Source organism: Centruroides vittatus, unplaced genomic scaffold, assembly GCF_030686945.1.
Source record: "Centruroides vittatus isolate TY-2023 unplaced genomic scaffold, ASM3068694v2 contig_12, whole genome shotgun sequence".
In the NCBI taxonomy this organism is placed as follows: domain Eukaryota; kingdom Metazoa; phylum Arthropoda; class Arachnida; order Scorpiones; family Buthidae; genus Centruroides; species Centruroides vittatus.
Genome location: NW_027120767.1, coordinates 686,288 through 807,320, shown reverse-complemented (window position 1 = coordinate 807,320; position 121,033 = coordinate 686,288). Strand labels below are relative to the sequence as shown.

Genomic DNA, 121,033 nt, shown 5'->3' with positions numbered 1-121,033 from the left:
AGAAACTTGGCTAAAAACTCAAAAACCAGCAGATTTTTGAACAGATGTTAGTAACAAGTGTGTAAGCTGATCCAAAAGGAGAATAAACTCTAAAGATTTAAAGAATGTGAAGTTAAAATGTTTTCATTTAAAATTAAGAAAACCTGTAATTAATTTTTAAATGCATGAAATAATTTTAGAGAATATTTTTATGCTTCAAACTGACTGTAAAATAAAAAACTTTCTTTAAAACTTCCTAAAGATACACATTAGAAGCCTGTCAGATTATATAAAATAAATAAATCTAGAGATTTGTGGAGCATTTAATACTTACAAATTTTCCTCTTATCAGTGTATTTATTTTAAAATATTAAGCTGGGAATTTTTTCTTCCTATCGCAGTAATCATTTATTCTGCTTATTTAAAAGAAACAGTAATAATTTAAGACTTAAGCTTTCAAGAATAGCTAAAATTCCATGTAGACAATAGAAGATTGTAATCTTATGGTGCTTATACTTTGAAATGCTTTTATAGTATAGAAAGCATTGCCAAAAATTAAACTTAAACAACATATATTTTTTTGTTATTAGTGTTATAAATAAAATATATTTAAGTTATTTAATATAAAATAATTTTTTATAGTTAATTTTGTTTCTTAAATATGCTTAATTATAGTAATTCATTAATATTTTATCATCCTTATGATAAATAGATATATGTATGTATGTATATAGATTTATTTATATTAATTGCATATAAAAAAGTAAAATCTAAACTAATGTTTATGCTGTTATTAGCTTCAGTCTTCAAATTCAACATTCACGAAATTTTCCTTACTAAATTTAATTATTTCCTCCGGAATTTCATAGTAAAATTGATCTTTAATCGATTAGTTCCGAAACTGACCACTACGGGACTTTTGGCGTTTTGGATCTTAATCTGTACGATTTTTTATTGTAGGGGAACATTTAAAAAATGTGCTTTATTGATGACATGTTACAAATTTCGCAGCCTTTAAAGACAGCAAGTGATGAATGTGAGAAGCATCACAGGAAATTAATTACTGTCGGCTTTTTAACATATTGCCTTCAGGTTTTAAACCTTCAAATTGGGAGTCATATTAAACAGTATCCATTGCGTGTAGCGTGAATATGTTGTGCAGATAAAATGTTTTTTACTTAAAAGTGGTAAGTTTCGTTATGGAAATGTCTTCCGCATGTCGTGAAATGTCACCATATCAAATATGGTTGTATTTGGACAGCTAAATATTCCTCTAGACAGCGTTGAATGTGGGTTCTATTAATTACGATCACTCGCTGTTTGAGGAAATTTGAGAATGTCTTATGTAACTCTAGAGTTTGTGGAACAGCTTAAATGTCGCATACCGGAACTATTATTGTTTTCATACTGAGAATACTTTCGAATTCGATTATTCAAAATTTCTCTTTAGCATATGTCCATAAAAACTTTCAAAAATCCATTGAAAATAGTATTCTTTCTATGTGTTTTGTTCTTTACAATGATTAATATGTATCCTTTTATGAAATAATCGTGAGTTGAATCATGCATACATCCTTCCTTATTTCTCTTTCATTATAAATAGTATCTACTACGACGATCGCTACAATTCTTGGTAATATGAATAATTTATGGTTGTTTAAAATTCTATCTATCTTGTTACCTGTCCATTTTATTCGAAAGAATAAGGGCTAAGCGGTTTTATTTTTATGTATACTTTCCGCTTTTCAAGAGAAAACGAATAAATTAAATACAAATATTTCTCAATCATAATTTATTATTTAATATTAAGTCATTTGAATATTGTTTTACGTATAAATATGGACATATTTCATGTTGATATAACAAGAAAGATTGGAGTTCTGACTGCAACTTTTCATAATTTTCCTGTTTATGTACATGAATAACTTATTGAAATTTTTCTCAATTTTTAAATTAGTTGTGCAATATTTTAAATATAAATTTAATTAAAAAATAAGTTTTTTCTTTTGTTTTTAATCATATATTCATGAGAATATGAATCACTAACTGATATGATATCTATTTTCAATCTAATTGATAGCCTATTAGTTATATAATATTTCATGATAAAGAATAATCCATGATAACTAAATTAAACGTTAATATCTATTATAATTACTCTTTTTTAAAGTAAAATTATAAAATATTTTAAAGAAATGTCGTCATTTAATTGTTAAGTCAGGACTCAAAAATTACATGATACAGGTTCAATGATATATTCTTAATCCGGCATCCTTGGGATTTGGCCATTGTCGGACTACAAAAAAATAAATAATAATAAAAATAAAATAAAAATTTAGCAGCGAGCTGCTTAACTTTCCCGGCGACATTTAAAACTGCCTATGTGTCGCCATCTGTTATAAAAAGTTTTTAATGATAAAATATCATATTTTTAATTATTATAAAATGGCAGAAAGCTTAATTTTGAAGGTAGGGATGAGTTTTTTAAAAAATAGTAAATGATAATAACGAGTAAAATCGCCATTAAGTCCAACCCCTCCTGGAGATATGACACATAATCCCCTTTATCTCCCCAACCGGTCGATTTTTAATAACAAAAATTTAATAGCATCAATCGCCCTAATACACAAACTCCTCTGCAAAATTTCAGAAATTTTTCGGTAAAAAGCACAGTAGTTATTAAGCTTTAAATGGAGTGAACAAAATCTCATGCATACGTACACAGAAAAAAAAAATTCGAATTTTTTGCATTTCTCAACGTTTAATGGTCCTTGAATAAAAAAAGGGTGTACTATAGATTACCACCTATGGAATTTCAGGACTTTGATTATATATTTGAACTCAGGGGACCGAGACGAGTTCAACGGTACTCTATTTTTGGACCGGAGACGAAAAATAAAAAAATTATCATACTTTTTAAGTTACCATACTTTTTTAATGCTCTCATGAAGACGGCACCATAGTTGCTAGTACTGCCATCTTGCGGTAAAGTCTGCAAACCATGACGTCGGACTACACATCGGACAGTCATCTCCAGTAGGGTTAAACACGCGATACGAGAGCGGAGAGAGCGACGCGACTTCTGATCATTGCGCGATCGCCATTTCGGTTAATGTTACTTATGGCAGCGAACATGGCAACCGTTCCCACTGTTGGTGCTCTCGACTGACCTTCCGGAGGGGAGTCGCCGGCAGGGCGCCATGTGCTAAACGTCACTAGTTACTGATTCACGGTAGTTCTTGAACAAAGTAATAAAGGGGGGAAACATCTACTAAAGGCAATTTTAACAGCAAGCGACGCGACTCCCGATCGCGATAGCGAAGCCGACTTACCGGAGAGAGCGACGCGACTCCCTATCATCGCGCGATCGCTGGAAAAAAGTATGATAACTTTATTATTTTTCGTCTCCGGTCTAAAAGTAGGGTATCGTTGAACTCGTCTCGGTCTCCTGAGTTCAGATATATACTCAAAGAACCGAAATTCCATAGGCGGTAATCTATAGTATCCCAAAAAAAATAGGGAAATGTTAGGGGCCATTTTTTCATCGATTGCCATACTTTCTCTCTGTTACATATAGCAGTCGGAAAAGTAAAAATGCCGGATTATAGAAAGTGACTTAAGATGGTTTCCGTAAAGATCTTCCGACATCTAGTTAACCATATGCCTATAAACTTATGGAAATAATATAACCTAACCATTAATGCTCCAAACAACGTTTTTTATGTAATGCAAAGCCCAAAACCCAAAATACTTTCAGTTTCTGTAGCAGAAGTCACCAGTATCTTCAAGATATTCAGGATAATTAGGATCTCAATTTTTTTTTCTATGCTCATCAGATAGCCTGCATGTACTGTACAGTATATCAGAAAGAGAGGAGTGCAGCAAAGTGGATGCCAGGCTGCAATTTTTAATTTATTTAGTTTAAAATATATTCTTTCGATCTCAAATTAGTAGTGTCTTGCCCCTGTATATCATACTTTTCCTGATAACAACAGGGTCATGCCGGTCATCCGTTGTGAAGAAAAGTTTTTAATTGAAATCACGCGACTTCCGGTGTAGACTGGAAGTTCGTATATAGTTAATCGGGATCTTCTGCCCCTAATCTTTCCATAACTGTTCTCGATTTTTGTCTGTTCTCGAGATTAAGGACGGACAGACAGACAGAGAGACAGTGGGAATATATAAGTGTACGGTTTTTTCAAATTGCAGTCAAAAATTTTTCTTGCAAACGACTTTTCGAAATCCTATGGTTTCGCGAAACACAGTTTAAATCACTGATCTCAAATTTAATAAATATGAATTAAATAAAATAATTTTATTCTTGGCAGTTTATTAAAAGGTCTATAATAGAAGAATAGATTCTTGTACAGTAAATTTTGTCTACTAAAAATTGACCGGTTGAGTAGATGAAGGGGTTCATGTATCATATCTTCCAGTAGGGTTAGACTTAATGACGATTTTACTCGTTATTAGCATTTACTATTTTAAATAAAACTCATCCCTACACTCAAAATAAAGCTTTTTACCATTTTATAATAATTGAAAATATAAAAAGTTTTTAATAATAAAATATCATAATAGATGGCGTTACAAACGCAAGTTTAATAGAGAGTCTGTAATGAGACGGATAGCTGCCGCCATGTCTTTTCCAATCTATTTTAGCGCAGCCACATACTATACTTACAAGTTAGTTGGAGGAAATACAAATAATCTAGCACTTATTCAAATGTAAATTCGGGAAGAAGAAAATAAATGTCGTTTTCGATTTTAGAATTAATTTTTACTATTGTTTTAAATATCCTGAATGTTAATAATTAAAGTTGTTTTATGTTATGTTCTAAAAATAGATGAAATAAACGTGACATAGTGATACAAAACGTCTCCGAGGACAAAAGTATTATATCTTTTCACCTATTCACCAGGTAAACTAATGCCATTTATTTTTTAAATTAATTTTTTTTTTAAATTATAGTTTTTATTTAATTCGTTACCTTTTATTTGTGTAGAAATATTAATAATAAACATATGAACAAATTGTAAATTACTTAGTAAACTTGAAAAATGCATAAAATATCTACCGTACATGTACATAGTTATATCATTACAAAAATAAATATTTTTAAAAAGATGCACCGGATCAGCAGTAAACTCAACGGTTTCTTCTGAACAATTAGGATGTGAGATATAATATACACATTTACTAAATTTTCCACTAACAATGCCAAAGGCTTTCCACATTGTCTGATTTATAGATCCATATCAGATGTTATAGCATTGACAATTGTTCTTTTAGATTTATGGATATTCCAATGTTTATGATTTCACCCGATGGTTTCATCGTTTTTTCCATAAATGCTTTCGATTGTTTTTTAAATATACGCAATAATTTCAACGAATTAATTTTTTCTACATAAAGTGAGTGTCCATCAGTTGTCGAGTGAATAAAAATCACTGAACACTTGTTGGTCGTGAGTTCGCACCTCACCAACGTGAGTTTTCCTGGTTTCAGAAAGTCCTCTGCGAGTCATTCTCTGTTTCAGATTGCCCCGTGTTGCATTGCAACACGTGGCAATCTGAAACACGTGTCCAATCAATCCAATCCACGTAAAATGGAATATAAAGTATATAAATGCATAAAGAATGAATTCGTTGAAATTATTTGTTTCGTTTTCTGAAATTAATTAATAAGAACACGTTAACTGTAACGATAGAAGATAAAATTTATAATAAAAAAATTACATAAACAATTTTCGTTGAGATTGTGACCTTGTGATTTTTTATTTCATTTTTATTGCATGAAAAATAGCTAGCATACATAATAACAATGAAGTTCCTTCTGACAAGATCATGCATACAAAGCACAAAACAGAGAGTTTTTGTTTCTAACAGGATAATTCAGGATAACACCATTTCTACCGTCAGTGTTCGATGGTGTTCTGAAACCTAAGAATATACATTTTATTGTTTTTGAATTAGCGTGAAAGCAAAATAATAATGATTTATTTGTTTATTATTTTCTTTTACAAAGGAAAGTTAATTATCGTAGTCACTTATAAGGTATCTAAAATGAGGACCTTTCGCCTTTGGCTGCCATAAGACAATTGTATATAGACAACTCATATTCAGACATCTTTTAATTTTAAATTACATCTGTAGATCAATTCTAAGTAGGTGACGAGTAAATTGGCGTAGAGTCGAAACGAATATTGAAACTCCGATGGGAATTTCATCGTGCTTACTAACGCAACGAACTTTCTTTCAATATTAAAAATAAATGTAATAACGTAAAGACAGCGAATTTACCAAGAGCATACATAACACGTTCCCGACTCAAAACGAACAAGCTTGAACCTCGAGATGTGTTCACTCGAGCAAAATAATCTGTCAGAAGTGGGGTTCGAACCCACGCCCTCACACGAGGACCAGAGCTTAAATCTGGCGCCTTAGACCACTCGGCCATTCTGACACGACAGAACGTTCAGTTTTGAAACGCCTCTTTATCAGTTCGAAAAGTAATCGTTATCGATTTCGTCATTCTCCTCTTCGATCGAATTATTAAATTTAAACCCCTGCGGAGATGCAAAATCGTTAAGTAGAGGAACAACGCCTAGCGAGCGTTTACGCATTGGATGCGTAATCACGTTTCTTGCGTGATTACGCGTCCAGTTTTTACAAGCTTGATTGAAGTGATGTTTCATAGATTTAAAAAAGAATTTAAGCGGTGGCCGGAGCTAATCACACGTGTGAGCTGGTAAAGAGAGTATAATGGTCCGATATTCTCGTGCAAGTATAACACTCAAAAATTTAAGATGAATACAAATAAACAGTGTATCGCCATCCGGAATATTGTCCATATGTTCTTAATATCACTAATCTTTGATTAATTTTAATTTGTTTGCTGACAACGAACGTATAGACCAGGGCTTCTTAAACTATGGGTCGCGCCCCCATTTGGGGTCGCTTAGCAAAATCTTGAGGCAAAATATTAAAAATAATTTTTGTAACTATAATAAATACAATTCTACAACTTTTTGTGCAATTTTTAATTTTATATTTTTGTGTGTTTTTAAACAAATTCTAAAACTATATTTTTTCAAATGCATGTATATTGTTACCTAATCAATAAATCATCAAAAAATGTTTATATATCTTTATTTTACATTTTTGGGAATCGCGAAAAAAATCACAATCATAAATGGGGTCGTGAATAAAAAAAAAAAGTTTAAGAAGCCCTGGTATAGACGATAAAATTTATCCACAAAACTTTCGTTCCAATCTCGTTAACACGTTGTTTGGAAGAATAATGGCCGCTTAAGGTCACGCGATCACAAATTGCCAATAGAAAAGCGTTTCTCATTACAGGCTCTCTAAGGTTTAAATGTTTTCAGGAAAGTTAAGCAACTCGTTGTTGGAATTTTTTGTTCTATCTATGCATTAGGACATGGGGTGCCCCAAAGTTACGGAAGGGATGTTGATAGGATTTACCATTTTGCATCGGATATATACAATAGATATTATCATTTAAATTAAACTGTAATCCACAGCCAAATCGTATAGTAAATTAAATCGCACGTAGGAGTACTGTTCTAAAAGTCATAAATGTAAATGTAACAACGCGTTGTGGCATTTTCACATTGCCGGATTGCATTCCGGTTGATTATTGAAAGAATATGGACACGGATTTCTCTTTGTGGTATTAATGAATATGCCAAAACGCTTTGTGAGATCCATTTTTAAAGTGCCACCACATGAAATACGCGTTATGAATGGATCTGAGAAGTCAAAACGCGTTGTGGTAGATATTTTCGTTCAATAGACGTTTCCGGTCTTTGAGTCTAACAAATACACAGCAGCCAAGAAAGTAAGAAGCATAGTGTAAATCAATTAAAGGACAGTAATCAAATTTTAATCTTAATTTTGCTTACTCTTTAGCCATTATTGAACAACATTTCAAACTAAACATTTTTTAAAATACGCTATTAAAATTTTTGTATTAGTAGATTAAACTCGTAAACTAGAAAAGGGTTTGTTTGGTTAAAAAGAGCAATTTTTCATCCTTACTGCCGATTAGTATTTGTATATAGTATGGAGTATACGGAATCTATTAGTATTATGCTTATTTTTTTTTTTATAACATTTATGTTTATTTACTCGAATTACTTATTTGCAAACTGTTAATTAATTCGGTAAACGACCACTTAATTTAACAATAAATATTTTTAAAAAATTAATTTGTAATTTCATTTTTTGTGCGCTAATTTATATAATAAAGTGTTTCGTAAATTTAATGAAAAATATAATAAAATTACTCCAGAATTCTATTATGTATCCATTACATGACATTTATTTCCTAAGTTCTGCTTGGTTTCCCATTTTCGTAGTTACACCATGTTTTAAAACTGCAATTTTCTGTTTAAAAAAATTTATTCGAATTAGAAAAAAGTAAATTTTAATCAAGCTTATATTATATTATATTAAGTTTTATATATAAAGTTAATTGTGTAAATTATAAAATGCTATTTGTTGAAGAGAGGATTGAAAAGATCCGTTCTTCACCTTACAATATATTCAGCTAAAAAATTATATTTAAAAAATATATTTTTTTATATTTAAAAATTAAACATAAAAAATAACAGTTGATTAAGTTAATTTAATTAAATATTAAATTGAAATTGATCTCTGAATGGTAAAATCTTCCTTTACAGATATGATATGATGTGTGATAAATTATACACCTTTCACTATTGCAAACAAACACTTATCAATGAGAGAAATGAAACATTTTATCTTAAATCTTTCTTATTTTGTTGTGATAAAAAAAAATTGGTGATACAGTGTATTTAAAAGAGGCATTTTTAAACTTTTAGCTTAAAATATTAAGCTTAAATACTTTTGAACAAAACTTATTTAGTAACAATACATGGAAGGTAGCCATTATTTTTATAATGGTTTAAATGTTTACTACAATAGCCTTGAGTGATACTATATTACTTTAGGTTAACAACTACTGATTTTAATGTAAAAATAACTTCTGATATATTCTAACTAAATGCTTTTATTATTCATAATATTATATATAACCTATATAGAGTATACTCACTTAATAACATTCATAATTTAAACTCTTGAACTTGGGAAAAAATAAGTTTTCCTGAAATAAAAATAATGTTATTAAAATCCAAAGCAGCTTTTAAAACAAATGTTTAAGCTCATAAGTCATTAAAGTATGTTTAATTCTCAAATTTCTTAGCAAAAGAGTGGTATATTAAGATGGCGATTGCTAAATAAATATTTAATGTTATCTATAGAAAATGATATCTTCGTTTTCTCTTATATTCTGATAGAAGATTAATTAAGGAAAACAAATATTAAATAAATCAAACAATTTTTAATTTTAAAATTTACATACTCTTGCGGAGGATCTGTGCAGAGCAATTTGCACCCCCAATGGCAAACTTTAGGAATTGGACAATATGTTCTACAGGCCCAACTGCAAAGACCACTTTCCACTTCCAAAACAGTAAAAGCTAATACGATAAATAAACTCAAAATTAAGAGTTTCATGTCTGAAAGTAAAGCAGTAATAATTAATAATGTCATCATCTTCTAGATTAATTATTTTAATTTTGATAATTAAAACAGAATTTCTTACTTGCAATGTTTTTCGACGTTGGCCCAAAAGAAATGATTTCGAATTATGTTGAAATTTATAAGCAAATTCTCATATTATTAATAGATAATATGCTGATATCAATAAATTTCTTGTGGGAAATAGCATAATGGTTAGATAACATCACAAATATATTAAAATTTATCAGATATTTTTAATACAGTTAAAATAATTGATAGTTATATCTACATTTTATATATAAACATACGTTCATAACCATGCATTTTCTTAATGAAAACTCCCAAAATGTTTTTATTGATGATTTTTATAAATATTTTAAAATTTCGAAGACGATAATTGAAAAACAGATTTTTTTCACCAGTTATAAATCGAATCTTTATGTCGCTCGCATCATGTTTTTTTTACATAAATGGCTAAATTTTGGAATTTCTTCATGTCTGGATCCAAACGACCATGCTAATATCTTTCTATCTGTGTATACATATGACTATTATATACTGTATATGTGTGTATAAATTGCATAGGCTGTATTCAATGTACATAAGATTTGTATATAAACGACCTATAGGTCTATATATCTTACGTAAAGATACGTACGTACAGTACGATTTAAATAAGCATGCGGAAGAAGTCTGAAGTATGTGAGAAGCTCGTATGTTTGTGTTTAGTTTAAATTACTTCGGGTTAGAATGCAATAATTTTTTAAATAGTTACTTTTATAGCAGTCTGTATAAACACAAATCATATTTTGTAGGTTTGCACCTGGCTAACGGGCTGGCAACGTGGAGTTTTCTGGGTTTTCTTTACGTTAGTAACACCTAAATAGTGTCAATTTCCTATATCAATGCCTTCCCGGAGGCATTCCCCCTTTGTAGATCGGCCACGTGTCGCATTGCCGTAGGCTATACGAATAAAACGAAACCGTTCTACATGAAAGTAATTGTATTATTAATATAATAAATGAAATATATTCAGTAGATTGTGGCTCTTATGACTGAATTGGATCATGGAAAATTGTCGTAAAGCAAGTCGTCCTATTCCAATAAGGTCATTATTATAATCGAGCTTATGTTTCTGAAAAACTTTGTATTGCTTTTCCTTAACTATATAACAGAACAAAAACATGATAAAAAGTTATGACACTTGAATACACATTTCAAAGTTATAATTGACGTATAGGCCCTATTAGTCGTAAAGTAGAAACAGTTGTCATAAAAATTTGGTTTATAGTTCTATAATTGTTTAAAGGCAGTGTTCAGTAATGTACTTTCCCCTTTCCCTCTCTCTCCACGCTATGAGCAATAAGAGGAATTTTTTCCATACCCATCTTGGGTTTGGCCAAGCCCACAATGGAGCGACCGGATGATGAGGGACGGTGCTTGGCATATCCGGGACAGTCCGTCCACGAAAATTTCAGGAGTTGATCGGCAAGATTTGGTGCTGGGTCCTCCAGATCGAATCTGGATACTACCTCGACCAACTGACTGTCCTAGTAATGTACTAACTTAGTAAAGGTACTCAAACTTAACTGTTTACTTGGATATCATTTTGTTTAGGGATTATCGTTATACAATAGACTTTCGGTTATCCGGGATCACATTAGCTATTGGATGAGCCATTACGTCATGTCAAATTGCTTTATGATTTCGTCACTTTGCAAACAAGCTATTGGCCAGAAGGAAGTGTCCAGTTTATTACAAGTAACTATGTAACGTGGCATTCATCTCTATATTTCTCTTTGAAAATTTAATGCTTCGTTTTCTAAGTACTCGATTTATCCAGTTTCATTTTTCTCGAATAACTGAAAGCTTACTAACTTACAACTTTAATGCAAGTTTTCAAGCCTTTACGTTAAAGTTATTGTTAATTCTCAAAATAGTACTAAAAGTACATCCAATTTAATGGGATCACTTTTTCTTTTTCTGCGAAAAGAAAAATCATAATAATTATTATAAACACAAATTTATTACTTTTATTTATACAGTATAAACCTGTGCCATGTAAACTCATTTATCTGTTTCTCTGGGATCCTTCAAAAGTTTAGCAGTTACATTACAATATTAAAAGGTAATTGAAAGATAAGTATTCAATCTTTGTATGAATGTTTTTCTGTAAGGCAATTAGTAACAAATACCCAAATACCCATATGTTGATGATTTTTACGAGAGTATTCAATAAAATGGAAACTATTTCAATTGTTCTTTTGCATTGATATGAAACAAAATTTGGTCCACATACTCTTAGATTATTAATTAAATATATGCCGGTTGACCAGTGGCGTAGCGTGGGAGTCAGCCGCCCGGGGCGGAGGAAAATTTCGCCGCCCTCCTTATTTAGGTATCTCGATTCAAAAGACTAAAATATACAGTAATTCTAAAGAACTTTTCGGCAAAAAACAATCGTCATTATTGTGTATTGTACAGGTTTATTGTGTATTGTGTATTTATTGTGAAATTCTGCCGCCCCCTAAAAGTGCCGCCCGGGGCGGGCCGCCCCTGCCGCCCCCACTACGCTACGCCACTGCGGTTGACAATATAAAGCAAGATGACATTAATAATTTTTATAATTAAGATTTTCAACAGAATATTCCTCGATCCTTTGTATAGATCACAATGATCAACGGACCAAGAAAATTTTATTAATTTATAATTGAGTAAACCTATGTATTTCCTACTATTTGAATATGATCAGTGACAAGCATTTGGCTTTTTTAATATATTATTTAATTATAATATCTATACAATATTTAGGATGAATGATTTTTGGTCTCAATAAAATATTCTCGAGCATTTTGGTCACTTGAAGAAATGATAAAACGAGGAAACTTTACAAAAAAAAAAAAAAAAAAGTAAAGATATACAGAAAAAAATAAGAACAGTGAGGGACTCAGGTTAGAAATACAAAGAAGAGGAGAAACAACGGTCATTTGGATATCTGTTGAGAACAGAGAAATTACTAAAGTATGCAGGGGAAGTAGTTTAATCCATCAAAAATCACAGCTTGTCAGCTTTAGGCTATCAGATACGCGAAAAAAAACCAATTGATGAAGAGTAGTAATAGACCCGAAATGTAGTGTACATATTGGTTTAATAAAAAATCTCTTAGTGATCTTTCCAACTAAAAAACTGTGGCCTGATAAGTCCTTTTAAATAATAGCAAGTTCATAAGTAGCCATTAAGAATATTAATAGAGATAAATAAATAGAAAAAGTTTATTAAATTGATGAGATATTGACATACATAAGCTAAATATTTTATTGTAGACTTTTAGAAAACTTCTTCTTGGGAAAATTCTTAATTTCTCCAACTGCAAGATAAATTATCTTACTTTTAAAATATTCGCACTTGACAAATTCCGTCATAAATAATATCAAAACTAGATAAAAATACAATAAAATACGTATAAAAGATCGCCATCACTTACAATAACGCTCCTCTCGCTTTCCAAGAAATTACAGTAAAAGTAATTAATTGTACTTTCGCTTAATCGTATTTGCTATTTCGATTTTTTAATGTTACGTTTTAATTACAGGCAAGAATGATGCGATCGGCTGCATTTGCTTTACTTTTGATTGTGTTATTTGGAATATTTTTTGAAGCAGATGCCGGTTTGTGCAGTTGGCTTTGCAAGAAAGTTTGCACTTCAGAAAAATATTGTAAATATGTTTGTAAAGTCCTCTGCACGGATCCAGATTCCACGTAAGTAACATTATTAGAATTTGGTCTAATAATAGAACATTGTAACATTGGTTTATTTTTAACATTGCAGGACGACTTTTACTTTTCCCTCTCATTGAAGAATAACAAGAATCATCGTGACATGAACTAATAAAGTATTTTTAAAATCTTTAATTTGTTTATTATTTTAGTTTGTATTTGTATCGATAAAATATTCTAACATATAATTAAGACAATTAATATACCGGTAACCTGATTTTTGACATGAGCCGAAAATATACAAATAATTTTAATTCGGCACCAACGGGCTGGCTGCGTAGAGATTTCAGAGTTTTATTTTTGTGTGTAAACACCTAAATAGGGCGTTTCCCATAGACAATCCTTACGAGAGACACTTCTCCCTTGACAGATCGCCTATGTGTTGCGTTTCTTTATCCCATTAACCCTATATCCCTGTAGACACTAAAACCTTTTTCAAGTCCATCCGAGAGTAATAATATGAGTGAGGCACATCACCCATTGCTCTTTTTGGTTATTGTTTTATCTAATATCAAAATTCAATGGCTTTTCCTGATTTTTTTTTTTTTTCGTTAAGTTTGTAGAAAATAATATGCAATTCTGCAATTCTGTAAATTTATTCATATTAACATGAGTGCCTTCAAGATATTATATTCTTGCAAGATGGTCCACCATTCCACGTCGCGCGTTCTGTTTGACGTGTGTTAAGGCGAGCTTTCACAGATGAATGGGTGATCAAATGTTACTTCCCAACAGCTGTCGTCTCCTCGTTCACCTAATATCACCCCATGTGAGTTCCAGTTATGGGGTTTTTTGAAGGACCAAGTCTATTGTGAAAGATGTGTAAACAAAACCAGTTCTTCCGTGTTCCTAGCGATAAGATTGAAGCGTGGAGGCGATGCATTCTACGAGATGACAAGATGCTAACAAGTAAATATTACGTTTGTGACGTACATTTTGCAAGTATTTTAAAAACCTACTCCAATGTTATAAATGGAGAGAAAGAAATTCCACGAGATCGCAAGGCATTAATGTCAGATGCATAACCATCAAAGCGGCCCACCAGTGGCAAGCGGTTCCGTTCCCTGAACACTGGGAGTTTGATCGTGGGTTCGCGCCTCTCTAGGACGGGCTAACTACGTAGAGTTTTCCGGATTTTCTCCGCATGTGTAACGTCTGAATAGGGGACGGTTACCCTTAAAGAATACCTTTCCCTAGGCAGGTCGCCTAAGTGTTACGTTGTCTTAATTTAACAAAACAAACATATCCATCAAACTTCCCCAATTGTCCTAAGTACATAAGTAAGTCTGTACCTCAAAAAGATCAACGCAATGTATAATTAGAAATAAAGAACCATCTAGGAAGAACTCTCGAAAACACAGTACCAAAGATGTTTGTTATCTAATCTTAAAGGAAGATGGAACGATAGATAGAAAAGCTTTATTGTATCCTATAGCTCCAAACAGCGACATTAAACTATCATCACATTAAACAAGCTATGTAGAATAATTGCACTATAGCCATTAACTAACTTTTTATTAGGATGTAAACAATTTTTTATTGTATACATAATCATGGTTTTGCTGAGCAGTAAATATAAAAAATCTTAACTATCTGTGTGGCCCACCTTCCCTTATAATCATTAGTTGTCTAATATTTCTTTATTAAAGTGGGTGAACAAATCTGCTCCTCCCCCACATACAGACAAACATCCATACATACAGAAACAAACTCTATTTTTTGTATTTCTCGACGTTCACTGAGTCCAAAATGTAAAAATCTTGTGGGATCATCGCCATACTTCTTTAAAATAAAAACAACTAACAAATGAAAATCATTTAATACTTTCCCGGCACTTTTATATGTAAGATTGGACTTAATGACAATTATACTCGTTATTAGCAATTATAATTTTTTTTATAAAACCCATTCGTACTCTTAAAATTAAACTTTTTCTCATTTTATAATAATTAAAAATATAAAAAAAATTAATAATAAAATATTATAACAGATGGCGCCACACACGGAGTTTTAAATGTTGCTGGGAAAGTTAAGCGACTCTTTGCTGGATACAGTATTTATAACAGCCAGGAAAGAAATAATCAAGGTAATTCTACGGTTGCGAAACATTGCAACATGAATGCTTATTAAATAATTTAAAATGAAAAAGAATACATTAAAAATAAATTTATATCAGTACGGATAACCCATCGATCTAACCCTCGCAACTAACGACACGCTAACTGGAATCCACTTCCCATTTTATGTGGCAGCCACCATCGCCTGATTGAAACCGACATTACCAACATTCGGACAGGCAAACAAAAAGCAAATAACCACGCACACAAACACCAACACAAACATAGTACAAACACTAATACCCTGGGCATTCCATACAGCCTGGACTTACAACGACCTCGTCGACAAATACAAAGAACTCACATCTGCCCCCAACACAACCACTACAATCCAGGACAACAAAGACCTTAACCACCGTGGTGGAATAAAGAGTGCCGACGAAAATTAGAAAAAAAAGGCAAGCATACCATCGCTTCTACAGACATACAAACCGCGAAAACTGGATACATGCCAAAGAAGCGACAATAGAACTACAACACACCATAATTGAACAAAAGCGTGCCTTTTGGAAACAACTAACTACATCTCCTAACTACAAGAACAATCTGTGGTAAATCATACACCTACTGCGCACTAAAGATAATTCCCAAACGTCCACCTCATCATCAAGCAAGACGAGCAGACTATCGTCGACCCAAACCGTCAAGCCGAAATATTTAATCACCATTTCAATCCCAAATACAGATAAAACTCATACACATTCACAGCTCCACTAACACAGATTACAACACACCATACATCGAGCACGAGCTAAATTCGGCATTAAAAAAACATCTGCAAACATCTGTACAATTTGAGTTAAGTAGTACAGTACATGTCGTACGACAGTAAATACAAGTGCGTGGCAAAAAATGGAGGTATGAACGTTACTGTTAACATTATATTTTATACCCAACTGAACGATCGCCTTAATTAATCAGGCTATAAATTTGCAATTATTAATGATTAGATATTAATTAAGGCGATGGTTTGATTGAGTATCGATGTAGCGGGCTTCGGGAAGTTTATTATATATTAAATTCAATATAAAAGGACTTGTAAGTATATGAAATTTAAGGTAAATTAATTAATATAAAATGATCATATCTGCTATATAGATCTGAATTTTTTTATAATTTGCTTCATGTCTAATTATTCAATATTATATATATTATGGCATTAAAACAGCCTGATATATTAGGCTCATAACACCGGCATAGAACTTTTCATATTATTATTATAAAATAGAAAAAAGCTTAATTTTGAAGGTGGAGGAGAGTTTTATAAACAAATTATAAATGCTAATAACGAGTAAAATCTTCATTAAATTCCACCCGATTCCAGATATGATACATGTCCTTCGTCTCCTCACATCCTCGACCTTTAAACAGCAAAATTTAATAGCATCAACGCCTTTATACACAAACTACTGTGCCAAATTTAACTGGGACATGTAATGGCTAACGAAGGATTAGTTCCAAATTGTATACCATAATAACACACAGGAAAGGAAAAGATAAATAACTTTATTCCTTTAGATTGATTTACTTTTTGCGGCAACACGACGCATAGGCGATCTGTCGAGGGAGGAGTGCCTCCCGGGAGGTCTTTCATGGACCATGGAAAACTGGCCTCTATTTAGATAATTATAAACGTAAAGAAAACCATGTGGCCAGCCAGGCGAGAACCCACGACCAACTACCTAATGTTTAGTGGTGTTATCCACTCTACCACTGGGAGGCATATTTCCTTTAGATCTATATGTCTCCTGGTGCCAGTATAATAAGTCTAATAGGTATGACTGTTTTGGTGCCATAATACATATAATATTAGATTTCAACGTTTTATTATTTAATTACAGACAAAAATTATACGAGCGGTTGCATTTATGTTACTTTTGATTGTGTTGTTTGGAATATTCTTGGAAGTAGATGCAGGTTTGTGTTCATGGGGTTGTAGGAAAGTTTGCCTACAAAGCAAAGAGAACTGTGGAATAATATGTACATTTCTCTGCTAGAATCCAATATCTTTGCAAGTAATATTATTAGAATTTGAACTAATAATAACATTTTATAACAATAGTTTTATTTACAAAATTTTACTTGTGACATTCCAGGTCAACTTTCACTTTCCCCTGGCATTCAATACTTTATTAGTTCAATACGACCATTCAACAAGAATGGTCGTAAATTGAACTAATAAAGTATTTTTAAAATCTTGAATTTGTTTATTAATTTTTACTTTAGTTTTTTTTAATAATTTGTATTTATATCGATAAAATATTCTAACTTAGAATTAAGACAATTAATATACCGATAACTTGATTTTTGACGTGAGGCCAGGTGTTTAGACAGGCGAAGTAAACCGTTCGGGAGGAAACTTTTGAATTGAAATAACGTCACTTCCAGTCCAAACCGGAAGTTCATATATAGTTAATCGGAATCAGTAAGTTTCCCGGTATAAAAAAAAGGTAAAATCGTGTGTGGCGTCATCTATAACGAGATTACGTTTAAAAATTTTCTTATGTTGTAAAATGGCGAAAAGCTTAATTTTGAAGTTAGAAACGAGATTTATATATTAAAAAAATTGTAAATAACAATAACGAGTAAAATATTCTTTAAATATTATTCAATAAATGTCTTTTTTTAAAGTACAGATATATATTTTTGCCAAATTTTTGGCTGTGTGGAAAGGAAAATATAGATTATAGCGCATCTGTGATGTGGAATGGTTCGGATGCCAGCTGCTAAATTCTGCTAAGTTATTTAGCAGAATTTAGAAAGAGAACACCAGGAGTTACATGTTTTAAATTGGCTTTACGTTTTCGTTGATATAGTTTTAAATTACAGATGAAAACACGAAATATCATTAGGCATTGCAGTGAGAGTTGGATTTTTTCATGTATTTGTTTTTGATAGCGGTTACGAAAATAGCTAATTAAGCATTCGGACAAATATTTAATGTAAAATAAATTATGTTGATAGTTACTTACGTAACTTACGCACTTGTATTGACACAGTTCTATATTTCTGTTTATATAATAAACCAATTATAAAAATAAATAATCGAGCCGTAAAATTTTACTATCCTTGCTATTAGAGAAAGTATGGCCATCGGTCAAACAATGGCCCGAAAAATTCTTACATTTTTGCGACCTTGCAATGTCGAGAAATTCAAAAAAATTTAGGAGTTTTTTCTGTTAATGTTACCCATGGTGCCAAAATGGCGGCTCGTCTCTGATTCAAGGAAACAGAAGAAAGAAAACAGTGGGGACACACGTTCTAACCTAACCTATTCTAATAATTTGGTTGTAATAATTATGGTAATTTATTAGAATAGGTTAAGTTAGGTTAGAGCGTGTGTCCCCACTGTTTTCTTTCTTCTGTTTCCTTGAATCAGAGACGGGCCTCCATTTTGGCACCATAGGTAACATTAACCGTTTTTTCTGAGGGAGGATGAAGGAGGGACGTGTGTCGTATCTCAAGTAGGGTCGGACTTAATGGCGATTTTACACGTTATTTGCATTTATTCATCTCTACCCTCAAAATTAAGCTTTTTGCTATTTTATAATAATTAATCAGTGGCATGCCGTCATTGGAAGCGGTGGAAGCGGCGCTTCCACCTTCCAATGACCTCTTGTAGTTTCTAAAATATAAATTTTCATATTTTAACGTACTTTGAATTAATTAAAATTAATATTTTATTATAACTGCATTATGTATCTTATTACAAATTTCTATACTATCATACATGTGAAACAAAAGATAAGATTGCTATTGCATATTCGAATATCAGTGGGGGAGTGGAAGCGCTTACCAGACAGCTTCCAGGCGAGAATAACTGAATGGTGTAAAGCAGCCAGAGGGCATTGGCGCATGCGCTTTACAGAGCACCAACCTCATCCGGTTTAGCTGGTGGAAGCTACACAAATGTAACGCTTCCAACGATTCTATCCCTTAGCCACTGGGTAGGGAGCTATGTGACTAAGTGAATTGTTTAAGATTTAAAAAGTAAAGAGTATTCAATGTTATTTTTATATACGTTTCTTTGCAAAGTTATATTTGATTATAATTTTCTTTTAATTATACTGTAATTATATTGACAGATTTTCAGACATGAAATCTTTAGAATTTTTATCAATTTTAGATGTTAATAATTTTAATACTATGAAAAACAATTTTTCCAAGCGTGTTTTAATTCTTTAAATTAAGTAAATTTTATGGGAAATTTTTTGATTTATCTAAATTACGTAGCGAATCGCAATATTTATATTCGTGTCCGGACTATATTGACAAGTAACTCTTATATATAAAACATATTATAATTAATGTCGATCCGAACAAAGACGTACTAAAAGAAATATACGGTTTAATACCATTAATGTTTACGGTACCATCTACCGGTGGGTTTGTTGAGCGCACTTTTTCGACCACGAAGCAAATTCATACATTGGCCAGGAACACTCAGTCGGAGAAAAATTGTGGTCGCTAGCGTTGCTTTCGGTAGAAAAAGAGCTTTCAAATACGTTGATGAAGTCGACGACCAGCGACTTTTATGATAAAGTAATTAACGACTTGGCGGAAAAAATCGCCGAATAGAGTTAGTTTATAAAAACTTAAAAAAACAAGTTTCTCTATCATTGTTTGTATCGTATCAATTTGTATTATGTATGTATTATTTGTATTTTAGAACTGAAATACATAAATTGTTTATTTTTGTCATTTCCAGTATTTGTTTAAAACTTTTATGGAAATGTCATGTACCGGACAGGTCTGACCCGTCACGAAAGACGCAAAAAAACGGTTAATTTAGAGAGAAATTTATTAGTTTAAAAAAACATAGGTAAAAGTCGTTTGTAGTCGGACACCCATTGTTTATATCAAACTGCCAGGCAGAAACCATAAATCGCGGAAGGAAGTCGTCCTATGATCGGTGGAAGATCGAATTCGTCTTCGATTTTGACTTTTCTCCCGCTCCAGGTAAGAGTCTCGTTACATTTAGTAACCAGGGACACTTGCAAGCACTTGGGAACCAGGGACGCCAAGCACTTGGGAAACGCGATTGAGGGAAAATGACCAATTAGATGAACGAAAGAAAGAACGGAGATTGATATAATCCCCGACAATCGAGGACACCTGGCACTCGGTTGATGTTCCGAATAACCAAAACGCCGCGTGTCAACGCGCAAAAAAAAAAAAAAAAAAAAAAAAAACAATTTCTCGTCTATTGTGCCAACCTGTAACCCGTGCCACTTCGGACATAGATCGTGTCCCTGACGCCAACGGAGGAAGTCTCCCCGCGCCCTACAGATTTGTCAACGCCACTGTCCCGGGGCCACCTTCGATCGACCATCGAAGAACCACATCGACGCCCAGGATGTCCGAACGGCTGATTGTCCTAAAGCGAACTATTTTGTACATAGTATATGTTTATTTTACATTTCTTTTTTGTCGGTTTTTGTCAGGTACGTCTCTTCCGCCACCACGCACGTACGAATGGACCCTAGGCCATCACTGACGCGCAATTAACTGATTGCTCCTGGAAGTCGGCTTCTTACAGAAGCACAGCTTCCCTATCATCAAATGTCACGGCACGCCACTGTAATTAATAATATAAAAAGTATTTTTACTAGAATATCATAACAGATGGCACCACCACAATTTTAAGCTTTCTTGCTTGTTAAAGTTACACGACTCGTTGCTGGATTTTTTATAACACTGGTTTAATTTTAAGCAACTATTTTAAAATATAATCAATAAATAGGTCAGGTTTCTTTCCAAAACTATCGTTTTAACGCAGTTCGCTTCCACCTTTTTTTTTTTTTTTTTTTTTTTTAAATTCTTTTCACTAAGAGGACCCGTATAGCAAACCTATCGTGGCCGAACCCATGATGGACACGATTAGAAAGGAGAATCCTCAAGCTCTCCTCGAACGAATATTTTCGTACGTTCTGAATGATAAAATTGTTATATTTTGATGCTTTTATTGTTTTATTAACTATTCATTAAATACATAAAATGGTTTACTACGTATTAGAATGTTTATTTCAATCCTAAATCTCCTTCATTACCATTTTCATTCTTTAGCCATTCGTATAAGGGACGATAATATTTTAGAAGGGAATCGGCGCTCATTTCTTCTTTACCAGTTATCAATTTCAGTACGTGTTGCCAAGAACTGGAAGAACCTAAAGACAGAGCTTTTCTGTTAAAAAGAAAAAATGGAAATATCAAAATTACAGTCAATTCCTTTATGCTTACGTAAATTTAAAAGTATATTTTACCTCAAAATGGAACCTGCATTTGTTGCGCCATACAGACAACAATGGTGTAAGGATTCGCCTGCGGATTCTGACATGCGGCAAAGAGATTCGTGAATCTGATGTTCAAGAAATCGACTGAAATAGTATCTGGAATGCCACAGAATAAATAATAAGAATAGATAATTGTATCGCATTAAACGTTGGATTATACAGCAATTTCTTATTTGTCAATACCAATAAATAATTGTCATATAATATGCCAGATAAAAGGCCTATCTGACATATTAATCCCCTTTTAAGTTTCGGAAAGGATATAATACAAAAAAAAATAAATAAATTTATTAACTAATTAGTTTTAAAAATTGTAACAAGATGGCGCTAGAGTTCTAAACTTAAACCATCTATTTATTAAGAAAATATAAAAATTATTTTTTTTTAAATTATAAGCTTAGCTTTCTCATTATCAATACTACGGGAATAACAATATTAAAATAATAAAATGGTTGTTTTTGAAAAACTATATACAGTACTGTATTTGGTCTCATGAAATGAATATATATACTTTTTTTAAGTAAAATAAAGTGCTGCCATCTAGTGGACATAATTGAAAAAATAAAAAAATCAGTAAATATAAACAAAATGAATGTCACGAATCGAAGTCAATGAGTTTGTCAAGTTAAAAATAAATATTTTTAAATCTTCCAAAACAAATAATAAAAAATTAAAAAAAAATTGATTTCTTTTGGCTAATTAATAATTCAAACTTGCTTTTATTGAATTGGTTTTAAAACTTCTTACGTCAAGAACAAAGTACAAATCAATTTTATTCTTTTCAAATAATTTTTTTGTATCGATAAATGAATAATTCATGAAAGACAAGTGAATATTTCATGAATGAACAAATCAGTGGAATTGCTTTAAATACTTTATGAGCGAACATTTCTCATTTCTTAAATCATTTTCCTTTAAAATAAATGATTTCATTTATTAATTAATAGGTACAATGATTAAAACATTTATAAATAGAATAGTTTTCTTGAAAAAGTACTTTAAAACTTCAAAAAAATGGCAAATAAAGTTGAATACAAGAGTTAAGATAGGACTTTCTATTGAAGTTTTTACTTAGAAAGGCCCGAACCAATCACAAATGTAACTTCCAATCTATTTTCCATTCAATAAAATATATATAAAAACAAATATTTTTAACATTTATTACAGGAAACTCTAATTTATATCACTTTAGTATCATTTTTTAAAATGGAGATTAAATTTCAGGATCTTCCTGCCAAATTATTTCGCTGGCAATCCGAAATCTCAATCTGCAAAGGCTGACCTTCAATGGCGGATTGCCCACTACGCCCCAGGCCCCAAAACAAAATTAAAACAAGAGAATTGTATATCATAGCTTATAAATAATTCTGTAGCCACAATTAGATGTTATTAGATAATTTCGTAAAATTATGTAGAGAGGCCCCCAATCTTCTGTGCCCAGGGGCTTCGGAAGGTATTAATCCGCCACTGCTAACTTTACTAATTATAATCTAGTAAATTAACCTTTGCTAATTTATAATTGTTAATTAATTAATCAATTAATTGGGATCTCTAACTTTCTAATCTCAATTAATTGGGATCTCTAACTTTCTCTAACAAAAAGTTGGGTCTTAATTTTAGATGCAAAAATCAATAATTGGTATATTCAGATATATTTAAGTTTTGCTTTTGATTGATTGCAAAAAGCTTTCAAATTTTCTGTGGCATCTTCGATAAAATTTAAAATCATTGATAAAATTCTGTGCATTAACCGAATTACCTGATGTAAGGTACATTGTTAGCCACGTGATATTTAGTTCCAGGATCGAATTCCTTTATATCTTCTTCCGAAGGAGGGCCAACACCTTGATAATACTTCCTGTAAATAGGTTAATGTTGTTTATATCTTTACTTTATATCTTTCTGGGTATATGAAGCATAAAACCTTATTATTGTAAAGTATATTACCTTAATTCCCACCATCTTTTAGTCATATCGCTGGAAGATAAACTTCCTTCGAATACTTCGTATCTCCAAAGATCTATGAGAAGCGACCAGGGGAGGAAAACTACTTTGGCCAATGCTCGTTGCATTAATAAGTTTAATTTCTTGTTCTGTACGGTCGAGAGAAAACGTGAAATTACTACTTAATTATTATAATTAATATAAATATTTTTCTAGTAATAATTTTTACCTTTGGATAACGTTGCTCCGTTCCATAGTCCAAAGTGTTTTAAGCATTTAGGGCTAAATGCCGAATAAACCATAGTTTCTCCTATAGCTTCGTGAAATGCCGAATTGGCTCCTGATCGAAAAATCGTGGGTTGTATCCGATAGGACATAAAATATTCCACGTGTCCCATTTCGTGTATGATGGTTCTCAAATCCTTTTCCGTTATTTCCGCACATATCTTAATCCTGTGAAGCGTGGAAAGAAATTAACAATCGAATTCCAAATATCCAGATCTTTTATTTATATAGATCAGTGTTTCTTAATTACTAGATTTCTAACCTTACTTCAAGGTAATGTCACGCTATTTCAGTAGGTTACGCTAGAAGAAGGTTCAGAAGCACTGATCTAGATCATACTAGCAACTGAATTAGCTTACATAAAGGAGATATATTAAGTTTTAAATTAAGGAAATTAATAAATCGATTGTAATGTAAATAAGTAACAATAGTTTTACAATTTTACATACCTAAAATCGTCGTTAATAGAAAAATCAAAAGCAGAACCGTGACAATCGACAGCTCTTTTATCCTGCGGTCTTACAAACATTGAATTCTTCCAGAATGATTTAGTCATGGGAAACATACCCATAGATGTATAAAATCGTTCTGAAATCTTTAGCATATCTTTAACTGTTAAGTTTCGTTTAAGCATAGATTCAGTAATGTCAGGAACTGTCACGTTGGGGTATGGAAGGACGAAATTTCCTAAAGACTCCCAATTATCTCCCCAGAGGCTTCCTACAAAAGAAAACTTTAGTGCTACAAGAATTTAAAATTGTGTTTTTTTAATGTCATACCTAATAGATGAACGGGTATGATGCCGTCGTTGTTAAAGTATTGTTTTCCGTACACTTTCATCAATCGTCGTCTCACAAATGCGTGTATGTTGTAGTAGAAATCTGATACTTTACCCCATAATTGATGGGCAACCTCAATTAAATCGTCTATTCCCAATTCGGATCTCCATATCTCTCCAATATCGTGGTAACCTTTGATAATTAAAATCATCCATTTTATCGGAGAATCATTGCGGTTACTTTTATGCAAATTAGTATAATTACCATTCTCCCTAGCTGCAGTGTTAAGCAATGATACTAATTGTAAAAATAGTGGTTTTATCCGGTTTCCCACGGTATATCTCCACTCACGCCATAACTTCTTTAAAACTGAAGGATTTTTGACTTTAGACATGGCAAATCCTACTTCTTCTTCCCCCAATAACTGCAAACGAAGTTGACTCAATTCCACTTGTCCTCTTGCATAAATGGCGGCCATCTGAATTCCGCAATTCTGAAGTACGTCTAGATGAAGAAAATCTAAAATCAGCAATTTTTTTTTAAGGGTGCAATGGGAAAATGGACAAAAGAGTTACAACGAATAGGCCGGATTTACACATAAGATACATCTTAAGGCTTTACGTACGAGGATCTAAAACCTCACGCTTTTAAATTTATTACTTGGTGGAGGAAAAAAGGCCTCTTTACACGTTACAGCTGAAGGCCTCAAGTTTAAATCCGGCCCTGACAATATGGCTACTATGATAAGTTAGTACGTACTTAGCCATTTCTGGTGATGAAAAAACGATTCCATTAGCCATTATTTTAATAATTCTTCTATAAACTTTATTTTTAGGAATATATGGGAGATTTTTTGCCCATGACTTCCATTTGCTCATCCACTCGCTGAATGAAGTCTCGAAATTGTCTTTTTCTTGACCATTAGCCACCGTCATGTTAACAGCATAATTCCATTCTAAAGTCTGCAGTAACCACATCATGAAACGATATTCAGATTCTAATTTTATCATGTTGCGTTCGATCATTCGTTCTATTTTTTCTGAAATATTAATAATTAAAATGTGAGAATTTCGGGAAAGAATCTCATCTTTTATGATTCGCTAACGCTACGGCGCGGCGCGACGAACACGCGACAAGCAACGCGCGATGCCCTAGCGTGACGTTAACTAAAATTATTAGGAAAAAAAAAACTGTATAAATACTACTTATTTGTGTTAAAAACTAAACTAATGACACATTCAAATAGTTTTTCAAGTTTAATTACAGTTGTTAACAACGGAGCGACAACGCGACACGCAACGCGTTAGCGCGACGTTTAATAAAATTATTTTTTTTTAAATAAACGTTTACAAACCATGATTAATGTTGCAATCAACGACCCGATGGTACATCACGAGTAGCATAAAAAAGCTTAAAAATCCCTGAAATAGAAGGGAAAAAAACCAAGTTAAATCTTTTCATAAACTGTAATTATTAATAACATTAAACATAATTAAATTTGAAAGTCATTAATGCAAAAATGCAATCATATACATTTATCAAGAGAGTAAACGTGTTCATTGTTCTTGTATATGCTCCATTAATACGTGAAATTAATTCATCCCACTTGAAACTGTTGTGTTTAAACGTAATAATGCACAGTTACTAATTATATCTGGACTCCAACAATATCATTTTTCTGTGAATTAAATTGAAAAAAATAATAATAGAACAAGATTCTAATTGGAATTATTCGAGGATTTACCAACGTTAATTATTATAAATCCTAGTGAAAAAACTAACAGATTTTTAGATAAAAGCATTCGTTAGCATTGACAAATTATTTACTCCTCGGTCGCCTCTAGGTGGCAGCAGTTAAGTAAGCGAGCCAATTACAGAGCCCGTTTCATATGAAACGAACAATGCCATTGGCTCGCTTATTTATTCGCTTGCCACCTAAGCGCCCCCTTTGAGGACGTATTAATTAAGTGTGTCCAACATCTGATACTGACGTTTATTAGCTGTCGAGTACGTGGAAAGCTGACATTGATTAGTTCAATATGAAGATAAATATTTTGGTTAAAAATATATATAAATTAACAGTTTATCGATTCGTTCTTTCTTAAATTTTTTATTCTTATATTTTTGTGTATTAAATTACATGCAGTTCTGTAGAAAAGAAGCCAGAAAGATCCAAATTCACGCTGAGTATACAGTCATACTAGTTGAAAATACAGTTTAAAACACGCGGTAAATCGAGTGTAGCGCTAAACTGAAGTTTTAAACTGTATCGTCGCTTAATAAGCGTTACTGAGTGTCGCTTATTATGCAAAATAGTGCATTTAGTTAATTTAAAAATACCGAATAGTTCTCTATTTAATGTTTGAAATCTATTCGTAAGCATTCGTCGGCGCTTTACGGGGGTGGTGCTGTTTAGAAGAACGCCGTACACGGGTTTCGCTGCGTATATTTTGCAGAAAAAACACACAATAAGCTAAGCTATAGATGAAAGTCTCAAGCTACAGGCTACATTTTAGGCCTCACTCTTTTAAATATATCAGTTGGTGGAAGGAAAGGGCCTCATGTAAATAACAAGTTTAAAGCCTCGCGCTTTGAAATGTAATTACTGGAAGGGTATTAAAGTTAAATTTAAATTCATCCTCGAATATACAACGTTATGAAAAAGTAATTTAGGAATGTAAGCAAAATATTTTTATATAAAATATAAACAAATATCAGAAAAATTCAAATATGAATTTTATATCCTAAATTTTTAAATTTTATATTCGAGTTTTAAAAATAAATTTTATACAATTTATGCGCAAAATTTTTCATTTTTCAAATGTAAAAATATCCGATTTTTATTTCCATATATATATTTAAGGATTTATATTACATTTTTATTATATTAAATTTCAAATTTCTGGCTTAATTCTTTTGAATATCTTAAAACTGTATTTTCTCATTACTTTATTATAGTTTATATGTAATTTTATATCCAAAAAAAATTTAAATTTCTTATATTTATATAAAAATATATTAATTATAATTTACTTTTATAATCTAAAATTACTGGAATTGAATTTATAGTCTTAAATTTTGAATTTTTTATGTTAAAGATATTGCATACATATTTAAGAGACTTTTTCCTTAAAATTTAATATATTTTTCGCAATAATAAGTCAAATTATCTTAATTCTTCTTACCTGAAATCTATAGATTTTACCCCCCCCCTCCAAAATATATTTTAAACACGTGAAAAAGTAATCAACCCAACCCATCAAGGTTCCTTTTTTTTTGTTTTTTGGTCTATTAAATTCTTTTAAGATCTCGTAAAAGTTGAAAAGACATTAAAATGATTCAAATAATTGTTTTCTCGCAAGATAAATGGATTTATGTTAAGTAGTAGCCAATTATTTTCGAACATTTGCATCGTTAAGTGAATCGAGTAACTCGAATCTACATACTAAAAGACAATCTGGACAATAATTAAGTTAAATTAATTATGGAATAGGATTGGTTTTCATAAATATCCTATACTTTTCTACTAGCATTAATTAAAATTGACGTTAAATATATATATATGGGGGAAAAGTTGTGGGTGATGCGTTAGGGATAAATCCCTATTTTTCCGACCCCCTACTACTTAACTAGATGCGTAAACTTGTTAAGTGTTTAAATAAATAAATTTCGGTAGTTTTACTCACCATATTGCAACAGATTTCTTCTCCTTTGAGGATGGGGAATTTATTGAATGATCCTTCATTCTGTTAAAGTACTCATTCGTTGTGGTAATATTGACCTAACATCCCAACTTCGGATCGTCTTACCCTTAATGACGTCACTGGCATCACTCCTCTTCACCTTTCTCCTTCTTCTCTACTTTCTTTTTTATTATTTAATTTTATTATTATTATTACTTTTTAAATAATAAATCTACATTAATGTTTTTGATCACCCCTCGTGATATTTAACCTTGTAATTTATTTATTGTTGGTCAAAAGTCGAGTATAATGAAGGTGAATGCGCGTCTAGGGGCACTAATAACGTATTCTCTACTCTTGATTGGGATTGATGGCCCCTGTTCGATCGTAAAGATTGTTTTGTACCTATAAAGTATTAAAAATTTAATACCTGTCTGAATAAACATTAAAATAAAAATCTTTAAAATAGCTTTGGATGCCTTAGATAAGGTTATAGCTTCTGATGGGGTTCGTATCTTAACTCAAATACTTAATTGATAAAATGTCACGAGATTTTTGTTTAGAATTTAATTATCTTCTTTGTTTAAATTTTATTTAATACTAAATCAGTCGAGCCTTCGGTTTACTTAGAATTAATTATATATATTTATTTATTCGATAGTTTTTGTATTTTTTTATAACAGACAATTCTAACTCGTCGCTCACTATATATATTAAATGTTTCTGATAAATAAATGAAAATATGAATAAGAAACAATATATAAATCAATTTTTAGAGCTAAAATTAATGATACTTTTTAATATTTTTACATTTTTAAGCGCGAACACTGTCATGAAAATCTGATTTAAATACAGCTAAAATTATTATTATTATATTTTATTCGTATTTAAAATTAAATTATAATAAATATTTTTTTAAAAAATCTTTAAAAATAAGAGATTTTAAGCACGTTTTCGGCTTCGTAATTCGTTTTTTTTTTCCTCTCTTAAAATTGCATTTTTTCTAAGCTTTAACCTCTGGAAAAAATTCAATATCGGAGACATAATTTTCAAGTTTATGTATGCAATATACATACATATATATATATATATATATATATATTTTTCAGATGAATTTTTCTCAACGCTTTATTGATTCATTTAATAACAGTTCACATAAATATAGAATATGGTTCAATCAATATTACTTTATCACGAACAGAGCGAAACGAAGGTCGAACCGAATGTTAGTGCAACAAGTGAGTTAATGCAGCGAAACAAATGATCAAGAAAGCATTTTTTACCTATTTACAGCGATAAAGAATAAAAAATATTTACCACCCCTTCCAATTTCTTATTTTTAAAATCCATTTTTTTTAAAAATATCGTATATATATATATATATATTTATTTATTTTTTAAAGACATCTAGATGATAAATAACTTTATTTCAAATGGCAGTAGATGTAGACATAGAAGGAGGAGATGTTAAACCACATCAAGGATCTTTCAAGTTGTCAAAATATAAGGGTCGAATCTTCATTTCTGCGTATCTTAGAGAGTAATCTCCTCTCCAACGTTCCCATATAATGCCTTGAAAGTAGCCATTATCCGTAGGATCGCTGTGATAAGGTCCGTTGAGATTGGCTTCGAAGCACCTAAGAAGAAGATAAATAAATAAATAAATAAATAATTTTAAACACTTAATCATCTGTTGAGGATGAGATAAGAATCCCTCCAGCTAATTAATTGTTAAATTTAAAAAATTGCATTTATTATTATTATTATTATTTTACAGTTAAGGTAATCATATCTAAACCTGATTATAAGAAAAATGATACAGGAAGATGAGAGGTTGTTACAGTAGTTATAAAATGTAATAATACAATTATAATTGTATAAATATGGGTATTGAGGCTAATTCTATATACTTAGCAATAAAGGTTGATAGTTTAAAGACATGTAAGGGAGATATTAGCTGTGAAAAACAGGCAAACTAATGGAAAATCTGACGATGAATCAGCTACTTGTGCACTCCTACAAGTTAAGTTAATATATATTATATCTAACGATCAAAATAGATAATTTTTACTGATTTCCTACCAATCATGCTATTCTGCATTATTAAAACTGATATAAGAAGAGATATGTATTCACTCTCGAGTAACGAGAATCTTTACTCAGACCTTATCGTAGGAGCTATCATAGACCCTAGTTTTCTCTCGTTTAAGGAGCCTCAAAAACTAATACTTTTTAGGCCCCGTAATCATTCTCAAATTATTATTCAATTAAATTTCTTGTGTATTAAGAAAAAATCTTTGTTTTTTATCTGATTTTTTTAATAAGATGGGGCCTCAAAAAGTTAGGTCACTACGACCCTGATTTACCTCTGAAAGGCTCTGTATTTACTTATATCGATTTTGAGTTCCGATATAAATATTTCTAAATATAATTAATATTCTTTTACTTAAAGATGATTAGTGTGTCAAGCATTGATTATCTTCTCCCCTTGCTTCCCAGACTCTTCTCTTCTCGGAAAATAATCGGTAATTTTAATTTATTTGTGCTTGGAACTTACTTGTAATACCACCATCCTCCTTTAAAAGTAGTCGCACAATTGCAACAGGATGCAACTTCGTCATTGTCTCTATCGATTGTCGAGAACATTTTACCATCGTGCACACTTAGAGAATCCGTAGCATTTCCTGAATATTCCCCCACATTTAATCTGTATTGATCGCTCTCTTCTCCGACATAAAATCTGCAAAAGACGTTTATATAAATAACGATTGATTAAGTATTGATAAAAGAACACTCGAACTAATTACCTAGAATATTCAGCAAAAGCTCTATGACCGTCGAAGTCTTCTAATTCGATCCTTAATTTGACGCTATCCTGCGAAGTCAGCTGTGAGATTTTTTCGTTGCCCAACCAGAACTCGCGTAACAAGTCACCGAAACCCAATTTATAAGCTTCCCAACCTTGAGTAAAATTCTCTCGCGGTTCGCCATAATCTCCTCTTCTTTGTATGACCTAGATTATTAAGAAATATTAGTTTAGGAGCGAATTTTACACGGTTCGAATGACGTATGGGACTACTTACGGTCCAACCTCCTCCATCGGTTCTGAAATCGCAATAGACATTGAACTGTTCTGTTGTACCTTTAGGTAGAATGGTGTAGACGTCATTAACTATGTTCCCTCTCACTTGCAAGTCTGCACAGCTTCTAGCTTGATCGCTAGGTGTTTGCGCTTCTTCAGTAGGTTGGACAATTGGAGGAATAAGACTGTGACGAAGGCGTTCAACTTCGACCAAAATTTTGCTGCAAATGTTTTGCACGCTCATTTGTCGTGATTCGATATAACCTAATCGAAGATTCGTATCTTTAGTCGTCTCCTGAAGAGCCTTATATTGAGCGATACATACTTCAGAATGCTTTTCTTTAGTCAGTAAGTCGGTAATCTTGGTAAATGTGTTGTTACACCATTTTGACGAGCCAGAATCTATGGTGTGCTTAAGCTGATCCATCTTCTCGTTCAATTTACTTACAGGATCCGTTAATTTTCTCCACAGCTTCCTGAATATACGCCCGGGACTGTTAACGTCTCTGACTGTATCATCGCTTCTCAGAGCTATGCTAGGCCCTCTTCCAAAATCTGGACAGAGCGGATTAGAAGTGACTTCGGTATCGTTCGGCACGTCGTCCTGCTTGATGTGCTTTCTGATATCGACCAATAATCGACCTAAAGTATCTAACTTGTGCAAGATATCCGTCTGAGCCGCTTCGAATTGAGGCTGCCATTGATTTTCCAAGACTTTGATCATAGATCGATCGATCTCTGATATACTGCACGCCGTGATCGGTGTCTTTTGCGCCTCTAATGTTTTTTTAATAGCTTCCTTCAACGACAATCCCAAAGGAGCGTGATGGCATTCTAAACAATCGCCTAGGTTCTTCGCCGCCACTTCTAACGACGCCATTTTGTTTCCAAGATAAGTAACGTAATCGTGAGATTCGGCTAAAGATGGAAAGTTCATGCTCCTTCTTACCATGTGCTCCACTTCCTGCTGTAAAGCACCAAATTTCCGATCTAGAGCACCGAATAACTGGAAGAGGGATTGAATGTTCTCGTCAATTTTTTCTAACTTCGACGAATCTCCTTTCGACTTCGAACTCCCGCTACTGCTCTGTTTTCGTAATATTTCGCTAACATCTTTAGAAATTCTTTGAATCGCTTCGTTTTTCGATATTACCAACTGTTGAATATCTTCCAATAACGTGCTTTTCTTACTCAAATCGTCCACTTTATCCGATATAGTGTCGAGTTTGGCTTCGACATCTTTAACCTTTTTCGCCAAATTCGTTAGATACAACGTGTTAAACTGTTCCAATTTCCCTGGAAATTATCAATTAGAATAGATAAATAGAAGTATAAAACAAAAAAAAAGAAACTTTTTAAACACTGTCGCCATATTGCGTTTCGTTACTCACCTTCGATATCGGCCATCATTTCCTTAATAGTAACCAATTCGGCTCTCATACCAAGATTTAACTGGCTATAAGCTAAGTTTAGATAACAAAGAAAGCCAACAGAGAAAAAAACTTTTATAGAAGCCGAAGTATTAGCCATTTTGTATTTACATAGAATGATTAGAAAGGTGAAGCCAGCTGTGTTTACATCCATCTGTTTTAAAATCATAAACATTGATAAGACTTGACAAAACTTGAACTTCGATAGAGCTAGCATTAACACTCATATTATCGATATACCCATACATATTTATAGGCGTAATTCCCGTTAAATTATATTGATTTTCTTTTTAAAATATTAAGTTCACTAACTTTATATTATAAACAGAAGTTCTAGCGTTATTCAGAAGAGAAATCAATGTTTAAAAATCTTAATTTTAATTTCCTTTTATCCAGAAAATTATATTAAATAATCAATAAAAGAGGCGAAAATAATTTAAAATTCAGTTTATAAATTCTTTTATAAAACATATTTTTCCCCCTTTTTTTATTCGCTTGTAACAAACATTATTGAATCATTATAATATCAATGGTTCATTAAAAATTCCATTAATTTTTTATAAGCATTGTAACCTAGATATTTTCAAAGAATATCTTCGGTTTCATTTGCAATGTTTTAACATAGCCTGGAGTATATTTTACTCATTAACTTTCTTTTCGAAAGCTTAATCTCTTCTTCAGGTAGAAAAAAAAGAATAAGAAAATAATAATAAAAAAATCAAACTTTAAAATTAGCTCGAGGTCGTTAGAAATAATGTTAGGAAGACATTTTTATCTACAAGATGAAGCTATTAAAGTTGATTAAAACGTTAACAGATACCTAAAAGAAAAATTAATAAATTCTCATTTATATATTTATTAAAAGTTCTATAATCCAAGTACGAATTAAAATGTATGGGCGAGGAAAAAAAAAATAATAATAAAATAAATATTTGCTAAAATTTACCATAGAAACGCTTAACGGGGCAGATTTTCCATAGCGTTATTTCTTTATCGTCCCATTTTATCCAGCATCCCATGTTCAACTGTAAATTCCCGATCAGTTTTTCCTTATGATGATGCTATGCACTTTGACAAAATACCTCTTCACCTTCAACGCATTTCCATCCTTTCTTAAATCAAATTGTTTTGCTATGCTCGTTCCCTAGGCCTGTCGTACTAACGCCCAGGTCTGCTTCTGGGTGGAGCTAGTTCCGTTTCTGTGTGTCACACACACACACACACACTCACATACACACACACACGCATACACATTCAGAAAGCCTTGTAATCTGTCCTGAAATTAATCCCCTAAATCCACGATATTAAAAAAGAGTAAGAAAACAGACAATTTCTTTAAAAATATTAAAATTTTACATCTTTACATATCGATTTTAACCATTTAAGGGCGTAACAATTAATAATTTTTTTACAGAAATCACCCTCTCATCTCATTAATTATCAATCAAACACCTTTCCATCATACCATGGAATAAATGACAATTTTAAAGAGTGATTGATAAAAAAAAAGCTTTTAAAATTTTTTTAAAATATTTACAAACCTTTTCAAATTATAATAATAAATTACAAAATTCTAGTTTTAAAATGAATTAATTTTTAAACAGTTTTGAATTATTTATGTATTTATTTCCTTAATGACTCTCCTTAAGTTCGGCTTCCCTTTCTAACTTTCCATGCCTTGCAGAGAAACAAACTTCCTCTCTCCTTGTCAAAAATTTTAAATAATATTTCTCTAGTTTATATTTTGCGCTTAGAGAAATATTTAATTGATATATTTAGTGTATATCATTACTATGATGAGTAATTTACGTGACATTCAATGACCCTATTTTTTATATAAATATATATATATATTGTTTTTTTATTAATGCAGGAAGAGAATTGATTGATGTGTTAAATATAACAATTCATCCATTTAATTTATTTTCTAATATATTTTTTATATTGGGAAAAGAAAAAATCTTGTATAAATTATCTAAAAATAACAACACCATTATCTTTAATTAATAATCTTTATAATTTACTACATAATTTTATTTTTTTATACCCTTACAAGTCACATAATCACATACATTGATGGAGGAAAGGACTTAATAACTTAATGGATAATTAAATTTATGCATTTTATCTACTTTAAAATCAAGATTAACTAAATATTTAATTAAATTATACATATATAAAGATTATTATTGCATTTTCTTTATCTCTATTAATCATTAAAAAAAATTTTAATTAATTATTATAATATTGACAATACAATAATAATTAGAAATTATATAAATTGATGAATATTCTTAAGAATTATATTAATATTTAATTAGTTTACAGCATTAATTTTTAACTTCATAATCAAATTAATGAATGCAGTTAAACAAGCATTTAATTAAATATTTAAATATTTTGTCATAAAGATGACTTCTCATAAATATATTATTACAAAATGTTTATTTTAATTCTATTTATTTAGGTAAATGAAACTATAAATAATTTTTTTTCCTACAAACTTTATAAAATAAGTTAAGAAAAATATTATTTTTTGTAATAATTAATATATATATATATATTATGAAATATTTTCTTCATTATTCTGTGTGAAATTCTACTTTAATGTCTTAAATTTGGTCCCTTTTCTTAATTATTTTTTCTGAAAATTGATCATAAAATTCACTTAATTGTAATTATTCATTAAAATTAAAATTAAAATTCTCTAAAATTTAGTGATAAATTGTAAAGAAATTTTAAGTGAAAAGGAAATAAATTTTTAATTTTTAATTTAATTAATAAATTTAGAATTATAATTTAAATTTATTTATATAACTGCAACTGTAAATATACTACTATAATATTTATAAAATAGAATAAGAAAAGATTGTTTTATAATTAATATGTATACATTTTAATATCTTAAATTTAATGAATTTTTTCTCAATTATTTTTGTTGATAAATTGTTTAGGAATTTATTACTAAATTATAGGAGTAAATGGAGATAAAATTGAATTTTAGACTTGAAATTTTTATTGTTTTATATATTATTTGTTGTCTTATGCATTACCATTTGATTAAAATTCTGTTTTATTTTAAGATAAAAATGAATAAAATGTAATAGAATTTATAATTATATTATAAAAATTTATTAAAAGTTTCATTATATGATTGTAAAATTTTTATTAATTTTAAGATTTTATAACCATTTTATTATAAAAATTCACAATACATCATCAGTGAGCTTTATTGTATTGTAAACATTGACTTCATATGACCAGAATTCTTAATGTTTTAACCAAAAATTCCCATTCTAATGTTAAAAAATGTGATGGAAATTCAAATTTCTTTATATATAAACACAAAATATTATTATAAAATACTGAAAAGTCTTCGTGTATGGATGATAAAAGTGCATCCTTATGTATAAAAAAAGCAAAAAAAATCTATTGTTTATGTGATATAACTATCAAAGACTTATCCCATTCTTAAATAATATAAATGACTTCATTTTCTATGCTATTTTACGAGCTTAAACTGTTTTATAATTTTCATTTTACCAATTAATAAGTGCATTTTCTTGGTTGTAGCTGCTGCAAAGCATTCCATTTAGCGTAAGAAATAGCAGTAGAGATTTTTTCCAGATTAATCCATACTTAAGAGGAAGAAAAGTAGGAAGTTTTCTATCTGCCAATTAGTTGACAATTAGGTGGTAATTACTAATAGCTATGGTTGTTATGGTGACAAATAACATTAGAAACACTAAACAATTTTGAGTGTTTCGATCGATGGCATATTTCTCTAATAACGCTCCTTTATTTCCATTAATAATTGCTTCTGATGGTTATATAATTAATTATAATTATGATTTAATCAGTTATTAATTAACTTATCGATACAAAATGATCGTAACCCGACTTTTAAAGTGCACTTATAGCATTCAGCTTCCTGCCTAAACTGGATTTATTCTATGATCTAAAATTGTTTTTTGTGTGTTTACGATCTTAAAAATCTTGATAAATTAAATAATGTACATATATATAATTAAATTTTTTCGTTAAAAATTGACTTTTTTTAAGGAACAAATCACCTACAAACACATATATCGGAAACTGTGTCATCATCATCTCTTTGCGTGATTTTATTTAAAGGTCAAACTCCTTTAATCTGTCTCGTAACAGTTCAGTTAGCAAGATTCGACTGGCAAAATAACGTTGTGCTATTGTTTCTATCCTTTCTTTGTCTTATTTTTTTAATTTTAAGCTGCTTTAATTCTCCTTCTACAGTAAATTGTCCTTCGTTTCGCTTTATAATTGTTCGCATTCGAAAGCTGCGATTGTCAGGAAACGTGTTCTGATGCGCTTAATTAATTGCTTTTTTTAATGATTTTTATAACTTAAAATTAGATTTATAGTCCTTTGAAGATGTTTTAATAGCCGATTGTATCTTTTTTTTCTATATTTTTAACCGTTTAAATGAAGATTTCTTATAAAATTATATGCTAATTAACACGCGACTTTCTCGGTTTAAGAAGCCATTTTTAGTTTATTTTTGGTTATTTTCAGCCAAATTTATTTAATAAAACTTCAAATTTAAAACACTGTTTTTAAGGTGTTAAGCGAGATTATTTTAATTTATGAAAAAATATATTATAAACCAAGACTTAGAAATACAATTCAGCTTGTAACTATGTAGCAACAATCTAATAACTTAGACCTATATATATATATATATATATATATATATATATAATATCAATAGATAATTATGTAAAGTTTACTCAGCATGAGCCTTAAGCAAAATCGTTAGAACAAGATCCTATCTGGAGTTTTGTATTCATCTATACAAAAAAACATTCTTATAATGAGATGTTATCTCGAGGTTAACGTACTTCATCTCTGAAACTTTAGGCCTTATAACAGCAGATAATATCGAAAAAATATGTTAAAAATAGCAAATTATTTTATTGTTTACACAAATTATCGTCTTATTTCCTATAATAAGAAGTTTAAAATTTAAGAAAATTTAAGTTAATTCCTGGTAAAATGGTACCAGGAACTGCTTCTACGATTTACTGTATATATATATATATAGATTTTTTTTATTGTTTATTTTAGCTATTTTAAAGCAAAAAAATATAATCAAAAATGCGTTAAAAACTTTAATTAAATTAAATATTACATTTATAATACTGTAATTTGTAGAAAAATATATAAAAATGTTGGCATTGCTCGAGAGCGCTAACTGATGTCTATCACTTCGTTACAACAGTTTTGCATATCTACACACATTTCATTCTCTCCAACACTAGATTCTGTAGATGATAAATTACCATCAGCAGTCCTACTTTGAGCTTCTCTAACAAATTCTTGAAGCCTTCTAGCCACTTCTTTCCTTTCTTCGTTCTTCTGGAACGATATGACACAATAAGGGCTCACGTGCCTGACTGTCTCCTCGTTGTACACCATATTAGGATCACCCAGCGATATGTTGGTAGTGACGATGACCTTTTGAGTCACGGGATTGATTTTCTTGAAGACATTCAACATACTCCAGTTCCAGATAGAATTGGCGGAGGTGAAAGTTGAGAAACAGGCCACTATAGTTTCGAGTATGGTGTTGATAATGACATTGGCTCTGATGCTAGCAATCATCCCCGGGCCTCCGTAAATAACGTGCTGGCGTATGATGGCCACTAGAGTTAGTATCAGAAGGATTAGAGCCGATATCAACGATACAGCAGACAACAGGAACAGTAACTTGCGGTAACGCTTCCTGTACGGATATTTCCACACTAAAATGGAGGACAAACCAGTGGAAACGAATAGCAGACCGAAAAATATCTCTATACCCGATTCCGAACTTATAATTAGTCCTAAAGTGCCCATAGTTATGGCTACGGAACCGAATAGAAGGTGCAATATTCCTAAACCTAACGTGGCATCCTCCCTGGACGATAGGCTGTTATCCCTGGATGTTGGAAGGGTTCCTTTGACTTTGATAACATAAACTTCTTCCATAACTATAAGAGTAAACAGTAAAATCTTCGGCGTTAAATCCTATCGAAGATTATACCAACTTTAATTTAAAAATTTACCGTATTAATTAAAGAACACAAACCTTTATTAAATACTCAACAAACACGATACGAACAGTAGTAAACGGCGGCATTAGCTGAATTATCCATTAAGAACGTAGCGAATCAACTAGCGGCATCAACGTTTTGTTAGGAGTAAAGACGATCTGGGTCAGTTGCAGTAGCATACATCAATGTCACGCTAGGACGGTTGTCGTCCGACAAGACCCTTCCACCAAATTCTCGGTTTTAAATGAGGATAGAGCAACCAAGTGAGACTCCGTTGGATTGTCACGCTTGACGACATCCTGCTACACAACATCCAGGACTCTGACCTGTAACCTTCTCAATATTGGAAAAATCGCCATCTTTTTTTCCATTTTAAACCGAAAAAACCATACACGAAAGCTTAAAAAGGTTTTTAAATAGGTTTTTATTATTATTATTATTATTATTATTATTATTATATAATACACGAACGTACATTTTATATAGTAGAGCCATTGTTTCTGTAGTGTACGTTCGAAAACGAAACGCGTGTAAGTTAAATTACCATCAGCACGAGGGTAATATCTTTGTTTTTTTAAATAATTTTTCTGTGTTTAATTTCCGTCTGCTTATAGACTATTCATATCTGGTTTTATATTTTTCTTCTTTTCTTTGTTTCCTGCCGGCAGTAAAGGTGACCAAGCACATGTCGAACAGGCCATGCATTCATGTGATAGCCAAATGTTCCGTTTCGTTGAAGTTTACTAGATCGATTGCCAGCCTTAAAAATTATTATTTTTTTCGAGGAAACAATAAGGCAAAATATAAAAAAAGCGTGCACTTTTATATATTTTTAGCATTAAACTTTAGATTAAAAAAAATTTTGAGTGTTATTAAATGAATACACTCGAGTTTTGTTTGAATTTGTGTGTATATGTGTTTGGCTTTGTTTGTTTATCCTATTTTACAGAACGGGATTCGATTGTCGCCTGTGTAAAGTATACGTTGAGGGTGTTACTATTTGCAAGACAATATCCCTAGAAATGCTTTACTTTCATTCTCGATAAAAATATAAAATTAGCTTCTACAACAAAACGTTTAACGATTTTCTTAATGTAAAAGTTGTGCCTTTCATAGAACCCGTTTGCTTTATTACACTTATCAAAGCGCTTACATAGAAATAATGTTATTAAATTTCATGCCATTCTATTATAAAACATTTTTCGATTCGTTTGCTTACTCAGAATTTAATAATTCGTAATTTTTCTGTATGAAATGAATCATTATTTACTCCCAATAATAGCCTTGAGCTCTCTATACACAAACTCTGACTCATGCCTTTAATGCAGGTTTAACGTTTGTAAATGTCTAAATTCTAAAATCTGACCTCGAAAATTCTAAATGATCTCGTTATATTCCGGTTAATAACTTTAGAATTTTTTAAAAATGTATAAATTCTTAATGTACATTCTGTTTTATTACCTAAATTTTATCGTAACTCTTATGTATGATAGGGTAATATCCTGTCGTGCATTCTAGTTATACCTATATTTAATAGTATTGTATAATTGTATGTTAAAGGACGTACTAGCACTGCAGTACTGAACTTCTATTAACTAGTTTAATTAACTAGTTATGCTCTATGACTAAAAAAAACATGGCGTCTAACGTTAAAATAATATTTTCTAATTGATTTAGTTTATACAGATCATTAATCGGTGAAAGTTTGTTCTTTGTAATCTATAATACCAATGAGCGTTTTGTTTTCACGTTCGAGTAGCGACACTTTCCGAAGTCCATTATTGTGGCAGGAACTGTTATAAATGATCCAATATGCGCGATTAACACCGCTTTTTGTTCTATTAGACTTCACCATTTACACCTAAATCCTTAATTCGTATTCTCGTAAATGTTTTCTATTTCCCCTATTTAATTTCTATCGGCAATTGTAACCGTAAGTTTACATTTTTAGCCGTCGAAGAGAACGGCAAAAAGAGAACGGAAGAGTGAACACACCCTTAATGGTCCTATCGGTCACGTGATAGTTCGTTAACCGGGGTCACGTCACGTGACCGTACGCGAATTTTATAACTTTTTATAGAATAATTGGGTTACCAATTTTGTTTCCGCGGTCTATTTAATTCGGATTGGTTTAATACATTAGAAGTCGACGCTCCCCGAAAATAATTTACTAATTTTACAATTTGAATTTAATTAATACTAAATTAATTAAAAGTAAAGAAAAAAATATATTTTAAATTATCATTTATCAATTCTTATTTCGGATTTGTTTTTCAGCTGGCAACATGCTTTACGTCGCCATCTTGCGACGGAGATGTCATTGGAAACGCGGTGGCTGTGTTAACGTCAAGGTAGAGATAATTCAGTTAAAATTTATTAGTTTATAAACTGATGAGAAAAATACAAATAAAATATACTTTTTGGGGCTGAATTGCAGCTCTGAATAAGGCAGTTAAGACCTTATAAGAGTTGTAGATCATGACAATAGGAGTAAAACAAAGGAACCGATGGTACACGTGACTCGTCTACGGGTTCAAAAACTAGTGAACCCCCTCCATGTAACTCGTTTAGTTGTACACGTGGGGGTCGAAACTCCTCATTCAGAACTGCAATTTTACTGATTTATAAACAAACATTTTTTCCTTTAGTTAGCAATTGAATAAAATCATAAAAATTATTCTAAAAACTCAGATAATTATTATTATTTTTAGGTCATTTTAATATGTCACCGTAACTCTTCAACTCTTGAAGTATCATCATCTTTCACATTAAATTGCAATTATGTCATCAAAATCAAAGTCGAAATCTGCAGAGATTGATCCAGATCTTGGGAAGAAGTTATTCGAAGAGGGAGCGACGTTTATCTTTCTAGATGTACCGCCTGGAACCGAATTCGGTATAGACATGAGTGTTTTCTATGTTGCGGATAAGTTCAGAGGAGTTAAAATGATACCGCCGGGTTTGCATTTCATCTACTACAGCGGAGTGAGTAAATATGGACAGTCCGCGCCTCGCACCGGCTTCTTTCATGTGTTTTCCCCTAAAGAAGTATTGGTTAGGAAGTGGAATAAGTTTGATGAAAGTAGGTTTTATTTTAGTAATGGCCGGCCTGTGATTTTTTGTGTATTTTTTATATTTTGTGTGTTTTTAATAGCCATGAGCGAAGAGATTGTAAATAGTGAAGAAACGGAAAGATTTCGTTCAAATTTGAAAGATATGGATCGGTTTCTCGGTGCATATCCTTACAAGATGTGGAGAAATTGGGTTGCTCTAACTAGTTACATTACAGGTAATTTTAACTGTTTGTTCTTTTACACTGATTGTTTTTATTCAGGTATAGAATTCAATATAAGTCACATAGATGGAAAAATGAGAGCTGTTGGATCTTTATTGTTTTGGAAACCACCCAATAGTCAATAATTAGAATCTAAATGTTCTGCCAAATGAAATAACCAATCTGACAGTTGCCAATGAGTTTGAATTACAGTAGAGTGTTGATTATAGTGTTGAAAAATTGGTTACATAGAATACTAATTCCAGAAATTATGAAGTTTTTACACAATGATTGCCAGCAATCTTCTGTAGACCTGGTGTCAAGTTATTTTGTTATCAGCACTAATTATGCTTTTCTATTTGTACCATAATAAATAAAACCTATGTTTTTAATGCATCAAATGCTTCATTTTGCCTACACACTGAAGCATTTGATGCATTAGAAATGACACTTACATGTAACCTTAAGCAGATTTGTCAACTCTTGATGATAAAGCAAGCCAGGGAATTATAAATAAACCAAAATAAGTCACTCCTTTTGAAAAACGAACTGTAATAATTTTTATGAGTACTGTACTTTGAATTCAAAGTTATTAAATAGTAAAAAGTAATAGTAAAATTTCATCAGTACACTGTAGGTTACGAAGAAAGACTAGTGCTTGTTTTTAATAGTTTTTCATTACGTTTTAAATTTAGCCTTAGTCTTTTTTTTAACTATTGTACTAGAATTCAAATTAATATTTTTACTTTAATCCTTTTATCTTTCTCTACCAAGTACAGTCAGTTATCTGAAATTGTCCTGTCCCAGTTATTTCAGATAAAGATATGCTCTGCCATTTTTCAGATTAAATTTACTCAACAGATAGAATATTTGAACTATTCCACAATACTAGATTATCATGTGATAATTAGAGTTTCCATCTTAAAAGCTTCCAATTTTTTTCAATTTAGACTTTGGGTAATAAATGTAGACTTTTTAAAGTTATACAGATAAGAGGTTTTTTTTTAATAGTTTATATATGTTAATTATACCAATCTTTATAAACAAATATTATTTTTTTAGAACCTGTTCTGAAAAGCATGGAGCCGGAATCTGGGATAGTCTGTTCCGTATCACAGTTTGTTCCCGAAACATTTTTAATGTCCAAACATAATCCAGAAATGGAAACTGATCAAATGGCAGCAACTACTTCAAAGACAGAAGATAATCTTCCAGAATTAAAACTGGTTCCTGGCACAATGCTTAGATTTACTAAAATTCCTTTAAAAAAGTAAGTATACTTTGGAATAAATTCCTAAAATTACAGTGTAATTTAGTGTCATATTTATTTATAGACATCCAGAAAAAGCTTCTCCTAGTGAAATTACTAAACATAATATGGACTCTACATATTTACTAGAGCAAGTTCTTTTAACATATGAGAAACCTGAAGATATTTTAGCAGAACTGCAACTGTCGTTTGTGTGTTTTTTGGTCGGACACGTGTACGAAGCGTTTGAACAATGGCAAAAGTTAGTTAGTATATTATGTAATAGTGACACTGCTTTGGAACTATACGGAGAACTGTATCTCAGTTTTATTGTTATTATTCATTTTCAACTGAAAGAAATACCCAAAGACTTCTTTGTAGATATAGTATCGAGTAATAATTTCCTCACCACCACTTTTCAAATCTTTTTCTCAAATTTAGAAAACAGTACTGCCGACGAAGCCTTACGTTCCCGTGGTAGGAAATTCAAAGAGAGCCTAACAAAGATTTTTAAGTGGGATTTTGAGAGCGAGCCAGATGACTGTGCACCAGTTATAGTAGAAACTAGTCAATAAATGCTTTGTCACAATTCATTTTTGTGTATATTGATACCATAATGATGTATTATTGTAAAATTTTTACTTTTAATCAACGAAAAACGTATCGAATTCATATCTTAGTGTAAAATTCAACATACAAAAATGCTAGGTAAACCTATTGCCATGATTACAGTTTCATAAATAAATATTCCAGTTAAAATTATTTGAACAGTTTTGTTGGCCTTTATAACAATTCAGATTTTTTTCTTTCATTGATCTGTCTCCTCCATTTCGACTTCTATGGATATGGACATACTAGTTTCGCTGGGGCCTTCCCCGTGTCCGCTCTCGTCTCGAACAGAATGACTTAGAAGAGCAAATTCGTACGAAGGAAGTTCTTCGGGCACATCTAAGTAAGATAAACGTAAAACAATTTAAACGAATATTCAATTAGCCAAGTTTTCATATTGCTACTTACCTTCACATGGAGTAATTACATTCATAAGATTTTCTATCACATAAGTTAACATGCTAGTCGAGAAAGTATCATCTTTTTGTAATCCCAAAGCCTGAAAGTGAATTTTAAAAGTTTTAAATAAGATTCCAAGAAGTCTAAAAATAAAAACACATTAAAAATACTTTATGAAAATATTCAACGGCGAGGGCCCAGTTTTTCATTAAGCTGTGAACATAACCGATCGCCGATAACGAAGACGGATTTTGAGGTGCTAGAACTAGAGCCTGTTGATGAAACTCTAATGCTTCTTCATATTTCCTGAAAATAATTTGAACAAAAAAGTGTGCATTATAAACAGAACTTTGATTTTTAATATCTTAATTTGAAAAAACAATTATATACTTGATTTTTCGACAAGTATGACCTAAATTATTCAATAGTGGTTCCCATTTTTCTGGAAGAACTGTTTGTCCACTAGTCTGTACTTTTTCAAGTGCTTCTCTAAAATATTTTTCTGCATTGGTATAACTGAAAAAATTGCAAATGCATAAATTTTTTTTTAAAGACAAATAAAACTGAGCAAATTATATTCTTGTAAGTAATTTAAAGTATTTGAAATCCTTAAAAATACAGATCATCATATGATTAGAAAATTTTTACATATTACATCCATCCAAAACATCACATTAGCATCTTTATTTCAGAGAATCAGGGTGCTACTGGTTCTATTGCTTTACTAAAAGTATCTATACCTCACTGATGCTGCTTAGAATATTAAAACACTGAAATGAAGTACTGTATCTTTGATGAAACTCAAACTACTTTTAAACACTAAATGTAATTTGGAAAAAAAGGCAATAAGATTTTATTTAATCCTAAGGATTTAGAACACTTGCAAACTTTTTCAAAAGAATGTAATTAATATGATAATGCTCTGATAAACTTGAGACATTGATAGAGTTAAGACCAGAAAGAAGTTTTTCTCGCATAGTATTGTATAACAAAAAAAAAAAAAAAATAATATACTTGAAGTCATAGATTATTCTGCACTCCTTACAGCCCAGAACTGATATCATTTAGTTCTAAAATTAAGACAATGTTGAAAAGTCAACTCTTTGTTGGATGCAAACAATGTTTTCCATTATTCAGTGAGACGTCAGCACAGTGATAAAACTCGTTCCATATTTTAGCTCGCTTGCAGGTGTCTCAAAACACTTACAAAATTTCATTAGCGAGGCTGAGGAGAACTATCGTTTTTTGCTAAGACAACGAGCGAAGTATAACGGCACCATGTTTGAAGGTTTTGATTGAACTAGATCAAAATTTTCTTTTAAATATGGATGAAAGAACTTATGACAGTTTTCGAACAGGTAAAAATAAACATATTTTTAACTTTTGTCTATCTGAAAGAGTTTGACGGGCGTAATTGTCTTTGTATGTCAGATATGTAAACTGAATTTCTTAGTTATCTCATTTGTATCTTGATTTTAGATATCAAGTAATATAATAATTAGCATTATATAAAATAACACACATGTCAAAACTTTCAGCAAAACCATTATATATGTTTCTACTCACAGCACATTATAAATTATAAAGGTACACATTGTTTTGTGTACCTTTATAATTTATCACTATTGCTTGTTAAAGATCTTGTGAATGAAAGTAATTATTTACTGAGTATAATTTTGTTTTAAAACTAGTAAATGCTTCATATTTTCATCATGAACAGCAACCAATGCCAAAACTTATTTTAAGGAATTTCAGACATCATTCGGTGCAGCTGACCTAGACTCGCATGAAAGCACAGACATTGTTAATTGGAGACAAAGTTATAGAAAGTATTTTCTGAAAATAATGGAACTTTCGGTAAGTGCATTTAATCTGAAAAACCATTAATTGATAACTTGCATGCAAGTAGAATGAAATTCTAGGACACTGTCATCAATAATGAGAATTTGTTCTCCACATTCTAAAAACAATCACACCGACCTACAAGATTACCCCGTTGTGGTCAGCTCTCCATATCCTTCAAAAACATGCATAATAAAAGTAAAGATAATTGTGATGTGTATTCATGATTTCAAATATTTACCAAAGTAACAGATCTTGAAAATTAATTTAAAATATTTGCTTGCAGCAAAATGGACCCAGGCAGCAGTAAAACTGTTAATAGCAGCTAGAACAGATTTGGAAAATGACTTTCAAAAGTTTCAAGCTTTGGGCTAAAATCTATATATATATAACCCATTCAACAGGTGTCCGTCCTTCCTTCCGTCCGTCTGTCCCGTAACCGTTTGATAACCGACACTAGAGGCGCCCCTATCGTGTGTCATATTTCAAACATTCAAATTAAATTAACAATTTTAATTATTATTTAAATTAACAATATAAATTATTATTCTTCATTTGGCCAATACATTATTATTTGGTCAATATAACAATATAAATAATTCAGTATATTTGTAATAGGAATTTATTACTGTCACGGAATGCCTGTAATGTTCACTAGGGGGCGAATAACGAAAAACCGGATAGATTTGAACCACTACGATAAAACGATAAGTGAAATAGTTAAGCTAATATTTTAATATAATGATAGAAACCTTTCATGGCACGAACGGACGGACGGATGGAAGGAAGGACGGACACCTGTTGAATGGGTTATATATATAGAAGATTAAGTGCATCAAACTTTTAAAAATTAAGCGCACACAACTTTCATATATTAAGTGCATTAAACATGCCTCATAGAAATTTGTAATACTGCTAAAACGCCCACTAGGGGATGTCCCGGGCTACTAGTATCAGATAAATTACGCAAAGAGGGTTTGCATTTACAGGAGGAATCTCATGATTACACAGAAAAAATTAGTCTTAAAAACTAGTAAAAAACATATAAGTTTAATCACATTATTCTATCTCTTAACAATTTTATAAAAATAGAGACCTTATTTATCAATCAATTGTCATAATATTCTGATAACAAAACCTTTATAGAATCAAACCAACCTCTGATAATCAGTATTTACACCTTTGTCTTTGTTATAAGATATTTTAAATCTATCTTTCCATTATTAGAATAGTTTTATCACTTTCCATCATTAATTTGAAGATCAGTTTTACAAAAACTTGAATTTGATTGCATAGGAAAAAAGTCGGAAATATTTTTTTTAATTGGAAGATATTGCATTTCGTAACATCACATATTATATTGCAGGTTGTATAACAGGACTCATACTCCAGTTTATAAACTTAAAAAATGACTAAAAGCAGACTAATAATGAAGAATATCTAAATGATGATTGAAAAAACTATTTTATAAAACGAGAACATCCTCAACCATGGCATTTGGCCAGTTAAATCAAAACCAGGCAACCAACTAATGTTTGAAGGCACCAAAAGAAAAAAATCAAATATACAAATATTTATAGTACTGTGTGACATTGAATTGTTGTCATGCATTACTATGGACATTTGTATATGTTACAGTCAAAACCCGTTTTTAGTTAGAACGCGTTTTAACTAGTTGAAACTAGTTTATACTGGATGTCTTTGTTAAAATCCGTTTTGCCTAGTTAAAACTAGTTTTAACTCAAATTCATTTTTGACTAGCAGTAAATTCTAGTTTTAACTAGACAAAACCCATTTTGTCTAGTTAATTTACTGCTGTACATGTTTTGATTTTAGATAAAACTAGTTTTAACTTTTAACATTTGTCAAAACTAATTTTAGCTACATAAATATGTTTGGGAGAAATAAATAAAGTTATGTATAGTGATTCGGGAGAAGATGCCTAACATTTTGCTTATGAAGGAAATTATAACGTTAATTTGGGTTTTGGAGACCTCTAACAAAAATATCATATTCTTGAACATGTTTTTCAAATAAAACTTTGAAGTATATGAAAAATAATTGTATATTGTGTTTGCAATGACGACTTTTTACTGTCTGGCATTTTAGGCATCTCACCCCAAGTATCCGGGTGAGATGCCAAATGATATTAGGGTAAGATAACAAATATACAATAATTGCATAAAATTAATTTTCGAATATCTTAACCAAATTTAATTTATTGCATATGTAGTACAAAGTACTTCATAGTAAGTATAACAGCACAGTATAAGTATTGTTAAGTTTCTGCCCGTTCTAACGTGCTCTATAGCTAGCTGAAAGCTCTTTTCGGTCCTAAAACCTTTTTGAGAAGTCCTTATATAATTTCTATGCATATCCTGCAATAAAACGAGAAAACAAAAGTTTATTAAAAATAGGCATATTGGAATTCAATTAACAAAATATAGGCATGTTACCCCAAGAAAAATGTGGCACCTTTCCCATTTGTCGGGATAAGATGCCTGGCGGAGTCACGTGTTCTAGCGTGTCCGATTGGGATCGGCGGTAGCTTACAATGGAAACTTTAGAACCTTAATAACTACATCACACACTAACTGTTTTTTGCAATTTTTAATAAATTCTATTTTAACTTTTAGTTTTAAAATGATTCTAGAAACATTTCACAACAAAAACTTCGTTCTTATCTTGCTTTTATTCTTCTCGGATGTAGAAAATGAGGTAACGGTAGCCAACTATAGCTTTCCACACTCAATACTGGCCCAACGATTCATCATACAAACACATGACAATATCTGACGTCACCGTTTGAAAATATCAAAAAGTAGGCATCTTCCCCCGCTTACCATCTTACCCTGAATCACTCTATATGTTCCATAACAAATATAATAATCATAGGAAAGAGTATAGTGCTTGTGAACTCATCCAAAATAGTTAACGTTCGTAACGCCACAACATGTAAGTGTAACTTATAATATCTATATAATACTCTATATGTTGCAGTCAAAACCAGTTTTTAGTTAGAATGCATTTTAACTAGTTGAAACTAGCTTATACTGGATGTCTTTGTTATAACTAGAATTTACTGCTAGTCAAAAATGAATTTGCGTTAAAACTAGTTTTAACTAGACAAAACAGGTTTTAACAAAAGACATCCAGTATAAACTAGTTTCAACTAGTTAAAATGCATTCTAACTAAAAACGGGTTTTGGCTGTAACATATATAAACATTGCTATTTAAGCAGTGAAATAGCATCAATTTGTCCTAAAAACTGTATAGATATATTGCATCATAACTAAACAGTATTCTCTGTCCTTCAGTTACAATCTGGATGGGGTCTGGTTCCAACTTCATTTCAGAATTTTTTTGTTTTTCTCTCTCAGCATATTCAGACAATGCCTGAAATCCTTTGGCAGTGTTTGTGAATCACATACTTTGCAAAATGCTATATGATCACCAATCCTCTGCCTGGAGATAAGGTGACGACAACAGTGAACTTTACCAAGCCAATAATCACTGTTAAAATGACAGTTTGGCATCTTTAATATAAGAAAAACAACATCAAAAGTACTTTATCACAATTACTCTTGTTCACTGAACTCAACTATCAATTACCATTAATAACAATCACCAATGCTAAACAGCACATGAAAAAAAGGAACAAATTAAGCAGCAAAGCAAAGTAAAAATGCACAATAATTGCAACAAATGCAATAATAATATTTTATATGATAGATAAGAGCAATACAGTATAACTCATTAATTGGGACTGACAGACATATGGATATGCAGAAAATTTAAGATATTTGGATTTCTGTTTAAAGATACTAAGCTATCTTCAAAACATGGTCTTTTTTCTACATGTGGCTACTTTACATTATTTACTGATTGTAATAGAGTACACCAGCACATAATCTTTTAAACTAATTTATTTGTTATTGTCAAATACGTTTCATCACAAAAGTTGACACTTAGCTTTCTTGATAACAGTAGATAACTGCAATTCAAATAAGAGTTCTACTGTATTACATTGTAAACAAATATCAAAATAAAAAGTTTCACCTAAAAAAACAAAAAAATGCTACTGCAATCTGGGTGCAGCATAATCTTGCGCCTCAGATATGCTGATCAAAAGTGACTTTGAAGGAAAAAAAGTGACCTGGTACGAGGATTGGCATAAGTGCAGTATGGATGCTCAAAAAATATACATTACATTATATTCAGATAGATGTCTTTATTGGAAAAAAACCAATAAAACTTATTTCCATGTTAAACCATTTTATATTTTATCAGGCATATAAGGCCAATATTCTCGTCTTTAACATAGGTATAATGAAATAAATTGTTTGTTTATTTTCTCAAGAAAGAAGAAAAATTTTCTTCTTATATTGATTTAAGAGAAGATTATTATTTTACTTACTCTTGACTCTGAAATGCTACAACACCAAGTTCATGAAGAACAAAGGGATCTTCTGGGGCAATAGTTAATGCCTGATTGAAAAATCGCTCGGCCAATTTTGTATTGTTAGTAAGTCCATATTCTAAACCAATATATAACAGAGGAAGATGGCACCTAAATTCATAAAAAATCTTATTTTAATATTTATAAGAATTTTTTATAAAGTTACTGAAAGTATAATAAAATATAAATACTGACCCTTTCATTAATTGTGAAGCTTTAAAATATGCTGCCATAGCTTGATCGTGTTCATTTTCTACGGCAAAAGAATGCCCATACATCAACCAAGCCGGTCCAAATACACAATCAAGAGTTGTAGCTTTACTGGAAAATATTTGCATATTTCATCTGTATTCACACTAATAATCATATATTTAATTTATGAAAAAATTAATGTGTTTAACGTTTTAATATTTTGAAAATGAAATATTTTAAAAGAGACTGTGGATCTAACACAATTGAAAAAAATCCATAAAAGGCCAGAATTAAAATCATCATGTCCATCATGAGTTTGGCCAGACTCATAATGGGATAGGCTGGATGGTGAAGAATGGGACTGAATATATTTGGGACAGACTACCCAACTGGGATTCTCCACTCAGATTTGATCCCAGACGCCCAGAGCGACAGGCTGATGCCTTAACTAACTTGGCCATACAGCTGGCGTACCGATTATGTTCACTGATGAAGATTATCATCATCATTCATCTCTTTGTCAGACAGTTTTAGATAAAAATTCTCTCTAAAATTACAAAGAATCTATTTTAAATTGAAAGAACATTAATGTATTTAGATGTCAATTAAAGCATGTAAATAGATAACATTCTAATTAAATTGGAAATTGGGTTAAAATACAATCTTGATTATCTACATAATTTAAAAATGCCACTAAAAATGCATAAAGTAACGAATATTTTAGAAACATTATTTGTTAATATAAGAAATCATATTTAATTTGCTTTCTGTAATTAATTAGAAATATAATTTGTAAACTAAAGAGATGTCTGACAAATATTGCCTCTATTTTTAGTAATTATTTGAATAAAAAAAATTATACAAATATATCTGATTTTTTTTAATAATAATTATTTTTAAAAACTTACCTAAGATATCTTCTAGCTGTATCAGTTTTGTTAATAAGGAGGTAATAACAACCAACAGCAAACCAAGCAATCTGTAGAAATTTTGAAATTATTACTAAGATGTTCGTATCCAATGTAAATATATAATTCTAAATTTATAGTAAAGCAGAAAAAATAAATATCTATAAATTGTAATTTAAAAAATACGTACGGCTCCTTCGGGATACAAATCAACTAATTTATGTGCCAGGTAAAACAGAGCTAAAACATTCGGAAAAAAATTAATTAGAAATTTGTTTTAATATAAATTTCAAATAAAATCTTAATAAAATTAATAATTACCATTTGATTTTTTTAATTCCATTAAACATGATATATGAATTGGTAAACACTGATTATGATATGGATCTCTATTAAGAATACTGTCAAAATTTTATTTATTAGAAATATTGTTAAATAATCCAAAAATTTCTAAAACTGTTTCTTATAAATTTAAAACAATTCTTAAAAATCTAAAAGGAGAAAATACAAAAATATATACTTTAAAAATATTTGTAATTATTTCTTTTGTTTTATGACAATTGTTACATATATGGAAAATCAAGCCATATATATATGGCATGAGTTATACAGTAGACCCCCTTATAACACGGGTTCATATAAGACGGATTCGTATAACACGGTGGAAAAATTGCGACTGTGTTCGTATAACACGCTAAAAGAGGCTCGTATAACATGGTAAAAGAATGAGTCAGATTGTCATGGCCAACTCATGTTTCGACAAGATTGGTCGAATCTGGACCAATAGTGGACATTGCACAAACCGTTGAGTTTAAACGAGTAGCGAACATAGTAAAAAACAATTATTACTCAACGGCAATAAAAATTATATTTCTATTAATGACGTCTCCAGAGTTCAGCGAATTTTTTGCAGAAAGAATAACTAATCAGGAAACACGCATCCGCCATTCGATGAGCCACTCCGCGACGAAAACAAGCTTAAGCAATGGCGTCTTCGAACGGTGCACACTCAGTAAGTACTTTTTGTTTATAGCATAGTTTATATGGATTATTCCCAAAAAATTATACGTGTTTTGGAAATGTTTGAGTCAAATTAGTCTAGAATCGATTAATTTTATGGAAGAAACCTTTCAAACAGCTGTACCCCTAAACTGCACAAGTGCCCAGACCATGTATTTGTAAAATCTAAGTGACTCGTACAACACGGAACGTATCTACCATGCTATACGGAGGTCTACTGTAATTAATAAATATAGCATATTATTATGATAATAATTTGTATAAATTTATATACATACAAATCTCAATACAGCAATTATAGATATAACAATAAGAAATACTCCCTTTGCAATTCATATTACCTTAGCATAAAACTTCTGATTGATACTATCCTCTACTAAGATAAATCTGTTTTGAGATGTATTTTTTACTATACTTGTAAAATACATAGTATTTTCCTTTCTTTGTAATGATAATAATACAGTAAAGTATATTGTAATTAATTTTTATCAGTTGGCATAAACAAAGAAAAACAATACTTTTTAAAATTTTCACTATAACAATAATCCCTCTACAAGGATTCTTCTGCTAAATATTGCTATAGAAGGATTTGACTGTATTTAATATATCATTTAAATTTTTAAATAATTGAAAACCAATTATTATACAACAGACCCAGACTTACTGTAAGAATTCACTTGTAGTTATCATTTTATTCATATAAATAGGCATCTTTTCTCCTTTTCCATGTTTAATATGTGACTCATAACACACAATTAGTATCAGCCTTAACCAGTGTGTTAAATGTTAAATGTTTGAAATTTAGCAGGTACCAAAATATATGAGTTATAATATACAGTCAAACCTGTTTTTATGCGCTCTTTTTATGTGCGATTTTTATTTGTGCGATTTTTTTAATGCGAATTTTTAATTTGTGCGGTATAGTTGGCGACTAGTCTCGTGCGATTCGTCATGTCTCACGTTGACTTATTATAGCTAAATAAACTTATTATAGCATAAATGCACTTATTATAGTAATATTATTGCATGAATATGCGAAAAATGAAATAATTTACTTTTTAAGTCAACAAAACACCACCTGGACAAAAATATGTAAAACAGACGATAGACCAGACGATGCAGTCAAGTGCTGACATCTGTTGTCAATAAATTCTATTTCGTACGGTTTTGAGTTATTTTCTATGTGAGACTTTTTTTATGCGGTCCCTGTTGACCGCATAAAAAAAATTATTTTTTAATTGTGTTGCGAAAACTATTATTTACAGCCATTCGTGAAGTTTCGTGAGATTTTTTTTAATGCGTTTTTTTAATGCGGTCCCTATCCCCCGCATAAAAACAGGTTTGACTGTACTTATAAAAACTCACTTTTGTAATCATTATTTGCTGACAATACAGTAGTTAAAATTGTTGATACTCATTATCTCAATTATACAATAGTGGCTAAAGCCTGTAGAAGGCAAACAATACCAATAAATAAGTTATTGATTAATAATCATAATTAATAAATCTTCAAATTACATAATTTTTAATTGTTTTAACATGTCCTCCTAAAGGCAAATTTACCAAAACCAGAATTTCCATTAATTGTAGTCATATTTACTTATTTCACTTAATATAATCAGAATAGATAAATTCCAGTGATTATAATAAGCAGATTCTACCGTATATATTTTGCAGTTAAAAAACCTAAATTTAAAATTTATTCAAAAATTCATAAACAAAAAACTGAAATAAATCAAACAAAACTATTTATTTAGAAATTTTTCCAATTATAATTGGTTCATCAAAAAATTTTCATGAAATTCTACATCAGTATTAGGGATTGCAATTGCTGGATCCCTCATCCAGCAATCCAGCTGGATCCAGCACATTTTTTGGCCTGCTGTTTGGCCTGCTAATTGAGTATTTGCGGATCCGCAGCGCTGGATCCAGCACCAAGTGCTGGATCCAGCGCTGCGAATCTGCAAATACTCAATTAGCTTTCTAAATAATTGCGCAAAAGTCTACGTTGTCACGTTGCCGCTTTGCTAACTACTAGACTGCTACTAATTACTTACTAATTATTTACTCACTACTTTACTAACACTAATAATTAAATTACTTATAAATCAACTATACCTTAATCAATTCAGCAAAATTTAATAAAATAATAACGTATTCAATTGCTTTTAACAATCTTCCTCAGTTACAAAAAAATACAACATTAACTATAGAACATAAAATGTGTTTCGAATAAATATAAAAAGAATAGTGCTTAATTACATCCCATTTTTTTTAAACAAGATACATAGATGTACTGCCAGGTCTGATAATTTTCGTATTGTATACCGACGTAATCCCACTGTTTTCAAACTTTTAAGAAACGATAAAAAGAAAGAGGATCGGAATTCAACAACGGGTATATATTCGGTGCCTTTACACAACCAACGTTTCAATTCCAAGCTTGTTTATGTGGGTGCAACAATGCGTAGTTTAAAACAAAGGCTCAAGAGCACGAATATACAATCAGTAAGAACCTTGACAACACTGCGCTGGCATCATACGCAAGACAGAAAGATGTTAACGTCCAATGGGATCAAGCGGCAATTATAAAAACGACGACGAATAGGCAAACGGTCAAACATCTTGAGAGATCGGAAATCTGCAAGGCGCACATGACAACTATTTGTATGAATCATAGAGATGCGGACTCATTGTCTACCATGTGGAGATCCTTTTACATTAATTAATGTTATTAACGGACAATGCTGGTTTCGTTGTTATATCTTATATACAGTAATACCCCGAACTTACGCGATAGGTGGGACCGAGCAATAACCGCGTAAGTTGAATTCGCGTAAGTCCGGGTATAACTTCGCATATAAATACATACAAATTATTTTTAATTGGGGCCGGAGACTAAAGAAAACAACAATTTAGAAAAAAATGTTTAATAAAACTTTAGATAATACATATGTATAACAAATTATATTATTAAAATCGTAAATCGAAGTTATTTTGTTATAGAAGGCTGCCTAAAATCTAACAAATTTGTCTGACGGCTCAAAGATTTTTCTCCCGCAAAATTTCCTCGTAGCATGCTAATAATTTTTTTTTTTTTTCGTTTAGTAGAAGAAATGCGCTCTTCGTTGGAGTCTATATTTTCTAAAATTTGTAACCTCTTTTTAATTAAACTGAGGCCTTCTGTCAAGTTTCCAACCGTCATTCGATCATCTGACTGAACTGGGTCTAAAGGATCAAGTTTTGCAAATTTACAAATATTCATTTTTGTATCGAAGTCTTTGGAATGTAAAGTTAACATTATTAAAGAGGGAGTTTTTCTTTTCTTGTTTGATGCAGAAGAATCAGTTCTACTTCATTTGGATGATACAGTAGAGTCTCAAGTCTCCGTAGATATAACACAGAAATAAATAAGACAAAATAAATTGTAGCTATGCGTCGATTCCGCGCGACACGTCCGAACCTGTAAGCTGAACAATAGTTTGGGGGAGTGAGTAATCAAGGGTTGCGTAGCCCTCAAACAAAAGACGAATCATCGAGTTTTGAAAATCGCGTAACTCAGGGTAGCGTAAGTCGAGGTATTACTGTACAGGGTGTTTTTTTTTAAACTGACGGTACTCAGAGACATCTGTAGAGCAATCTAACAGCCGGACTGTCGTCAAATTTGGGAGAGTGACTAAGAACAACATGGGAAAAAGATTCCGCGAAGAAAAACGTAGTACCCAAATTTGCCGGTAGGGGTGGATTTGGCACTGTTGTAGCGAAATGGCTAAGAATCTGCATAAAATCCAGCTGCAATTAACAAACACACGAATGAATAATCAGACAGAGGTTTCAGTGTAATAACGAAAGTTTAATTACTCAGCAAATAACCTTCTCTCTTCTTCAATGTGATCACCGTCCTGCTGGACAACTCATTGCATCCCGAACACCGTGTTCTCTATGGCTGAACGTAACATGTCCGCAGGAATGTTCATCACGATTTGAGAAATGTTGTCCTTCAAAGTCATCAAGTTTGGGACACTACCAAGATAGACCTTGGATTTAAGTAACCCCACAGGAAAAAGTAACATGGGATTAGATCCGGGGAGCGAGGCGGCCATGCAAGTGGAAAAAAGCGACTGATGACCCTTTTTTCTGTGAAGTGCTGGTAGCTTTTTCACTACAACAGCGCCAAATCCTCCTCTACCGGCAAATTTAGGTAATACTTTTTTTCTTCGCGGAATCTCTTTTCTATGTCATCCTTAGTCACTCTCCCAAATTTGGCGACAGTCCGGCTGTTAGATTGCTCTACAGATGTTTCTGAGTACCGTCAGTTTAAAAAAAACACCCTGTATATATTTTTTCCGCTATATATTTTGTTTATTTATCTATATTTTGTCCGTTTGGGCGTTTTCCATTAATTTTCATATTTATTCCGAACACATTTTATGTTTTATTTTTTGTAACTGAGGAAGATCGTTAATAACGATTCAAAACGTTATTATTTTATTAAATTTTGCTGGATTGATAAAGGTGTAGTTTATTTAACTTATTCTACTTCCAGTACATAGTTTTATATACCTATAAATAACTACAGGCTAATATGTAGAGCCTATATATAAAAACTGGTAAGACTGATAGCCACTTAGCCACTGATTATCCGTCCTTACATTATTATAATATATTAATATAAATTAATCAGTAGAATTACCTTTGCTATTATTTAACTTAAAGATTACATTATAATTATAATCTAACTAAACATTTAAAGTTAATTATCTCTATCTCAACTGTTAAACCGAACCAAAGTTTACTACCTAAATGTGTAAGAAGTTTTACTGATTTATAGTGACCAGTCTAAATAATAAAAGCTTCTTAAGTATTTTTTAAAAATGTTTTATTTCATTTAAAAAACATAAGGATAGATAGATAGACAGATAATACTATTGCACCAAAAATACATCCACGCTGGATCCAGCTGGAATGATTTCAATCCAGCAAAAATCCAGCTGGATTCAAAACACTGCTGGATTGCAATCCCTAATCAGTATATATATTTAATAGGTTTTAAATCATTTCACAGATCAAATGATTTTTTTGGCTTTAACTGATTTTATTTTTTTTTTGTGAAAATTTAGATAATATTAATCATTACATAAAAGTGAAAATAAATGGTATCAATACACATATGTCCAAAACTTAAGAACAAACACAATTGCTAGCAGTGATAGCTAGAAAAAGTCACCAAGCAGTCGGTCATGAGCCTGCCAGAACATTGTGAATACTGCAGTTTGAGATGCATGAGAACATTTCATATTGACAGATCGCTCTTCCTGGGTTTTCTATCCATTCTCCCTCTAACTGTTGTACATAACTTTTTCACCAAAGACTCACTTCCATTGCTTTAATTTGTAAAATCCTACAAACTGTTGTGTATTATCTCGTGTTAAACGTCAAATAATATGGTTCTTGCCATATTTGTCTGCTTTCATCTAAAGTTCTTTCAATTCATGTAAAAATGTTGTCCATCCTGAGTTTCAAATGCATGTATTTATTTATTTGTTAATTTTATTAATTAAAATACCAAATTAAAAAAAAAAAAATATATATATATATATATATATATATATATATATATACACTACTTGAAATATATATTCTTGATGCCTACTCAACACATTATGGCGCATGAGCATTCTCACCACGTGCGTGTCATTTTAAATTCTTTTCATTTGGTTGTTCTAACTTTAGTTTTGTTCTAATGGACTAATTCCTTTAATTTTAATTCAAAAACTTTTGTTCGAAAAAACATTTATTTGAAATCATCTGCCTGAGGACGAAGTTTTATAGCACATCAAAAGCGCTAGCAAATATAGCAGTGTTTATATATATTTAATGCGTTTGTGATGTTTTTCTCTCCTGTTAACCTAAGATTGGCATGACATCTACCCTCAAATTGACTATATATACCGTATTTTACGGACTATAAGACGCACCTGAATTTTGGAAACAATTTTTCGAAGAAAAAAGTGCGTCTTATAGTCCGTAAAATACAGTATATATATTCAATTTGAGGGTGGATGTCACGCCAATCTTATATATATATAAATAAGATAAATAAGAAATATATATATATATATCTTTGCAAAAGGGCTGGCAGAATTACAATTTAATAAAGTATCCATCTGTAATGTAATTTTACTTTATTAAATTGTAATATAAAGTTGTTTTAAGAAAATTTACTGTAATTTTACAAAATGTAATTTTCCTTAAAAAACTTATGTAGAAAAGACTAAAATGTCTTCATTTTCAACATGTCAAATCACCAGGAACAACAGTCTTCCATTGCAATGAAAACCTGTTAATAGAGGCTATGCCTCTGAAAATGTGCAAAACAGCCAAAAAGTTCACCAGTGACAAGCCAACAATTAATTAAAAAATGGGTGACAAATTTCATAGAAAACACTAAAATGCCAAAAATGAACAAAAGAAAATATGTAATTTTCCTTATTTAATATTAATGCATCTAAAATGTATTTTAGGAATCATTATTGCAAATTGTTTTATTAGTTATTACAAGTACAGGAAAATAAAAAATAAAAATGTTTTTATTCCAATCATTGTGCTAAAGCAGTTAAAATATTAATGATCTCAGTTCAATTGTAGAATATTGCTGAATGTTAATTAAGTTTAAAATTCTACAATTGAACTGAAGTTACTCTACAAGCTGAAAATCTACATATATGTAGATTTTCAGCTTGCTTCTGGTAGATATAAGCTTTACAGTCCACAAGTTGAAATGATGAATAGAGAATGAAAGATGTCTGTGGCATCACCAGTTCTAATTTTTAAAACTTCTGATTTAATTGGATTATTTTTTCATTGATTGTAAAGGAAGTTTTTAATTTTAACTAATATTACAGAACTTAGCAAATTTAATAAAAGAAATATATAATATATTTATGTCTTAGATAACTGTGGATGTCAATAGTCTGAGGTCTTAAATCATTACTTCATTGTGAATAAGAATAAAGACATGGTTTCAATGAAAAAAATAAATGTAATGTTTATATTGAAACATATTACACTGTAATATAGTTTTAATTATTTTAATTAATTTTAACAAAGTCATTAAATGTTTATAAAAAAATCAAACTGATTCTATGGATAGAAATTTTCCGAACAAAAATATCATCTTAATTTACGCAAATAAAAAAATGAATTATAAAAACTTACGCGGATGTTATAGAAAAGCATTGCTGATAATCACAATTATAATAGCAACGTTCTGCCATTACAGTTGCCAAGTCTAAATTATCTTTGAGGCCATTCAACTCATTTGGAATAACAAATTCTGATGGTTGATCATACTAAAAAATGAAATAATTATTATTTTAGTTTATTTATAAAATTAACAAATTAAATTAAAAAGCTTACTTTTTTCAATTGAGTCTGATAAAGAAATTTCACTAATTCAGCTTCTTCTTTTTCCACACAGTGTTTGGAAAATGGTAGTGATTGTAAAAGTTCTTCTTCTGTTAATAAAAAAATATTTTCATTAAAAAACTGTATTCAGAAATACAGTACATTAAATAAAGTGGAACCTGTTCCACTTGAATTGGTCAGGAAATAAACTTTGGACTTTGTGTTAAAAAGTTTAGAGTTATGGAGGTTCGGCTAAAAATCAAAATTTCATGCATTGGTTTATCGGTGACCCATAATAAGCTAGCCATATTAATATTTTGTGGATCTTATTGTGTAGAATGTGTGTCAATGTAAACCACTCAATGTTGTCCAGAAAAAAACTAACCTAATGATTAAGTGTTTTGTAGCTTAGTTAAATAAGCTACTGAGGAATGCTTTCTCGAAATAGTTGATCCAGTTATAGTATGCAGGGTAAAACATGCTTTCCTGTTGCCCCGACACAATGTTTACTTTTAGTAGTATGTGGTCCTGTGCTTTATAGAAAGTTTCTGATTAGGTTATTTGATAAAGGAACATTAATTATTTTATTTAACAGATTAAAATTCTGGAGTGTTTATGAAAATGTTCTATCAAAACTCCATTCTAGTTAAACAGTTCGATGAATTCGAGTTAACCAGTTTGATTTAACATGTAAATCCCTATGCTAGACAACTGGGGAATGAAAATGATTTAACCAGGTTCCACTGTAATGTATTGTTTTGATTTACCGTAAAATTACCTTCTTCTTTAGAAAGCATTTGATGTTGAACAAGTGATTGAAAAGCTTCATAGCAATAAACATCTAAACGTAAAGCTTCACGAAAACAATCTGCAGCTAATCCTCGATTGTCCATTGCCTCATACAACTGACCTTTAAGTAGAAGAATTGAACTCTCCAACTGAAAATAAAAAAATTTATTAATAAAAACTAATTTCTGTTAAAAGAATCATTTTGAATGATATAAAAAAAAAAACCTTTCTTTCTTCATGTGCTTTCAATGATTCATTTTGGTCATTACTTCTAAAATTTGTTTGTTCTAACATATCTAAAGCTTGGCGATACTCTTTACCAGCATACTGAAAGATAATTTTAAAATTTACAGTTAACAATAATTTGTTATTCTTTTAGAAAAATTAAATCAAAAATGTTTAAACAATTTATTAAAATAGCCATAATTGTATAATTTTCTCAACACTTACATGACATTTTGCTGCTAGATATAAACAACCTAGATCTACCTGTAAAAACAATAAAAATTCAACTGAATTAAATTTTTGAATAATCTTTATTTTTAATTATATTTTAAAATTTTATATATAACTTCAAGTTTTATCATACCAAAACATAAATTTTTAAAACAGAGACACATAAAAGTAATATTTTCTTATACCAATTAAAGAAATATTACTTATATGCTTTATCCCAATAGAACATTAACAACAACAAACATTTTCAAACAGCTCAATTGCCCTGCTTCAGGTCAGTACAAATCTGTATATTAGAATGCTTATTCTATAGCATTCTACATTCAAACTCAATTCAAAATTTAAACTATTTTGAAATTTACAAACTTTAAACTTTACTACTAATGTATTTTTCACCATTTTATATCAACACCCCATCTTTCAATTGAATTACTACTATTTTTTTTTCTCCTGGTTAGCATAAAAAGCCTTCCAAGCACTCAATAATGAATCTGCATCCCATATATTAATGCACTCTTCCTTCAGGCTGTTTTAAATCTCTCTAATATCCGTAAAAATTTAGTTTCTTCTTTACTACAACAGTTTTTTATTAATGTTGTTTGCTCCAGTTTAGCTTCAGTTCTTGGTTCCGAGACATATATGGATAGAACTGTTGTTTGTCTCTCACTCTCTCTCTCTCAATATCATATTTGTGTTCTTTAATCCTGCTGTTAAGAAATCTGTTTATGGCTCCTAAATAAATTAAATCTTTGTCAAATCTATCGTCCATTGATGGTATGCTGTAAATTACAGGAGCTCTGACCTGATCTATAGTATCTTTATCATTTCGTAGCATTTGGTATATTGTGCTGCCCCTGAAGCAGAGCAGTCAAGCTGTTCGAAAACTTTCGTTGTTGTTAATGTTCTACTGGGAAAAGCAAAGGTTACCTATGTGATTAATATTTATATATTTTGTTTTCATAAATAAATATTTTATGTATTATGTAGTACATTTAAATAAATTATATCAATTATATGATATAGATTTATACATAAAGTTATATTTTTAAAGAAGTAATACGAGTAGCAAAATGTTTTATAAGATTGTGTTTTACCTTATGTAAATTTCTGTTTTTAATACAGAGAGCAGCTCTATGAAACTGTTTAGTTAGATATAAACATTGAGCCAACCAATAAATGTCTTTAGTTTCTCCTGAAATTAAATAATAATTTTTATTTGAAATTATTAGATAATATTGATAAATTTGCTAAAAATAATGTATTATTAAGTATGTTTATAAACAATAAAAAAATAAAATAATATTCTAACTTTAAAATACTGAAAACAGTTTAATTATTTTTAAATTCCAAGACAAATTTAAAATACCTAATAAATAATAATAAATATATAATAAGTTGTTTAATCAGAATCATAGGCTTTTAATTAAACAACTTTTCATACTTGGAATTATTATAGTTCAAGTTTAATACTGTTAGATTATACTGAAATTTATAATTTAAAATGTATTCCTTCAACTTCATAATCCGTAAAAAATTATAATTTCAAATGACCGACTTTATCCTATTATATCTTTATATCACACAATCTTAATTATCGTCTCAAATAATAATAATAATATAAAGTGTGTTTTTATAAATTACTATATTAAATCATTATCCAATAGCTTTAAATTTAATTTAATTAAACTGTATAAAAAACAAACTTGAAATTAATGGGTTATTCATTACGACTATTCTTTTTACACAACTAAAATATAAGTAGTTTGCTTTAACAGTTGTTGGACATTTGAAAATATGTTACTTTAAAAATTACTTTTTATATACTGGTTTTCAACTTTTCTATTAATGTTATAAGATAATTTAAGTTTATTTTAATTTATTAATTTTGGTATAGTATCCATATCAGTATATTTATTGTAAATAATTTTATTTGAATAACAATTGTAATTGAAAATTTTTGTTTCAATACAATTTTCGAAATAAAAAGATTATCACCATCATATATGCTGTCCTATAAGTCAACTTTTTAAGCATGGAAAAATTCTCTACATAACTTATGTGTTTAAAATGTAAACTTCTGTCACAGAATGCCAACAAGTTGAGTAGCATTCATAACAATGACTGTACCATTTACCATAAAAGTATGTTCCTTCGTGGAAGCATCCGTGGACATGAACAAACTACCAAGCGGAGCAGAAAAACAGATGCAAGCAATTGTGTGTGTCCAGATTAACTGCATTTAGCATACAGTGACCACCAGATGATGCTTCTATATAAGTGTGTGGTAAGCAGCTAAGTAGATAGTTTGATCACTGCTTTTATTGCTCACGTTTCTGAAGAAGAAAAGCTCGATTGTCTTTTATCTCACGGTACAAATGGTGAAATTCACTGAACTAGTGACATTTCTTATAAATATTGTGTCTTTTGCCTATAAGAAGTTTCGGTAATACAATGTAAAAAACTGTTTTTCTATAGCAAGCATTTCATGTCATCTCGCTGCCAATTTGTAAACAACATGCTTCTGGTTCATAAGGTTCTCTGGACAGAGAACACTTGTGAGCTGAAAGCATGTACAAAGATTTTTTCCATCTGTAGTTGCTGGACACTGCCACTTACGAAGAGATCCTTACTCCAACAGGACACCAGAAATATTTCCAATTAAAACTCATGTTTGGTGGAATTATTTAATTTATATAACATAGCAATTAATATAATAATCACAAACAACCAAACACCTTAAGTTGCTGAGAAAAATTTTTTAATAAATAACAAACGTTTTCAGCCAAATCTGTTGGCCATCATCAGGTTAAACAAATTCGAATGCAAACACAAAATGGAACAAAAAATTTAAATACAAATAAATAAAATAACGGATAAAATATACATATAAGAAAGTAAAAATTAAATATAAATAACAAAAATATATAAAAAATATATAAAAAATATGTATAGGTTAAATAATAAACTACACGAAACTCTAATAAATGCAAGAAGTGCATTTATCAATAAATTATACGAAATTCTGACAAATACAAGATATGCAGTGATAACAAAATCAAGGCATTAAATTAAGAGCTATCAAACCTCTTAATTAAATATTTCCATGCCGAAGGCAACCCTTCGGCATCCCTGGCATTAATGCAGGCATTATGTAATCTGCTCTTAAATATTTCAATTTTTTCGGCGCAAAACGCTAAAGTCGGTGAGTGTACAGGTTTAATGATGTCTGCTTCACCCCACTTGACTACCGAGCCTTCAACCTGTGCCATCTGAGATAGAATTGTGGCGTTAGATCTTTTGCTGATGTTGTATTTGTGCTCTCTCAATCTGATCCCTAAGCTTCTATTAGTAACTCCAATGTAGTTTTTATTAATGCCTAGTTCTTGGTTTTCATAAGGAATTTTGTACACTCCAGCCATTCTTTCTTTATCAATACGGTCTTTGTCATTCCTTAATAATTTGTACATCACCGACTTTAGCGTTTTGCGCCGAAAAAATTGAAATATTTAAGAGCAGATTACATAATGCCTGCATTAATGCCAGGGATGCCGAAGGGTTGCCTTCGGCATGGAAATATTTAATTAAGAGGTTTGATAGCTCTTAATTTAATGCCTTGATTTTGTTATCACTGCATATCTTGTATTTGTCAGAATTTCGTATAATTTATTGATAAATGCACTTCTTGCATTTATTAGAGTTTCGTGTAGTTTATTATTTAACCTATACATATTTTTTATATATTTTTGTTATTTATATTTAATTTTTACTTTCTTATATGTATATTTTATCCGTTATTTTATTTATTTGTATTTAAATTTTTTGTTCCATTTTGTGTTTGCATTCGAATTTGTTTAACCTGATGATGGCCAACAGATTTGGCTGAAAACGTTTGTTATTTATTAAAATTTTTCTCAGCAACTTAAGGTGTTTGGTTGTTTGTGATTTAATTTTGCTGAGTGAGTTCACTTCAATGTTAATATAATAATAAAAATTCTATAAAAAGTAACACAACATACATTGTTCTTAAAAGCTGAGCATAAGCAAAAGCATATTACAATGCTCTATTATTATATACTAATCATAGTACTATCATAATCCTATGCCGTGTAAGCTATTTTTTAATCGGAGGTGTTGATTTTAGCTTGAATATGTTTTCCGATAAACCTGATATACAACAGAGTTCTTACCAAGATAACTTACTAAAGGTTTTTAGTGATCTATTTAGATTTGTTGTCCATATTCCATTTTGTATGAAATGTGCAATATACTGTATATATCACATATTGAAGGTACTACAATTAATGCTCAATGAAAGCAGTGCAGCTTTATTGTAAGATTTCACTACAAGCTATTGTGTATCAATATTTTACTACAAGCTATTGTGTATCAATATTTTAAGTCTAGTCTACAATCTATTTACTACATGTTTGGGGTTAACTTATATACTAGTAATAGGTCTAAACTAGAAATTCTTGAGGTTGCTCATAAATATGATACTACATTTTGTTAAATCTGGATTGTAACTAATTTAAATTTACATGAAACATTTAAAATAATAACAACAAATTTTCATTATTTCAACTGTTGTACAGAATTCATAAATGAAAATATGACATTTTCTTACCATTAGACAAAGAGGAAACTTTATCTGCCCAAAACAAAGCAGTTTGATAATGATGCTGTAATAAAAATAAAATCTAATTATCTTCAATAAACAAAGTATATTTCTTATAATAAATTATATAATTAACTATAGAACATATCTGCAAACTAATTATTTTTAAAAATCTGTAGTTAAAAAATCAGTTATAAAATGATTTTAAGTCATTAAGTACTGATATTTAGTATAATAGCATTTTTCAAGCTGTGTTAAGCAATATTATAACCAGTCTTAATATAAATAATAATAGCATGGTTGAGGCCGAAGTTTTCAACGCAAAAATGTGTATGTCGGATGTTTGGCATCGCTTTCCTGTAAGCCTAGAAGTTTGACAATGGCCTTTGGAATGTCGAACATGATTCCACTGATTTTCCAAACACCATTGTCAAACCTCCAGGCTTACTGGAAAGCAGCGCCAAACGTATGATGTACACATTTTCGCATTGAAAACTTCGGCCTCAACCTCGCTATTAAGTACAAAAACTTTACTTCAAACTGAAAGTAATTTCATTATAAGGTTATATTAAAATTTACACCTTCCCTTTCCCTCAAAAGATTGAATTCATCCTTAACATTAAATGAAAAACAAGCCAAATATATATACACACACAAACTGTATTATATTATTGAGATAATTTATTATACTCATAACAGGTCTGTATTGTAAATATATTACTTCCAACACTTTTGATAAAATAGATTGATAATATAACAAAAACTAATTAAATATAGTGTATTTTTACAAGAGTTTTCAAACACTAGAAAATACTGAATCTGAGAATTCAAAGAATTCTGTTTACTGTTTTATTGTAATTATGGCAAGAAGAAAACCACTTTAACAACAGTTACAAAATAAAAATACAGTGTGATTGTTTTTAAAGTACTATTCAACATTATCTACAAATATTAGCAAACCAAATATAACCAAATCTGGGTTAAAAAAATGGCCATAACTGATGAATGTTATTCTTATCAGCTATGATGGCTATCACCTTGCCAAAAACATGCCATTTCTCTTAAAGTTCTTTTATAAAAATAACAACAATGATTGTAGCTGCACTTTGAAAATTTTACAATTGTAAGAATTTATGCAGAGACCATTGACTCTATAAGCACTCTGAAGAATGATCACTCGATTCAAGAAATGTGACATGTATGAGTTCAACGCTGGTTGAAGATGCAATTTAGTAGTGAACATGCACTGTCATGGCAGTTGCTGTGTCCTATGGCACAGCATGAAAGGTATTAAGAAAGTTGTTATTTGTATAAGGTCAGCAGTTGCTTGCTGTCAACAAGGAAAACCAATTAATCTTTGCATTGACTTTTCTTGCCAGAATGAAAGTGAATATGTTATGGCCTTGGAAGATCCCGTGAAGTAATAAGTCACATTTTCATCTCAGCGGAACGGTAAATATCCACCTTTAACTGTCAAATCAGGCTACAGAAAACCCTCATTTTTTCCAGCAGATTCCACTGCACTCTCTTAAGGCCGCCACACACGTTCAGGAAATCCTTTGAGGAATAACTGTGCAGGCCTGGCCTTGAGGAAATTCAGAATTTCCTGTCGCCCACATACGAGGAGGATAATCTCTCAGTTAAATTGTTTTATTGCCCTGTAAACAAAAGCTCTCTCCCCGATTTTAAAAGTCGGTGTTGTCATTTTATTGCACTTAGAAGGGTTCGATTCGTGGAAACAGTGCACGTGTTCAAATCAAACTGCCACTTTGTATTCTTTCAATTTGTCGTTCGACATCCGTTTTGTTTCTCCTGTCTGTGCAGGCCTGACCTTGAGGAATTCCTGAACGTGTGTGGGGGAAAACTGTACAGTTTCGGCGGCCTGTACAGTCCACCGGAGTAGAAACGAAAAACCATTTGATTTTCCTGCACAGTTTTGGACTGCGCAGGCCGACCGGAACGTGTGTGGAGTCGTGTCGTTCAGTTTTGAGACCGCTGAGTAGTGAGAACAATGTCCTGTGAATTTTTGGAGGAATTTTTAAAAATTTACGAGAGCGAACCATGCCTTTGGCATGTAAAAAATAAAGAGTACCACGATAGAAGCAAGAAAGAAGCTGCTTATTTACGTTTAATTGAAAAACTAAAAGAAATAGATTAAATCAAATAGAAGACAAGTCTGCCCAAGAAGGACCACCATCTTATTTAGCGCTACAGACTAAAAGAAATAGAGCCAAACGCTAATAAAGAAAGCGTTGTAAAAAAATAAACAACATCAGAAGCGCATACAGAAAAGAAATTAAAAAAATTAAAGCGTCAATTAAATCAGGAGCAGGAACTGAAGATATATACAAACCAAAGTTGTGGTACTTCGAATTATTAAGGTAAGCTTAAATTTTTAACAATAAAATACGACGAAAAATTAAGCAATTTATTTAGTTGTTTGTATTTTAAATTAGGTTTTTAGATGACCAAGATACGCCTCGAAGCAGTCGCTCCAACATAGATAGTGACGATGATATCGACATTGGGGTATTGTAAAATTTGTTTTTTTAATATAATACTTATATTTGTGTCTTTTGTGTCATAAGAAAAAAATTGAAATATAAATATTGTTAAATAAATTAATATGTCATTGTTCATTTAAGTATATATGCTGAGTTAAAAGTACAAAATTTTTATTATTTTAATGGCAATACAATATTTGGTTACAATTACAACGTTGATAATGTTTAAATGAAGTTCAATTGCCACGGAATTTGGCCTTCATTTACAAAGTAATCCATAAAGTCTTCTCTCACTTTTTTTGCTAAAAAACTTGTGTTTCCTGGATTTTTTCGAGCCAGATTTCGAGTCATTTTTGAGTCGTCTGTGTTATAACCTAAAATAGTAGTTCCGACATCAGTATTTTCGTGATCAAAACATTCTGGAGGAGAATAAAAACTTGGCACCGATTTCATTAAAAAGTTGTGCAAAACACAAGTAGCCATCACAACTGATTCGATTTTACGAGGTTGTAAATTAATTGCCGTATGAAATATTCGAAACCTCGATGCCAAGATACCAAACGCATTCTCGACAATGCGTCTTGCTCGTGATACGCGATAATTATATATTTTTCTATCTTTGGAAATTAGATCTCCTTGTCTAAACGGTTTCATCATATCTACCCTCAAAGGAAAGGCATCGTCAACTACAAATACATAGGGCATACTTCTACTACTGTTTCTGACTTTACTTTCAACAGGAATATTTAACTTATTGTTTTCAAGTTTTTCAAAAAGCTTGGTGTTTTTTAGAACACCTCCGTCTGAAACTCTACCATTGGTACCAAAATCACACATGATGAATTGATATTTCGCATCCACAATAGCCAGTAAAACCATGCTGTGTCTTCCTTTGTAATTATAAAATTCTGATCCACTTCCACTTGGAGGAATAATGTTGATATGCTTTCCATCCATTGCTCCAAGGCAATGCGGGAAATTCCATTTTTCTTCAAAAAGTTTCGCTATATCCATCCATTCTCTTTCTGTTCGTGGAAACTAAAAAGCAAAAAAATAAAAATAAATAAATAAATATCTGACTGTTTTTAATTTTGTGTGACGAACCGTGTTAAAAGATAATCAATTTCCTTTACTACATTAATAAAATTGTTATTTTAGGATAACGCTATGGATAATACAACGGAGGAGAATCATAGCAGCGACGATATTATTACTCCATCAATAATCGCAACACAGGATTTAATAGAACTTTCGGATGATACACCAGTACAGACGCGACGCAGCCGTCCCCCTAAACGAAGTCGAGTAGACCAAGAATCGTTGACAAACGAAGTTTTATTAACCGTGAAAGATCATTTTAACAAACCACACGTTCAAGATGATCGTTTCGATATTTTCGGCAAGAATGTTGCAATCAAATTGCTTGAACTCCCAAAGCAACAAATGCTGATTGCCGAAAAGTTAATAAACGAAACTTTATTTCAAGCGGAGTTGGGAACTTTAAGTTTATCGCATAAATTGGTGTATGAACAGCAACACTTGCCACATCAATTTTTTCGTTATCATCCACCAATTTCTACCGGTTTCGGTATTACTAGTTGTCCCCCTTCCAGCACTTCCGTCCAAATTCATCATGATAACATTAATTAATAATTAATATATGTAATTTGTATATGTTAATGTGTAATTTGGCATTTTTGTACGCTATGATAATAAATATCTATTAAAAAGAAAAGTTTGTTCTTACCTTTAAATAATCTTTATGATGACTTTGTAAATAGCATCACATGTTTCAGGTATGATGTAGCCAAGAGCTTGAGGTGATATTACTGTTGAAAATTTGAGATCTTCAAAACTTCTGCCAGTTGCCAAATATCTTAAGGTCGGTCGCCGTGAGCCTCTCGTGTGGTGAAATTGCTGCTCGCATTACAGTATCTTGTTTTTTTATAATTGGTGTAACCAATGATAATAGATTTAAATACGTTTCTTCGTCCCTTCTTAAATAGTTGTGTCAATCTTTAGGTACTAACTTCAATTCTGAGATCAGGTTCACATGAGAATACGATCCTCTTTTTTTAAGCCACTCTTTACACCATAGACTCCTACGCACATGTTTTTTCTTGCGAGTTTTAATAGAATTCGTTGCCAATAAGCACCCAAAAATAGCCAGTACGTCGTCATCAGATGCCATGGCCGACTGACGAACTGAGAGATTAAATTGTACTTGCGATAATGTAAAAAAGATTTATACAGGAGAAACCAAACGGATGTCGAACGACAAATTGAAAGAATACAAAGTGGCAGTTTGATTTGAACACGTGCACTGTTTCCACGAATCGAACCCTTCTAAGTGCAATAAAATGACAACACCGACTTTTAAAATCGGGGAGAGAGCTTTTGTTTACAGGGCAATAAAACAATTTAACTGAGAGATTATCCTCCTCGTATGTGGGCGACAGGAAATTCTGAATTTCCTCAAGGCCAGGCCTGCACAGTTATTCCTCAAAGGATTTCCTGAACGTGTGTGGCGGTCTTTAGAGACTGGTGTAGATTAACAATGACACATATCCTCGAATCTTTCTTCAAAGAAGTTGGTCCCAATGGGCCTATGATAAGTTCTGCAATGGACCAGAGATACTGAGAGACAGTCAATACTTTTTTGTACCAGTAACAATAATATGAGTCAACTACTTATATGGAAAATGGAGTGCCTCCATGTATCAAACCTGACATCATTTCACTGCATTATTGATTGTGTATTTCCCACCATCTGGTCATCTAGTTCTCTAGATCTTAATCTATGTAATTTTTGATTGTGGAAATATGTAAAAAGTGCAATTTATTGAAGGCAGTCTTGAGAGACAATATCACAGTGAAAGTGAGAAGCATCACAGAAAATCAATTATAGTCAACCATTGAACGCAATGTTTATCATCATCAGAACAGAGACCAATTAAGCAGTATCCCATGAATTGTTAAGGTCTCTATTACATAAACATATAATAGATATATTACTATAAATCATAAATCATTAAAATTTTTAATTCAACAATTTTAATAATTGATTATTATTATAATTTTCTCTATCAATAAAAATACACTTAAAAGTAAAACACATTTTCCATTCAATTCTTTTCTTATAAATCTATGTATATTAAATGACCAATTCTTACTATTCTTTCATAATATATCATTATACATACTCATCTCTAAACATTTTCTTGATTAAACAAATTGAAAAACTTAAATTTTATTTTTTTTTCAATGTATTCATCTTCCTTTTGAAACAAACACAATACAGTCTCCCAATGTGCATGATATAACAAGGAACTAAACTAAATGAGCAATATATCAGGTGTCACCATATAACCAATCTATCTATTCACTTGTTTTGTGTAGTTTTGATCTTGCCAACTTACTTCTCTGCAGGATGCATTTTGTACAATGTTAGTTTCAAGGCGATAAAGTAATAGTTCTTTGCCGATAGAAATTTAATAACAACCAATTTTTAAAAAATTGCTGGTTAAAGCACTTTTGGAAGACCAAAAAAAAAGCACAACATATCCGAACGAACAATATAAAGAAGTTCAATATAACAAGAAACTACAGTTAATGTTACCTATGGTAGCGAACATGGTGGCTCATCTCTGAAACAGTGGGGACGCACGTTCTAACTTAACCTAACCTATTCTAATAATTTGGTTGGAAATAATTATGGTAATGTATTAGAATAGGTTAGGTTAGGTTAGGTTAGGTTAGAACGTGCGTCCCCACTGTTTCAGAGACGAGCCCCCACGTTCGCTACCATAGGTAACATTAACCGAAACTACTATATATTTAAAATACATTTCTTGACGTTATTTTATCAGTTTAAATCACTCTATTAAATTTTATATTTCTCCTCTTTTTTTTTTGTTAACTCTCTCTGTCTCATAACTAAAAGGCCATCATAGATTTGGTCTGGACCACAACAAAAACGGAAGGTAGCAAGAGACAGACTCTGACACACAACCCACACCAGCCATTAAAATCGAGTATCCAATTGACACTCGAGTTTGGTGTTCCCAAAAGGCACACATCTCAAGTAACAAGACACAGTTCAGTATTTCAATTACGGTGTTTTCAAATATTGTCGAATTCGTCGGTATTTACACGACAAAGAATTAAGGTTTTATTCGTATGGGACACGACACGTGGGCGATCTGCCGAAGTGAGACACCTCCAGGGAGGCCTTTGTAAAGGAAACTGGTCCATATTTAGGTGTTAAATAAATTAGATTGAAAAAGAATTATTCATTATCAACGCGTTTGATATTAATTTTCGAATTGTACATTTATAATTTAAATTTTTTTTCAATTATTGAGAACGAGGAATGAAGAAAGAATTTAGCACGTGTCTAAGAATAAAAGACATATGTTCATACACGTATAAAGAAGCAGATTACCTTATCGATGTATTTCCTAACTAATTTCCTTAATTTCTCTAAAAGTATTTGCGTCGAATGATTAACTGGCATTGTCGATTCTAACATATCCGCCATTTAACGGTCGAATCTATATAAATTAGGTTTTGAACTCATTGTCAATCACACACGCCATTTTTCAAATTAACATCGTATTAACTCAACAGATGGCGCTACGACACATAGTTTAATTAAATATATTTATTTATTTATATTTATTTAAATTTAAAATTATAATTTAAATATATATATATTTATTTTAATATAAAATGAATTATAAAAATTGTTTCGGTTATTTTCGTTAGATTGTTGAATGCATTGTAAGCGCCTCTTTGTGGGTCCGACTGGACTGGGTCCGACATATCTGGGTCAACCCATCCATGGAAATTTATGACCTGATTCGAACTCACATCCTAGAACGGCAGCTGGGATGCTTTTTCCGCCTGGGTCGTATGACTGTCCAAGAAGAACGGAGATGCATAGGGGCAGTCGCAACTTCTCCAATCAGATCCAGCAACAGTCACGGAACACGGAATACTACGGGAGCCGCCGCCTCCTCCTCAGTCAAGGTTCCGAAGCGCTGATAAAAATCCAAGCATTCACTATTCGATCTCTAATCTTCGTAATGGCAACCCGAATTTAAGTCGCTTTCGCGGTCATTTTATTGACTTATTAGCGAGGTTTTTTTTTCTTTTTATTTTTTCTTTTTAACTCTTTCCGCCCTGTGGGCACTAAGAGGGCCTCTTTTAGTAGGCCCATTATGGGTTCGGCCAGGCCCACAATGGGGCGACCGGGTGGTGAGGGACGGGGCCCGACATATCCGAACGGACCACCCCCCGAAAAATTCCTGGGGATTATTCGACCCGCTCGGATTCGATCCCGGGTCCCCCAGAGCGGTAGGCTGCCACCTTTACCGCTCGGCCATCCGGCCGTCAGTATTAGCGAGGTTGAGGCCAGTGGCGTAGCGTGGGTGTCAGCCGCCCGGGGCGGAGGAAAATTTCGCCGTCCCCTTATTTAGGTATTTTCACAAGATATTATTATTTATTGTGAAATTTTGCCGCCCCCTAAAAGTGCCGCCCGGGGCGGGCCGCCCCTGCCGCCCCCACTACGCTACGCCACTGGTTGAGGCCGAAGTTTTAAACGCGGAAACAAGTACGTCGGGACGTTCAACGCCGCTTTCTTGTAAGCCTAGAAGTTTGACAATGGCGTTTGGAATGGCGAGCATGATTCCACTGACTTTCCAAACACCATTGTCAAACTTCTAGACTTACAAGAAAGCGGCGCTGAATGTCCGACGTACACGTTTTCGCGTTTAAAACGCCGGCCTCAACTTCGCTATTTACTAGGTAACTTATGACTCTGCGACGGATTCTTTAAAAATCATTTACTATGGCCATTTCCATACTAAACATTGTAGAATATAACAGTTAAATTTAATCTCGACGTGTGATAGAATAAAGCGGTAGACGTGTTCGTTTTCATCAAATCCATATCGAAAAATCTATGGCATATCTTTGAAACTAATTTATAATTTTTAATATTCAAAAACCGTACGAATCGATATTTATTGTACTATTTCTTATCCTTACTTTAATGTATAGGCTATAGACCTACGTTCTTTTTCATAACGATAAAATCTCAGCGGGCCGGATGGCCGAGCGGTTAAGGTGATAGGTTACCTCTTTGGAGAACCTGGGATCGAGTCGGGACGTATCGAAAATCTCTAGAAATTTTTCGGTGAGGTCCGTCCGGATATTTTGGCACCCCATTGTGGCTTGGAGAGACTTGCTAAAAATACCCTCAGTGTCAACATGGCGGAGTTTAAAAGATAAAATTTCACAATATATTGCATGCATTATAATAAATGAATTTGAAATTTCATGGTTATAACGATAAAAAATATCTTAGCATTTGCTCGAAATTTCAAAATTAAACAGGAATACTTTATGGAATAAACTGCTATCTCATTTCGTGAACCGCCTTATCCTTGAGATTAATTTTACAGGTTTACAAATTGTTTCCTTTGCCCATTATATCGTGCTGCCTGTATAATTTTTGTAATTTCTTCTATTACCTTTTCCTCTAATTTCAAACAAAAATTTTGATAATTAAGAGAATTTATTACTACGATGTTATAATTTATATTTCTTTATCTGTTGATAATACATGATAATTTGTAAAGGCCTTAAACCAAAATCTTAAATTAACACTCATTATTAAGAAAACTGCAAGGACTTTCGAACAATAAATTTATTCTTATATTGTTTCCTATTATGTCGTTTCTGATTTACACATGTATATTATATTAGGCCAAATTTTCTCATATTTTCATGTACATTTTTCTGGGCTTTGTTTTACATATTTTAATACAGAAACAATATATAATTTTCTCCTTTTAATATGAAATCGATATAGATTCTAGACTAGCCTAAGGCTTTTAGATTAATTATCAGCCATTTTTTCCTTTACTTAATTCAGTAATTCGTATCAAATTTAAGGAAATTTTGTATATCGATTCTTCGATTGAATTTTTTCTGTAATTGTAAGATAATTTTCTTCGTCACTTTATATACAAAATACTAGCAACAACGTAAAATACGTTACGTTAGATGGCTTCAATAATATCTTATATAATTTTATTAATATTACAACGTAATATTTTCGAAACAATTTGAGTAATTCATAAATACACAATGCATTGTTTATGTTTATCTTTTAAATGTCAGTTTAAAGAAATAATTAAGGGAAGTATATTCACATTCTTTCACTTAGATAATGCAATAAGAAATTTTTTGAGCCACTCCCAAACTGCATTAGTGGTACACGCCTTATAAACACTATCAGTTGTGCAAGACTACCAGGCTTTAGGGAATTACTTTGAACTTAATCTATGACGAAATTTTTAAGTAGCACCCTAAATATGTGTTAGATATCATGATAACACATACCTATACTCTCTGCTTTTTTAAAGCTCTCGAACGACTTCGAATCATTAAAATCCAATTCATCTGTCACGTCTGAGGGCTGATAATTTTACTAATATTAAATTATATCTTATCTTTTACATATTTATTTATAGTTTTTATTGAAAATTATTTTTCATTAAAATATATATATATATATTGTTAAAATGTATCTGTTATTATACCTGTTTACAGGTGTATGTATCACAACAAAGAAGTTCCTTTGGCGAAACTAATTAGTATCATTAGTATAGTTTATGTGGAAATAATGATAATACTACAGAATTTTTAGATTGATGAATTCACTCATCATTACAGTTCTACATTAAAAACTAAATATAACTTTATGTATTATAATATAATTAAATCTAATGACTTAATAAAAATAATTAATTGATTTTTTAAAATATAATCTATGAATTTTAATTTAATAATAATATTAATAAACAAGTTAATATAATTTATTGTATATAAATAAATATAAGTTTATTTATTTTTGTATGTTCTTACATTTTTCTATTAGTTTTTTCCTTCAGTCTAACTAAACTGTTGAAGCATAACTGTAACTTTAATTCACAATTTTGTCATTTGGATTATTCATTAAATCTATTCAATGACTTTTTATAAACTACTACAAGAGTAAAATTAATTTTAAAATAATTTTAATTGCCACTGACTAAAATTATATTAAATCATAAGCTTAAATATGTTACTATTTTTCTTCTATTAGAAACAATTGCATGTATTTAAATTATTGATCTTACTCTTAAACAAATATGACGTATAATTAATTCAAAAATATTTATCGTTGAGTTCTCTGAATTATTATTTTTTCTTTGTTACTTGCAGAACAGTTTTCTAATAGCCTAACCTTTATTCATGGCATGTTTTTTGAATTTGTTAAGAATACAAAACACTATCACACAATGGCAAATGCAGATAACCTTGCAACCAAAACCCCTAAATGTATTGTTTGATAGTATGGTTAGAAAATAAAAATCATATGTACTGTATATAAAAGCGTTGAAACTAATATATCTGTAATATCTTTCATAAATTGATTATTTATTATTATATTGGCTTATTTCTCCAAAATGCTTCTTAAATTTAACTTTATCTTTAATTTAGTAGCTTAATATATATAGTTTAAATGTTAAATTACAAATATTATGTCATTGCTATGATGTACTGTAAATGATATTGTTATACAGTTTAAGCTGTACTGTAATGTTAAATATCTGAATATTTTACACAATTTAATGCTGAAACAATATGATTTATAAGTCAGAATATCTTAAACCACTGATGCTATAGGATATTTATGGTCTTTGATAAATTATAACGTCTCTTCAATGTAAAGGTAGTCTGATATTAGTAAAGGGGTTGATCACCCTAACTACGAGTCAACACCACAAGAATTATTTAGGTATTCAATTTAAATTTATAATTATTTTTTAAAATTCAAGGAGGTAATTTGTACTGTACTTAGACTTTTTATTTATTAGAGCTTAACTTCGGAATATATTTTCGTATGGAATTAATAAAAAAGAAAAAAAAAAAACAATTATCGAGACAAATTTTTCAATGTTTCATCATTCTTCATTCAACACATTTAATTAATGTTATTGATAAATCGAGAGGAGGATGACTTGGATAACTGCTTTACTCATTCTTAGATTTATATCTGTATTGACAAAATAATTAGAAAAACTAGATTTGTACAGTTAATTATCGTTTATAATTTATTTTTCATTAAAAACTAATACAAAATGAGTTTATTTAAATACTGCAAGCAATAAAGTGGAAGACAAAAAAAATATATTTCCCCTTAAAATATATATTTATATTTAATTCTGTAGTAAACAAGTTGTGTGATTTTTTTTAAAATGTTTGCTCCAGGTGATTGAATATTAAAATCTTCATTATATAAAAATATTTTATAGAAGTTATTTTTAAAAATATTTAATTTTATACAGTCAAAAATTAATATTCTATGTTTAATAACGCATATTTTCTTTTACAGAACGGTAATTCGTATATTTATTTTATAAAATCACTTTTGATTAGCAGTTTCTTGACGTTTATATCTGTAGAAAATTAGTATCATGCTCAAACCGTTTTAGATTTCCATAGCTTAAAACACTTTGATATAAAAATTAAAAAGGAAATTGTCTAAACAGAGGATTATCTTCTATTTCTATTTGAATATTATTAAAATTTATTTAGCTTTATGAAAATTTAATAAGAAAAAATCAAAGGTAATGGCATGAAGATGTATAAAGCATCAATAGTTATCCTGTAGGCAAAAGAGAAATTGCTTGGGGCCCCAAACCAATCTTTTATAAGAAAATCCGCTTCCTCCAAAACATTATTCGAATACAAATGTCTAAAGTCAACACTATACATGGAGCCCCCCCAATTCAAATTTTCCTGGGGGTCCATGAAGTTATAACGCACCACTGTAAAGCATCATTTATATTTTGGGATGAGCAATGCTTTCAAGACTCTACTCTTCCTGATCATAATCATTCAAAATTAATTATTTTCTGAATATAAAAATAAATAAATAAAACAAGAAAGAAAAGTTTTACTTCGAAAGAACGTATTTAAAAAAAGAGCGTGTTTTTCCACTGTTTATTATATGTAAACTTGAATAATAACAAGAAAAATTATACCTGTAAATCTATATAAACTTATTAATTGAATCTTATCGAAAAATATTTAGGTACAAAGGTGAAGGCAAATCGAATTTTTATAAATCAGAAATGCTTATTAATTTTTTTTTTTTATTCAACATTGACCCGTGACATTCAGTAAAATTCTCTAAACACAAGAAGATGATGATGCATGGCCATAGAAATACAAAACCAGATTCTTACAAGGTTTCTTGCATGTTCAAGGCCAACATGGTTATTTCGTGATTAGAATTTCGTTTAAATATATTACTAGAAATAACACCTTAATCATTTCGGAGAATTAAGCACAGTTAACTGCATATTTCATTACCAAAACATAAATTAAATATAAAGTAAACTGAATTTATATACATGTTTGTGCCATGTGTAATATATATATATATATATATATATATATAATACATACATATAATTAATTAATAGAGCGTGAACGAAATTGAAAAATCGTGTTTAATCGGCTTGTGTTGTAACAATAACCATTGTATGTGAATAAAATATTTGCAATGATACCACAGAAAATTTCAAAAGTTTCTCTCTCTGCTTCAAACGTACAAAATTTATTTATTTATTTATTTATTTATTTTTTAAAAAAAGAAATTATTTCGAAAATTAAAAAGATATGCAATAAATTCCGTTTTAATTAACGAAATTTAAATTCCCTAATTAGAAATTCATCGTGTAATGTGACAGAAAGAAATTTTGGGTGCGCAATACGTAATTCATAAAAGACGAGATTGCCTTCTTATGATTGGCTATCGAAAAGCACACTTAACCCATTTCGTCTAAACGACGTCTTAGCCTCAGGGTTTACGAACTGGCTCAGACATGCGGTAATATTCTTGAATCAAAAACAGTTGGAAACAAGTTTTGATTCTCAGTCGCACTTATTGCGTTATGGGAGCTGTACGTCGTCTTTAGAGTTTTCTAGTAAACATCTAATAAAAATATATATATATATATTGTGCTACAAATCACTACAGGATGATATCACGTTTAATCCTGTTAGGAACAATTGTACTTTTTACAGGTGAGTGCCACTAAATGCTTAATATTTAGAATTACCTTTATGTTTTTATTATTATCATTTGCTTAAGATAAATGGTTTGTAAAGCCGTGTTTTTTTTTACGTAAACTTTTAATCTTCCTATGTTTATTTGTATCTTAACTGAACCATTGAATCATTATTAACATCTTTTGATCCGAAGTCAAGAGGAAAATAATTTAATCTGTGTAATAAGACCAACGATTATAAAGTAAATAAATATTCTTGATCGTAAATAAAAGTGACACATACGATGCAAATAATGAATGTAAGTTATCTCAGAGGTAATTTAATCGATTAAAATTACTTATTTAATTTATATAATTTTATGTACTGTTTAAAACGTGTAGTACGTAAAAATATATACTAGACGAATATATATATATACTTGAATATTTTATGTACTTGTTTATTTTTAAACAGAGCAAAATGAAAATAAAAGTCTGTATTAAAGCAGTTTCGTTCTGCAACATTTCTTAATCAGGTTTGGGTAGTTTATTACTTGAAATTTATTCTGAAAATTTTTATATGGAAACTTTTAATATAAAAATTTATGAAAATAAACAGTGTTTACACGTTTATCAAAGTAATTAATATATTAAAAAATGCAAAAAATTAAATTAAATATGTAAGCAATGCCCAAATATGCCCATTGTTTATGTTGGATTTATGGAGTTTTAATATTGATTTTTGTAGAAATTGTAGATGTATATTTTTTAATGGAATCTATTATTTGGAAAGTATAATGTATATATAGATATATTATAGTTTAACATGAAATTGATTTAGTCTGAATCAGGTTTAAAGGTAGCTATCATCTCAAAGTTAATTGCATCTAGAACAATACTTATACCCATCTTTCCTCTTCCATTTTCCAATACAATGAAATATTTTATATTATTTAATACAGAAATTGACTTCTGATTAAAGGCTGTATAACAGCTGTATATGGAAATTATCCCGAAATAGTTCGCGGAAAAAAACGAATATTTTTCAAACCGGAAGCAGAAGAATATAGGCCAAGCGGCATTCGATTCTACGTCACAGTTGCCACAGAGACACGTGCTTTTTAAGAATTTTTATTTATATAAATTGTTTTTAAATGTTAGAATTTTGATTAACAAACGTTTAAAGATAATATTAATTTAAAGAAAATTAACGTAGAAGTTTGAAGAATATTTTCTGCAGTTTTAAACGAATCGGCGGGTGAGATTCTTTTATCGTATTCGTCTCTAAGAAGGGGGAAACGTTTCCGTAGGAGGAATGTTTTGATTTTATTTTAACTTTCGTTTTTAAAGGAAAGTTAATTATATTCCGTTTTATGCCGGTAGGATCATGTATCATCGTTTTAGACAGGGTATAGACTAGCGGGTGTCACTCTTTTCACCTTTTGTCCGACTCCGAACCGGTTGTTTGTCGCAGTATATACGAACCGGTCAAGACCGCAAATTTTTCCCCCATCTACCTGCTGACCTAAATATCGCAGTCAACGTACTTGAAAGAGAAAAACCTGTTCTTGCTACTCGGTAGGATTGGAATGTCGGCAAATTGACACTATAAGGCGTCGTCCAAGTTTCAATTTGAAGGAGAAAGCGTCCTTTAACAAATAGTTAAGCGCCTTAAATACGATCGGTAATTTTTCTCCAATTAAAATAAATCATGCTTAACGAATCGGTTAATGACATTTTACGAATTTTGTTTTTTTGTTTTCCGTAAATTTAAATTAATTTTTGTCATTTGAATAAATCTTTTCAAAATATGATAAAAATTTCTAGATGAAGAGATAAAGAGATGATTGCATTCAGGTGAAAACAAAAGTGTTTTCTTTTTTCCTCTTACTTACTTTTATTTTTTATTTTATTTTATTTTTCGTAAGGTTGAATTTTATCTGGTTAATCAGCAATCTTATCTGTATAGCTTTGAGGAACGAAGGCTAAAATTCTAAAATAAATCTTTCTTTTTATATATAAATTAAGAATTTTTCAGGTGAGCGTTATACGCTGAAAACAGATACAAAGCTTTAATTTAACTGTAATTATTTAATTTTTAAAGGCAGGTAAGAGTATATAAACATAAAAAAAAACATTTAAAATACTCGAATTTATTCTTAAACAATTTAATTCTGTATAAGAATTTCATTTGGAAACTGGTTCAGAACGGATCTTAATTTGGATTTTCGCGTTTAATTCCGTTTTATTTTGAGAAATTTATCGAGTGTTCGTGTAAAAATAACATTATTATCATTTGCTGTTTCATCATTATACATTAAACCATTAATGCTGTAATATCATTAAGATCGAAAAGAAAACTATAATTTTGTTCCATTTCTGTAGATTTTTCCTTCATTTTATTCTGAGTCTTTGTCTGAGAAGAGATGACCTCCTTTTATTATTATTTATTTCAACAGTTTTTATCTATTAAAGGGTCTTTTCACCGAAAATTCTTAATAAATCATCACTGTAAGAACTAATGAAGTAGTTATTTAGATAAAAACAAAATATTGTAAATTTTTATTTGTAATATTCTTTATTCTTATATAACACAATAGCGATTAACAATATCAGGGCAAAGAAAAACTTAAAAATGCAAGTTTTTATCTTCCTTTAGTATAGAGGACAATGTACAACTTCGTCCTTATTCTCACGATTGATTTATTTTTCAAAAACATCATTACCTTCTAATATACTTCCAATAATGATCGTTGGGAATTGTTGTGGCAAATTTTCAATTTATTTTTTAAAGATTCACTTGTTATTTTATACAGAGATAATGGCTCATTTTCACTTTCTAGAAATGTCTCAAATGAGAAAAGATATGCTTGGAATTTTTTCATACACGTATATATATATATTTTCCTTATACGAAGTTTCTCTCTGGAGGAAAATGCAGACGAACAAGTTAATGGGAGGTTATAACATCACTGTACAGACGGATCATGGCCCTGATCCCTGCTGTGGAATATACAAGTAAAACTTGTTTCCGTGTCATCTGTACAAATATAAATCTATAACTTTATCTTAAACTGGTTTCTATTTCTGGTTTTTCTTATTTTTCTTGTTTTTATCCTATAAAATATATAGAAATATTTTCTGAAATTTGATAAAAATTTCTACCTATGAAGCTTTTTAAATTCTGTTGTTTTAGTTTCTTAGAATGGAATTTTAAAACCATTACATTACGATTCGTATTTCGTAAAGTATTTATAAAATAAATATTAATTACCATTAAAATTTTATTTTTATTTTAATTATATTATTTTTCAACAGCTTTGCTTGTAGTTGATGTTTCTGCTCATGAAGTGGTAAGTTAATCACAGATTTATATGTTTTTTTAAAATGTAAGATTTACAAAATATTATTTTTAATAATTAGTACTTGAAAATTCAATAATCCTTATGATTAAACATAAATATCAAATTTTTTCACCCAATAAAAATTAAAAAAATTTAAATTAATGAATTTTTAATTGATAAAATTAAATTATTTACATATATTTTAGGAAAAACGTCAAACTTTTGGACAGCGTGGCAGATTTAGACAAAGGCTTCGACCTACTACAGAAGAACAGATACACAGTATTAAAGAAACAGCCGCACCTCCTCCACCTCCACCTCCGCCACCTCCTCCCACGTCAGGAGTAGGAACGAATAGAAGAAGTCGATTTAGAATTAGATTAAGAGTTACAACACCAGCAGAACCCGAAGATTCTGAAGAGGAGGAAGAAGAAGAAGAAGAAGAAGATTCTCCTCCTATTCAGTCAGCAGTACGTTCAGCTCCCCAGTCTCTTCCTCCACCCGAAGAAGAAGAAGATGAAGAAGAAATAAAAGAAGATCAGGAGGAAAGTGTTCCAGATTCAAAAGATACTGTAACGGAAACTCCAGCTCCACCAAAACCTAAAATTTTATCTTCTAGACGAAGACCTCTTAATAAATATAATCCCCCTGTCCGTTCTGTTTCGATATCTTCGCCTGTTACCAGACCTCCACCTACAAGTAAAGAAATCGTAGAAACAAAACCGCCTGTAGTAAAAACGACTTTACCGCCCACTCCACCCCCTGCACCCGCAGTACCTTTTGCTTCTCCTTTTGATGGATTATCTCAACCATCTCCAGAAGACTTAGAAGAATCCATTCAACCTGCTCCACCAAAATCTCCACCATCTAATTCTCGTAAAACATTTCAATCTCGTGCAAAAGTCGAAGAACCTGAAGAATTACCTGCCCCAGTTAAGCCGCAGCCAAACACTAGAAGAACTCCTTCACGTTCCTTCAGACTAAGACCAGTTTCTATTAAAAGTGATGATGAGGCAAAACCTGTAAGAAATTCTCAGGGATCTAATAACAATTACAGAAGTAGACCTACACCTGCTACTAAAGATGAAGTAAAGCCTCAAAGATCATCTTCATCGCAGTCTAATAGAAGAAATCAATCACCAAGTTACAGAGTACGTCCGGCTTTAGATTCAGAAGATTATCCTGAAGACGAGGAAGAAGAAGTATATGCTCGACCTCCATCGAATAGTCGCAGATCGGGTTATCGACGAAGACAACATTATCCCGAAGAAGAAGAAGAAGACGAATACTTTCCACCAGCTAGAGCACCACAGAAACCACGTTCATCGAGTAGAGGTCGTTATAATCAACCTTCAGATTATCAAGATGAACTTCCAAGAACACGTTCTCATTCTTCCAGACATAGGTCACAAAGCCGATATCGCCCACGTCCAGTAGAAGAAGAACGTTATGATCAAATCCCAGCTAGTAACAGAAGGAAACCTTCACGGGTAAGAAATCCTTCTATCTATACAGAAGAAGAACCCGAATACATAGACGACGATTATGAAGACGAACCACCACCACCACCACCGCGTCGCCCTTCACGACACAGAACGAGGGGACGTTATCGACCTCAAACGCAATATGGTCCTGAAGATTATCCACCAGAACATCCGCCACAGAAACCGCGTACAACTAGTACGACAACAACAACTACAACGACTACCACTACTACTACAACAGCAAGGCCGAATGTAACAGTTGTACCAGGAACATATCGACCTCGTGCTGACGGAAGGATCATCAATTATTTATCCGATCCTAACTATCCTAGAGAATTAATAGGTGTAGATCTTACCAATTATCCTTTCTACATCACAGTACCTGACGATATTGTATTTGATTGTGACGATCGTCACGATGGTTATTACGCAAGTGTTCCTCATTTTTGCCAAGTAAGTAATCATTCATTCTAAACTAAATTGTAAAATTCACTTTTAAAAAATAATCAAACAACTAATTATTTTGAAAATAATAGTTTGTTTGTTGATAAAATGGTGCAATTAGTGAAGGTCTTTCACAAAATTAATAGAAAACAATAGAAAGCATTCGATTGTTTTCTATCAATTTTGAACAAGCACTCTCTTAAGAAAACTCTTAGGTCAAGTTCTAAACAATTGTTCGACTCTCACCATTATTCTTATGTCATTTAAGTAGTAAAGCTTAACAATAAAAGTGACTGAATAGTAGTTTAAAAGTATATAGTAAATGTGTCAGGAATTTTATAAAATATTTTAAAGTGAGAACAATTCAATACTTATCAGAACCCATACGGGGATTACTCTTCATTTTTTTTTTTTTAAAACTTTCTGTCCTTTGGGCACTAAGAGGGGCTTTTTTCATAACCATTGCGGGTTCTACCTTGCCCACAATGGAAGATGCCAGCTGGTGAAAGACGGAGCCCGACATACTCGGAAGAGGTCACCCAAGAAAAATTTCTGAGGTGTTCATCCAGATTTAGTCCTGGATCCCCAGAGTGGTAGGCTGGCACCTTAATCATCTCTTAGGTCTCTGGTTCTTGATCTTCATTTATTTCTTTGTTCTGATTAAAATATTAGTAGTGAAGATACGCAGTTAAGAATTTCTATTGTTAATATTCTTTTATAAAATTATAAATTCTTTCTTAAAAATACTGTATACTTCATTTTCTTTTAAATAACTTTTTTTTTTGAGATTTAAATACCTTTCCTCGAATATTTTTCCAACAAAAGCGTAAGTAAACATAATAAAAAAAAAAAACAAATTGTATACAATAGTAAAAGGAAAATATAAAAATGATGTCATTGCGCTCCAGGTGTCCATGCTACATGACAGACAAATATGGTTTTATAATGACTTATTGATTTATTATTCAACATTTCTTAATTATTTTGATAAATTATTGTAGTATATCAATTTATTTACAATTTTATTTATAATAAAAAAGAGTAAACTGATAGCGTATTATCTTAAGTAGCAAAATCATAGTTTTAATATTTCATTATAAAATAATATTTTGCTATTCTTGTTTTGCCGTTTTATCGTTTGCTTTCACAAGAAACTATGAAACTTCATAAACTAGAGTTATACTGAAGATTTTAATCGAGAATATCAAGAATTGTTGGCAGATTTAATGCTTGACACAGTTTTTCTTGGCAACTACCATTTTATTGTTTTTATATTTTTGATTATAAGCAGTATTAAATTGGCTTATATCCAATATTTAAATTAAAAAAGTAAGAAAGTAATTAATTTTGAAAAAATTGTTATTTATAATATCTTACGATTTGTTTTATTTTTTAAAAAATTTTATTATGTTTTATTTATTGTAAATAATAATTAACGTTAACTGTAATTTATTCGGTTAAAACAGCAAATTTATTATTAAATTGTGTTTTAAATTAAATTTGGAAAGGTATAAACTATAAATCAAACCACGTTACATTATTTTTTTGGCATGTTTATATGATTGGTTTATTGCATTACGTTGCCAGATTATGAAGTTATGACGTCACATTCGATTAAATTATTATTATTATTTTTTAAAATCTAGTTAATAATAAGAGTTAATTATTATTTTTTACAACTTTAAAAATGTTTAAATAAATTATTACACCTTTTTATTTTCTCGAATTTATGAAGAATGAATAATGTTTATAATAAAGTAATTTCGTTGTTTATCTTTTAGGTGTTCCACTATTGTGCTAATGGCATTCGTTATTCATTCCTCTGCCCAAATTACACCCTTTACGACCAAACGACCTTCACTTGTAGGTTTGTTAATAATGTGGACTGCGAAAAATCGCCCAACTATTACAACCGTAACGACGAGTTATATGTTGAAACTACAACGCTAAGTGATGACGAACAGGAATTATCAAAAAAGAAAAAGAAGAAAAATTAAACAGCTGGAGATCGTAATGTTCCAGAAAACAAATTATCTTTCCTATTCCGCTTGTAAGAGCAGCGGTGATACGGTTGGCCATATCGAAACAGTAATTTTTGGAAAAGTTCTTTGTTGTTTTGAAGCAGTATAATAAGTTCCCCCTCTAAACAAAATCACTCCAATTAAAGAGTAAAAAATAAATCTTCAGATAAAAAAAAATTATATTAACAAGCAAGATGATTTTTTTAAAAGTTTCTTTCAGAGTTTATAACCATTCTACAGTTGTTCTGGCCCAGAATTAAATATTTATGTAACAAAATAAAATTTTTAATTATTTAAATAACATTGAAATCAACTTTTCATGTCTTTTCACTTTCCTTCCATGTCTTCTTCAATATTATTGACATTAATTATAAAATTTTTAGCGAAAAATCAGATAATTTTTTTTAATTTCAACTTTAAGATACTAAGGATTCAACATTATGTCTCAAAATTCATTATTATAATAAATACAGTTATAACAGAAGTATAATTTTTTTTAATTAAATAAATATAATCTAATTTTAGCTATGGTAAATGAAAATATATTCAATATCCAGAAAGGTATTTTATAAAATTTAATTATTATTATTGCTTTATGAATCAGATAAAATGCAAGTCTATTCTACGCGTAAATTTCTTGTGGTGAATCAGAAAAGTTTTCGGACCATGAAAAAAAGAAAAAAAAAAATGTTAAATTTCTTCGAATGAAGAGATAAAAAGCATATTGTTTTGATTTTCGTTGTTATATATACATATATATATATATATATACATATATTTTTTCTTGCTTATAATAAAGGAATAGTTGCCTAGTTTGTGTATTTATTTTTTAAAGACATGCAAACAGCCGCTTTGATATGACACGCATTATGATGTTAATATAGATGTGATACTGTATATATTAGCACCATAGTACATAGAATTGTTCTGAATTATTGAGTACAATTCAACCATGCAAATAAGAACGAAAGGGCAATTTCGCAGGCGCATCTAATTGCGTTACTTAAATGGGGTCATCTTTTCTAACAAGTCAATTATGAATTGTCCTCGATAGCAAGGACGTTATTTCTCTAACAAATTCACCAATATTGCCACTTAGAAAATTAATTTTTTATCATTTTCATACTTATAAATGGGAATAATTAGTAACTAATTTAGGCTCTGTTTTCTAAACTACAGGAATAAATGTAATTACTGTTATGTAACTTTAAATATTTCATTTTAATTTAAAATGTATATTGAAATTATATACATTTTATAATGCCATTTTATATATTTTTCATGTAATAGGTTGGATGTATTGCCTGAATGAATTTCATCGAAATTTCCTTTAAGCTTATCAACTGATTTCTAAGAACATCATAAAATTTTTAATCAAATAAATTAATATTTTATAATTATTATTTAATCATAAATTTAAAATCAATAAAACCTCAGACAGATTTCATTAAATATATACTGTATTATCTAAAATCGAAAAAAACGGCTATATATATCTGGTTTTTAATGATAAGGAAGTCATTGTTTTTGGCTTTTAGAATAATATCCTGACCTTTAACTCTAATAATAATATTAAAAAAGTCTGGTATTAATATTCGGATATAACGTCATATGTATTTTTTAAAAGTAAATTCAGGCCAATGACGTCAAATGTACTGATTTTCCCACGACAATTTATTCAGAAATTATTATAAGTAATTAGAAATAATATAAATTGTAAGGATTTTTAATTTATTTTAATGACTCGTGATATTAATTATAAATAATACTTTAAACGATACTGCCGAATTTAATTGCAAATTAACCTGAGGAAAGGTTAACTTTATAAACTGAATCGGCGTAACAAACTTCACTCAGAACTGGCGATTTGTAGAACCAGTTTGGAGTAAGAAACCTTTTGACATACGATATTCAATACGTATAAATTTATACATAAACAGAATATTTTTCGCCTTGTGTATTTTTTCTTAACGACTGAACTATTATCATTAAAACATAAATAAGTTTATAAAAAATCTCACCACAAGAAATTAATATACCTGAACGCTACCGCTAATACCAAAAAAAAAAAAGGATATAAATAAATTGAATACTGCTGTAGGCTATTATATTCGATATTATATATATATATATTGTACTGTACATGAATGCTGTACTTTTCTATATATAGGCCTATGTATTGTATTGATACATACTATACATGAATGGTTATATACTGTATATCTATATTATAACTTAAGTATGATGTATAAACATTCGTATACAGTATTTTCCCCATAAGAAAAAAAATCTTTATTTTGTAACGAAAATGATTTTGCGATATCTAACGGCTGATAACGGTTACGAACAATTCTGCGATTTATTACTTCGCAAGTGCATTTAGAACAAGGCCAATTGGTTGTTGACTATAGTCACTTCCTCTTGGACCAGTAATTCTAAATTTTCACTTCAGGCGATTAATTAAAATTTTTCACGGGATTGTGTAATAAAGTTCATATTTTTCTTCTACATTTCTGACCTGCTCATAAAAAAAACAAAAAATGCAATAATTTACTTTCAAACTGAGCGAAATAAAACAGTTCCTATCACCATAATTTTCTCTAATTACAAGAGGAAAAATTAATTATTTTATTGTCCTTTTGAAACGCGTATTTATAATATTTTAGCTTAATTATTGCATTGTAATTTTACCAAGTGCAGCAGCCAATTGATAATAAATTAAAATCAAATAAGCATAAGCCGATTTATGAGTAAAGTTTGTCAACATTTTCAATCTAATAAAGATTTAGAATATATTTAAGATTCAAAATGTTTTCGAATGATTGATTATGCAAGTCGAGATTCTTGCATAATCAATCATTCGAAAACATTTTGTGCCTGTTCGTTTTTCATTTTGTATATTTTGTGCTTGTTTTTTCACGTTAAGCTTATTCTCTCAGATCAAAAAGTTATTTTACTTATCAGTATTGAAAATTTATATTGGTTATACTAAATATCGGATAAAAACTTCCCATGGTCTAAATGAAAAACTTGTTCGAATAATGGAATAATTACATTGGTTAATAATATTTTGATTTTAGTAGGATAATTTGACTCCTATTTAAAAACGTTTTGGTAAATGCTAATAAAATCATTAAATATATATTCATATTTTAAAAAAACATCTAGATAAATTATAGTTACTATGGTAAAGTTTTGCTTATGATTATAAAGTATCATATTTTTTAAAACTCTTTTCTCCCTCCGGGTATTATGGACTCTTTTCAAATCCATCGTGAGTTCTGAACTCACGATAAGCCTCACAATGGTGGCAATCGGATGATGAGAAACGGGGCCTGACATAGCCAAAATGGACCGCCCGAAAAACATTCTTGGAGTTTTTCGATCTGCCCGATACCAGAGCGGCTAGCTTGTGCTTAATTGCATTTTTCATCTGGCCATCTAGTTTAATTAAATAAGTGTTCTTTCTTTTTGACGGACAGTGTGCTTATATAAAACCGAAAAAGCTTTTTAAAAGACATAACAATATATTTAATGAATTATAAGAGTATAAATCGTAATACCAGACGCAAATTCCGTAAACAATTTTTAAATGTACAGTATATAATTAAAAATTTTAAATAAACTAACAACAAAATAAACAAATATAATATACCGTTTGCTCATATTATTACCAACAACTTTTTATTTTCTATTATTCAGGAGTGGCGGCACGGAAACGCATCGTGCTTCCACTAGAAGGGTCCGGATTCGATATTCGCTTGTAACGTCTGCAAGTTCTTATAAGTTATAAATAAAAAAAAACGATTAATTAAGAAATACCATAAAATTTATTAATCATTTTTATTTATTTATTTCTTAATTTACTAATATACTTTAGCGAAATGATCGAATCCTAACGAAAGAATTATTGTATTGTTAAATCACATTTATTATAAATGAAATTTTTAAATTAATATTTATTAATAATTAATTATTTACTTAATGTAGCGTAAAAGAAATTAAACATTAATTAAAAAAAATAAATACATTTAAAAAAACTATTTTTTGGCGGATTTTGTAATTGATATTTTTACGGATTTCAAGAATCCGGCATAAACAAACACGAGAAGAGGAAGTTTTGCAGAAATATTAAAGGAAGTAAATTAGTATGGATAAAGGTTAAGGGTAATGACTTTTTATTATTTTTTGGCGTAAATAGTAAAATTTAACTTATTTGGATGAATTAAGTACAATTATTAAAGTGACAGTATATTTAGAATAATATATAAATAGAAAAATAGAAGATTTTTAAACGGTACCGTGGTTTTAAAGCTCAATTTTGTCATCAGTTTCAAAATTACTGAAGGATTCTGGGATGGGTGGGAAACCCCTCATTTAGAATCCACATCTTAACAAATACATATCTTTAATTGAAAAAATTGAGCAAATCAATGTGTTATTCATTAATATGTTATAGCTTCAAGGGCCCCAGGCATGTTTGAATTAGGGGGGCCCCATGTACAGTGTTGACGGAATTTTTTACTTTTTTTTAATACCAATCGATTCAGCGTGTAAAATTACATCTAGCTATGTCTATGTCTATTAGTTAATATTAAATTTAAGATCTTTTTTAGCTGGATACCTTTTGCTTCACTCTAACCCAAGTCCCATCACATTGCTTGATGCAATCCCCTTTCAGGCTATGTTCATATATTTCTAGAATTTTTTTATGTTAGGATGGTATCATTGTGTATTTTTTATAATCTTGTTGTTATTTCATTAGACTTCATTATCTTACTGCACGATCATATAATGCTGTACAGAAGATTCATTTATTAATGGCATTGCTCCATTATTCCCCCAGTGATTACAAACAACAGAATTACAGGAATAACAATATTCATTAATAAATGCAACTTCTTGCACTGCCAGTAATATGCAAAAGATATTACGGTCCTATGGGATAAAGCCAAGATTATTAGAAAAATACATAATCCACATCATTCTAAATATCTTAAGATGCTAGAAATAAATAAATATGGCAACAATGAACAAAATGAGGACTTCTTAACTAATGCATAATATGTATTGTATGATTTATTGCATTTCATATTATTCTAAATATGTTCAGATTAGACATATAGCTTATACAATACATTTTTACTAATTAAAATAAATTTTATTGTTTTTTGTTAAGTGTTCTGGCCAAAATAAATAGATTACCTTTTAAAAACATGACAACTTTGTAAAATTAATATATACTATATATTTTAACCTAAATATCTACTGTATTTATTCGCATATAAGATAACCTCGCATATAGGATGAGGTGTGACTTTAAAGATCAAAATAAAGAAAATTAGATTTATTAATACAATTCTAATTTTATCTCGTTTAGTCACAAGTAAAATATCAAACAAACGTAAATGCACACGTTGTCCTGCAAAACTTACTGGCATTTTAAACTTTAAGGAAAAATCTTGTAAAATCGACAACATACTACATAATTTGTTCATGTAAAGCTGAACAATCAGGAATTTTTTTTTTGCCAATTCCTAACAGTCAAATACACTCTTCGTCGATTTCCACGGTTCACAAAAATTATTTGCAGAAACGCAAAGAATCTTATGCTCGTGCGTACAGGATGGCCTAGGAATTTGAAGCTGTGATAAATGAATAAAAACCTCGTCTTATATGCAAGTAAATACGGTATTTATTTATTTATGATATAGGCAGTGTCACAAAGGCAATTAGTGCTGTTCCCTAGATAATACGTAGATAACATACTTGTTAAAATATAACAGATAAAATGTACCAAATACTATATAAAAAATTTTTGAATGTATATTTGTTTGTAGTCCTTTTAATTTCCTTTTTTATAGATACAATCTCATTAATTTGAATGACTGTGGTTATCTGAATGTTCAATAATTAGTTTGGATTAGCGAGAGAGTGTTATATTAATTACTTTAAAATCTGTGTATATGATTATGTAAATTTTTATATTACATATCCTATTTACTTTGTTTTGTTAAATTTGTAAAATGTGCATGCAGATATTGTAGAAAATTATAGTTTGTTTTTTATACTAATCAGACGATGACTACTGAGAGAAGCCAAAAATGTTTGTTTACAAGAAATTGCTGGTGATTAAAGATTTCTATTATTATTCAAGATTATTTACCATTGTGACTTTTTTGCAGATCATCTGTTCAGTATTATCATCATTCTTTTCCTTAACAATAACAGCAATGAAATAATTTTTCATATGATAATCTGTCTTTTTCCAAATTTGAATTTTTGTTGGAGGAATGTTTTTTAATAGTAAAATTGTAATAACTTATATAATATTGTCAATGTTTCTTTCGATAAAATAGTCATAGCAACTTCATTCCATAGAATAAATCTGTGTTTTGAAATCATTCTAGAATGTTATATTTGAATGAATTTAAATTTGCTGTGTTTATATCTCCTGAAAATGGATTTAAGAAGTACAAAAATACTAGGCTAGAGTTATTTTAACTATTTTGGCTCTAATAAAGCATTATTTTTTTAAGAATAAACAAAAAATGAAATGTTTTAGGTATATCCTGTTCTATTAAATCTATGTTTAATTAAAATCTGCTGTTTTTGTTTAGTTTTAATGGTATCACTTGATGTCTATAATAAACTGTGTGTGAATTTTAAGTACTATTCTTTCTCGACAAAAGAGAACTTTTTTGATTCTGAAAGCTTTGACTATTAGTACCTTATTGTTTATTTACAGAACTTGAATTATATATGAAATGTATTTATCACATATACACACTGTGTCCAAAACTAAAGTATGGATGACATTTGTACATGAATAGAGAGAACTATGATGAAAGTAGACAAATATGGCAAGAACCATATTAATCAACATCTAACACAGGATAATATACAACAACTTATAGGATTTTACAAATCAAAGCAATAAAAGTAAGTCTTTGGTGAAAAAGATATACACGGCAGTTGGATTGATAGAGAACGGATGGAAAGTGCTTACCAATACTCAGGCAGAGAGACTTGCCAGTATGGAATATACTTTTGCCATCTGTTTCATTCATACATCTATGCAAATTTCTACCAACTGCTCAGTGAATTTTTCTAATTATCACTGACAATTTACTTAAGTTTTGAACATTTGTGTATATGATATATTACATATATATTATATATATGTATAATTTTTTTTATTAGTTTTACTTTGCTTTTAAGAAGTTATTGAAAATTATATTTTTCTGAATGTTCACTATTGCTATTAATATTTTTATTATATTATTTTCCTGGATAGCCGTATATATTAACAATAAACTTAAGAAAATTTAATTTTAAATTAAAAATGTCTGTGAAAATTTGTAAATATTTTATAGATTTTTAATATCATTAATTATCTAACTTTTGTTTCTCATAAAATTGGCTTTAAAAGAGTCTGATATTACATTTATTGTCTGTAACACGAGTAATGAATAGAACATTTGTCAATTGTTATAAAAATAGAATACACTATTTGTATTGTATGTATAGTGTGTGTGAATGTGATATCTATATACCTGTGAAACAGTGTATTTAATAGGAAAAATATGTAATTAACATAGCTTTCATCATAAATCCTCATTAGTTTAAAATGAGCCATTTTAAATTAATATTCTGTATTAATGCAGAATCATACCTCTACAACAGTCTGTGTTGCATTCTTGGAACTTTGACTTGGTCCTATCAGGACTTGTTTTGCTTCATTCAGCCACCCACTGTGAGCCTGGATGAACCATTGATGAAAATGAAAAAGGCATTTTTAGTTATTGCAAGATGAAAAGTGTTATAACTCAAAATGCAATTTACGATTAATTCATATTGTTAAATACAAAAACCAATGCAATTGTTTTTTTGTCAATAATGGCATGTTATAAAGGTATCTCTTTACATGTCTTTGGCTTATCAAAATATTCATAAACAATGATAAGTATATAGGAAAGTCTATTTTTGATTTTATTGAAAATGCATATAAGCTATACACCATTGGAATAAAATAAAAACATTTGTTACTTCATTTTTATTGCTGCACATTAACTTCTTGAGTTACAAGGGTTATTATAATACCAATTTTTATTTAACCTTATTTATTTTTCAAGTATTGAAGTTTATGGTTCACGAGAAGTAATTTCAAATTTTTTCACATATCTTAAAATACTAAATCTATATATTATTTCCAGAAGATAAAAGTTAGCTGTAATCTTTTAATTTTAATAATTATTTTTATCTAATTTAAGATTATAATTATCATAGATTAATTATAGATTTTATAGGTTATAGTTTGTGTGCTTGTACTTTTTTAATATTAGCATTATTATTTATTAAGAATAGTTTTTTGAAAGTAATATTTTAGAAGAAAAATCTGATTGATAATTAATAAATTTGTTCATATTATTTTATAGTTTATAATTTTAAATATGCATTATTGTTTTTATTAACTTGTAGTATTGAAAATAGAATTATAATTGGAAAGAATTGCTTAGTTATTGAAACAAATATCTCAAATACTATAGTAGAGATAACAGAGACTTATCATGCTGCTGCTGGTAACATCAAAATGACATTTCTTTCATCAGAATGCAACTTTATTACTGGTATGCATTTGGCACACAAGACCCTCATCAGCCATACATAAAAATATATAATAAATAATCTGTTGTAGAACAAATTTGCAAAGAAACTGACATTAATTACAATCTACAATTTAAAACATAACTGTTGATAACCAAGATTATCAAGAGATTTTCTTTTTAGATATTGTTTAAGCCTGTTTATGATGCAATCTTCTTAGTACTGTGCAGTGTGGGTGGAAATAAATCTTGAACAGGTATGTTTTAAATTGTAGATTGTAATTTATGTCAGTTTCTCTGCAAATTTGTTCTACAACATTTCAAATTTCATTTCAAATTTGTTCTGCAACATTACAAATCAAAAGATACCTATATATTTTTATGTATGGCAGATGAGGATCGTCTGTACTGAACTGAATACCAGTAATAAAGTTGCATTCTGATGATAGAAGTGTCATTTTGATGTTATCAGGAGCAGCTTGATAAATCTCTGTTATCTCTACTATAGTATTTGAGATATTAGTTTCAACAATTTTTGAGACAAGCTTTTTCATAATGCTAAATTATTGTTTTTATTCATCTAAATACTATTGTTTATATGTACTTTGTTTATATTTTTCTTTTATTTAAATTGCCATATTTTATATTTAATAAATTTCTTCTGAATAGTTTTTGAGTAATCAGTTTAACTCAAATCGTTTACTTAAAATATAATGAATAGAAAAATGAATAATTTATTTTTTAAACAACAAGTAATATATTTAAAATTTTTTATTGTATAGTAATAAAACTTACTTTTTTTTTTCTTTTTTTACAGACAGGATATATATTACTTGATCTTTATTGCAGACAATTCATCTACAATGTCTGAGGAGAAAATAAATGTAATCTTTCTTATTTTCCTTTTATTTATTAAATATTTTAAATGTTAACAAAATTGGATTTCAACATTAATCAACACTTATGATAAGAAATAGCCAATTTATTTCCCATTTAAATAGCTAAATAACATGTTAAGTGAATAATAGCAAATTATGCAATTTTGTAATATTGTGTAATTTGCTATTATCTATTTTGTTTTTGTTTAAAATCATATTTTATAGATTATGCTATTGAATTTCTTATTTTAGATGATAATCTAGTACAGTGTTCCGCAATCTTTTTCTACTTGCGGCACACCCATGACTCAACACGGCACACCGAAATGTTATTCCCCTCAAAAACGTATATGATACTATTAACAGAATTACGTAATGCCACTAACCTATATTATTATTATTATTAAACAGACATCAACACCTGTGAGCAAATTTATTTTACATATAATTTCTTAGAATACATAAAAATGCATGGCTTGGAATAAAGAATAAACAATCATCTTATTTCATCAGTGCTGCAGTAGAGAATGAAATACAAGCATAAGAAACACAACAACTGTGATAAAAATATATAAATAAAACTTGAAATTAACAGAATATGTAAAAGTTCACGTCACACCTTACACCATGTGACGGCACACCGGTTGCCGAACACTGATCTAGTAAATAGTCAGTTATTTTCATTGTTTAAAAAAGGTGGAAAAATTATTATTAATTGTTATTAGAAATACATTAATATTCTATTTAATGGTAAAAAAATTTTAAATGTGATCATTGATAACCCATTTATTTGATGGCCAGATGATTGAGATAGCTAAGACATTAACCTACAACTTTGGGGACTTGGAAATGAATCTTGGTGACCATGTCCCAGGAATTTTTCACAGGCATTTATCCTTATATGTTGGGTTTCATTCCTCATCATCCAATTGCCCCCATTGTGAGACTAGCTGAGCTGATGATCAGCATGGAAAAGAATGTCCTCTGGGTGCCTCAAAGCTAAAAGTGTCAAAATAAAATTAAAACAAAAAGTATTAATTTTATTGACAATGTTCATATTAAAAAATTTTATATTAAGTAAAAATGTTGATTTCATTAAAATATATTTGCAAATTTTTTAAATGAATTTTAAAATCAAAATAACAATTATTTATTGTGACATTGTCACATTGCCAGGCTGCAATTTTTAACCTTATTTTTAGTTTATTTAATTTAAAATATATGCTTGACACCTCAAATTAGTAGTGGCTTGCCTCCTGTACATCATACTTTTCCTTTAACAATAGAATCATGCCAGTCATCTATCTAACATCTTTCGGGAGAAAATTTCTGAATTGAAATAATGTGACTTCCAGTTTGCATCAGAAGTTCTTATATAGTTAATTGGGGCTTTCTGTCCCTAAGGTTTCCATATCTGGTCTCGGATTTCATCTAACTGCATTCTTGAGATTAAGGAAATTTTACAAAAATCATTATTATTTTTGGGCTACAATATTTTCAAATTGCAGCTAAAAATAATAATGATTTTAGTAAAATGTTGAGTATAATAAGTTTTTTTTAAACATTAAATTTCAATAAGTTATATAATAGTCTAAATACAGATTTATGTACTTAATATTAAAAACTACGTATAATTTAATATCATTTGAAAAGTTTGAGTACAATAAAAATTTTATTAATATTTTTAAAATTTCAATAACAACATTATTGATAAAAAAAAAACTTCAAATATTTTTGAAAAGTTACATCATTTCCTATGTTAAGAAAATTACCTTTATTAATTACAATACCATTGCAATAATTTAATATGAATATTATGAAATATACATTTTTAAAATACATTAAATAAATATCTTAATCTGTTTATAAATATCTTACATTTATAAAAATAAAATTTCAGATTAAGAAAAGTATGCTATCTCCTGATGTAGCGCCTTTTGTGCCAAGAAATTTTAATGTAAACTATTATGGCTTATCCAATTATCATTCAGAAATGAATGATACAGGCTTTATAACTAACATATCAGGAATTGAAATTCCGCAGCCTAGGTAAGTTCATTCAAGAAATTTGTTTTTCAAATAAGAAGTTAATTTAATAAACATGCTTGAATCTCACTTGTCTACTCATCAAAATATTCTCAGTTTATATCAAAAAATAAAATTAGTTTTAGTATATTTGCAAATATTATTTAAATGACAAAAATTTATATACCTACACAAACTTTTTATTTTTTTAGAATAGAAAAATTCTTTTCCAAAACATATACACCAACTCAATTTAATTACTAATTCCAAATGAACTGATGGATTATTCATTGCTAGTGTGGTTATATCTAGATAAGTTAAATAGTTAATAGCTCTGAAAGTGAATATCAGAAAGGAGGTCCAGTAATGTAACTGGCAATCCATCTGCACAGCAAGCAGGAATTGCAGGTTCAAGTCCTGCTATTTGCTGATCTTTTCTTCCAGATTATTTTAAATTTAAATTCAATATTTATTAATTATTAAATTATTAGTTGGTAGTCTAATTGCCTACCTATAGCCAAATTGCTTTATATGTAAGCATTAAATTAGCTTTGTTACAGTTCAGTGAATATTCTAGCCATTTGTTCGGCATTAGCTTTTTAAAAATTTTTAGCCAATAAGAAATAAGGTACATTATCAAACTTACCATGTGAATTATATCTAAAATTTTAATGGTAAGAATATATTATTTAAAAAAATTCTGTTTGCAAAGGGAATAATCATTTAACAGTAGCTGCTTAATTAGATGAACTTTGTTAGCTCATGTGTGTACAAATCAGAATAATTATAAAATAAATGATAAAAATAGGATAGTAAATTTTTAAAAATTTGTTTTTATTTTTAAGTTTTTGGACTTGAAGTAGCTTTTGGTATTTATTTTAATACTTTACTAGTACTGATAAAGACTGAACTATTTCTAATCATTTAAAACAGTGAAGAATAGCTCCAGGTCTAAAGCAGATTAAGGTATTTTTGCCGAGCTTATCTTCTCTGTAAACCAAACTTGTGCATATGGGCTCTCCTTTTTTGAGCCCAATGACATCATCTAGCTTTTCTTTAGAAAACTGTTTTCTCTCCTGAAACATTTATACTCATGAAGTAATTTTGTAAGAGATCATAATGGATTGATTGACAGGTGATTGACAAAATTTGCTGTTCTGTTTTTTTATTTATTTCGCACCACACCTGGAATATCTTTGTGGCACATCAGTTAGTTGCAGCAGTGTAGCATTGAGAATAATACAATAAAAGCAATGGAACTTTATAATATGCATTTGGGAGCAACATGCCATATGTTAGCAATGTTTATACTTGCAATAGAATATAAAAGTAGATGATAATTTTTAACATTTTTAGTTTTTGTAAATATGAAATGAATGTTTTTATATATAATTTGTCTCAATCTAGTTTTAAAATTTGAAATTATTTTTTTTAAGCATTAAACTTGCCACATACTACACTGGATTGGTCAAAATGGTTAGAATTTTTTAACACTAAGCATTTAAGTGGAACATTGCACACTAATTTGGATTGGATCAGAAATGTCATGTTGGATTGATTAATTTCTAGAAGAGGAATATTTTGACTGATTGTCAAATAATGCACAGGTGTACTTACAACTTTTTTTTATGGTAACATTTGTTGAAAACATGTGCTTGTTTCTGTTTGCTGAAAATTCTTCATTTGTGATTAATTGTGTCTTGTTTTATTTAAAATGATTGGTAATGAGAAGTTAATAAATATAATTCATCAATATGCAATTATTTACTACATTTCACACACATTATCAGGAAAGAAAATGTGTGAGAGGAAATCTAAGAAACTATGAATGGGAACCATAAGTAAACAATACTTCCAACCCAAATGTGTAAAAGGAAAGGAAAAATTCATTTTCATTCATATATATATATAGAGTTATATATATAGTCCCAATTTTGATTGATTTGATCTAGTGTGTGACAATCTTGACAGTTAAAAGAATGTTGATTATTGGACCTTTAAAGTTAGATTATGTAGATTAAATAAGATCAAGGAATCATTTTAGAATTTCAAACATAAACTTTAAGTTAATTTATTTTAATTTAGTTAAAGAAACTGAAATATTTACATGTATGGAATGTTTAGAACTATCAAATAAAAGTAGTGGTAAATAAAAATATTTGGATTTATTTTATATTTATTATATATATATAAGGATTATTTTATATGAAAATTAAATTAATTTTTGATGTTTTATTTTTACTTTAGCAAATGGGAATCTCCAATTATCTATCCTGCATCTTTTCTTCATAATCCAATTTATCCATTCACCCATGTGATAGCGCCTGAATGTTCATTTCAGACTGCACCAATTATTGATTCTAAATGTTTTGTTTCAACAATAGAGTCTGAAATGACTAATAAATCAAATTTTCAGGTAATAAAAATTATTATTAACTGTTATTTTACTAATGATTTAATTATAAAATGTTTACTAAGGGTTTGTAAACTAAAAATTCAGAATATCAGAATAAATTTATTCTGGAAGTTATGAGGTTTCAAAATATATGATGCACATAAAATAATTAAAGAAAACATATTTAACCAGTATGTCAGTTTAATAAAATTGAATCTACTCTATGATCTGATGCTTTTTGAATATTTATATTCTCACATTTCAAAATATTTTGGAAGTCTTCAATCATAAAGTGATGGAGATTGTTTCAAATTCTGTTGTGAAGTTTTACAATGGAATTGGCATATTCTCCATCATATACTATCTGCTTTAACTGATACCAAAATCATTTAATTGGTCTCAGTTGAGGTACGTTAAGCACAATGTTTCTGGGAGAAATGTACCATATTTTATGTTGATCAAAGGCAGCAGTTGTCTTGAGTGTAGTGGGACATTGCCATATCTGTCCAAAACACATAATACCCATTTGGATAGTGCTGCTTCAGAATAGGGCTAGTCTCTTCTTGATGTATTCTGTTCTGTATACTTCCACATTAAAACAAAGTTTAGACATGCCTGAGACCATTCACAACAACTAATGACTACCCATTCCAAAACTTTCATTGGGAATTTTGTGAAATGTTTGATCTTCATTTCTGGACATAATGTCCTTTCTCTTTTCATCAGAGTTATCCAATCTAACTAATACTCATTATCTTTAATAATAACCCTAGATTGTTTTTGGACTGGAAAACTCCTTTGTTCATTTGTTGAAGTAATCTTATATGATTTTCTGACTGCTTCACAGTGGACTTGAAGCAGAAATCCTTTTCCTAATAACAATAATTCTTTTCTTTAATAGCCCATTACATGTGTGTGTGTCCCAGCTTTCAGAGAGACTGGACCATTTTACCAACAGCAGCATTAGTTGGTCGTTTATGCTTTGCTTTAATCATTTTAGCCCCTTTTCTTCTCATTCCTTTCACATCTAAATAGCATTTTCTTCTCTTTCACTCTCCTCATTATATTTATATTATGCTATTTGGAATGCCCATATACAGTCAAACTTCTATATAATGAAGTTGCTAAATCCTGAAAAAATTCACTATAGACGTTTTGTTAAATAAAGTATAATTTTAATATAATTTGTTCATTATTTTATGTAATTTAAATTAATATAATTGTAATATATGGTAGTAACATAATATAAATGTAGTTCTAATTTTAAGGAAGTTTACATTTATATGTTAACGTACAACTTAGTTTAACTACCATATTTTCCGACGTATAAGACAACTTTTTAACCCAGAAAAATCTTCTCAAAAGTCGGGGGGTCGTCTTATACGCCGGGTGTCATTTTATAGGGCGAGTATATTCCAAACTCTATATTTTAACTGTAAAAGTTGGGGGTTGTCTTAAAAAAAAAATTACACTTCTTTTTACAAAAATGTACTGTATTTTCTGAAGTGTAATTGTTTTCTTTTGTACAAAACAATTGAAAAAATGTTCTCTCTCTGTGAGAATTCTCACTTCACACTTATTATGAACATTAAAAGTGCTTTATCTATGTTGATGTAAATGTAGGTCTCACATTATTGATTAATTTCAAAATTGATTCACAAGTTGTTGTTATGGTTGATAAACTACTCACAGGAATTTTAAACTCTGCTATAGTGTCTTTCTTTTTTGAGCTTTTATCAATTTCTCACAATACATGAAGTATTTTTAGTAATGCTTAAACACTATATTAACAATTTTTCAAATTCCAACTGGACAGCTTATTAAATAAAATAAAATCCCAACAACCTCAAAAGTTAGTTCAGCAATTGTCAAAAGTTATCACCTTTGTAATGTTTTTGACATTCGTTAATTGTAAATCATTTATCTGTCAATGATTGCATTTGGACCTAATTGCTCTCCCTCTTCTTTACCACTGGTAGCCATGTGGAGGTAGTAAGATGGTTTTAAAGGCTAATGACCAGTATTTCTCACATCTGAGCTGCAGTTTTACAAAGGGTTTACAGATTGATACTTGAAATTGAACCTAAATTCCAACTCAACCTGGATGGAGTAATTGACTTTTAATGATCGATGGTTCTTACAAATTAAAAATTTGTTATATAGAAATTTAACTTTGTTATTTAGAAGGAACTTTATATATATTTTTGGTTGAAAGAAGAGCATACAATACAAAAATTTACTATATAGAAGTTCACAGTATGGAAGTTTGACTGTATTTAAAAGTAGCACAGTGAAAAGTTTATTTAAGTAAAAAATGATAAAAGATTCAGATAATCAATGCTCTACTTATAGTAGAGCATTGAATACTGATCAACTGAAACATTGGTTAACCGAAAACATTCCAGTCGGCAAATTCAAATTTCCGCTAGGGTTGTAGTGTTGCAGCACTCTTCCCCTCCCTGCCAAACTGAACTGTAGGCATAGTTTAATGTACTACATTATGTAAGGTATGTATTTGTAAGACGTATTATATAAATTATATACAGTATAGTTTTGTGTTTAATATATTTTTTTGTAAATGATCAGTTATCCGAACAATCCTGGTCCCAAATTGTTTTGGATAATTGAAGCTCTACTGTATTTACACTTTGAATTGAGCCAACTGATGAGAAAATTTCATTCTCAGACACTTTGAACAGTCTGAGAAAAATTTGTGCATATTTGTCCTTTGCTATTGATGACCTAGAAAATACTTTCTAATGGTTAAATAGTGTTGAAATCTTCATGTTTTAAAGGTGCTATTAAAACCATATAATTAAAAATATTAGTACTCTAGGACATCTAGATGGCTGAGGTGGTTAAGGCATCAACCTACTATTGTAGGGAACTCAAAATCAAATGGCAGTTGTAAAACTCCAGGAATTTTTTGTGGACAACCTATCCTGAATATGTCAAGCTTCATTCTTCATCACCTGGCACTCCATTGTGATGAGGTTATGGAAACCTGTGATGGTTATCAAAAGAAACTTTAGTGCTCACGGCATAGAATGAATTAAAAATAATACTATACTTAATCAAAACGTAAAATTTTATAATGATTAGTAGCATAAGTATGATTATTTTCAAATAAAATGTGCCTTATAATTTGTTTTCTTTATCTTTTATAATGAAATTTTGTTATAACAAAATAAGTAGTATAGTACCAAAGATTTGTTATAACACTATTTAACCTAAGCAACATGAATACCTTTTTCTTCTATGTAGCTTCTCCGAGCCGGAGGTTGCTAACAATCGATCTTTACTCCTCCCAATCTCTCGCAGCATGAATTAGTTGATTCTTATTAATTTGAGGCCACTCCACTATATCTTGTAGGCAGGTCCTCTGCTGTCTTCCTTGGGAACGGGTTCCTTGGATCCTGCCCTGCAGTATGACGGGAAGCAGTGAGTTGGTGGCCCGGATGGCATGGCCACAGTACCTCATTTTGTGTCCCGCTACGACAGGAAGCAGTTGTCGCTCTCCCACTCTGGTCCATTCCAGCACGTGTGCATTGGTCACCTGCTCTGTCCAGCTGATCCGTAGCATGCGGAGGTAGCACCACATCTCAAATGCAGCCAGTCTTTTCTCCGTGCCCTTATTCAGTGTCCACATCTTGCACCCGTACAGCAAGACAGACCATACGTAGCAGTGTAGTACTTTAAGCTTTATCTCCAGGCTTAGTTTCTTATCCGTAAGTGTTCGCTGGAGATTAGAGAAGGCTAATTTTGCCATTTGGATTCGTGTTCGGATTTCCTTGTCACATCTATCATCTTTTGTTATAATGACTCCAAGAGATTTGAATTTGGCTACTTCTTCCAGTAAAGTATCGTCTACAAAGATTTGGGAATTGTCCGCCGTGGAGTCTTTACTAATTTTCATCTATTTTGTCTTTTTTCCGTTGACATGCATGCCATATTTCATGCCAACATAAATATAATAATTGTAATTATTGTAAAGCAAACTCAATTGTCTTGTTGACTGATGAGATTTTATACCAAAATTTATCTAAATTCAATATCAAATTGAGGTTAATTAAACAAATGAATTTAAAAATGAACTGTTAGTTTTGAAGATAATTCATGGAAAATACATTGTGATTCATCGTTGGATTTAATTTATCTTTGATATTTTGTTTTTCATAAAACTTTTGTTGAACTAAAATGGCCACTTCTGATATTTTACACTTCCAGTTTTAAATCATATATACCAAATCATATATATCATGTAATTAAATCATGTTCCCTTATAAATGTAACATTGTAAATGTACTATTTATCAATTTTCAAAAAATAATTCAAATTTTTAAGTAATTTATTGAATAAATTACTAATAATTGAATAAATTGAATATAATTTACATTTACGATGTTACATTTATAAGGGAAAATTCTTTAATTACTCGATACAAATGATGATTAAAAAAAATAATTTAAAAAAATTGAGTTTTTAATGAAATCTATATAATAACATATAATTTATCATTAATTTAAAAATTAATAATATATAAGGATAAAAAATAAAATTTAAATTTATTAATTTAGCCTAAAAAACATCATTCATCAAGAAAACCAAAGAAATTTGTGGAGATTTCTGAAGGAAATGTACAAAGTAATCCTAATGTACAAAGTAAGTGAATATTTTTTAGCTAGCTAAATTTTGATTTACTGAGAGAAACAAATAAAATCGACTATAGTCTATAATTTTGTCTTATTATTTAAAATACCTTGTAAATAATCACTATTGTTATTAATAAATAATAATATATTGTTTGCTAAATCTTTAAGTACAGTGGAACCCTCGGTGTACGACCTTAATTGGTTCCTGATGTTTGGACTTATACCAAATAGGACGTATACCAAACCAACCTTTCCCATAAAAAGTAATGTAAAAATGATTAATCCGTTCTCATGTAAAAAAAAACCCTCTTGATATGGTATATTAATGGGGTTGTAAAATAATTTAAACACTGTTTGAGCACATTAATAAAAAAATAAATTTTATTATAGATTTTTAAAGTTATTACAGTATATTGTATTATATTATCTTAAATCATTAAATCAAAATCAAATCAAATCAAACTCTCCTTAATACTAATAATCTGTTTAGAAATTGATTAAACCCCTTTTGCAATGTTAGCAGATTTAATAATGTCTTTATTTTTTATGATTGTCGATATTGTCGTTCTTGTCGATAGTGTCTTGGAATACGGTATGCGACAGTTAAATCTCGAACACGCGTGCTACCTTCATATTTCTCAACGATCTCTTTTTTTCAGTTCCATTGTGATTCTAGTAATTTTTTTTAGTTTTCTGTTGCTTTTCATTTGCCTTTTTGCAATTCATGATTAATAAAAATAATAAAATTTTACTTACAAATTAAAATCAGAAGAAATTTAACAAAGTTATAAACAGTGGGACTGCGAACGTCTGGTCTGGTCTAGTACACTGATAGTGCTACTTGTTCATAGATAGTGTGTGTAATTGAATTAAGTCGTATACCGAACAAAAGTTGTATGCCGAGCAAAATTTGTTTCATCTAAACAGGACGTATTCCGAATTTGACATATTCTAAAGCAGACGTATACCAAGGTTCCACTGTATAATAAAATGTTAATAAGTATTGACTCAAAATGTTTAGTGTTTGAAAATAATTTGGCAATACTTTGGCAATCAGATATTTAGATTTTAACATTTTAATATTTCAAATAAATGCTGATAATTCATGATTACTGAATTTTTTAACATTAGGCATGCATTTTTCATTTGATATAATTAAAATTTTTATAAAATTATTTTAAAATAAATTAAATGAATAAATAGTTGTTTATGTTTATTTGTATATAAACAATTTTAAAATGCCAAAATATCAATTATATAGAAATGATTTTTTTTCAATTTTATTGAATTTTTCAGTAAATTATTTTTCCTATGAAGAAAATAATAATTTTTAATAAAATTTGATAAATTAGATGTATATTCTTTTAATAAAATGGAGAAATCACCGAGATCGGCATTATATGTAGCTAACATATAACGCCGATCTCTGTGTTTTCTCCATTTTATTATACAGTATTTGGTGTGAAAATCATCCCATTGATCGTATATTCTTTTAACATAATTTTATTATAAACAAATTTTCAAATCAAAGAAATGAAATGATTCAACGAATTAGAAATTTTGTACATACAGTTACAGTTTTTATTTCTAACATTAAAAAATTAGAAATATTTAGTTAGATGCACAACCACAAGATTGAAGCTGACTTTTAATCTATCAAAGAATTTAATTTGCTATGTTTAAATAAAATTGAAGACTGTATCATTTACATATTGAAATAAATTTATATTTGCAACACTTTTAATCATATTTTAAACAGTGTGAATATTCAATGTTATAATAAATTAGTTATGATTATATAACAATATTTCTTTAATTTTTAAAAACTGTCTTTATCGAATGGTTTAAAATTTAATTTAAATGTTTGATCATAAAGTATTATTAAAATGACAATAGTAACTCTGAAATGATACAAACAAAATAATTTATTATGTGAATTAAATTTTTTATATTGTTATATTTATAAAATTTAATTAGAAATTATATAAAATTTTTTAATTTTAATAGAGAAAGAAAAGAAGAAGAAAGGAAATAGCAGCAGTAAAACAAATCAAATTTCTTCAGATCTTTCAAACTTTAAAATTAAAAGTAATTGTTCTGAACATAAACAGATCAAATCTAGAACAGATACTAACGAAACACCAGTAAAATTTGATAGTAATATTGAATTTCCAACTCTGCCTTCCATTTCCAATAAAACCGATTCTGTAGATGAAAATAAACCTTTGTCGTATAATTCGTCTTATTCTTCAGTCTTAAAATTTGAATCTAAGACAGTATTAAAGTTAGATAAAACTAGTAATAATAAGTTTTCTAATAAAAGTATTCATGTATCAGACAATTGTAAAAGTGCTGAAAAATCTGAAGAAATTTTGCATAATGCAGATAAACAACATGAAAAAATGAAAAATAGGAATTTTTCAAGAACTAAAAATGTGTCAAAAAATAAGGAACATTTTCAACAGGGTAAAAATCAAAAAATTGATTCCCATCAGAGAGACAACATTCAGATATCAGAACCTAATAAAGTTTTGCAAAAGAATAGTCCATCCAAAGATCTGTCAAAAAAATCTAATACACCCAAAGAAGAAAAAGAAGTATTACATGAGAATGCTCAGTCTGTAGAAAATAAAGGAAAAGAAACCTTAGAAAAGCCTGAGAAAACTAAGAAGAAAAGAAGAAATAAGAAAAAGAAGAAAACCGACTGTGGAAAAGTTTCACTTTTAAGTCCAGAAATGTTTGCCGCTATTACAAAGCAATTTGTTAAATCGTCCGAGTACAAATACAACAATTTTAATTTATCCGACGCAGAAGAGTTTCCAGATCTTGGTTCAACTTCTTCAAAAAATAATGAATTATCAAATACGCACAATGATACAAAAGATAAAAGTTTGTCATCTAAATCAGTAATTAAAAGTCAGGTTATTACTCCTGAAATCTTTCCCGATTCTACTCATATCAGTTCAGCAGATTCTTGGAAGTATTCAACATTCAGCAGTATTTTAAAGATGAATAATCCGGTAACTATTATTCAAAACTTTAGATAAGTAATTATTATGATTTATATAATTAGAATTTAGAATTTGTAAAGTAACTAAACATTTATGTTTGATATAAAATTGGAAAGTTTATGAATAAAATTTAAAATTTCATATAACTTTTTACATTTAAAAAAGTGATTTATTACTGATTTTTTGCTTAATTTTTATAAGTATAATTACACTTATTATACTCGTTGGTACGTACATAGCCAGATAAAAGTGTGAATAAGGAAGAAATCCACAAAGAAAAATTAGAAGATAATTCAATTATACAGAAGGAAGAGCCATCATCAAGTAAAAGTAAATTGATTAAATTTATCATTAACACAAAAATCATATAATTTTTAGTATTTGTAGTGTGTTTTTAAATATTTAAATATAAATATGTATTAATTAAGAGTTTTAACTTCTGTTTTATTTGATTAATTCAGGTAAAAAAACTTCAAAGAAGAAGAAAAAGAATAAGGAAAATGCAAATAGTACAAAATCTGTTAAACAGGAAAAAGTTAATCCTTCTATTGAACTTTCCCTTACAGAAATGATTACGTCATTACAAGTAAGAAAAATTCTTTTTTTGTTTTTTGCATTTTTGTTAAATATATATATATATATAAAATATTTTTAAAATTAATTAAAAGGCTAAACTATATCAGTAAAACAGGTTGAAAATATAGTAATCATTTAAATGTTAGCAATTTTATGAAAATAACTTTAGAAACATTATACAGTGGAACTTTGCTTAACAAGCACCTCTCGTAACAAATAATTTGCCTAATGTGCAAAACAAATTGTAAAAAAATGACTCGCTTAGCAAGTGATGTTTCTCATAACAAGTGACTAGAAGAGGGGGAAGTCCTGGACTATGCACATGATACATCAGTCTGTATTTAGCACTCGTTCTGCTAGCATCTTAGTGTTGCTTGTGATCACACATTTTGCCAAACTTGTATTTAGACATATTACATATAAACATCAACAACCATAGCCCATTATATAATAAACATGCCAAATTCTTGGGCTATGTAAAGGCTGTAATTAAATATTAGAAATTAATTAATTTGACTAGAGGTAAGCAGTTATGCTGCTATCTTGTATTAAATTTAATGACTGATTCCAAATTAAATTTTGATTTTTTTTTTTTTTTTTTTGTTTTCTGCAAATTGAATTTGCATTTCAGGTTGGTTCATTCTGCACTAGAAGAAAAGATGATGATTCATGCTCCTTAACAATGTATATTGTATTCCTTGAATAAACGAACGTTACACACAAAATATTTGAGTATTTTTTCATCAGGAAGTGCATTATCGTATTTTACATTAATTTATATGGAATGAAATTGTTTCGCTTAACAAGTATTTTACATCACGAGTAAGATTCTGGAACGAATTATGCTCATTATGCAAAGTGTCACTGTATCTCATAATGAAGAATGAGCAAATAAAATTTTTTACTTATAAATAATTAATTTTGAGATAATTAATTCATATTTGAAGTGAAAAGCTAAGTCCCAGTGTTTATAATTTAAAATATATATATATCATTGAACATTTAAATTAAATTAAAATAAAAACTTACCACTTGAAAATACTTTCATTTCTATCTAAGAATTCAACAATATTAGTTTTACTGTTATTTTTACAACTTTTCATTCTTATATATACAAATTTTAATTTTTTTAAATTATATCTTATTGAATATGTCTGAAAGAAACATTTTTTTTTGTTCATCATCTATTAACATTACTCTGATCATATTATTTTCAGTTTTGACTGATTTCAATTTCATTATTAAATATTTATTTATTAATATTAATTATATCTTGCTGAATGTCTTCATTTATATGGATTAAAATTTATTTATGGTATTACCTTACTAACAATACAACTATTAAACATTTAGAATTTAATAAATTCATTTGAAAATGTTCTCTTTAATATAATATCATTCAATTTTATTTTTATGTTTTATTATAAAAATCTTCATATAATTCTTGATGTTTGATGATTCTTTTCATCTGGTAAATGGTTCTAAATGATTGGTAGTTTCTTCTAATAATTTTGAATGTTTTACAACTAGAATATTGGTTAAAATACTTTTTATAGGTGCTTTATATTTATGTAAATTTTGATATTAAGATAAATTTTTCTAATCAATGTTATTTTTAAAAACAATGTCAAAAATTGTTATGAAGGAAATAAAGAATGACATTACTATTATGAAATTGAGCATCATTTTACTGATACCACTGTGATTGTACAGTAAGTCAATGCTATATTCTGTCTAAAAAGGTACAATTTTTTTTTTTTTTAATACAGAAGTAAGCATCAAAAGTTACTTGACCATTAATGAATACTGACCTAATATTCTTACTTTTGATGATGGGTGCAAAGTTATAACTCTTTGTATATTAGTGAGTTGTTGCCAATTCGTTATATCTACAAAGAAGATCTAGGATTTTTCAGTGCCTAAAATAATACATAGTTAAGCCATTTCCATGAACAGTTTGAACAAAGTTCTTCACAATAGCAGCTTATACAGAGCTAATGATCTTTTGAATACATCACATCAAACATGTTATCATGTAAAATATTGCTAGTGTGTTGCTTATTGAATACTGTTTCGTTTGGTTATCTTTAGTAGTAAAGATTACATAATCTTTCAAATTTGTTAACTGATATAAAAACGTTTATTTATTTCATATTTTAACTATCAAAATACATGATTATGAATATTGACAATTGATAAATAATTATTACATAACTCAAATGTTTAACAATTCAAACATGTTATTATATATTTTATAAATAAACTGTCTAAAATACTTGTATAATTTAATTGAAAATTTTATAATGATAGATCCCAATAATATATCTGTAAATTTCAATAATGTAGACATGATTCTAATAAGTTAAATAATTAAATATAATTAATACATATTAATGCATTTATTATTATTATAGCTTTCAAAATCAAGTCATAAAAAAAAGAAAGATGTCAAACCCAGAGTTATATCAACTAAAAGAGGGATAATGGACAAAGTAAGTATTATATCTTTTAAATATAAAAATGTACTTTATTATTTTATATGATTTATTTATTAATCAATTATTGTGTTCTAATTGTTTTTTTTTTTTTATATTAAGATGTTGAATCCACATAATATGTTGGATTCATCAGCACCAATGAAAAAACGAGGAAAAGAAAGGGAACAACCTAACAAAAAACGAATCTCAGCTATGAGAAAAGTAAACGAATGACAATTTAAAACATATTTTGTTAATTTTAATAATTTGATGAATATTTAATTTTATAAAATTAGAATATGGTAGTTTATCATGTAATAAAGCCAATTTTTGTATGATTAAAATAATACTTATTTATTCACAATGTTGAAGACTAAATACAAAACACATTTTGCGCATTCATTCACGATTGTATGATGTTGCAAATTGTCTGAAAATTCTTTTGGTATTGGACAGATATTTTTTAAAAATATCTTTATATATAAAAATATATTAAAACAAAAAAGTTTTTTTGTATTTAGTCTTTAACATTGTCAGTACATTTTACATTATGTTTTAATATTTTTATTTTTACAAAAATATTTATGTAATTTGTAATTTTTTATAAATGTATAGGTAATATTGAAAGAAAGAGAAAAAAGAAAACAAAGATTAGATGAAGTAAAATTTAAAAATGTAGAAGAAACGAAAAGCACAGATGAAAATTCTTGTATGATAAGTAAGTGAATTATGATTTATAATAAGTTAAATTTCTAATGGAATATTGCAAATTATAATAGAATATTAGCTTATTAGTTATATTTTATAATTGCATTTTGAAAATTTTGATTATAAATTATTTAATAATTAAAATTACAGCATTAATATAATTTTATTTATTCAGAGACTTAAATTTGCATAGTTCTTATGACTAATGATTTTTATAATTTTATTTCATAGCTCAAATAAAACTAAAGATTATTTTTGAGATACCGAATCTTTAATTTTTCAAATGTAATGTGAATATTTTACACTAGAAAAAGAAATTAATATTTTATACCTGAAAACACACATTTAATTATAAAGCAGTATGTGAAGATATAAAAAGCAAATAAATGTAACCTTAATATTATGTTACTAGTGGTCTACTGTCTGTATCTTAGACAATAGATCATTACTTAGCAACATAATACTGAAAGACATGGATTTGAATTTCATTTAATGCAAATAATATATTTGTATCTGGATTTTTATGTTCTTGTTTTAGTTTTGATATATTATTTATACATTTAAATTTAAATTTTTTAACGTTTTTGCTTTATTAATAAAATCAGGTGTTCAATTGTAACACATTACATTAGTACATTATAAACATATTAATAAACATTCATTTTTCTGTCATTTATTTTTACTTAATTATAATTAAATTGCATACATTTGGTGTTTCAAACAGATTTTAAATTTTATCAAGTTTTATAAAATTAGAAACATGACAAGGATTGATTAAATAGATTAAAATTTTCATTGAATATTAATTATTTTTTTATAATAATTTTCTGTATAATAGTTGTGAGGATTAAAATATAGAGCAATTCATTTTATGTGACAATTAATCAGTTAAAGATCATTTTGTTATACTATTCATATATAATAATACTTTATATATATCATTTGTTTTCTTTACCAAACAATAATTCAATACATTCAGTTTTTTAGACAGTAAACTAAGTGAACCATTATATATCATTTTGATATTAATTAATTTATTAACTTATTTTATGTAACTTTTCTTACATTAATTTTTCTCTGATTTAAATAAAGGTATTCATTGATCATTGATTAACTTTTTAAATATATAACAGTATAAATAGAATGTTATAATATATTTAGAATGTAAAAGACATGCTTCTTTAAGAACACAGTTTATGTTTAAAATCTTTTAGTTAAATGCATATTGAATTTTCATAAAGACAGAAATTCATAAAATTAAAAGAAATATATATAAATAATGTATTTTGAATAATAATTATTGTAAGATATTTATAAATGGTTTATATATATAGTAACGGACTAACTATTCACAAGCTTGGGACTGAAAGTGGCCTGGATTCCTGGACACAGGCTAAATGTATATTTAAAATATAAAATAATCAATGGAAAGTAAAGAAAGAAATTGTAATTAACATATACAAATTAATACACTTCTATTTGATCATTATTAATTCTCTTAAAATATAGAATACCATGTATAGAGCAATATTTAGGATGAAAATTAAATGAAGATAACTAAAGAACATAATGGAACTGGTGTCGTGCAATGTATATGTCACAGAAACCAAAACAAAGCAGCCATGTAAAGAAGTATAGACATTCTATAGTCTGCCAGATTCTAAAATAGCCAGTTTTTTGGTAGTTCTAGATTCTCGAAGCTGGATAATTGGTCTGTTACTGTATTTGGTTTTAAACGTATATAGCAATTGACAACAATTAATAAATGAACAAAGACACTACATTTAAAATATGTGATTACAATTTAGAGAGCCAAAGTTTTATTTCTGGGTTAAATGATTTTTGGAGTTGTTCTATTTCAACTTCAGATATGAATAGGCACTTGGATCTGAAAAAAGAGTAGAACAACAATGAAAAAATAATCCAGAAATTATGTTTTGACATCTAAAATAGAAGTGAAGTTCTTTAATATAATCTTGTTGATGGTAGAGTGGCAAAACAGTTAAGGCGTCAGCCTACTGTTTTGGGGATTGTATTCTTCTTGGGTTGGGGACCCAAGAAGAATACGATCAGGTCAAAAACTCCAGGAATTTTCAGGGGATGGTCCTCCAGACATATCCCATCCCTCATCACCTAACCATTCCATTATGGGCTTGAAATAATATGATATATACTTTTAAATATCAAAAATTTGAAAAAAGAAAGTATTCTATTGATATTAGTGTTTAAAAGTTAAATTAGAGTAAAACAAATTAATTGAAACATATTCAAATTTAACAAATAATACCGTGTATTTTAGTTAATACTGTATAATTGATTGTAAATTATTTCAAGAAAAAATTTATTTAAAATTTTCCTCATTTGTTATTTAAAACTATGAGTATTTGTTTTCATGTTTATTAGAAAAAGTATCTTAACACTTTATTTTTGAGAATTAAATTCTGTTTTTATTAGATGATGAATCAAAAAGCTGTGAAGAAACTGTTGATAGTTATTTAGTCTCTAAAGTCAGTTTGAGCACTTTTGTGGAAGATAAAACATTACAAGCAGCAAAGTTAATTCTACATACAAGAAAATTTCGGGAGTATGTTAATATATTAAAGTTTTAAATCTTTTGATGTATTTAACTTTTACAAGTAAATTTTAAAATATGTATTTTTAGTTATTGCAATCATATGTTAAGTGAAGAAATAGATTGTGCCGTAAAATCGTTATTGAAAGATTTGATAAGATTTCAAGACAGGTTACACCAGAAAGATCCAATCAAGGTTAGATGTTTGTTGTTTAAAATTATATATATAAAGTTATTTAAAGAAATTATAGACAATACAACTATATAATGATCTTCCCGAAGGCCCGAATGAAAAGGAGACTCGTTCAAGGCTTACGAGAGGTAACAAAGCATTTAAGATTATCCAAATTGAAATGCGTTATTATCGCTCCTGATATAGAAAAAATTTCTGCAGAAGGTAATCTTTAATTATTGACTTTTTGTTTTGAAAAATCCTTATAGAGAAATTTACATATCATTTAATAAAAATTTTATTTGTAGGAGGATTAAATGATGCCCTTCAAATAATAATAAATTTAACTAAAGAACAAAAAATACCATGCGTGTTCGCATTACAGCGACGAACCTTGGGCAAATTATGCATGAAATCGGTTCCAGTCAGTTGCGTTGGAATTTTCAACTATGAAGGATCAGAGGTATGGTTTGATATCAATTTGTATTCCTGATTATTGTTCATATCATAATAATTGTCTGCTTTGATAGGAAAATTTTCGTCTTTTAAGTAATCTGGTGGAAGAAAGTAAAAATCAGTATGAAGAATTATTGAAAAATATACAAGGACGCATAACCAAAGAGATTGAAGATAAACTGTTGCAATCATCCATAACGGACTGTGTAATTCAAAGTGTTCGCTCAAGCATTTTAAGACAGTTGTCTGAACAAACCAGTTTCAGTCAAGAAAATACAATAGAACAACCAAAAACTACGGAAGACAGCACCTGACATTTTATTTGGAATTAACAATCTGACAAATATGTAATCAAATAACTGGCTGTTCAGATGGTTATTTTTAACAAATTATTTGTTTGAAATTCTTTCAAATCTTACAGATGTGGTATGCAAACTGTTTTGATAGATTTACCAAGAAGAAATTAGTTGTAGTAACCCTTTGTATTTATTTTTCTTATATTAATGGATCGGCTAGATTATATATTATTATTTAGAAGTATATGGATTGGTTTGCAAACCACAATTTACAGAAATTTTTAATATATTAATCATTTATTAATATATAAGATTTAGGTTTGAAGTGATATTTTGACAATCATATTATAGTTATTGTAAATAATTAAAAAGTTTATGTTTGATTAATGAATATTCTTATAAGAAATTTTTTCATAAAGTTAATTTTTACTAAGATATAAAATGAGTTGTTATACTAAATATTAGAAAATTAATTTTATCTCGCTTAATGTTATTTACAGAATTTGAATGTCTTTAATCCCTTTAATGAAGTTTTAACCTATAAAAGATTTTATATTGTTTTTCTTTGTCATATCTTTATAAAATGTAGTAGTTATTGCATAAGAAATTTGATATCAGAATTCTTATTTTTATTTTTTGAATACACATTAACATATATAATGATCTTTTAATTGTATATTTTGTAAAGCGAATCAAATAAGTATTATTTGATAATCAAAATATCTAATTTTCAAACATTGAAAGTAGTATTTACTCAGTTTATAAATCAAAAATGAATTTTTTAACAATTGAATTCAGAATAAAAATAAGTCCTTAGGTATTGGAACTGTGTATGTATGTATGCAAATGTTATTTTTTATGATGCCAAACAATAGCAATGTTTAATAAATTTTTCAGGAATTTTATTGTTTGCTTATGAATCTTATACATTGAATGGATGTAATCGTAAGACAAGAAATATAAAATCTTTATACATTTCTAAAATGACAGTTTGGTTTTTGTTAAAGTTTTTCCAACATTATTACCCTTTTTTCCTTCCGCCCATCCTCATCCCTCCTTTTCCTCCACCTCCATGACCCATCATCATTCCTCCGCCTCCATGACCCATCATCCCTCCTTTTCCACCACCGCCATAACCCATCTTCATTCCTCCTCCTCCATGACCCATCATCCCTCCTTTTCCACCACCACCATAACCCATTTTCATTCCTCCGCCTCCGTGACCCATCCTCATCCCTCCTCCATGACCCATCATCATTCCTCCACCTCCGTGGCCCATCCTCATTCCTCCACTCCTTCCAACACGTCGAACTCTCGAGAGAGATTTGGGAGCATAGGACTTCCGTACAAAGTTGTCCGCTCCGGAGTCTTCTACATTGATGTTAGAAGCTGAAAAGGAATTTGTAAAATGTTTTTAAACATATTATTTCCATATAACATAAATTTCCTATAATATATTCATTGAACTTACCACAATTTGACACATCCCAAAAAATGAAGAGGCATATAACAACTGTAAACAATAGTCTTGTTTGCATTTTCAGTTCTGCATTACACTTACAGCTTACTCTAATATATACTCACTACAGATCATCAAAAAAATCATCAAGGTTACTTAATGCACATGAATTTCTACAAATTTGAAGTATTTTACTGTGAAATTATGCTTAAGATGTATTGAGGTAATCAAATTATCTATAATTATCCAAATAAAATAGAAGGTTATGATCATTATCTGTGTTTATGCATCCAATGCTATTGTTTCTTTTCATCTGGAGCATAGAATCAGCACCAAGGACCGATGTGCTAGCCTTTTGTTATTTAAAAATTACTTTTACGATTTCGTAATACTTCAAATTACGTTTAAAAATATATAAACAACAATTTGTTGTTTCAAAAAGTTCTATAAAATTCTAACAGATGGCGCTATTACGTTCAAAAATTTTTTTAAAGTTTTACTGATGGCGCCATCTCGTGGAAGGGAAGTGAAACTTTTAATAATATAAAAATAATTTATATAATAGTCCTCCTTTAAAAAGAAAAAAAAAAGGAAAACATCGAGAGAGTAGTTTATGAATGATGGCCGAACTGGTTTGATCCTTTTCATAGTCTCTCAGTCCAGTGCTCTATTCCACGACAGAATGATGGAAGAGATAATAGGAAAATTACTGTTACCGTGACTACAGCGTGACGTGACGTGACGATAGTATACGTGACACACCAGGAGGTGTTCCCCGGCTAGGCCACGACGCATTCAAAGTGTTAAAGCGTCTGACAGATGATTAGAGACCGTGTTAAGTCTATGGATTCGTGTTTAGGGGGCGTAGACTCCCGCTCCTAATGTCGGGCATCATTCCTTTATATAAAATATATTGTTGGATGATACGTTAATTAATCGAACTTTTTATCCTCTTTTTCTTTTTGAAAAATTGCTAAGTGAGGAGTTTTTTTTTATGAGGACAATTAAGCACGGTAGAGGTTCAATAGACGTTTCTTTCGGGATGGAGAATCGTAATTGCAGACGAAGATCGCTTAATGCGCTTCGTATTACAAGAGTTGACTGGAAATTATTTTTAAGTTAACTTTTCGCCGATGTTTTAAAGATTTTTAATTACGTTTAAACTGCGATAGAAGCTTTTGTTTGTAATTGTATTCAATTTCCGAGATGATAGATGTTCATCTGTGCAGCGAAATTCTTATAAATTTCATAAATTATAAGTTGATTTCGTGTTCGCTGCTTTAAATATCTACAAAAGTTTATTCTTTTAGCTTTATATAATCGGAAACATTCTCAAATTTAGCATTTATTCAAGCTTCCAAGATGATGATTGTCAAAGTTTTTATGAATCATCATCGCTGTTCATCATCATTCCGACAAATATTTTAAATAATTAAAAATTTTTTTACGAATTTATCATCCAAGATTTCCCAAAATGAAGATGGAGACGACGGTTTGAAATCTTTCAACAGTGAAATTATGGAAATTTTGATGATTATCATCGTCGTTTTAGGAATCTCGAACGAAGCAATATTAAAATTTTTGCAGCCGAAGCGGCTGCAAAAATTTTAATAATCACGTCGTCGTCCATCTTTATTTTGACAAATATCATGGTTGGAAGTGGCCGAAATGACATCTCCTCGGGATAAATTAAGCAAATGATCGAAAATTAAGTCACGACAAACTTAAATCCTTTGGTACATGGAAGAAGGTGTGAAAGATCAGACGTTGCAGCTAGTAGATTTTCATTAATTTTGTATCTTCAATCTGTAGATCAGATAAACAAGAATTGCGATAATGATAAGTTAGAGAGTCTGGTATCTGTCCTTAATAGCAGCCAAGAAGTGTTAACGCAGACGGCAGACCTTATTCAGTCTACTTGGCTTTCCCTGTACTAAGGATTAGTGACACCGTCCACAGACGCTATAATACCATTTATCGACAATCTATATAATTATCCATCTCGGTAGACGATTACTCCAGGGCTCTCCGAAGCTTCTCTGACTGTTGTGTTTTGTTTTTGGAGGGTTCGAAGCCGCGGGGAACGAGCTAAACTTGAATCATTAGTTCAACTGTTAGTTATACTTCACGGGACTAAATTCCTGTTGACAGTCAAAAAACAAACACGTTTTCGTTATTACACATTAATACATTTTACGGCTTTGCAATTATAATCGTAGTGACACCTGTTTTTCGCCCGTTTAGGACCGCCAAACTGTGTAAAATCGTTACTTTCCTAACCATTTTCGTTGCGCCGTATCGAGCCAACGCGCCGCTTCCGAAATTTATGCCAATTAAAAATATTAATACGATCGATTACAATATTTAATTGCAATTAACTATTGTGATAATGTAATTATTTTGTAGTTAATTATAATAAACATCGTCATTAAGTGGAAAACTTATCATTAAGTCTATCAACTATATTATTGAAAGTGATGAAATGCAAAACTATGCTGATGATTTTCGCTGCGAATATCGTTTAGATATGGAATTATTCATTCGGTACGGTCGTATTTTTGAATGATTAAATGCAAAAATATATCCCATGAGTTTTTTTGTATTATTTGAATTTATTGATTATAATTTATTAATGCCGATTATCTCTTTTTTCCCCCCTTTTTATTTCGATAACAGATCTGTTTAAGATAAAAGTTCGAGCCGCCCAATGTCGATGACAACGTTAATTATCTCTTATTTATTTAGATCCTGCAAGAGAATAAAATTCGATACTCGATCTAATTATAGCTTTATATATATATATATATTAATAACGATGGAGGAAATTTTCACTTCACACTTTCATCAGAAGAAATGTTTTAAATGAAAGGTTTAGTCTTTATCTTACCGAGAGGGTCCATTAAGACATTTTGGGGAATCGATCAAAAGTGTGTGGATCCTCCTTTTTTGAAGATATCATCGTGTTATTTCGCTCCAATGTGACGAAAAATGGTAGGTTATTGCTATAGTCGCTGTTTGAACAATGTAGAAGTTTCGGTAGGCGGGAGCCATTTTGAAAGGTACTTATGACTGTCAGAGAAATTACGAACAAAGTAGCCACTTTATTGTTGGACTGTAAATAATATGACGCAAAAGAAGCCAGAAAGAACCGATTCTTGGTTTTATATAAACTTTCCACTTTCTAACATCTGGTTTAGTGACCGAGTAGTCTAAATAATAACAGGGATCTTCTCTTAAAGTTCTCAATCTTTCCGTTTAGAATATTCATTAACACAGCATTAACAGACTGTATTATTGATGATTATTTTCAGTGGTGGATTAAGACCTTCCGGGACCCTTGGGCGCAGAAGATTAGGGGCCCTCTATATAATTTTACTACGTCATAAACTAATAATGTCTAACTGTAGCTATAGAATTATTTATAAATTATGATATACAATTGCAATGGTAAAACTGCTTTATTTTTTCCCAATTTCGCCCCCGAGCCCAAGGAGCCCCCGAGACCCGGGGCCCTGGGCATGTGCCTCATGTGCCTAATGGACAATCCGGCACTGATTAGTTTTTAATTTACGAGATTCGGTTAGGTTCGTATCACTCAGTTTTATATAGTATATT

General features: G+C 29.8%; 7 protein-coding genes, 2 long non-coding RNA genes and 1 other non-coding gene across 14 annotated transcripts; 5 read left to right on the top strand and 5 right to left on the bottom strand.

Moving 5' to 3' along the window:
* Nucleotides 1-6,361: 6,361 nt before the first annotated feature.
* On the bottom strand, nt 6,362-6,445 carry TRNAL-UAA (transfer RNA leucine (anticodon UAA)). Its single transcript has one exon. It is a non-coding gene; the product is annotated as a tRNA-Leu (tRNA).
* Nucleotides 6,446-9,079: 2,634 nt separating this feature from the next.
* On the bottom strand, nt 9,080-9,718 carry LOC136983209 (uncharacterized). The gene is made up of 3 exons (XR_010881998.1): nt 9,632-9,718; nt 9,389-9,545; nt 9,080-9,130 (listed from the first exon to the last, which is right to left on the bottom strand). It is a non-coding gene; the product is annotated as an uncharacterized lncRNA (long non-coding RNA).
* A 3,272-nt stretch (nt 9,719-12,990) lies between these two features.
* On the top strand, nt 12,991-13,461 carry LOC136983200 (uncharacterized). Of its 2 annotated transcripts, XR_010881995.1 has the most exons (3): nt 12,991-13,072; nt 13,142-13,308; nt 13,379-13,461. It is a non-coding gene; the product is annotated as an uncharacterized lncRNA (long non-coding RNA). The 2 variants fall into 2 exon arrangements; XR_010881994.1 differs by lacking the exon at nt 12,991-13,072 and having other exon boundaries at nt 13,123-13,308.
* A 7,982-nt stretch (nt 13,462-21,443) lies between these two features.
* LOC136983192 (angiotensin-converting enzyme-like) lies at nt 21,444-25,678 on the bottom strand. Of its 3 annotated transcripts, none has more exons than XM_067279857.1 (9): nt 25,504-25,678; nt 25,009-25,248; nt 24,745-24,936; nt 24,415-24,685; nt 23,910-24,133; nt 23,684-23,858; nt 23,496-23,594; nt 21,707-21,832; nt 21,444-21,627 (listed from the first exon to the last, which is right to left on the bottom strand). In XM_067279857.1, exons 1-9 carry the CDS (start codon nt 25,535-25,537, stop codon nt 21,465-21,467), a joined length of 1,524 nt encoding a protein of 507 aa, XP_067135958.1. In that variant the 5' UTR covers nt 25,538-25,678; the 3' UTR covers nt 21,444-21,464. The 3 variants fall into 3 exon arrangements, with proteins under 3 accessions (XP_067135958.1, XP_067135968.1, XP_067135979.1); XM_067279867.1 differs by having other exon boundaries at nt 23,684-23,786; XM_067279878.1 differs by having other exon boundaries at nt 21,467-21,610.
* Nucleotides 25,679-29,868: 4,190 nt separating this feature from the next.
* LOC136983187 (uncharacterized) lies at nt 29,869-34,001 on the bottom strand. Its single transcript, XM_067279844.1, has 6 exons — nt 33,886-34,001; nt 32,901-33,093; nt 31,511-32,805; nt 31,235-31,440; nt 30,985-31,167; nt 29,869-30,064 (listed from the first exon to the last, which is right to left on the bottom strand). The coding sequence occupies exons 1-6, from the start codon at nt 33,886-33,888 to the stop codon at nt 29,905-29,907; spliced, it is 2,040 nt and encodes a 679-aa protein (XP_067135945.1). The 5' UTR covers nt 33,889-34,001; the 3' UTR covers nt 29,869-29,904.
* A 7,315-nt stretch (nt 34,002-41,316) lies between these two features.
* On the top strand, nt 41,317-44,123 carry LOC136983541 (protein AAR2 homolog). The gene is made up of 5 exons (XM_067280305.1): nt 41,317-41,358; nt 41,719-42,089; nt 42,162-42,296; nt 43,344-43,551; nt 43,616-44,123. Exons 2-5 carry the CDS (start codon nt 41,789-41,791, stop codon nt 44,103-44,105), a joined length of 1,134 nt encoding a protein of 377 aa, XP_067136406.1. The 5' UTR covers nt 41,317-41,358; nt 41,719-41,788; the 3' UTR covers nt 44,106-44,123.
* Nucleotides 44,124-44,152: 29 nt separating this feature from the next.
* On the bottom strand, nt 44,153-73,352 carry Cdc16 (cell division cycle protein 16). Its single transcript, XM_067280296.1, has 17 exons — nt 73,176-73,352; nt 66,237-66,291; nt 62,707-62,804; nt 61,607-61,645; nt 61,382-61,483; nt 61,146-61,305; nt 60,380-60,477; nt 60,179-60,312; nt 52,262-52,341; nt 52,131-52,180; nt 51,941-52,011; nt 51,036-51,161; nt 50,799-50,951; nt 44,929-45,054; nt 44,709-44,844; nt 44,548-44,638; nt 44,153-44,478 (listed from the first exon to the last, which is right to left on the bottom strand). The coding sequence occupies exons 1-17, from the start codon at nt 73,269-73,271 to the stop codon at nt 44,339-44,341; spliced, it is 1,755 nt and encodes a 584-aa protein (XP_067136397.1). The 5' UTR covers nt 73,272-73,352; the 3' UTR covers nt 44,153-44,338.
* LOC136983568 (uncharacterized) lies at nt 68,474-70,381 on the top strand. Its single transcript, XM_067280364.1, has 3 exons — nt 68,474-68,608; nt 68,684-68,756; nt 69,890-70,381. The coding sequence occupies exon 3, from the start codon at nt 69,899-69,901 to the stop codon at nt 70,379-70,381; it is 483 nt and encodes a 160-aa protein (XP_067136465.1). The 5' UTR covers nt 68,474-68,608; nt 68,684-68,756; nt 69,890-69,898.
* Nucleotides 73,353-79,716: 6,364 nt separating the features above from the next.
* On the top strand, nt 79,717-87,947 carry LOC136983517 (uncharacterized). 2 transcript variants are annotated; one of them, XM_067280279.1, is made up of 4 exons: nt 79,717-79,879; nt 83,161-83,195; nt 83,393-85,123; nt 86,896-87,947. In XM_067280279.1, the coding sequence occupies exons 1-4, from the start codon at nt 79,834-79,836 to the stop codon at nt 87,109-87,111; spliced, it is 2,028 nt and encodes a 675-aa protein (XP_067136380.1). In that variant the 5' UTR covers nt 79,717-79,833; the 3' UTR covers nt 87,112-87,947. The 2 variants fall into 2 exon arrangements, with proteins under 2 accessions (XP_067136380.1, XP_067136389.1); XM_067280288.1 differs by lacking the exon at nt 79,717-79,879 and adding an exon at nt 82,792-82,860.
* A 3,206-nt stretch (nt 87,948-91,153) lies between these two features.
* LOC136983507 (selenocysteine insertion sequence-binding protein 2-like) lies at nt 91,154-116,864 on the top strand. Its single transcript, XM_067280267.1, has 16 exons — nt 91,154-91,302; nt 96,559-96,625; nt 98,520-98,668; nt 100,892-101,060; nt 105,617-105,701; nt 107,699-108,711; nt 108,942-109,032; nt 109,164-109,288; nt 111,693-111,770; nt 111,876-111,977; nt 112,371-112,473; nt 114,918-115,047; nt 115,126-115,231; nt 115,318-115,432; nt 115,516-115,670; nt 115,738-116,864. Exons 2-16 carry the CDS (start codon nt 96,605-96,607, stop codon nt 115,975-115,977), a joined length of 2,682 nt encoding a protein of 893 aa, XP_067136368.1. The 5' UTR covers nt 91,154-91,302; nt 96,559-96,604; the 3' UTR covers nt 115,978-116,864.
* Nucleotides 116,865-121,033: the final 4,169 nt, after the last annotated feature.

Excerpts from the sequence above, each read along its gene's own strand:
- LOC136983517 (XM_067280279.1), top strand. The coding sequence starts at position 79,834 with ATGATATCACGTTTAATCCTGTTAGGAACAATTGTACTTTTTACAG. Across the intron at positions 79,880-83,160 it reads AACAATTGTACTTTTTACAG|CTTTGCTTGTAGTTGATGTT; the intron begins GTGAGTGCCACT and ends ATTTTTCAACAG. Across the intron at positions 83,196-83,392 it reads ATGTTTCTGCTCATGAAGTG|GAAAAACGTCAAACTTTTGG; the intron begins GTAAGTTAATCA and ends CATATATTTTAG.
- LOC136983187 (XM_067279844.1), bottom strand. Across the intron at positions 32,806-32,900 it reads AATGATGGCCGATATCGAAG|GGAAATTGGAACAGTTTAAC; the intron begins GTGAGTAACGAA and ends GATAATTTCCAG. Across the intron at positions 31,441-31,510 it reads CCGATGGAGGAGGTTGGACC|GTCATACAAAGAAGAGGAGA; the intron begins GTAAGTAGTCCC and ends TTAATAATCTAG.
- LOC136983507 (XM_067280267.1), top strand. The coding sequence starts at position 96,605 with ATGTCTGAGGAGAAAATAAAT. Across the intron at positions 111,978-112,370 it reads GAATCTCAGCTATGAGAAAA|GTAATATTGAAAGAAAGAGA; the intron begins GTAAACGAATGA and ends ATAAATGTATAG. Across the intron at positions 115,048-115,125 it reads CATACAAGAAAATTTCGGGA|TTATTGCAATCATATGTTAA; the intron begins GTATGTTAATAT and ends ATGTATTTTTAG.
- Cdc16 (XM_067280296.1), bottom strand. The coding sequence starts at position 73,271 with ATGGCGGATATGTTAGAATCGACAATGCCAGTTAATCATTCGACGCAA. Across the intron at positions 61,646-62,706 it reads AAAACAGAAATTTACATAAG|GTAGATCTAGGTTGTTTATA; the intron begins GTAAAACACAAT and ends TTGTTTTTACAG. Across the intron at positions 45,055-50,798 it reads GTAGCATTTCAGAGTCAAGA|TTATACCAATGCAGAAAAAT; the intron begins GTAAGTAAAATA and ends CAATTTTTTCAG.
- LOC136983192 (XM_067279857.1), bottom strand. The coding sequence starts at position 25,537 with ATGGAATCGTTTTTTCATCACCAGAAATGGCTAA. Across the intron at positions 25,249-25,503 it reads TCATCACCAGAAATGGCTAA|ACGTACTTCAGAATTGCGGA; the intron begins GTACGTACTAAC and ends TTCTTCATCTAG. Across the intron at positions 24,937-25,008 it reads CACTGCAGCTAGGGAGAATG|GTTACCACGATATTGGAGAG; the intron begins GTAATTATACTA and ends TAATTATCAAAG.
- LOC136983541 (XM_067280305.1), top strand. The coding sequence starts at position 41,789 with ATGTCATCAAAATCAAAGTCGAAATCTGCAGAGATTGATCCAGATCTT. Across the intron at positions 42,297-43,343 it reads TCTAACTAGTTACATTACAG|AACCTGTTCTGAAAAGCATG; the intron begins GTAATTTTAACT and ends TTATTTTTTTAG. Across the intron at positions 43,552-43,615 it reads ACTAAAATTCCTTTAAAAAA|ACATCCAGAAAAAGCTTCTC; the intron begins GTAAGTATACTT and ends ATTTATTTATAG.
- LOC136983568 (XM_067280364.1), top strand. The coding sequence starts at position 69,899 with ATGGATAATACAACGGAGGAGAATCATAGCAGCGACGATATTATTACT.